This window comes from Colossoma macropomum, unplaced genomic scaffold, assembly GCF_904425465.1.
Source record: "Colossoma macropomum unplaced genomic scaffold, Colossoma_macropomum, whole genome shotgun sequence".
In the NCBI taxonomy this organism is placed as follows: Eukaryota; Metazoa; Chordata; class Actinopteri; order Characiformes; family Serrasalmidae; genus Colossoma; species Colossoma macropomum.
Window position 1 is genome coordinate 15,400,765 of NW_023494789.1, and position 144,179 is coordinate 15,544,943.

At 39.2% G+C, this 144,179-nt stretch overlaps 1 protein-coding gene across 2 annotated transcripts; it reads left to right on the forward strand.

The window, feature by feature from the left end:
* Nucleotides 1-26,478: 26,478 nt before the first annotated feature.
* Nucleotides 26,479-116,929, forward strand: pde4ba (phosphodiesterase 4B, cAMP-specific a). 2 transcript variants are annotated; one of them, XM_036570256.1, is made up of 15 exons: nucleotides 26,479-26,625; nucleotides 43,896-44,090; nucleotides 48,156-48,192; nucleotides 48,331-48,401; nucleotides 49,320-49,369; nucleotides 98,654-98,766; nucleotides 108,619-108,712; nucleotides 111,565-111,740; nucleotides 111,852-111,950; nucleotides 112,045-112,209; nucleotides 112,500-112,599; nucleotides 112,715-112,869; nucleotides 113,052-113,174; nucleotides 113,544-113,726; nucleotides 114,072-116,929. In XM_036570256.1, the coding sequence occupies exons 1-15, from the start codon at nucleotides 26,537-26,539 to the stop codon at nucleotides 114,450-114,452; spliced, it is 2,031 nt and encodes a 676-aa protein (XP_036426149.1). In that variant the 5' UTR covers nucleotides 26,479-26,536; the 3' UTR covers nucleotides 114,453-116,929. The 2 variants fall into 2 exon arrangements, with proteins under 2 accessions (XP_036426149.1, XP_036426150.1); XM_036570257.1 differs by lacking the exons at nucleotides 26,479-26,625; nucleotides 43,896-44,090; nucleotides 48,156-48,192; ... (1 more) ...; nucleotides 49,320-49,369; nucleotides 98,654-98,766 and adding an exon at nucleotides 107,810-107,904.
* The last annotated feature ends 27,250 nt before the right edge of the window (nucleotides 116,930-144,179 follow it).

Here is a 144,179-nt window from a genome sequence, read left to right on the forward strand (position 1 = left end):
ATATACCTTAGAAATACTGAAATATAAGCGATTTGAATGCTGACATAATTTCTACGTTCATAAAATATACCCAGGGATGGGGGAGTTGCTAAGTAGTGTGCTACATTTTGTAGCTAACTACAAATTTTTGTAGCTAATAGCCGTAGCCGCTACAGTTTTATGAAATGTAGCTAATAGCTGTAGTGCCTACAAATTTTTGTGTAACTGTAGGGATAATTTTTGCTACAATTTCGCTACAGGCTTCAGGCAATTCGCACAAAATCTGAACCACAGAATGAGGTCATTAACTGGGCTGGTGGCGACTGTGCAATCCTGACTGAGCCGCGGACAGTTCGAGCAAACAGTCATGCGCTGATCACCTTAGGCTTAGCAACCGAAGAAGAGCCATTTTGTCCTTTCAACAAAAATGAAATATAATGTCTAAAAATAAAATGTCTCTCAATGTTCGACGTTTTATGAGACTGAAGTCACTTCTCATTCTCCTGCTTCTTGTTCGAATTGTCCCGTTCCACCTTAAATGGTACCTGAGGCGCCAGATTGTAGTGCTGCGCCGTTTAACGTGAAACGGGAGAATTCGAACGAGAAGCTGGAGAATGACAAGCTGATTTCAGCCTCACGAGTTGTTGCAGATTAAACGTATGAGGAAACCAGCTGAGTGCTTATAAATGCAAATAAGTCCATTCATCTCCAAATTATCGATGTTCGTCTTAAATCTCTCTTTGCCATTTTGTTATCTGCGTTGCTGTGTGTACAGCAGTCTGCACCTCAGTCTTCAGCGTTAAAGGTTGGTGATTTAGCAGTTATACATTAACTCCATCGTTTAAGACCATTTATTGTGAAAACTGTGTTAGAACTGTGTGTTATAACTATTTTACAGCAAAGGAGGATTATGTTATTTTACCTAAAAATCTAGTTCTGCTGTGGAGCCGCGACAGGTCTGCAGCAGTGGAGAGATTATTCAGGCCTGATTTTCACCCCAAACAGAGCCAGAGTAACTGATGAGAATTTTGAGGCTAAAGTGTTGCTGAAGTTTCACAAAGGACTCTGAATGTCATGTCTGTACATCTTGCTGAAACGTTTAAATTGGAGCAGTTTTATTTCAACAGTTGACAACACTTTGCACAAAATTGTTTGCTTTGTATTCGGTTATTTTTGTTAAGAAAATTTTTTGTTAAGAAAATTTTTTGTTGGTTACATTTAAATTTACTTTTTGTTGATCTTTTTGTATATTTGCAGCTTTTCAATTGTATGTTTCTTTCTGGCACATGATTAAATGCAGTGCCTTGTTCACACTCTCAGTTGGGCTTGTTTGGTGTGTCAGGTGGAGATTCACAAACATTCTGACAATCATGCTTTGAAAGTAGCTAAAAAGTAGTGCACTACTTTTCAAAATGTGGCTAAAAAGTAGCCACTACTTTGTCTGGAAAAGTAGCTAAATTGTAGCTAGCTATACATTTTGGGAAAGTAGCTACAAAGTAGGCAACTACTAATTTTTCAGTAGCTATCCCAGCCCTGAATATACCACAGCAACATAGTTTTGCCTTTCATTTTACTAGCTTTTGCCAGTTGTTCTGTGTATGTGACCTATTTTATTCATGTAGAATCAATTTACAAATTTAAATCTAATAAATTTAAAGTGGTATATGGCTAAAAGGACAGAAAGTTCTTTCAGCTGTAGATTCAATGAGCAGAATTTGTTTTTCCTGACCTTGTAAATGCCACCACAACTAAATGACCTTTCTTCCATTTATATTTATTTCCCTTGTTGTCTGTGGGTGTTTTTGTTGTTTGTGAATGAGTCTGTGTCTGAAATGCTGGTTATTTTTGGACATAGGACGTCTTTGTTGAACTGCCCTCTCTCTGGTATTGTGGCCTTTACATTATGTCTTCATTTCATTTGCTACCCTTAAACCAATTGCACACATTTATTTGCCCTTGACTCTGTTGAGGTTGAGGTGTTTTGTTTGACAAACAGAGAGTCATGGTTGCAGAGGTACAAGCAAATCGAATCTCACTGCGCACGACTGCTAAACTGATTTCTGGCCAGTGATTAATACCATGAGCCCTGACAGAGATGACCTGCAGGTTAGCCTGCCTGTCAGCCAACTCATTGCTAGGCTTAGCAGAAGGCTGTTTTAAGACATATTTAACAAATATATTTTTGGCCTTTTTTATATATTGCAAAAATACCTTTGATACATACATTTTGCATGTATTTTCCATGTGGGAAAATAGAACTAGAAAGGTCCTACAAGTTTTTATGAACATTTTGGGGACAAGCTACTAGAGTATATTTCTTGACTTGTACATCTGGACTCACATGCACTCCTTCTTTTATCAGGGTTTCTTTTTTTTCTTTTTGCTTTTTTTAAATGTAGTAATATTGAAAAATTGGTTATGCCTATTACTCCTGAAGCTTTCAGACAACACTATTTCATCATTAAGGAGGTGAAAATTTTCTCTAGTAGATGGAAAAAATGATTTCTTTATTAAAATGGGATTTTGAAAAGAGATACAACAATTTGAGCCATATTATGGTTATAGGTAGCACAATTGGCCATGTCTGACCTCCATTTATCTAGCAGGGATCCAAAGTAGAAAAGATTGTCCTTAGTTGTGTAGACGTCAGCATTGTGTCACAAAGGGCCTTTCAAGAGAATATCACATGCATGTTGAGACATAATGTGCTCTAAGCTACCTTGTCCCTATATCTTTAAGATCTTCTGAATGATATAGGGCTATTAGGGTTCACAGAATAGATAGTGGACGGACTGTTTAGTGGGCAGATAGTGGATGGCCTTATTCCTTCTGATCAGCAAGGATTGATCAGACTGGGTGTTGTTAGTGGTGAATGAGGCATGAGGTGGTTAGTAAAGTCATCTTTAGCAATGAAATCTGTGGGAAATGCTTTTGCTAGTTTTTTACTTCATTCAGGACCCTCAACAATTATTTCAGAGGGCTATGGTGAGGGAGTGTGTTTAAGCTTCATCATATGTCAACATGATTGTCTCCCCTGTATTAAACCTGTTTGGTCAAGTGTGATTATCTCTGGTTGTGTGAATTTAAGCGTTTTAATGTCCACATTAATCAGGGATATTGAACAACGTGTTTCTCAGAACGACTAGTCTTTTTTATAAGGAGAGAGATTGAGGCCTGTTGTCTGGAAAACAACTAGTTGAAAATGACTTGTTAGACATTGCTCAGCATTAAAGTGCCAGTTAAGGTAAAATTTCTTTGTAGAATTCTGGAGTGAACCTGAAGAGTTTGTCATACCAGTGTACCAGTTCCTAAGAAACAGTAGGAATGGCTAGTTCTTTAAAAAGGTGAGAAGCGATGAATATATCTTTCATATCTCCTTATAAAGGTTGGGATAAAAGAGTAACAAGGCTCCATTATTCTTTTTGTGGTCCAGCATCTCTTTTCAGCATCCCTGGAATGGAATTTGGTTATTAGTCAGGTAGGAGCTGTTTGCAAGGCTTGTTGGGCCAAAAGTTTATTTGCCTTTTTCCTGAGCTCATAAAAGTTATGATGTAGTTTCATGAGAGCACAAGGCACTTTATCTATTGAGAAGGAGTCAAATACAGTCTGTTTATAATGTGCGCACGTAAGTAAACTCTAAGAGTTTGCTCAGGGGCCAATAGGAAGGAAAATCTCTGGGGAGGAATTAGTGTCTAGGAAAAGCTTGTAGTGGGCTGAAACAAACTCTACAAATTGGTTGTCCAGTAGTAGAACAGAGCTGAGTCGGCTAGCTCTGATGGAGTCTGGAAGGTATAAAGCAAATGAAGCAGCTGATCTGAGGTAATGATACTATAATGGGAACAACTTATTGTCTATTGTCTAGGAGAAAATGTACGTGAGCTCTGAAAAAATAGGAAAACCTTTACTTGAATCTACAGATGTATGAAAGGCCATTATTTCTCAGGACATCATTGATAATTCTGGAAGAATTAGATAACAATACTAAAATAGGAACAAGACTTAAGACTTAAGTTGGTAACAGCCTATTGTCTAGAAAGAAGTAATGTGAGCAAATATAGGTCTGATGGGCCTCTGAAGAAAATGGGAACATTTTGCTTAAGAGTTTGAATGTCCAGATGGGCGAAAGGCCATTATTTCACATGACATCATTACTAATCTGGTAGACTTAGAAGGCCTTTGTGGTTTACGGCTAAAGTGATGCTGATGCAGTTAAAATGAGGTCATGGTGGGGCATATTGTGGGCCATAAATGGACAAGAAGGGTTGCAATGCTTCGACTGAATAGCATAGTCCTGTGTACCGTGCCTGCTGTAAGTGCTTTGGGAAAGCTATGGGTTTTGAAGGTTTTTCTGAGGCAAGATTTGATGAAAGCTGTTGGTCAATTACCCTCAATTTTCCCTGGTGGTCCTCTTATGTTTCACCTTCATGATGGTTTTCAAGGTCCGCTTCTTTGAGCACTGGGGTTTGTTCCTTTCTTGTTTCCACATGTTGATTTGCTTGACCTGTAGCTCATCAAGGGATGTGTCTACCCTTCTGTCACCCTTCTCAGTCTGGTCCTGCCTGGTGACCATAGCATGATCGTGGCATCTTTGCTGTCAATTTCAAGACAATTTGTTCTTTCATTCTGGCAGAAGAGCCTGTAAGTCTATAGGGTCGGTGGGGAGAAGGCTGCACAATATGGGCAAAAAAACACATTGCGATTGTAATGTTACACCTTATGATTGTAATTTGCCTTACAGTGTATTTAATATCACAACAGTGAACCTTTGATGTGACATGAGTAAAGACTGGCCTGGATTATTTAGACCAAGATTAGTATGTATTAGTTGAATTATGTGAGAAACCAAACATGCACAGAAAGTCATCTCAATGCAAATTCATCTCACAATAGAAAAAAAAGTAATTTGGTTTTAGTATTTATTTGCATATTACAACCTGTGATATAAGTATTGCAAAGGCCAATATTACAGTTGCGATTGACAAATGATATATTGCACAGAGCTAGAGTGAAGTTGTTGCTGCTATTCTCCTAAAAGTAAAAATGGCATTAATAAAATGTAAAGGTTTTATACTAAGTAAAGTTTTTTCCTATAATATTATTTCCAAGCCAAGAACCATTTAGTTCTTTTTCAAATTTTTTTTCCTCCAATTTAGTCACGTCCAGTTGCATCTGATAGCAGATGCACCAGGCAGGCAGGGTCAATATAATGGAACACAAGTAATAGGAATACATGTTCAGAATACAAAAATGAAGTTTCTTTATTCTGTAAAGGCAGCATTCAGAATACAGTTAATTTTTGAATTTTTAAGAGAATTAGAATTAGAATTAGAATTAGAATTAGAATACCTACCTACTAAATAAAAATACAGACAATATTCAAAAGAAACACCATCAATGCTTGTTTTTAATCTCAGTATTACTGAGCTCTGCTAAAGCCAGAGTAGACTGATAAATCAATGTGATAATCTCTGTATTACTGAGCTCTTTTAAAGGAATGATCAAACCAATAATCTTCTCAGTAGTCAACATGTTTGTGAGTGATAAGTCTAGCCTCACTGTTGTACCGGACATGTGCTTGGAGCATTGTGGGAGCAACAAAGTGATGGATTTTTCTTTAAATGATAATGAAATTTTCATGAAATGTGTTAACAGAATAGCCCTGTGACTGGCTGGCGACTTGTCCAGGGTGTATCCTGCCTTCCGCCCAGTGACCGCTGGGATAGGCTCCAGCGCCCTCCAGGACCCAGAAGGATAAGCGATTTAGAAAGTGGTTGTGTGTGTGTGTGTTAACAGAATAATTACATTAAAAAAACTGCAAACCAGTAATAGTGAGAAAGAGTATGAAGTAAGTAAAAGTTGCGTAAAAAAGGTTAATTTGTTATATATTGTAATGGAATACATTACTAAATACATTCAGGCAGTGTATTCAACCCTAAATATCAGGTATATTAAGTGTCATACCTAAGTATCAGTATCCAGCCATCACTTCATTTTCAAAGTATTTTTCCCAACCCTGCCTTTAACTCACATTCAACTACAAACCTATTAAATTCGACTGAACCTCAGCCTAAACCCCTCTCTTTCTGGTCTTAGCTCCAGACTTGGTCCAGATCCTAAGCCCAACCCAAACACTGTTGAGAATCAACTGAGTTTCACTTGTATGTTAACACTTTGTAGATAACGCATAGGGTGAGACAGGTATGTGCTAGTTTCACTTTTGCTTGGTTTGCCTTTGGATATTTTGTGTTGTTTTTATCCTGGACTTAGCTGTTCCAGTTAGGGTTTCTGACAGTGTTACGTTGCTGTTTGTGACAGTTTCTATGCTGTGCTTAGATGTGGTCTTAAAAAGTTTTAAAAGCAGTAATGGTTAGATAAACGTAATTGAGTTACGTAACTGCACAGTGACAGCGCAGCACAGCCGGTAACTCACCTTGAGCCTCCATAATGATGGACTGTGAAGCTGGCTCTGTTTCTGGCTTTGTAAGTTGGAGGTTCGTTTCTTTGGAGCTGTGATTTGAGCCTTCAGCTCAGGTTGCGAGCCAGGCTGCAGGAGATGAGACCCAGAGTGAAAGAGGGAAACAATGGCTGCCCTGTGGCTTCCTGCCTGCGCTCAGTAACAATGAGGAAGGTAAACCGAACCTTCACACACCCGCCCCCTCCAATAAAAGACCCACGTCACCAGCGATGTCATTGCAGAACTGGGCGCACAGCCGCGTGGATCACTTTGCGCTGGTGTTGCTCGGGTCATGTCTGTTTGTCTGAGTGCGCTGTCACGGCCGAAAGGTTATGTTTTTTCCCCTGTCATTCTCTATTTCATTTCAGGTGAAACTTTATTGATTGATCACATTTACCCTTATTTATGGAATAAATACTTATATAAAATACTTATCATCACTTGACTTTATGGAAAGTGAGAAAAAAATGTTCTTACCTTTAATAAATGTCACTGTAAAGAGTTTTTATTTTATATGATTTTGGACCCTATCTAGGGGTCCATTCATCATGAAATGTTCACACAATTCAAAGAATTATGAAAAACAAATTAATAAAATGATATCACTGTAAAATATTCAAAACTCAAGTGCTTCGGGCTCCCGAGTGGCGCAACCGTCTAATCGTTGACCCTATCATCGGGAGATCGCAAGTTCGATCCCTGGTGATGCTACAGTCATCCGTAGCAGGGAGTCCAAGAGAGCACAATTGGCCTCACTCTCTCTGGGTGGGTAGGATGGCCCCTGCTTCTCCCCCCATCACTCAACGCGATGCTAGTCAGCGCAGGCGTCTGTTAGCTGACGTAACAGATCTGGCGGTTGGCGCTTTCCTCCGAGCGTGTTCAACTCTCCTATGATGTTGCGTGAGCGGCAGCTCGAAAAGAAGCGGTGGCTGGTTTCACAGGTCTCGGAGGAAGCCTGTGTTAGCCTTCACCCTCCTAGCGTTGATAGTATCGTGTGATTGAGGGAGTCCTAACTAGCGGGTAGAATTGGCGACAACTAAATTGGGTTAAAACTCAAATGCTTCAGCAGTAGTTAAGCTGTACGCAGCCTATGCTGTGTATCATAACTGCTGTTTTGACCGAGTTATATGATTTTCTAAATGAAAATAAGTTAACACATCCTCTGAGGACACTCTTCTGCACAGTTACTGTAAAAGTCTTAAAAATGCAGAAAAAATGCCATATTTAAGTTCCTTGTAGATGATTTTTATATAGAAAATGAACAATGGTCATTTAAGCAGGGGTGTTCAAACTTTTGCCCATAACTGTAGTTAGTATCCTGTAGGTCAGACTGTACACATATAATGCCCCATTCGCCAGAGTAGTGCTGACTGAAGGCCTTCAGCAATGTCATCATCAGCTAAATTAACTGCAGTCAGTGCATAATTAAAATGATGCAATCATGCGGTAATTGGCGCAGTAGTTAATGCCATTTTTAATTCACATTCATTCTAATGAATTTCTTATCACAGTGGTGTTGGGTTAATCTGTGCTGACTGTGAGCAGGCCAGGATACAGTATGTTGGTGTTAATGGGGTCTCTCTGTGAAGTGACTGTGCTTGCTGTGTTAACATGTTTGTGCTCCACACGTACAGATTAGAGTTCATGAGTGTGTTGCTCTTCATGCAGGCCTTACTTTCTCACTTACTAAATACACAGGCAGCCATGATCCACAGCAGGATAGTGAGACTGTAATAACTCTGCTGTGCTTCTAGAAATGTGCATATTTAAATTAATTCAGTTTTAGTTTTTGGGTTTTTTTTTCAGTGTATAGTATAGAGATAATAATCAACAACTGTTTGACCAATGCTGTCAGTAAAAAAAACTTTAATTTTATTTAATTTCCAATAAACAATTGTTCCAATTTGAATCGGCAGGTTTATCACTCAACATTTTTTTAATTTGATGTATGAGGGTGCAATAGGCAATTAGTTCTGTTAGATAGCCCTGCTAAAAAATGAAGCATGGAACTAAGAACAGCACTTTTCAAGAGGACAGTAGCATAGGTACAACGTCATTGAAAGCAAACATCCACAAGTGATAAGACACAGTCATTTTGTCTGTCTTCTCAGAGAGAAAGTGTGAGGAAATCACACATGGATGTCAAAATTACAGAGAAAGATGTTGTGTACAGTGATGGCATTCAAGAGCTGCTGAGGTACACTGAGCTAAAGCTAGGCCTCATGTTCATTTTAAAATGGGCTAGTAACAAGTGATATATTTACCTTCAGAACTTTAAAATATAGAACATTTTCAGTAACCTATCACCACATATTCCAGTTATTTTGTCAACATTTTATTTTTAGATCTGGAGGATTCTGCTTTATAATTGATATCATCACTGTCCAAAAAAAATTAAAACACCCAAGGATCTCAGTTTTTCGTGATTTTTAGTTTTCTGCACAATTTGAGCTCAGCAGCTGCTTTTTATGTTTAGTGTAAAATTGAAAAGTGTGATAAATAGAATAATAGAAATGCTCCAAAATTGAAAGAAAATCTCTTTACATTAACTTACATTACAAGTAAGGACCATTTTTGCCTTCTCCTATAAAGTTAGTATTTTGAAAATATTTCTTTGGACAGTGGCGATATTTTAATGGCAGAATTTAAATTTGCCAGCATTTGCATCTGTAGTATGGTAATTTAGATCAAAGTCAAATTTACTAACATACCAACAAGCAGGAAATGTAAGAGTAGCCTGAGATGAGGTCTGAATGAGAGAAAGAGAGAGAGAAAGAAGGAGAGAGAGAGAGAGAGAGAGAGAGAGAGAGAGAGAGAGAGATATGCATCAGTCATCTGATGCCCTGCAGTTATGCCAGCGAAGGAGTCTTTTGTATTTTGCTTGCGTCATGCACTCAGTGACTTGCACCAGGCTTTTTATTGCACACTTTTGTGAATGAATGTGCTTATTTGCACCTAGATGTGTTTGTTTTGGAGCTCAATTTACATCTGCACTGTTTGATCTGCATGATGCTTTCTTTCTAGCGCTAACACCTCCTAGACTGGAGTATTTAATCTGCAGCTACCAATCTGAGAATCAAGCTTTGAGCCATGGTCCTGTAACTTGCTTGTGTTTTTTTCTGATTTTTACATCTACCTGTTTTGTCTGTTATACTTTACTAAACATGTATATGTGCAGTATAAATATGCCAGGCCACCTTCACTTCGCAAAGATCTGAAAGGCCCCATATCATGGAAAACCAAATTTACTTCATTTTTTTAAAATAAGAGTTTGATATTGTATTTAAACAGTGCTAAAGTTTCGAAACATTGCATTCACTCCTCGGTCCATACAGTCCATATATGGAAACTAGGCTGCAAAAGTAGCCGAATTTCAACTGACTGTTTTTGTGATGCCATGAATAAACGTTTACATATATCTGTCCATTCAGCAGTTTAAGCCCTATCCATTCACAAATTATTCCTGAAGTTATAAAGAGCGTTTCAGCCCAAACTGCTTTTTGACAGAGGCACAATACAGGGCAGCCAATAAGATGAGTGGTCATTTATATGTATCAGTCTTAAAGGCACAGTAACAAAAACAGCCTGTTTCATTCTAAGGGATGAATTTAGTTTGGAATATGGTCATGTAAAAAAGAATTTTGGCTGTTTTTTGTTAATGTATCACTTATATCACTCATAAGAAGGCAAAAAAGTGCTAAAAATGTAGCATGTGGGCCCCTTAAGGTAGCCAATTAGTGTGGCTGAAGCACAGCGAGTACATATGTCTCTGTCTGATGTGCCATGTTCAGGCTGTGCGTGTACATGCTCAGTCACACACACAGCCAGGTTCATCCTGCCACCAGGTTAGTGTGTATGTAGATGTAGATTCATCAACTGGCCTGTAATTAATGCATTATTTATGACTCCTCCTCATCACTGCCTTTGCTCCACTTACATTAAAATTTCTTCTTCAAGTCAAGGTCATACATTCTACCAACAGCTGTTTGCAGCCCTGCTTTGTGGGAGGTCATGTGATGTACCATAATGCATTCTCCCAAAGGTATCGCACACACACACATACACACATGTCATACATTAAGTGCAGTAGGGCCTCAAGGGACTCTTTTCTGATAAGAACCCTGTTACACCGGGAATCCAGAGTCTAACCTGGTTGCTGTGGCAACAGAGGCAGGACTTTAAAGGGATTAGATGGCATGGGAGAGTGTGACGTGCGTGTGTGTGTATGTGCGTGTGTGTGTGCGTGTGTGTAACTGCATATGTATGAATGTGACCGGCATATACTACTAAGATAAGTACCAATGCAATGCAAATGTAATTATTTGGCAGCGGGTGCTTCTACAGAGTCATGGTCAATGACTTGTACAAATCCTATATTAAAAGGACACTCCAGTCAAAATGAAAATTTTAACATTTACTGCACCTGATTTAAAAATGTTTGTCTAGAGTGAGATTCTCTAGTTTAAAGACATGAAAAAACACCTTCTGATGACATATTATGAAGGTACAACTTCAAAAACTACACCTGCTTTTGGGTGGATTTTTGGTGTTTTAAAATGGTGAATGCAGAAGGAAGCCAGACAGCTGATGTTATGCTAGGAAGAAAAATATCTTTTTGCAGCTGTAGAACTGGGGTAATTGTCTCCAAATCATCATTACAAATAAAAGAATGGATTGCTCAAATAGCTATTTTGATGAGTGACAGTCTGCTGGGCATGAGTACTGGGTGATTTGTGGAGGGTTGGACCAAATAATAATAATGCTGCTACTAAGAAAAGAGCAAAAGTGCTTGACACCCTTAATGGGAGCTTCATGGAAGAAAAAAAGAGGGACCTCCACCTCATGCTTTTTACGTGCTTAATGGTGCATTGGCTCTCCAAAATATAAGATATAAATAGAGCAAAACATAAAATTAACAGATTTAAGATTTAAGCAACTATAATCTCTTGCTTATTTAATTGCTCAATACGGGCCTCCGTGCTCTATTTAAAGCTTTAGGGAAGAATCCAGAACAGCCATCGAGCGGAATTCCACTGGACATCATTCTTGCTGATGTCTTCCCTAAAACAGTGCATCATATCACTTCCACGGTATTTCTCTTCGTCATTCATTGCTGTGTTTCTATTCCTTCACCTAACTGTGCACAGCATGTTCATAAACATGCAATGGCTTTCAGCATGGTATTGTAAGAAGCCACGTGTTGCTTGCGATCAACAGTCCCTCTCATGCTGGCTGAAGCCTCAAACAATGAAGCTGAAATTAAGGCCGCTTGACTTGTGACACAGAGGAAATAATCAAGAGGATGGTGCTGCATTAATGCTTTAACAGTGAAGAGCCTGTTTGTGACAGTGAGAAACTTCCTTCATGTGAGCAGACACAGACTGAGTCTGTCACAAAGCCAGTAAAATCTTGTTTAACAGTATCCTGACCTAGAAAAGACTTCCTTCGTGAAGAGATCTGTGCACAGATTGTCAAACGTTGCAGTAAGTCACACTATTCTTTTGTCCTTGGGCCAAAAAAATAAATCTTACTCTTGGCAGCAGCACATGGTGTAAGACTCAGCGTCTTTTCGTCATGTGTCATCAGTCTGGTTTTACTTTGAATATATTTAGGCTACTTGTCACATTGAGTACTACAAATGCAGCACATTAGATGGGACAGGTAATAAAAGAACACTAGCTAGATGCATTACAGGATGTAGTCCTGTATATTCTCACAGTGTTTCTTAGTTTCCAAAGTGATAGAGACAGGAAACATGAACATTGAGTCCCTTTGCCAGTGTAGATGTGCTGTTTTGTTACGTATTACATTTTACATTCTGTTTTGACCGTTCACAATGGTTATACCTAACTGGTAACAACTTGCTTGAAGGGAGTAAGTAGTTGTGTTTTAGACTGTTGAAAAGATTTTTTCAGATTTCATCAGAATCTGGACCAAAGGCTACAACTGACTGTGCCCCAGTGCTCAATGGATAACTAGAGAGAGAACAGAGGGGCTTTGGCATTGACAGAGCAATGAATCAACATTCACAAGTGAAACGCAACCTGATGCTGTTGTTTATTGTGTACAAAGTGGACTGGACAGAAAATCATTTTTTCTTTCTCACAACCTGAAATGGAGAAGAGAGAGAGCAGAAGGGCCAAGTACGAATGGAGAAGCCTCTCAAATGAAAGGCCTGTTGCAAAAAATATGAAACAGACAGTTTGAGTTGTTGGGTGCATAGTAGGTAACAGTGCAGCCCTGCACATGGAAGACTGAAGATCAAAGGCTACATTTCTGATCCAAAAAAGAATGACACCATTTTACCACAAAGAATGTTGGGCAAAGCTCCTAATGCTAAAATGTAATGTAAATTTGCTTAAATGTAAGTCCTCTATCTAATGTATATATGGAATAATTAGAATCCCGTTAAAGGATCCAGTCAAAGGAAAGAAACTTGGATGGAGAGTGGAATAAACAAATGATCAAGCTGGTAATCTCTGCCGTGTTAAACAACTTCCATTAATATTCTTGTTATTGTATGAAGCATAGATACTCAGGAAGACTATGAGAGAAGTAGAGAGTCTGTCAGTGTTGGCTTATTGTTTCCTCAGTCTAGACCAGGGGTCAGCAACCTAAATGTTAAGAAGAGTCATTTTGTCCTTTCTTCCAAAAAAAATAACCACCTTGGGAGCACAAGATGTTATGTCCATTTTACCATATTGGCTGTAAATATGCCTCGGTATGTGCTCATGTCCTAGTATAGACTAACAAATATAATATAATTGAAAACACAGACTTAACGTTACTTTGCTCTGCTTTAAGCTGTAGCTCAGCTATAGCCACTTTATTACATCTCCAGCAGGAAACTTTTCCTCAAAAGTAGAACAGTTTCTAGGAAAACTTGACCAAGAAGCTGACAAAATAAGTCGATTTGTTTCCAAATGATCGGGGTTCGTCGTAAATCTCTTTTGCCATTTTGTTAGCTGCTAGCTAGGTGAGATTGCATTGCTATGGTGACCAGCAGTCTGCGTGCCAGTCTTCAGGGTTAAAGGTTGGTAAATCAGCAGTTATAGGCTACATTAATTCCAGCATTTCAGACCATTTATTAGTAAAAACGGTTTTAGAAAGATCAGCAGAGCTTTATTTTACTGCAAAGGAGGATTATTTTATTTTTACCTAAAAAATCGAATTCTGCTGTGGAGCTGCAACAGGGAAGCAGAGGAGCTGTGTGTTGCCGACCACTGGTCTAGATTTTCTCTGTGGGCTTCTTCTGCCAGGTGACAACGTCCCTCCACAATGTCCATTAAATACGACATTCCATCCTGCAAAAGTAGTCCCTCTCCCTCTTGCTCACTCTCTGCTAGGGACTTAATTTTCACACTGTTCCAGACGTTTCTGTTGACTACAGCAGAAACCTTTTTCAGTCTAACTCTGAATGGAAGTTTCAGGAGACTTTCATTGTCCTTGAATGCTCAAGCCAGAAAACTCCATCCTGTCCCTACCAGGTGGGAGCTCAGGCCGATGATACACGACCCCTCCAAGAGAAAGAAGCGTGACGGTGTAACCAGAGACTCTCCCAAACAGATTATCCTTTCCAAACCACCAAGCATAGGTCTCTTAGTTGAGTGTAGACAATGGTAGGATAAGTGTGAAGCTCAAGACACTTATAGAGGATGATATCTGTATCTAGGAGCTGAATATGATGGCTTTGTCTTCGCCGGAGGACATGAGGACACTCAGGGCTTCCTTGAATGTGAGCACTTTTTCTTACCGTCGCCACTCCTGGATCTGGTGAGTGTTAATTGGCTGTTAGAAAGGTTACATGCAGGATTACAGTGCTCTCACACCATTTGAGCTTATTTTGTGATGACTTTTTTGTGTTGTCTATTAGGTGTGATAATGGTCTTTTAGATCTTAGCTCTTAACATTTAACCTAGAGAAAAGCTTGCTGTAAATTGATATTAGAACAAGATACAGGGGAAAGCTTCATAATAGAAATGTTTGCTTCCTTGTTTTCCTGTAAGGGCAGACGTGCTAAACCAAAACCCTTGGGTATATCCGTCTGTAGGTGAGGTTATAACAAACCGGAGGCTGCAGATGTATCTGCAGAGCTATGTTTATTGGGAGTTTTGAAAAGTTGAGAAAATCAATGATCATTTGTGAAAATCCCATCATGGGTAAAAAAAGCAGGCTGCTGGGTTTATTGAAAGGCCTCTGCATAATCATAATTCAAGAATAGAAAAAGCAAGGAAGCAGTCAAACTGAGACAAACTGAATTGGTAGGAAGAAGCAGTGGAGCCAGTGCTGGCTAGAGTGAAAGCTTTGTAACACTTTTTTAAAGATACCTACACAGGTACATCACACCCACACTGTGCCCTCCACCAACATTGGCCCTGGTAATCATGAGAAAAATGAGGTGTAAACAATATTCTTAACTACCTATTCTTTTGATCTTTCATTCAAATATTAGCAAAAATATGACCTTTATTTAAGGTATAATGATTGAAAGAAAAAAACTAAATCTTAATAAATATTTTTCTTAAATCTACGTGTGCCACAATTTCTGGCACCCTTAGTGAAATCTATCTGACATATATTTCCATTCATATTTTATGTTTTTAAGCTGAACTGCGCGAATAGAAACACTTAAATGGTCAGCCGTGACGTCGTAATTCACTTGGGAATATATATGAGATGAAACAGAGGCTGAATTCCCTCAGTCATCCATCTTTATGAGAAAGATCGGAGAAAACAGCCATGATGTACAACAAAAGGTTGTTGAGCTGCGCACATCAGGAAATGACTACATCAATATAGCTGGACAGTTGAAAATGCCCTTTTCCCACTATCAGGGCAAAAATTAAGAAGCTTAAAACAACTAGAGATGTTTAGAATCTGCCAGGAAGAGGATGTATGTCTATACTGACCCAACACATAGTGAAGAGGATGGTTCAAGTGGCCAAAGAATCTCCAAAGGTCTCAGATAGGGAATTACAGAAATTTGTTAGGTCTTGGGGTCACAACGTCTCCCAAACCACAATTAAACAGCACCTATTTAACCACATTTTGTTTGCGGGGGGGTTGCCAGAATAAAGCCTCTGCTATCATGGCCTAACAAGCGCCTGCAGTTTACCAGATGTTACTGGAACTTTCATTGGGACCAGCTTCTATGGTTAGATGAGACCAAAATAGAGGTTTTTAGCAACAAACATAAGAGGTGAGTTTGGCATGGACACAAATCCCTGCAGAAAGGTAACCCATCCCCACTGTGAAGTATCGTGGTGAATCTGTGATGTTGTGGGGCTGTTTTTCTTCCAAAGGCCCTGGACAGTTTATTCAGATATATAGTATCACAGACTCCATCAAGTACCAGCAGATATTAAATCAAACCTGACTGCCTCAGCCAGGAAGCTTAAACTGGGCCATAGTTTGGATCTTCCAGCAGGGCAATGATCCAAAACACTCAAAATCAACACAAAAATGGTGTACTGACCACAGAATCAAGGTTTTGCCATGGCCACCCCAGCCCCTGACCTAAACCCCTATTGAAAACCTGTGGGATGAGCTGAAGAGGAGAGTCCACTGTATGGACCTCAAAAATCTGAAGCTTCTGGAGAGGTTCTGAATAGAGGAATTGTGTCAGATCCTTTGCTATGTTCTCTAGTCTCATTAAGCATTACAGGAGAAGACAGAGTATATAAACGGAACTGTATTTATCACTTTAATTTAAGGCCCCATATTTCAGTATGTCTTTTTTTTTTAATAAAACATAAAACTTATGTCATCTTGCAATTCCTGGCAGAAGCTGTTCATGAGTATTCAGGTATTGCTTCAATAAATATTCAACAGTTATGAATGTGTTACGAAGTCTCTATGTAGATAGTCTTCAACTAAAGTGTTACTGAATGTTTCATCATTAAGGTCTTCTAGTGCAGATTTTTGCTGTCCTAGCATGTGAAGTCTCAGGTTTCTCGCTAGTTAGTTTTGGCAGTAGAGACTATTTGGCTGCCCACTTGAACATGAATATGTACTTATTTGTAGGTCCTGTGCTTTTTTACCCTGATTAGGCCTGCACTGAAAGGGTAGGGGCTTGGTGGGTGGTAGCTATATCCTGTAATTGAATGCGTCTTCAGAGCTGCTCCTTCATTTATGCTGTGGTCATTTTCCTGGGCAGGAGGCCACTGTAATGAAGTCTGTGGCTGAATTTTTCATCCATTAAGCACTGGCCACTGCAAGGCTCCGGCGCTGAGTTTCTGAAAGAGCTCCAGGAGCCCTGTCTTTGCAAAGAAAGAGTGAGATTTGAACTTTGTGCAGCACTTATATACAGTGAAGTTGAATTGGTACACTCATTACAGTGGAGCTGGAGAGACTGTGTGATCATAGACTCAGTGAGTGGTTTTATTTCAGCAGCTTCATTATCTCCTTAGACTTCATAAGCACCGCTAGCTACAGTACACACAAGCCCAGACCTCCGCCATACACACACACACACACACACACACACACACACACACACACACTCACTACAGGCTCATATACTGACTCATATACCCAATTACATTCACTCTCCATCTCTCTCATGCTCTCCTTTGTGTGTGGCTTTGCCTTTTTTTTGTTTAACATGTTCCTGATACCATAGCCTGGCTGCAAAAAGCTAGCTGTCATGTCTCCACACTGGATCATCTTACAGCCTGCATTGTGCCAGGGTCACAGGATATCTCAATGAACAGACACTGTGTGAAGGTCTACTACAGAGCTGTCTGCACTAGAATAGTGTAATTCAAGCAATCTGTACTGTGAAAATAAGAATGGAGGAAGTGGTGCAGCAGTTCCTCTCACACATATTGAAATAGTAAAAACATGGTGTGGATTCAGAGAAAGGATCTAGCATGGACGATTTACTTTCCTATACTGGATCAACCTCATTGAAATCATACTTAATTTTACCAGTCTACAGATATTAAATTAAAAACCTGCCCTTAAAAGATCACAGCATTTAAAAAAAAAAAAGAGTTTTTGCTGCTGCTTCATCTGTAACTGTACTCTTTAACAGGCTGATGCACTCATGTAGCTTTAGTGTACATTAGAATAGAGGAACTTGCATAAATAGCAGTTATGGAAACAATTAAGGTTATAATATAAGGAACGTTCATTTCATCAGCTGTTGATGACCATAGATTAAAGTTGGGGATGACCACAGATTAAAAAGCAGTAGGGGTGCAGCAGAGTCCGTTATGAGACTGGGCTGATGTTTTAAGGTGGTGAATACGGCACTGCCCTCCTAGATGGTAAAATTACTCCATGCTACTGAATACTGCCATTTTAAAATTAAGCAGTAGGATTATCTGCAGCTTTATTTTCTCATATTGTATGTTCATGTCAACAGCCTTAACCTAATATATGGCATACTGTATATTAAGTACACTTTATGTCCAGAAGTATCCTGACACCCTTTGTAATTAATGACTATTTAATTGCTGACTTGTAACTCGGAATTTCCCACCTCTGACTAGAACAAAATCAAAGAAAATGCCCCCACAACTGGGAATTCCTACTTGGAAAATCAGAATGGTGTTCCGAACTCTGACCTCAGTGTAGTGTTGCGTCAAGTTATCATGGCTCTTTAAACTGTCAATATTAATAAAGAACCACTTCTCTACATTTAAATGAGATTTGCTTTTGATCAATAAACAAACAGACACAGCAGTTGGTAAGACTATAACAATGACCATAAAGTTCACTGTTTTGAGAAGGTAAATACATCTTGAATTTTAAAGTTTCTTGTATCACTGCTGTTAGCTAGTTTGTTAACAATACTTGCTTCCCTGGAGGCCTCCCTGTTTTTTCTGCATTCTGTAGAGGTCAAAAATTATTCAGAAGTCCAACTTTAAGTCAAACACAGCATTAGATGCACTCATTGCTGACACAGGCATGCAGCTACACACACAGCTTGTAAAATCTCATTGCCAGTAGAATGGGGCGCTCTGGAGCAGCCGAACATGAGGCTAAGGTCACCATGACCAATAACAAGTGTTGGCTAAAGGGGTAGAGAGTCCCCCCCCCAGCACTTGCCTGTGGAGCATTGGGACTGTGGAGTGAAGGAGCACCATCCAGTACCTTTGGGATAAGTTGGAGTGACATTTGTGGTCTAGAACTGATTATCCAACATGTTGATGAACTCACTAATACTCTTGTGGCTGCATGCAATCAAGTGTAAAGCCTTCTGAGAAAAATAGCCACTGTTGGAGGAGGACAAACTCTTCATTAATATCCTTGATTTCAGAAGAAATGTTGGATGAGCAGGTGTCCAAACTTTTAGATGTACAGTATAGGAGCTTTTGATTAGACTTTGATTACAGTGCTATTTGACATATGGCAGTAGATACTTGATTAGGGCAAATCGCTTGCACAGTCTTTTGAGAGCTCACATTCTTACGTAAGCCTTTGAAACTGATTCCTGGTCCGTCAGATAAGGAGCCTGTAAGTGGAGGGTTTGAAAGCTCTTGGATTAGGCCTGCTGCGCACTCCGATCACATTGGCTTGAATGGAAGTCAGACTTATCTGGCTTTCACCATTCAGCTGTTGGGCACTGGCCTTTTCTTTCTACTCTTACAGTCTGAAGAAAGCTGTCCAGTGTAAGAACTCCCCTCCTGCTTCTTATTGCTTCATTTGAGAGTCTGCGTCCATTTTTTTCCTAGGCAGCAGAACCTCATAGTTTTATTCAGGTCCAGAAGAGAGCAACAGCTTTCTGTCTGAAAGTCTGTTTTAATGGGTCCTTGAATGACTACGGATGTTCCTTGTTCATCACTGATATCACGAGAAGGAGCGATGAAATATTCTGCTGTAGTGCCCTATTGCTGGTACATGTCTGGGACACACACCTTTATATGACTTCATCTCACCTAGCTAAGAAGGTGTAATATCTTCTGCAGCATTCACACCATTTCTGTAGGCCAGCCGAGTGAACAGACTCACGCTTATACAATTGCTATGATTTGTAATATCCTTAGAAATGTAATTGTACTAGATGTAGTTTTGCTAGTTTTTTTTTTTTCTATTGTTCACATTAATTCTAAATTGACAGGACAGTTATAACTTGCTAAAAAAGCTGTCCACTCTCATTTTTTATTTCTGAATTTAAAAATATTTATTCTATCATTTCAGGAGGTTTATTTTTACCACCCTACCAATTTTGGGATTGTGACTCAAAAAAGTAATCTATTACAAATGACTTATGACTCCCTCAAACTGTAATGGGATTACTTATTACATCCTGAAGTGGCATCGCTACATATTACTTCTGTGTTACTCTCTAAAATTCTTACAAACCTGGACCAACTGGAATGTTCAAGGGAAATATACATTTGTCCTTTTGGCCATGTTCACATTACCAGGCTGAAGTGGCATATTTATGATTTTTTGCTTTAATGTGACACAGATGTTGTTTTCAGAGCTGTGTGGACACACAAATCTGATCGGTCCGAATCAGATCTGAGCCGCTATGTGGTCCTACATTGGATACATATCCAATCCATGGCCATGTGATGGTCATATAGGAGTTACTGTGTATTCTTAACACCATACACATGCCATCATTCAGTTTTACTGTAGCGGCAACACCTAACCTGAAGTTGGTGCAAGAAAACATTGCAAAAGCAATACATATGACCCTTTTTACTTTTGTCTTGCTTTAATAATGAACAGCTGAGAGCTGCTCAGAGCAGATGATCTTCGTGACAAAGGCTAGTTCTGCTGATTTTTGTTGTTCATGATGCTTGTGGTTCATTCATGTGATGTTATTGATCAGAATATTCACATGCAGGTCTTTTCAGAACACAGGCTCGCTTACATTGATGACAGATTTGAGCCACTTACCTACACCAGACCAGCCAGATTAACAAAACACAATACATGGGTGAAGACGATAACTGGGTCAGACAAACAAGCGAGGGTCATAACCAAAGAGTAAACAGAGGTCATACAGGTCATACACAGGAACTCCTATCAAACAAGAGAACAGCTCGGTATGTGCTGCCGGAACAGATGCAATACTTTAGGTGCAAACAGACAGGCTTATATACACAAAAAACACAGGTGATGATAATACTCAGGTAACTGAGATCTGCTGGTTGGCTTGTGAGTGTTTGGTGGAATCACATGACAAACTGAGGGATTCTGGGAAGTGGAGTCCGCAATGGAATGAGAACCGGGAAGCGTGACAGATGCTGTTAAAAAATATAGAAGAAGCCAGTAGAAATGGTTCAAAAACAGCTGGTTCAAAAAGGCATACAGAGCTGTTCCTGAATGATACTATTCAGGCCTCTTCAGGGGAGGTTGGGATTCTTCAGCACAGGGGTCTTTATCCATCAGTTTCATATCAGCAGGATTAGATGCTACAACAGGGTGCTGCCCAAGTTTGGTGCTGCCTGTGCTCACACTGCACTACTTGTATTCACAATCACATAGTGAACTATAACTGGTAGCATAAGCACACACAAATAATCTATATAGAGGAAATCTATGTTTGAAATGCATTAAAATTAATATTGCCCCCGTCTGGCCAATCATGCACCTGCAGATAAGGGGACACACAACAGGGAAAACACAAAATGCCAGCACAAGGCACACAAAAGGTATATTACGACCAGGGGTCGTAACACCTGTTAGAGGCATGTAAGTAACTATAATGTGGCTACTGCAATGTAGACTGTATTGTATTACACTGCTTCACTACTGGAAAAATTAATCTTGTTAATGTTGCACGATACTTTGTACCATGTAACCCCAACACTGCACTACACACTGACAGTTTAGATATGTTGTATTCAGACTCTTTATTCTCCATCACTCCTTCCCATTGCTTTCTGCACTGAGTTGTTAGCTCTGTCAGACTGGGCCGTTGTGAGATCTAATGCATCATGGCTTCATGCTCTTCAAGCTGATTCTGCTCAACCCTGCAGGCAACACACTGCCAATGCTCAGACACAGCCACTGCAAAAACACCTGGAGATTACCCAAAAGACCTGCAGTCCTTCAGCCTGTGTGACAGAGTTTTATCTGCCAAACACACACCTGCTCAGAGCTTCATTTATACTAATATTGATCTGCTAAGTGATCTAATGTGTGTAGTTCCTGTCTGTGACAAATATTTAAACCTGGCTGATGTGGAGATTAGTGTCTCTCTCTCTCTCTCGCTCTCTCTCTCTCTGTTGCCGTCTAAGGTGTCTGTAAAGGCTGAAAGCAGTTGAGTGGTGCAATTCTCTGTCACTTAAGTAAGGTTTTACTCTGAACGCTGAATCTCTCAGACGTGTACTCAGCCCATCACTGGAGGATGATTAATAGCGCTGCACTTAAATGTTTCCGGCACAATTCTCTCTGTCTTTCTCTCGCTCTCTTTCTCTATATCTCTTTATCTCTTTATCTCAATCTCTACCATTCTCTTGCCTGTCTTTCTCTTTCCTTCTTATCCTTCCTCTCTCTCCCTCTCTCTCTCTCTCTCTCTCTCTGTCTCTCTATCTCTATCTCTCTTTCTCTGTCTCTTTCTCTGTCTCTCTCTTTCTTTCTCTCTCTCTAACCCCACCTCTCTCCCACTGTCTTTTCCTCTCTCACTCTCTTTTCTCCCCCCACTGTTCTCCCCCACAAAATGTTAATTTAACACTCATCAGGTTTGTTGCTTGCCGTGTCTTCCATCTGAACATGCAGCTGTTTGTTGTTGGTGTCACACTGATGAATAATGTGCTAACGTGCTAAACGTGTGAGAGCCACACTGCACCATTTGCAGATTCCTTTTACCTGCCTGAATCTTATGAATGGCAGCTGGTTTTACATGGTATTTTACTCTGTGATGGATTGATTCTACACTACATACAACTCATCTGTCATCTCTAGTCACATGTAATACAAGATGATCTGAATTTAGCAGTCAGATCAAAGGTCAAATTAAATATGCACCAGCCAGATAATTAAATAGGATAAAATAAATATTAAAATGAATATAAATATTAATAGGAAGAATTAAACCAGACAAATGGCCTTACAGGTCATACAGTCCCTGGCTCCTTTATTAGAAATCCCTGCCTTGTAGCTCAACATTGCTGGTGTGCAGTTAGAAGCTCAGGACCATTTATTAATGCATAGTTTATCTCTAGTCCTTAGCTGCTCCTGGCTGTATATTTTTGGGTGATGTTTTGAGTGGTGGATACACTCATAATATCACCACACACACTGCCATGTCAGTGTCACTGCTGTGCTGAGGATGATCCACCATCCAAGTAATATCTGGTCAGCAGCGGTCCTGTGGTCAGAAACTGACCAATGATGAGTAGGACAGAGGGAGGCTAATAAATTGTGCGTGACAGCAGTTAGACTATGGTCTGTAAATGTACACCTACATAGTGGACCTATAAGGTAGGTGGACCTCACAGGGTGAAGAGTGAATAGACATGCAAGGCATCTAAAGAGACAGTGAGTGTATATTTTCATAGTACATGGACTAGTTAGCTCTCCCATAGCTGATTACATGACTGTAGAGGATTTAATTGACGTGTAAATTCCATATTATTGAGGATTATTGCTGAGTAGGAACAGTGTGACCCAAATGTGGAAAGCTTTGAATTCGCTTATTTGTGTTCTGCTGCCACCTAGTGGACTGTCTGGATATTGGGTTTGGCCAGTGTGTCCACTAGCATAATTTAAAAGCTGTACCTTTGCCAGTATGAACCTGTATAATCTGCCTGTAGCCATTCTTTGCCCTTGCATTTTTGTGTACCTATATAACATGTTTATGCATGTGTATACGTGATGCAATTATTGTTTATTTACTGAGTTTAACATACTAGGGAAAAAACATAAAATGTGGCATGTGCACAAGTTATGGCAAATTTAATATTTTAATGTTTAAAGTTTTTTTGCTACCAGGAGTGTTCAAACTTTTGCATACAACTGTGTATATATATATATATATATATATATATATATATATATATATATATATATATACACATATGTAGACACACATATACACTTTCAGGGTTTTGAGGTTTTGAATAGACGGCAAGGTATTTTTTGTAATCAATTATTCACATTTTAGAGGTGGCATTTACAGTCCTGTTGACAGATATGGGATTTGAAGTGTCCAAACTGTGTTATAATGGATAAATGATGGTGTTTTATGCACAGCTGTCACACACACATGCACGCATGCATGCTCACACACACCAAGCCGTAAGTTGCACCTGTGCCACTCCAAAGGTGCTCATGACAGAAGAAGGATTATATAGGCAGAGCAATTCTGCTCAAATGTGTTTCTATCTCTCTGTCTTTAATGATTAATTGACAGATTAATGGCCTTAATGATTGAACGAGCCGGGTCGTCGTTCAGCTTACTTTTGTACTCATCAAAAGCAACATGAAAAAAAGCTTTTCACCCGCAGTAGTGCAGCATTGTTCTCGTCTGAATCATCTTCTCGGGCCTGTTTGGCCCACTCCACTCTTATTGTTGTCCTGTAGCCACATGACGTCTGTTTAAAGTGAATCTGGTGTCTGTTTTGCCTCAGAATCAACTCACTCCTTTCTTCTTTAAATACTGACTCATGTTAGTCGATGACTTTGGCTACCAGAAAAGCAAATCTTTTTTCAGAGTCACTTAAGAAGAAATTTTCTTCCTTTGAGAAAAGAAATCTGACCACTAATCTCTGACCCTATCACAGTTAACCCTTAGACGTCTGCTATTTAAATTACATAATTACAAAATTAATGACAATTTCTATTCTCACTGAATCGGTAACACTTCAGTATAAGGGGGTGTTATAATGCCTTTTAAGGGTTTTTAATCCAGTAGTTAATAATTATCTGGCTGCGTATTACTACAAAATTAAGCCTTAACTAAGGCTTATTGCACTGCTTATTATATAATACTATAACATTCTTTTTATATCATATTGTACACGCATTCTACATCATAAACCCATTGTTATGCCCTTATTAAGCCTTATATATGCATTTTACAGAATGTGTGTGTGTGTATATATATATATATATATATATATATATATATATATATATATATATACATACACACACACACACGCACATATATATAATGCTATATACCGTGTATATATATATATATATATATATATATATGTATACATATATATATATATATATATACATATATATATATATATATATATATATATACACCAATGTCCTGTTACCAGTGAAACACATTTACGTGTGTGGGGGTGTGGATTTCAGTTTCTCTTCCTGTCTTGAATTTCAGAGCTGAATGGAGTGTTTTCTGTTTGATTCATTTAACACATTTTGTGTGCTGTCATTGTTACTTGTTGTCTAGTAGCTTTCTCATGTCATGCTGTCTGAAAGACATATTTGGCATATGTTCAGTACCTTTCATTTGAAAATGTAGAAGATGATGTAGAAGACACTTTTAAGGGTATGGCTGGTATTGTTATTTCTTTTGAGACTTTTTATAGCGCCATTTAATACTGTGCTCTTCTCTGGTTATGTTAAAAATAAACCCTTCAATCTCTGTAAATGTGCTCTTTCAGTGTAGAGCATACAAGCATATCTTTGCAACGGTTACATAGAAACCTTTTTTTATTATTTTAGCTTGTTGTGAAAAGGCCTTAAAAGTTGGTTATACAGTCAAAAAATAATCACATCCTGCTGCCCTTTGAAAAAATAAGATAGCATCTCTGGAATTCAGTCTAATTCCGTTTAAACAGCCAGTAAAATAGTGAGAACTGGAAGTAAAGGCATGCTGAGTGTATGTGTTGTTTGATGCAACTATGATTCTTTAGGAAATGATTCAGTGACTCATGAAATCTCAAATTTCACCACCATTTCGTTCAGTACAATTGCTTTGGAACAATACAGTTATTCAAAAAAGTACATTGAATACACAACTGTAACTAAAGGAAGTATTTATACAGTAAAGAAACAGACAATAAAAAAAATGTTTTTTGCTGGACTGCACACGCACTTGCACATGCACCACACAAAACAAACAGTAGGGGATCATTTACACCCAATCAAAAGAAGCGACTTCATCACCCACATACTCATACCCCAAATGTAGGGTTCACACACAAATAATGAAAGAAAGCAGAAACACATTCCTTAAGACATGTCATTGTACTGAGTGCTGAGTGTTTGTCTAAGCTCAGGCTGTGTCTGACTTCAGAGACTTTTCACTCTTTCAGGTGAGAATAAAGTCATTAAGCACTAGTACATAATTACTAAGTGCAAGAAAACTAGAGAAGTATTTTGATGTGTCAATCATTATTATTAGAATTATAACTTTGTATTGCATTCACCAAGTTAACGTTAGCTAGCTTGGGAGCTTCAGTTTTTACTCATATTTTTACACTCTCAAGAGAAAATGGTGAATTTGCTGCCCTACACATAATTCTGTGTAAATTTAGCAAACTATAGACATTCGAGTGAGTGTGCGTTTGAGTAGAAATCATATTAGAGTCTGTTATTATGCTAATAACTGTTCTAGAGTCTGCTAATTTAAGACCTAGAGAGCTGACTAAGTTAGTCTTCATGGAATTATTCACAACATAACAGGAAATACAGCGTGTCAGAATTATGAAACAAATCCATTGAGAACACTGATTTTCAGGATGATTTCTTCAAATTGTATTATTATTAATGTTCTTAGTAGTAGTGGCTGGTAAAAATCACTGGCACTGCAAGCAAGTGGAGTAAGCCTATTCTTGTTTTACATTTGAAAATAGCCCAAGAATTTTATGTTATCAAATTTATATTTTATGTTTACTCATTTATTCATCATAATATTTATTGAATATGTCCATTTTACACTCCCTGTTAACGCTTTAACGGCACACAGCCCTCCCAACTCCACCTCCATCAGTCAGTCACCAACTCTCAGTCCAGTGCTCCACTCCAGGTTTTCCCTGTAGCCCGGCATAGGGGCCCACGGTGCAGCTGGACTTCTGGAGGAAGTGCCTGCGCCGTGGAGCTCAGTTCTGTGGGAGGGGCCAAAGAGAGGGAGAGAGTGTGTGTGTGTAGAGTCATGCAGTGCCGGTACTGATAGTGTGTGCCACACACTACAGTTGTGTGTGTCCCAGGACGATGTACCGCAGGTCCCCCTGCCACAAAGGCAGGGTCCACTTTGACTTCAGTGAGGAGGTGGTCAAAAAGCTTCATGCGTCCACACTCAGGTCAGAACTCTCGCATTCACACTGTCTGTCTCTCATTCTCTCTCTCTCTCTCTCTCTCTCTCTCTCTGACTGGCTCATTTGCATGTCTATCTCCCACTTTCACACCAGCTTCTCTTCCTTTTGGTGTTTAGCTGCTTTACATTTTGGTTTGTCTTTCTTTCTTTCTCAGTACTTGTTTGAACCGTATGCAATTGGGGCAGATGCCATTAACAGCTGCCCAGTATTTACCTCTCCTGTGTTTACCTGTCCTGTTCACCTGTCTGTCTCTCTCCTCTCTCCCCCCTTCCCCTCTCTCTCTCACACTCATTCTATTTTTGCCATGGCCATGCCCACAATAATGTTGCTAGTTTAACACTTGCTCGGTCTGCAGAGTGAAAGCATGTAAGAGGCGAACAATAGTAGCAGAAGTTCTGTGCTAATGTAAAGTTAAACTACAGTATAAACCTCTGAGTCAGTGACTCACTAGGGATGTGCAGTTGTATTGTTCACACATTAGTGTATTGTCAACGTCACACTGCATAATTGAGATAGTTTCACTTCTTATACCTACTTTCAGTGACATCTCAGCAGTGACAACAGTTTATTGAAAACCAGACTGGCCAGCTTGTATAGTGCTTCTGCTTTGTGCTACGCATATAACACAGTGAGAGTTTGGTGATTTGAAAACAGAGTATTAAAAACGGATTGGGTTTTGTCCTAATTGGCAGGCAAGTTGTTTTTAAGCTTTTGAGTGCTGAGTCTGTGCAGAAGCAGAATACTGTAACCTAGGGTCATACTGAACGTCCTGTAGTAGTCTTTGCAGATGTGATGTCGTTAACAAGCTGTGCAGTAACTTAGATTTGGGTTTCAGGGTCAATATGAAGTTCTGCTGCAGATAATAAGGCTCAGTGTAATGCATCACACTGATATATAATCTTCTGTATTTAAATGTATTTATAATGCAAATCATTTTAGTGACACATCATCAACCTTGTATCTCCAAATATATATATATATATATATATATATATATATATATATATATATATATATATATATATATATATATATATAGTGTTGCAAAGTTCATTTTACAGTTTTAATTTTCCTATGCATTTTAAAATCATTGTATTGCAAAAGTAGTTTTACATTTCTGGTTGAGTTGTAATGCATTGATTGCTATATATTAATATACAATTAAGTAATTTATTGTACATTTCTGGGTTGAGTTGTTGCTATTGCTCGCGCTGCTCTGTCCATATTTTCTTGTGAAAGCTAATACAAATATACATGTGATGCAAAGCAGTTCGTTACTGTATTAGCCTTTGGGTGTTTAGAGACGTAAGCAAATAGGACCTGTGACGTTATAATAGCAGATGTTCTTCATGCTCATATTCTTCCCTTTGAGTGCATGCATGCATGCGTGGCCATGTATTTGCACTCTGTATCTGTAATGTGTGTGTGTGTACACTTTATCTGTTGTACACACTCATGTATGAGTGGACCTCTGTATTTATGCACACGATGCTCTGCCGTTTGGTGGGTGTGTAAAGGTCTCCCTTGACACAGCATACCAACAGAGATAATCTCTGTGCCTGGCAGATTTGTACTAAAAGGCAGCAGATCAAATGTTTGGCTTGGGATTGGAGGGGATTCTCCATGGTTGTTTTGCGCTTCATATGTGTTGAGCAGCTCTATGTGAATGGTTACCTATTGAGTCAATACTGCTGAGAGATTTCTGGTGGTGTTGCCTCTGAATACTTTATCATCTTTTATGGGCTTTCAGGATCTGTGGAGTGGAGCAGTGTTGGACTGTTTGTGGTGGCAGTGTGTAGTGTTACAATTATAATAATTATAATACTATGTATTATTATTAACACTATATATACAGTGTAAGAATATCTATTAGTACTTTATATACAGAATGTAACTATGAACATTCTGCATACACTCTAAATACATCTCATAGCAACCTGCGTACATTATGTATGTTAACATTCTCTCTCTATACACTGTGAGTATATCTATAAGCATTCTGCACACACTATGTATAGCTATTAACATTGCATACACTGAAAGTACATACGTTAGCGCTCTGCATACACTATGTTAACTATTAACATTGTATACACTGTAAGTATATCTATAAGCACTCTGCATACACTATGTATAACTTAACACTGTATATACTGTCAGTATGTCTATTAGCACTCTGCATACACTGTGTATAAATATTAACACTGTATAAACTGTCAGAATGTCAATCAGCACTCTGCATACACTGTGTATAACTATTAACTCTGTATACACTGTAAGTATAATATCCTTTAGTACTCTCCGTACACCATGTATAACTATTAACATTCTGTGCACACTCTACATATATCTATGAATACTTTCCATGCACCCTGTGTGTAACTCTTGACACTCTGGGCTCATGTAGTAAGGCTTTTGCATCAGTTAGCAAATAGGATCACACAAAAAGTGGGTGGTGATATAACATGACAGGTTTTATTTATGAATTTAAATTTTAATAATGCTGACCATGCTTCAGAGGTGGTGATCACTTTATATTATAATATCTAATATTTCACCTTTTCTTAAAAAAGGATATCTAAAGCTGAATTCCAGAGCTATAATGATAGAAACACCTCATGTTTCAATATGTAAAGCATATGAACACGGCTTCGGAGCTCCCGCTTTGCAGTCTGAAGTTTTCACAACAGAGAACGGTTGTTCATCCAAGGCAGTGAATTCTGTTGTTTTTTTTATTATTTTTGTTGAACTTTGTTGTTTGTGATTTTTTTCTTAATTTCAAAAACTAGCTACAGATGGCGTTGGCATGCTAGCAGGCATGCTTCTGCTTTTGTTGTTTTGTTGTATTCTGTGTATCAAGTGGGATGTGTTTTCAACTGGAATCAAACTTGTGGTGGAGAGGTTCTTGGTGCTGTACCTCCTCTTAATACTCAACATGAGCAATCACTTGTCTAATGTCCCTCAGAGAAACTGTGAAATAGTTGCACACAGCCAACATTTTCAGTGTTGATCTGCTGCCGCTCAAACTGTTTCAATGCTCTTTAAGGTGGAACTTAAAATTAGATTAAGAAGCTGGTGAGCAAGAAGCTATCAGCTTTGTGAAAGGCAAAGGGAACAAACAGTGTTTTTATGACTATCATTTTCATTACCATTAAAATGGTTTGTAGAGTTTTACGTTTTGACACATCCACACATATACACACAGGCTGGCTATTTAAAAAAAATACATTCCCCAAAATATGCTACTCAGACTGGTGTTCTTTTGGACATTTGGGACTAAATTATGTAATGGAAAAAAATGTACTAGTGGACTATGCTGTAATTTGACCATTGATTTGCCCTATAATTTTATACCATTTAAAGCAGGGTTCAGCACTGCTTATTCTCATACACCACATTTGCAAGCTACTTTCCGTCTCTCTCTGTCTGTCTCTCTCCCTCTGTCTCTCCATCTCTTTGGGAGCGCTTGACGCCAGCTCCTGGAGGTGTAGCAATGCTTTGCCCTGGCCAAAAGTCCCCTTCTTCCCCAAAGTCATGTGACCAAAGTCAAACCTGCACACATGTCATGAGATCGTTTTGACCAGTTCTCAAAATGTCAGCTTGTCCTTTACTTGTTCTTTGTTTTTTTTGAACTGGATGTTTAATAAATAGAGCTCAGTTTTGTTTAATATTTATTATTTTCAGTTCTATCTTTAGCTCTGCCATGGCCTGCTTCAGTTCCCTTGTGGCAGCCTTAGCTAGTAAACCATTAAACAAGGCAGTTGACCCAGGTGACGAGTGGAATATTAAAAACCCAAAATATATAACATGCAAATAATTTAGGATTATGACTCTGCTGAGACTCTGTTTATTGATCATGTGTAATACTGGTACCACAACCTTTCAAATATATGTATGTGTCTGCATATATTCCATAAATATCACGCAGTTGTAAGAAAACCTTATAACCAAGAGCCAACAACCACATTGGGTTCCACTTCCATCAGCCAAGAACAGAAAGCTGAGGCTGCAGTGGGCACTGGCTCACCAAAACTGGACAGTTGAAGACTGGAAAAACATAGCCTGATCTGATGACTCTTGATTTCTGCTGAAGCACACAGATGGTAGGGTCAGAATTTGGCACCAACTGCATAAATCTACGAACTCAACCTGCCTTGTTTCAACAGTCCAGGCTGGTGGAGGTGGTGTAATGGTGTGGGGAATGTTTTCTTGGCATACTTTGGGCCCGTTAATACCAATCAATCACCGCTTGAATGCCACAGCCTACTTATGTATTGTTGCCGACCATGTCCATCCCTTCATGGCCATGATGTAGCATCTTTTAATGACGGGACTGCTTCCAGCATAATAATGCACCTTGTCACAAAGCAAAAGTCATCTTAAACTGGTTTCATGAACATGACAATGAGTTCAGTGTTTTTCAGTGGCCTCCCCAGTCACCAAATCTAAATCCAATAGGCCAACATTGCAATGTGGTAAAGCGGGACATGGAAGTGCACTTTAGAAATGATGCAATCATGTCAACATGGACCAGAATTTCTAAGAAATATTTTCAACATCTTATGAAATCCATACCACAAAAATTGAGGCTGTTTTGAGAGAAAAGAGAGGCCCTACCCAGTTTTATCTTAGTGTTGCTAATAAAGTGCTCGGTGAGCATATAAGATATGAGATACTTATTCTAGTATTCTAGCTTTATTCTCTCTGTTTGATGTTTTGTTCTTGTTTGTTTGTTTGTTTGTAGGGTGGTTTGTGGGTTGTGTCCCCAGTATGTACAGTACATCACATCTAATTGATTGCATATTACTGCTTTATGGACGAGATGGGCAACAAAACAGAATTCCAGGACTTTTCCAAAGAACCGGAATCGTCATTCTGGGCTGATTGTTTCCCCATTGCTGAATGGGCCCTGGACAGGAAACTGTGCGTTGCTGTAATTACTGATTTAGAACTCGAAGTGTGTTCCTGTAAGTCTCTTGTGCAAGTTATTGGAAGATGGCATTGTTTTGTTGTTGGTTGCAGACGGTGTCTCTTCCTCAAGTCATGGAAAGTTGTTTACTGAAGAGAAAAGCCTTCTTTGTTTTCTTATACACAGTGCGCTTAGACTACACATGTCTGGCAGTGTTTCTGGTTTGTGGCTTCCCACTGGGCAGAGTAGTGTAGATTGTGCACTGTGCTTCTTTCTCTTAAAGCACTGTACACTGTAGGTGATAATTACATGTGGTTTGAACATTTGAGGCTATTTTCATTCTTTGTAAGGTTCAGATCAGACATTCTCCATCGATCTGAAGAACAGTTTATCATGCAAAGAATCATTTAGACATGAAGTGGTTCTATATAGAACTCATAGTTCTAAACAGAACCATTGCCTTTACTAAAGAACCCTTAAAGAACCATCTTTTTAAGTGTGTACCCTTATCTTTGGCCTGTTTGAGTAGTTTTCTCATCTTGAAATGTTTCAATTAAAATAGCGCTGTGTGTTTATTTTATTGGTTTTTGCTTTGTGTTTTCTTTGTAGTATTTTACGTTCCTTATGTTTAATTTACTCAAAACTCACACCTTGCCTTGTGGGACAGTTATCAGCCAATACTCTAAGTTTTAAAGTGAACCGGATTGTTATGACTTGTATGCCCTAAAATTGTACACATGTCCAATACTATTAAAGCATGATATATAAATTGAAAAGTTTTGTTTATTATAAAAACATGACAAATAGATAAACACTGTTTTACTAGTATATAGCCACTGTCACACTGTGGTAATGCCATGTGGTTACCCTGGATTCAGTCCTATGGAAAATGAAACAAATTTTTTTCAACTGAAGGTCAAGTGGAAACTTTGTAAAACAGTTGGGCTCCTTTAAATGGAGTGATCATATACATAGATGTACATTCGAAGGTGCATTTTTCACCAAATATGTACATACGTCTTTTTAAATGTTTCTTGAAATGATAAATAGTAAAAATGCAGCTAGTACACATCACTGACAGCAAGAAATACATCCTTTTCATTTGTGCCATTATCTCATCTAACATCGTCTTCTGTGATCTGATTATGGTGACTACTTTAGAGATGTTTACGCCTGCCTATCTCACTCCAGCTTTTGAATGCTTTTGAATTCTGCATGATCTCCAGCTGAATGTTTGCTTTTGTCATAAAGCGTGACATGATTTGAGATGCATTTTCTTAACCAAATACTCCATTAGCATCAGCTGATTGCCAATAAAGGGCCACTGAATTCACTTATATATAAATTCACTTCTCTCATGAATAGAATGATAGGTGAGGAAAAAATTGCTGATAATTAAAAATACATTGCATTGTTTATAATACATAACTGTAATACTTTGGTTTTGCATCTGAGGTTCAGAGCAGTGGGTGATGGGTAGTGGCGTGATACCCGCATCAATTGTTCACTTCATGAAAGGTTAACGGAAGTGGAAAACTGCAGTCTACGTTAAAATGCAGAAGAGCGTTGCTGTGCCTTCCAGGCCAGAACCACAGTAATGAATAGCAAAGAGTAATGAATAGCAAAGATGGGAGATGTTAGATTAAAGCTTTAGAATTTGACCCTTCAGCTGATGTGTGATTGTCATGTGCTCCATGTGTCTGACCCATATTTGCGGTCGCACTGAACTTAATATAGAATACTCAATGCGTCCACTGAGGTGGGCAATATGGCAAGAAAAATACACAAATATGTGCAAACATTTTCAAGATTAAGAATCAGGACTGTATTCAAAATATCAATACAGCAGTATATCATGAATAAGCTCATGGTTATGCATGTATCAATAGTGCAATGGCTGTATTGATGTTTCTGAGTCTACTGTTACACAGAGACATTCAAGTCTGAGAATGTGGTATGTAGAATGTGTAATTATGGAAAAATAGAAGCTCCATTACAGAAAAAACACCTTAACAAAGCAGAGCAACTGCCTTAAGCTGACATTTGGGAACTATTTTTTTTATGTGTGCTGTTCTATTCTGTTGTATTGTGAATAGAGCTGGAATGATCAAATTCATTTTCAAGTATTCTATTGAATATTATCTTATTTACATTTACAGCATTTAGCAGGTGCTTTTATCCAAAGTGACTTACAAAAGTGCTTTGTTGTCCACTCAGAGAATGTATCCTAGCTAGTACAAACAGATAACAGTCCAAATTACCCTTGAGCTCAGACAGAAACAAAAGCCAGTGCTTATACCTGGAAAGAAAGCTACAGAATTAAGACAAAGCTTAAGTGCTGTTCAAGTGCAATAGTTATTTCTGAACAGGTTGCCAGCTGTATGTGAACAGTAGTGAGCAGTGCAAGAAAGCAGAGGAAACAGCATATTTTAAAGCATCGTCTTTTGTCAGTGAAGAGGGAAGTGATAAAGATTTAAAAGTTAGTCACAACTGCTTTATGCTGGATTACATGCTAAACTCACTTCGACTTTAACACAGCCTGCAGTCTAGTTTTCCCGCAGCTCTATACAGCTAGTTAGCCTGCACACTCTCCTTTATTCTCAGTAATAAATATAACTGAAAATGCGGTAACTAGCAATGTGAAGCTGTAGGAAACCTATTGGACTGCATCTGGAGTTAAGACTCTACTGTCACTTCAGATTATAAGAGTCTCACAAGTTGTGCCAAATCTAAAAAAGAGTCCAGTGTGCAGAGCTGGTAACTGCATGTTGCCGGTGACTAGCTAGCATTTGGCTTGATAAAAAAAAGAAAAACATGCCAGCTATTCAAATGGCTTTTTCATGTCTTGATACTTAAATTATTGCATTTATCAGATATTACTGAATATTTGATGTTTAACCAGGAACAATCCACATGATGATATTTCATTTGGAAAATGATCATGTGAAAAATAGAATTAATATTTGCAAAAATAAAATATTTAAGATTTGGACAGAAAATGTGGCCTGTGCGAAAGTTGTGGCACATTTTATATTTTATAATTTTTTTCTAATATGTTAAACCCAACAAATAAACAGAAAATGTGCACTAAATTTGCAGAAAAATGCCATGTGTAAGTTTACTCCCTGTAGAGGATGCGTTCACTTCTTTTCATCTCAGAAATTCAACAAAACGTAAGAATTTGACCAGGGGTGTTCAAACTTCTGCAGATGACTATATGATTATTGTTATATACCGGCTGTCTATCATTAGTCTAAATTATAATATGATCCATGCAGTTGTCCTGTGTTGTAGAAGTATCCATGATCATTTATCATGATTGCATTGTCATATTGTCTACGTCTTGCATCCATTCCACCAGGACTGACCACTGTGAGTGATCACTGGCATGGGAACTTGATGTAAAGATAAAGCTGAGGTCAGGGGTTTTATTTCCTGATTTTTCAAATTCAACAAAACGTAAGAATTTGACCAGGGGTGTTCAAACTTCTGCAGATGACTATATGATTATTGTTATATACCGGCTGTCTATCATTAGTCTAAATTATAATATGATCCATGCAGTTGTCCTGTGTTGTAGAAGTATCCATGATCATTTATCATGATTGCATTGTCATATTGTCTACGTCTTGCATCCATTCCACCAGGACTGACCACTGTGAGTGATCACTGGCATGGGAACTTGATGTAAAGATAAAGCTGAGGTCAGGGGTTTTATTTCCTGATTTTTTCAGGCCTGAGCTCTCTGGGGGGGTGTAGAATGACCCAGAGAACAGGACGTCCCGCGAGACTCCGGCCCACTGTAGTAGCTCACACTCCAGGCCTGTGGTTCTCCTCAAAGTCTGTGGATGTTCTGCTCAGAGCGCTGTGTCATCAGTCATAAACACGTCACAGTCTGAGTGGGCTGTACTACAGCTGCGAGTCTTTACCTCTTTGGGCCACATGGGTCTAGAAGTTTTTAAAGATTTATCACAGTGTTTTGTGGCCTTTTGACTTTTCTGAATGATAGTTACATGACAGGAAATCATTAGCAACATAATCTGATCACACCATAAATCTCATATTCTAATCCATGAAGCAGGAGATTTCACCAGAGCTTGTGTATCAGCTGCACTGTTGGATGGATAATCCTCTCTTTTCAGTTATGCCTGTGTCAGTGAGGCTGTATTACGTAGATGTTGCTCTATAGTTGTGCATGTGCGATCTGCGTCCTGCATTTGAACCGTGACACACAAATGAAGGTGGTTTATTAACAACAAACCAACCGGAAGCAAAAAGGGCACAGCTCAAATCGAAGTCAAAACACAGTCCAAAAGTCAAAACACAGATCCGTCAGAACAGTGAAAGTACCAAGGGAAGAGGCAAAAAGTCAAAAACAGAACAAACGAAGCAAAGGTCAAAACACAGAGTATAATCAAACAGGCAAATAACGCTCAGTAGGTTCCTAGGAAACAATACCTCGCAAAGGTTCAGACTAAAGCCCGGGCTTAAATACTGCTAACTCTAAATCTGTCGTATGATCATATGCACAGGTGAACATATTTAGTACTCAGGGGATTGAGAGCGCTGATAGGTTCGCCGGTGAAAGTCCAAAGTCACATGAGACCCCATTGAATTCTGGGCAATGGAGTTCTCTCCGGAGCTGGATTCCGAGTGCGGATGTTCAGTCATGTGATCTCCCAGAGGATTCTGGGAGATGAAGTCCGTGTCTTCCAGAGAGTTGACTGAATGCGTGACAGCCTGTCAAATGTTTGGGTAATTAAATAGGGGTTTTTCTTAATTTTGCGAGTTTTGATTTTCTATTTCTATTTACTATTTCTGTTTACAAACTTCAGTTACAAAAAAACTGTATGTGAAATGCAAATAAAAACAGAAAACAATGATTTGGAAATTGGCTTGATTTGGATTTGGAAGCTTTGACTTATATTGAACAAAAACAGTACAGTACAAAGTACAGTACAAAGACGATACTTAACAAGCTGTTTAATGTACTGACTTCATGTTTTTTTGTATAGATCAGCTGTGAAATTGATGCCTGCACCCATGGACGGGGCAAATTAAGTTGAAGAAACTTGTAAAAAGTTAAAAACACAGCTTAAACAGGTAATGCAGTCATGCTTGGATATTAAAGGAGCATCTAGGAAAGGCTTAGTCTTTTATGAGCAAGGATAGGTCGAGGCTCACTATTGTGCCAAAAAATATATCAACATATCCAACAGTTTAAGAATAACATTCCTCAATTAGCGATTGCAATGGTTTTATGCATTTCACCAGCTATGGTGCATAATATCATCAAAAACTTAAGGAAATCAGGAGAAATCTCTGTGTGTAAAGGGCAAGGCTGGAAACCACAACTGAATCCCTGAATCCCTGATTCTGGATATCACCACATGGGCTTGGGAATACTTTGACAAACCATTGTCAATAAACAACATGTCAGCAACATCCAGAATTACGGCCAAGTTCTCTGCGCTCATCAGAATTAACGCACAGTGGATATGTTGTGGTCTGACAACATAACCTTTCAGATTGTTTATGGGAATAATGGATGTTGTGTTCTCCAGGCCATTGAAAGGGACCATCCAGATGTGTAAAGTTCAGAAGTCAGGTTCTGTCGTAGTGTAGTATGTACTAGTGTCCATGGCGTCTGTGGCACATCTGTGAAGGCACCGTTAACACTGAAACACATGCACATTTTGGACATCTATGCTTATTTTGACAACACCAATGCACATTCTGCATGCGTTACAACAGGATGGCTGCATAATCAGAGAGTGCAGGTGCTGGACTGGCTGCCTGTAATCCAGACCTGTCTGCCATTTAAAACGTGTGGCTCTTAATGAAGTGCAAAATAGAACAATGAAGGTCCCATACAATTACACTACTGAAGACCTGTACCTGGAATTTTACTGTTAAAAGGAAATGTGATGTAACACAGTGGTCAATATGCTCCTGTGTCAAATTTTTTGGAATGTGTTGCAAGTGTCAAATTTGGAATGAGTGTATAGTAAAAAAATAATAAAAACAATGTTCATGAGGTTAAATATCAAATATCATGTTTTTGTGCTATTTTCTATATAATATAGATCAAACAGAATGTAGTAGTCACTGCTTTCTGTTTTTATCTGCACTTCACATACTGTTCCAACTGTTTTTGGAATTGAGGTTTGTACTATTTTTTGCATTTTAGAATAGTAGCGAAGACATCAACCCTATGAAGTGACACATACGGAATTATGGAGAGAATAAAAAAATGATATATAAATACAGACTATATTTTAGATTCTTCAAAATACTGCTAACAGCCCCTCTTTCTCTTGATGCAGCTTTGCACATACTTGGCATTCTGTCAAGCAGCTTCATGAGGAGCCCCCTCGGAGCTAAAAGAATGTCCACGTTTGCAAAGATCTTGTTACTGCTGAAAACTACTTGTTGGGGGCATTTCAGATCATATTTTTTAAGTGTAAAAGATTTGTTTTGGAAATGAAATCATACATAGGCATCAACGTTGCTACTTGTATTTGTCTTAGAAACAAATTTAAAGCATTTAAGCATAAGTCTTTAAATCATAATGTCTTAAAATGATGAAAAAAGTTTAATTAGGTATGTCTAAACTTTTAACTGTATGCAGGCCATGATATTTTTCTGAAATTCTCTGGAGTAGGTTGATATATGTGGTGGCATGGCTGTATGAAGCTGACTGAAAAACTTCTTGAGCAATCATTTGCTATTCACACCCATATACATGCCATTTACAGTCTATTTTGGTCATCTGATGTACTGTAGTCCAATTAAACACTCAGCTTCTGTTACCCCCTTAAAACCACAAGCATATTACATGCTAAGGCTTGTTATTCAGTAACTACAGGGACCTTATTGCAAACTACTGTTATAGAAGTGTGTACTAAAGCTTTGGGCCTGCCTGCAAGCCCTGGCCATGTGTGGGGATAAACAGCTCGTGCTCGGAGACGGGTGATATGGCACAGTGTTGCTGTTGGTTGCTACCGGGAAGGAGGGATGACAATGGAGGGATGTTGCTGAGCCATTGTAAGATGCCTAATAAGCTGCGTGATGTTAGCAGAGACAAAGCCCCCGCCAGGCTCCAGGCTCCTCTCTGACGTGATCTCCTGCCTGCTGGTCATAAGGTCATTCATAAGACTCCATTTCAGGAGATACCATTGACACAAGCCTGTGGAGGGTGTCCAGTTGAGAATAGTGGCAGAAGTCAGTTCGGAATGACTGCAGCTGTTGTGTGGAAAGTGTGTGCAGTTGTATGTTGCTTATCCAGCGAGAAAATATTAAACATTTTTGAACAATGATGTGCTGAACAGTGATTACAATAATGTCATTGTATAAGGGGATTTTACTGTTTAATTAAATTTAATGTCATGTTGCCCCTACTTTTTTGTTTGTAAGGCTAGGGGAAGATAAGCCCTCTCACAGACTCGTATTTTCCAAAAAACAGTTTTCTAATTTACTTTATACTTTAAACTGCAGGCTGATCATTCAGTTATTAATCTTATCCCATCTCATGGAAAACTGAATTGGTCTTGCTTTACTGAAGTGTTTGATGTAGTATATAAACACTGTTGAAGTTTCTAAACATACTGTTTACTCCACACTCTGTGTGGTCCGCATATGCAAACCATGCTGCAAAAACAGCCCATTTTGAATTCATTGTTTTTATGATGTGACACAAATCAGTGCTTTTACATGCACCTATTTAGCACTTTAGCTCCACACAGTTATAAGAAATGTTCCAGAAGAGCAGGACTGCTTTATGAATTACGGTACATAAAACATTGATTTCAAAATAAAACACAAGAAAAATGTAGGACATGGCACTTTTAAAACTGATTATCCAGTAAATATTATGAATTCCAAGTAACTATTATGAATTACTATCCATTAACTATCATTAATTATTTAGTAACTACAGTGAATTATCAGTAACTACAGTGAATAATCCAGTAAATATTCTGAATTATTTAGTCAGTACTGTAAATAATGCAGTAAATACTAGTAAGTGCTATGAGTTATTTAGTAACTACTAATTGGTTTTCAGCCTTCTCCCTTGCATACAGAGATTTCTCTGGTTTCTCTGAATCTTTTAATGATATTATGTCCTATAGATGATAAAATCACCAAGTTCTTTGCTATTTTATGTTATTCTTGAATTGTTGCACTATGTTCCCATGCCGTCTTTCGCAGACTGGTGAAGTCCTCCCCATCTTTACTTCTGAAAGACTCAGCCTCTCTTGGATGCTCTTTTTATACCCAATCATGTTACTGACCTGTCAGAATTAACCTAATTAGTTGTGAGATGTTCCTCCAAGTGGTTTTTTAGCATTACATGACTTTACCAGTCTTTTATTGCCCCTGTCCCAACTTTTTTAAAACGTGTTGCTGGCATCAAAGTCAAACTGGCATATATTTAAAAAAACAAAAATACAATTTCTCAGTTTCTTTGCACTATTTTCATTTAGATATAGGGTTTAATTGATTTGCATGTCATTGCATTCTGTTTTTATTTACATTTTGCCCATTTATTTACATTGTGTCCCAACTTTTTTGGAAACAGGGTTGTATGAGTAAATACCAAAAATTATTTAGTAACTACTATGTATTATTTAGGTACTCCTATGAATTATCAGTGACTACTATAAATTATCCATAAACTACCACGAATTGTTTAGTTACTACTATGAATCATGTGTAAATATTGTAAACTATTCAGTTGTGTAGTTATAAGAAGGAGGAACTGAAGGAACTGAGGAACTTGACTTTTGCAGTTTTAGAGTTTAAATATAAAGCAAACATTAAACCACGTCAGACAGTAGCTCTTTGACCTCTCCTAACACAGCTGTTTCTTCTGTTTCTTCCTCTGTGGTTTATGCTACTGCTGCTGCTTGCGACTTAAGGGAGTCCCATCTGAGCTCACGTGCTGTGAGATGGTCATAGGCCATGGCCTGAGGCCACCAACGCTGTGAACTGTCATCGACTTCTCATTCCCCACTGTTATCTCCCCCCTCAGCCACCTGCGAAATAAAACACACTGCATGACCCAGTGGTGGAAACTTTGAGAAGTGTTTGTTTGGGTAATACGTAACGTGTTTCCGCGTCTGGTGTCTCGTTTGAAGTGGGCTGAGGCCATCGCCGCACATCTCTCCTGGACTTCCTGAGGCCTTGTTGCTTCCACCCTTAGCACTGGGAATCTCTGAGGCTTTCCCAAACTTCCCGGTCTCAGGGGTCTTCTTACATAAACTTGTGTGAACTTTTCTGTCTATCTCTCAAATAAATATTTTCAAAATGTTTTTATTGTGAGTCATTACAGGCTTGCTTCATAAACCGTGGCCTTGTATCTTACAGCAATGCTGAATATTTATAGCTGTTTATAGTCACATTCTTTGCATTTTTGTATTCAAAACATTGTTTTTTTTATTTCTGCATAATTCAGTCATTGAATGGTAAACAAAGTCATTTAGAGTGGTTTGATGACACTTATTGACTTGGATTTCTTTACCATGGTGGTGATAGGAACATATGTGTACAACACAAATACAGTAATTTTATTTACAACCTAAAACCACCAGTGAACCTGCTTAGTTGATGATGGTAAAAAGGGGTAAACCTGAAAAAGCAACAACAACAAAAAACTGTTTTCTTTGGGGACTGTCATGCTGTACTATGCCCTGCTTGTACTTCACCATCATGATAAACATCAAATTCTTCACACGTCTGCTTCCTGTCACCACCACTGTGAACAATTCTGACTCTGTAAGTTTATCTGGAATTGTGCGTTTCACATCAGACCACTCTGAATGACTTTGTTTACATATTAACAATTGAATTATGCAGAAAGTTGGAATAATTACTGGAATTCCCCTATAAGTATAAGCATAAATCTGCATTAACGCTGTAGCTGTGGAAATCAAAATCACCAAGCAGCAACTCAAAAGATTTTTGATAAGAACCTATTGTTTTCATATATAGACTGTAGGTCATGTGTCATGCAGATTATTAGTATCATATAACATTTTACAGATTACCACAAATTGTCCCATATTTCTTTTGATTGGGTATTCAGTTTAATCACATCAGCGTCCGAGGTCAGCAAATGAAGGGAAAATAAAATCAAACCATTGAAACACTGAAAAATGTTTAGCATGAAGAACATGAAGTAACTGGGGAGGAAGTAGTCAACAGGAAAAACCCTGCTTGGTTTATTTTGACAAGTATATTTAATGTAACGCATTTGTTACAGTTTACCTTGTCAAGTCAGAAAAGTGTGAGACTGTCATAAGGTTAAGAAAATATTAAATACATACTTTTTTCAAGAATATCACTTGCAGTTGTTCTTAAGAGATGTTTTTGAAGATAAAATTTTGTCTCTTTTTGTCCTTAGTACGTATTTAAAGAAGAACTTTTTTCAAAAGTTCTGCATATTTCAGTCATCGAGATGTAAACAAAATCATTCAGAGTGGTTTGAAGAGAAAATTACAGACTCAGATTTCTTTACAGTGGTGATAGCAACCAAATGTTGTGTCTACAACACAAATAAAGCCATTTTATTTACTATCCAAAACCACCAGTGAACTTACGCCTGTCTCCTGGATTTTTATATGTTGAAAATGAAGTAAGTAGTAAGTGAAGTAGTGGTAAATCTGAAAATCTTTGGGGACTGTTTTGCCTATTTTGACACACTTTTGAAAAAATACCTTTTAGGCCAAAAAAAATATTTCACAATATCAGACATCAGGCAGCATATTCATAACCATCTCATATAATAATCTTCATGGACACAGCTGTAGAGGCATTGAACTCTTCGGACGTCTGGTTCCCATCACCACCACTATGAGCAATTCTGACTCTGTAAGTTTCTTTAGCCACTCTGAATGACTATGTTACATATTAATCATTGAATTACGTAACAGCTTTGAAAAATCAGTGGATTTCCCCTTTAGGACAAACGGTACATTTAAGATTTTCTTACCACAGCCACTTTTGTGAAGCCAGCATAACATCTTCAGATTATTATTTTAGCTGTTTTCAATGTGAAAAATCAGCTAAAATAACTAGTCTTTGTGAAAAAATTCAGGAACACTGTACACTGTAGGGCTGTGTTCATAAGGCTACATGAGACCTACATAAGCTTGTCATGGCAAAAGGCATAAACGTACACAAACATTTATTAAGGCTTATAGACAAAAAGGATGTTTTCTCAGCCTAGATGTTGAGTTGACGTGACACATTTTTAGGATGAGTTATAAATGTTTATGTAGGCCTATGTCAGTTGCTAAGGGCTGAAAGGGCTTGGATAGGTGTAATTTATCCTCGCGAACACTGCCCTGCAATAAAGATTTGGTCTGAAATTATTGCCACAATAGTGTTGTTATATAGTGTAATTTTCTATCAAGTCAAATTTAAACAATTGGCAGAACAGCATAGTTTTTTTTCCAGCCACTATGCCCATCCCTGCTACTGTTCTTGCTTAAAATCTGTATTATTAAACATTACACATGGTCTTCATCTGGTGGAACAAACAATAGTTTCAAAAGTGTTTCACTGCTTTAAACATAACAAAATTAACAGCAGAATATTGGCAGTATTTAGATGACACCGTTGAAGAAATGGACTTCCACAGCACTAATTCAGGTTCAGTATAGTTGTTGCTTTCCTTCACATCGTCACTTTCTAAAAAGTGGCACAATATCACTTATTCTTTTCCGATACCGATACCAAAACTATCTACCAATTAACCAATACCGAACCATTGTGTCTTCTTTAACAATTACAAAGCTTTAAAATTAGCTATGTTTAATTGTCATCTCTTAAGATGAATGGACCAAATTAATTTGGTCCTACAGAATTTTTTGCTGATGTCAGCCCAGTACCAATACCTTGTATACCTGGTATCTATCACTGTCAACAAAATCTTTATATTGGTTCATTCTTCATGAAATGTTCACACAATTAAAGGACAGCTGGTGTTTCCAAGTGGTTTAACAAAAAAAAAGAAACTCAAAGGTTTTGTTATGACACAGACGATTTGCATATCTTCATAGCTGTCCTCATACAACTACTATTCAGAACAGTGATTTAAAGCAGCTGTCATTTAACCAAATGAGCCCATGGAAAGTCTCAGAAAGTGTGTATACTTGACTGAATTGGTTGTGTAAACTCTGAAGTGGATGCTCTGTTGCTTCTGCTGCTTTGAGTATTCATTTTGTAAATGTTTGTCATAACTGCACAGCAGATAAAGCACAGCAGATAAAGTGCACAGCAGAGAAAGTGGGGCTTTTTCCTGTCTTCTAATACTGATGTTTGGTTGTGTTTGTGGTTGCAGTTTTGATGTGGAGAATGGGCCATCGGCAGGCTGCAGTCCGCTGGACCCCCAGGCCTCCCCCGGCTCCGGCCTGGTCCTGCACACCAACTTCCCCGGCCATAACCAGCGACGAGAGTCCTTCCTCTACCGCTCCGACAGCGACTATGACCTGTCGCCCAAATCCATGTCCCGCAACTCCTCCATTGCCTCAGAGCTGTGAGTCATCTGTCACACTACGTAATGCACTTCCACAGGTTACACACAGTGCTGTGTTTAATTGTTTCAGATTGTAAAATTTCCTAAGACAAAGACAACCTGAGCAAACACAAAATACAGTTTTAACATGATCATGAAAATGTAATTGTCCCTAGTTACTCAATAAACCAGTTAACCAAATTTAGTGACTGTCCTACTGACAGCCCTGTTGAATCTTAACATGACTTAAATGGAATCTTTCCAGTAATGTGAAGTAGGCTAAACAGTCTCAACAAGTAGCGTGCCATGACCAAAAGAACTTCCAAAAGAGTTTAGAAAGAAAGTATCAGTCTAAAAAGGCATACAAAGCCATTTCTAAAGTTCTGGGATTCCGGTGAACCACACTGAGGTCCCAAGACAGGGGTCTCATTACATCTGGCTAAAGGCTAACACCACATTCCACAATGAGAACATCATACCAACAGTCTAACATGATGGTGGTAGTGTGATGCTGTGGGGATGCTTTTTTACTTCAGGGCCTGGGCAAGCAAGAAAATGATCTGAAGCACAGAAGCAAGTCCACCTCTGAAAAGCTCACAAAACACAAAATTGAGGCTTTGGATCGGCCTACTCAGACTCCTGACTTGACATGCTTGAAAGCCGTCCACACACACACAATCTAAAGCCGATTGTCCCCCTGGGTCGCTGGAGCCTGGACAGGTTGCCAGTCCATTGCAGGGCAGACACACAGACGTATACAATCACACACACACTCCACTCACACCTAGGGGCAATTTAGCATGTCCAAATTGGCCTGACTTGGACCGTGGGAGAAAGCCCACACAGACACGGGGAGAACAGGTAAACACCATACAGAAAGGACCCTGGTCACCCTGCCGGGGAATCAAACCCAGGCCCTTCTTGCTGTGAGATGACTGTGCCACCCCGAAAGCCCAGTGTGGCTTAATTAAAGCAGTTCTGCAGAAAAGAGTGCGCCAAAATTTCCTGATCTCCAGTTATAGAAAGCGTTTGGTTCCAGTCGCTGCTCCTAAAAATGGCAAAACCAGTTAAGTTTATGGGGCAATTACTTTTTCACATGGGTGATATAGGCATTACAAAACGTTTTTACTTCAGAAAATGAAGCAATCATCTAAAAACGGTTTCCTTTTGTTCTCCTTGTCTCATGTTACATTTTGTATGAGGATCTGAAACTATTTAGTGTGACAAATATGCAAAAAATAGAGCAAATCAGGAGGTGGCAAATAATTATTCACAGCACTGTGTATACATTACCAGTATGAAAACGCCTGCTCATGTGCTAATGTGCTGAAATAGCACATTAAAATATGCAGAGTAGGGATTTACCCGCCAATCCAATCCGAGTTCTTTGATACTGAGCACAATTCACGATCATGAAAGTTAGTGCTACTATAAAATCAGTGAATTTTTAGAATGTGTGTAGTGTGACACACAATGGACTGATGTGTTTTGATCTTTTTAAATGACCATTCATGGAGTTATAATTTTTACTCATATATAAAGTTCCTAAATTTTTTTTTGTGCAATACCATAGAAGAACCACTGTTGCATCCTTAAAAAAGCTTTGGTAACACATTTCTTGAGCCCTGCTGCATAACATTGATGTAACCATGCAATAAACATGTCATGGCAGAAGTCTTCTGTCATCATGAGTTGACAAGACGCATTTTGTTCAGTAATGTAACAGTGTCATGTTTCCATTACCAGTAATTGGCATGACAGTGTTTGATGTCAAGGGAAAAAGAGAAATCCACCCATTTTGCAACCTTTCTGAGTAATTAAATGGTTAAGATATAAACAAAGTCGTTTAGAGTGGTTTGATGTGAAATGCTCTGTTCTAAATTGTACTGAGTCAGAATTTTTCACAGTGGTGGTGATAGGAACCAGACATCCCAAGAGTTTAATGCCTCTGAAAGCTCCCTCATAGAAGGTGATTTCATGAAATTGTTATGAATATGCTGCTTGAGTCCTGATACAATGTTTTATAACAATTGTGAGAAGGTTTTTGCCTAAAATGTATTTTTTAAAATCAATTCAGGGTGAAAAGGAACGTGCAGGGTGCTATATGGCAAAATGGTCCCCAAAGAAAACTTTTTTTTAGATTCACCACTATTTCACCATCAACATTACATGTAAGAACTCAGAAGACATATGCAGATTCATGGGTGGTTTCGGATAGTAAATAAAATGGTTTAATTTGTGTTGTAGACATCGTGACCCCTTGTTCTGATCACACTACTGTGAAGAAATCTGTTTCTCTACAGTGAACCATTTCACATCAAGCCATTCGAAATGGCTGTTTACATCTAGATTACTGAATTATGGAAAACGTTTGAAAAGCTGGTGGAATTTGCCTTTAACAAATTATCAGACAAATATAGCCAATACTGACACATTAAAATATGCGTTAATCGGTTGTGATGCTGAACTGTCCAATTGGATTTGGATGTTTAATTTAGTGAGTGTTTTAGATTCTGCAACTAGCCCCTCTTTTCCCGGGTGCAGCTTTACACACACTTGGCTTTCTCTCAAGCAGCTTTATGAGGAGTAACTAGGGATGTTTTTCCAACAGCACTGAAGAAGTGCCATATATGCTGAGAACAAAAGCTACTTACTTCGGGCTCATTTCAAAAATGTGTAATTTATTTTGGAAATACATTCACTTAGCTATTTACATGTGTCTTAGGGTGCTTTCACACCTACCACGTTTGGTAGGCATATCAACTTTTTCAATAGCTCAGTCCGTTTTGTCCGGTGTAAACACTTCACCTCAGGTGCGCACTAAACGAATGGGCCACGGTTCAACAAAAATCAAGGGCCTCAAGTCACTTCCAAATAAATCCTGGTTCATTTCGCTGCTGGTAGGAATGCAATTTTGTGATAGTCCACACCAAAAGAGGGAATTCACATCAGATTCACATGTTTTAGCAGCTGGTCAGTGCTGCACTGTCCACATAATCGGCTAGTTTCAATGGCTGACTCTTCACAGACGCTCATGTCTTTCTTTCTGCATGAGCTACTGCAAACAATGGCAGACGAGTAATAAAATAATAGTGAAGCAGTGCCCTTCATTTTGCCCCATTGGTGATAGAACATATTGCATCAGTGACCTGATTGGTTACATTTAAATTGACGAACCAATCATAAAACAGATATCAAGTAAGGTTTATTATTATTGCTATGACAGTGATACATATAGACATTAAGTGTCTTTATTGGTTTGTGCTGTTTTCATGCAAAGAAGGAGTTTTTTGCTCGAGTGGTGGCAAATGTGAGAGTAGCAGAGCGCTCATGTCCTGCAGAATGCCTGACCAATATATAATTTGTACAACTGAACCAAATGAAAAAGATATGGTGTCAAGATCAATGACACCACTCCAATCAGGCTGCTCTCTGCATTGCTTACATTTACTTCTTCAACTTCCCTGTTTGTAAGGCACTTTATATGTGCCTTAGAAACCCATTTCAAGCTTTAAAGCTTAAGGCATTAGACGCAAGTGCATTCAAGATTATGAAAAACATGCATTCAGTAAGGTGTGTCCAAACTTTTCGACTGGTACTGTACATGACAGCCCTTGTAATCAGCATTTTAACAGGAATGAGCATTTTTCTGTAGAGTTTGTAAAACAAAATTAGCCTCAAAAAGGCTTGATTGGCAGTTGAGTGTGGTGCTGAGTGAGGGTAAGTAAGGCCTTGCACGCCCGAGCCTGTCTCAATGTGGCCTGATTTCCTCTGATGGCCCCTGCTGGCGCTGACAGACTGCTATTATGTAACAGCACATTTCCCACTGAAGTCTTATTAGCCAAATTGCTTTTGGACCCCAGGAACTGTGGCGGATTGTTCTCTGTAACCCATTTTTATGCCATTTAGAGTTCTCGGTCATTGACACCCTGTTTTGGGCCATTCTTTGACAATGAGTCCACTGTCATTTGTCAACCCTCAGGACTGACATCATATGTGATATCATTACTGTTGCATAATGTGGTTTTGTTTTTAGCAAAGCTAGCTCAAAATTGAGGATAACGCCATATCCTGTTTCATTTGCAGGCATGGGGATGACCTAATCGTCACACCTTTTGCTCAGGTAAATGTCATCTTATGTCACTTTAACATCACTAGAGTGATTACTCAGCAATGAATGGGTCACTTCCTTGTGTAACTGTTTAATTTGCTCTCATCAAACATTACAGTGCTATCAGTCACTCTCTTTGTTTCTGTCCAGGTTCTTGCCAGCCTTCGAAGTGTGAGAAACAATTTCACAGTCCTCACTAATGTACAGTGCACCTCAAACAAGTATGTTTTTTGGCTTATCATTTAACATATTCAGTAATATTGAACTGTTAAAATACATTCAAACTGAAAAGTGGGCAATTTTTCAGGAATTATTCCTTATTTTTATGTGTCTTCCATCTGTTGAACATCTAATAGCAGTTGTTTCTTCATTGCACCACAAGAGGGCAGTATAGACAAATGCTAGAGCTGCAGCCAGCCATAGTCAACAGACAGTCTGACATTTTCCTCAGCCCATTTCCCACTTAGCGCTTCACCAGTTAAAAACCTTAAATGTTAGCCAAAATGCATTTGCCTGCTTAGGACTTTCCATGTGTCCTTCGATGCCCCTCAGTGACACATTTTTCCACCTGGCAAGGCAGAAAAGGTGGTTCCTCTCTTTTATTGAGCAGAGGGCTGATTTTTCCTTTGAATTACCACAAGCTACGTCAAACCAATTAGGATGCTCTGTTAAAGGCCTTTGTTAGGTTCTGTTCAAGCCCGTCCAGGCCAGACTGGCCCAGATGGAGATCGAATCAAGCTCTGCCTCTGGCGTCTCTCTCTGGAAACATTGGAATACCCTGAGAGCAGCATTGTCCAAAAATGTTGAAGGGAATAGCAAATCAAGTCTATGATGTAGTGCACAAGCATGCTGTGCAATATTCAAATGCAGATAATGATGTACTATATTGGATTCATATAAACTCTGCATTGGGCTGATATTTGCTATATATTTTTTTATATATATTTTTTGAGGTTAACATTGTCATTATGAATTTGAAAGAAACTTTAGTGTGTCAGTTTCTAGTCACATTAAATACACTCTCACGCTCGCTCACACTTTCACTGTTGCTTTCAAACATGGCAGATTTTTGTCCTGCAAAATGTGTGCTGTATTGGAGCCCACTACAATTGTGCATCCTTTACCTTCTCTCCATTTAGGAGATCACCTGCGACCACCCAGCCCCCCATCACCAGAGTCTGCCTCTCTGGTAAGCCAGCAATTTATATTTATATACAAATCCATACAACCTTTTTCTGAAAGCCCAGACTATTATCTGTTCTCCACTAAACTTTACTAGCACCATGCATTCTGGTAGGTAGCATTCTCCTGGCCGCCACCAAACCCAGATTTATCAGACTGCCAGTTGAATCCTGGTTGATCTTTCCAGGGGACACGTTTCCACTGCTCCAGAGTCCAGTAGCGACATGCTTTACACCACTCCAGCCACCTCTTGGCATTGCGAATAGTGATCTTAGGCTTGTGTGCAGCTGCTTGGCTAAGGAAACCCATTTCATGAACCTCCTAACTTACAGTTCTTGTACTGATATTGCTTCCAGAGGCAATTTGGAACTCTGCAGTGAGTTAGAGAGTTTTCTGTGAGTTTTCTACTGGGTTGGAATAAGTCTTGAGAAGTGAGTTTTGTGTTTATTACCAGAAAGTTAAGCCACTTCACACAGTTCAGTAGAACAAACTCAACAATTCTGAGAACACTATGAACTGAAGTACTCTGGATGGATGGTTTTAATTTCACTCAGACATTCAGTTCAGTGGAAATCAGTGTGCGCTCCTACACATCCGCACACTATATAGATACTGAAGTGACCATAAGGCATGTGGGTTCATTAGAGGGGTGCAACAGAGGACAGGTGATTTTTACATGGTGCTCACTTCAACACACAGCGGTCCTGCTCTGTGAGTTTGTGTGGTCTGCTGAATCATAGCTGAGCTGTTGTTGCTCCTAGACATTTCCAATTCACAATAATAGCACTTACAGTTAACCGTGGCAGATCTAGCAGGGCATAAATTTTATTAATTTTTATTAATAAGAAAAAATATTAATTTCAGTGTGGTCTTAGACTTTTGGACTCCACTGTATACACACACACATACATATATAGATTTCGAACTAACAAAGTAGAAAAAATGCTGGCTCAAGCAGATGTTCAGCGCTGGCTCAAACAGCTGTCATGTTAAAGAGCATTTGCCATGGCACAGGTTATTGATAAAATGAAAAATGACTTATTTTTTATATAACGCATAACATGTAAAATATATTTTTTATTTTCTTGACCTTGATGGTAAATCTGAGTTGAAATGCTATTGTTGGACGCCTTTAGAGGGCTATCAGCATTTTGGTACGTCATCAGTGTTGTTTTACGATGTTGAGGCAGCTGCTGTTGTTACCAGAGTATCAAACCAGTTTCAAATGAATTGCAGGAGGTTCTGCATTATGAACCGCAAGTGAAACTTAGTTTCATAGAAGTTCCCTGGAAGTTTCTCAATGTTAAGTCAGCCTGTCATTAAGCCCTGCACTGCCATGGCCTTGGAGGTCTAGAGCTACCCTCTCCTACCCCATGTTATGCTATACTACGTGACTGCCCACACTGTTCGTAGCACCTCTCGTTCATCATCATTCATCTCCTCACTGGCCTCTGGTGATTGCCCTGGCAATACGTGTGTATGCACACATACACCACACTATCCATTGTTGAATCTAGTATAGGGCCTATGGAAGCCCACAGGAAACGGCAGGCACTCATTGCCCCCATGCTCATGCGTATACACACACATATACACACACACTCAGCACAAACTATATTGCCCATATCTGATGTTGTTGAGTCTACTTATTGTATATGAGCTGTGGAAGGACAGGAAGATGGAGAATGGTCATGCTGGTGCATGTGTGTACACGCACTTCTTATAATACCCACTTCTGATGTCATTGCAGTTACTGTAAATGGTCTATAGAAGACTACAGGGAATGGTGGACCCACACTTCTCATAAACACAGACTGACACTGAATACAGTATTGTGCAAAAGTCAGAGACGACACTTCATTGTGTGTTAGAGAAAAAAACTTTATTGGTCCGTTCATTGTGAATGTTTTTGCACAGTGTGAAGGACAGTTACAGTTTAAATTATATAAAAAAAATAAAATCGAAAAATGGAGATACATTTTTTGGACAGCAACATTTTTTTTTCATTTCCAGTCAAAATGACCATTAAGTTGGAGTTATTCTGTTAGATTAATACATTACAGGATAGTGAATGTAAAATAGTCTACTGTCATAAAGAAGCAAAAATAAGTGAAAAAATTGGAGACTGCAAAACTGGAATTTAAAAAAATTATTAAAAGATGGGAGTCTACCAAAACTGTCACCATCAGATAAACAGTACATAAAGATTTCATCTTTGAGAGAGAGGAGAAAATCAAGCTCCACTCTTGCTTGAGATAAAAAAAAATCCACAGGTGTTTCTGTCCATCTTTCCACTGTGAGAAGACAACTCAGCACTGAGTAGCTGACAAGAAGCTGTTACTGAGAAAAAGGAAACAGACAAAAAAAGAAAATCTGCAAATCAAACATAGAAGCTGCTGGTGTTCTTAGAACAATGAACTGACCACACCAGAGTCCAGACCTCAAAATCACTGAATGTGTTTGGGATTAGTTGGATTGTGAGAAGCAGAAAATGCAACCAACTTCTAAGACTGAACTTTGGAGGTGTGAAACACTGTGATATTATATTTAGTTGTTTAATTTTCTGTTAAATATGTTTTCTGCTTCTTTCCTGACTCTGAAAAATGGATAACTCATGGCCAGTTTAACTGGAAATTATATAAATTAAGAGTGGTCTCTGACTTTTGCACAATACTGTACATCTGCATACACACAAACACACACACACACATACTCACACACACACACAGACACACACACCTGCAAAACAGACTACACAATACCATGACGGAGCTTTGCTGTATGACTGGGAGGCCATTATTTTGTGATAACTGCTGGGAAAATTCCACAAAATTCCCCACTTTGGCCTTGAGGGAGGCTGTGAATGTGGCATCAGAAAACAATCCATTATGGAGATTTCAGCACCAGTGGAAGCCAGGGCGCTACAGAGAAACTGGAGCATTTCTTTGAAATGGAGAGAATGCTGTAGTAATTGTGAAATCCTTGGCTGAGTTTGGTAAAATGAGGTAATGCTGGAAGGGAAGGAACAGCACTTGAGAAATATTGGTGTTTCTGTTTCACGTTATATAGCAGTTTACAGGGATCAAGTGTTTATCCACAAAATGTGCTAGACTTTTTACAAATGTTTTTTGGGGATTTTCTTAAGAAAGGCTTAGCTACCAGTCATTTGTTTTATTGTAAACAAAGTGTGACATGTTTAAGTTCAAAAATATTTCCCTTATAATCAGTCTCCATTTACAGAGTGGAGAACTGATTTTACGCTCAAATCATGTTCAAGAGACTGTCATAATAAAAAAATCAAGTGTGCAGTTTTCCACTTAACCCGGATGTAATCAATCAGGCAAGACATGGTTTGTTGTCAAATGTTGCGTCTTTAGTTTAACGCTACAAGGCCAGCATTCCTCTTTTTTCATAAATACGTCCACGACACTTCTCTGAACCCACTCAAACTGCTTCCTGGTCTTCAGCAACAGTATGTAACAATTTTACCTTAAAATAACAGCTTCAAAATCACTTTGGTGGTACACTGACTAATAATAGTGAGAATAGCATCTCTGTCATTGCCACCTTGGGCCCAGAACACCTGTTATAGTGCTATGAGACTTTGGAGGAGATCTCTCACGAGAAGTATGTAACACTTCATGGCACTGGCTTTTACTTGTTGGCAAGAGATAAAAGACATAAGAGGCAGTCTCACGGCTAACAGGAAAACAAAGAGAATTTGACAGCAGGGTGTGCATCCCTGTCAAAGTTATGCAAAGAATGCAACGTAGGTTGTAACCTTACCTGTGTCATCCCTCTCTCACAGAGTTTTGTAGCTTTTCTGGATGCCAAAAGTCATCTAACCCAGTCCTGTTTCAGGCTAGTATGCAAAGAAATAAATTCATCTCACGCCAAAAACTTTGGCCAGTCTTTGTCAATCTCACACTCTCACAATCTAAAAAAATCCCGTAACATTACTCTACCTTGTAACTTGACATGGTTCTTTCTCTTCTGGCATTGTCTTTGCTGGTGTTGTGCTGAATTCCAAATCTACTTTGTGTGCACACGCATCATGCAGACATATGGATGTTACAGATTACACTGACGATTTCGGTTATTTGCACATAGAAGCAACCAAAATCGCATTTGTAATCTGGAGCGTCCATATGCATGCGAGATGCATGTGCATGTGAAGGGAAGTCGGATTCTGTATCCTTCAGCTCATCAACAAATGAGTGGGCATAGCTGTCCATGAGGGGCGCTGAAAGCGTGATTTGTATTTACGACTGTGGTGTTACAGTGAAATACAATACATAACTGTAGGGGGAGCCCAAGAGCAAAAAATACCAATTCTCACATCATGCTGCTTTAAGGTTGCGCAGACTTTTCAGTGTGGTTTGGGCATGTAGACCCAACAGATTACTTCTGTGAATTTTGTTGTTTCCTTTTATGAATGCTGTAAACCCCTTAAATGGCCAGGACCCACTGGTGGGTGCAAAGTTTTACTACACACGTCTGTAACCTAAGAATAACTCGCCAGTTTGCATTGTTGTGCAAAGGATCTAGATTATGGGTTAAACTAGAATTTTCAAACTGAAGATATATGTTTATAAACAGAACAATGGAAATCACAAGTGTAATCTAAAGTCTGAATGTCAGTGTCACACGCATGAACGTGAAGGGAAGTTGGGTGAGAATTCAGCACCTGCTGTCTAAAATGGCTCTGTTCAGGTACACACAGTTTTAGGAATGTATTTATGGAAAAAATTTGGGTGGCTATTGATGTCTGGTGTTTGTTAGCAACATTAGCTTTGTAACTCAAGTCCTAAACTAAAGAAGCTAAATTTGGAGACCAAACATGTCTTGGCTGATTGACTACATCTGGGGCAAGTAGAAAATTCCTCTGTACTGGGTGAGTTTTGGTTCTCCACCAAATGTCTTAGGCCAATGAATAAGGATGGTTTATATATATATATATATATATATATATATATAGATAGATAGATAGATAGATAGATGGATGGGTAGATATAACACTTAGAAGTACGTAAGTATTAAAATTTGAAGAGAAATTCAAATTCAAATAGACAAAGACTGATGAGAGACAGAGAAAGAGAGAGAGAGAGAGAGAGGTGTATTGTCAGTAGGAGGTGTTCCTGTCAGGTGCGGTGGTTTATGTTTGACGTCAGTCTGTTCGCATGTGGCTTTTGTTGACTTCCTCTCAGCCCAGGTGGACAGATATTCACTTCCTGAAGGCAGTGAGGCCTGATCAATCTAGCAGTGTGCATGTCTCCGATGAACCCAGTGTGCATGACTCCGCCAGTCTGGCGGCCCATTCAGTTTTATTTATTTATTTAAGTTTTTATTACTGTTGGCATGCACTCTGCTTTAAGTGAAAGTGCATCTGGTAGCAGCGCTGCTTACCACACTGCACTGTGCACCAGTTTCAGTTTACTACAGTGCTAGTTTAGAACACCAGCAATAATGAAACATGACATGTATTCAGATGTGGCATGTTTAACATTGTATGGTTTAGTTTAAGCAATCAGTCATTTCTCAAAGCGTAGGACTTGAAATGTAAGACCTGTCAGATTCTGAAGCGGAGGAGGGGATGTTTTTGGCCCTGCTGTAGCAGAAGTTTAGCCTACTGTTCCATGAATATTTTGTGAGTGAGTAAGATAAGATTGGCAGGTCTCACAATTTTGAATAAAAAAGAAATTGAAATAGTTGGGAGGACTCAAGTGTGATCACTGGCAATCCCACAGCCATCCATGGCCGGGTGTCAAAGAGAATATTATTGGCCTTGCTCTCTCTCTAGAGGGCGATTTGGGTACTATAGCCCTCTGTAGTCACTAGAACTGCACAATATACCACTCGTCAGTCATTATCATAAAATTGCCATTTGCAGTACAGATATCATGAGGTTGAAATATGCAAATGAGCCTGCTAACCAATGTCTGAATTGTTTATTGTGGGCTGTGAGTATCTGAACCAATCATAGATGTTCCAGGTGTGCATCTGTAGGAGTATGGATAATTCAGCTGATTCAATAAATATATATAATTTTGGTCAAAATAGTGCAGTCCACATCTGTGGTTGGGCATCCAAGAGAGTAGGATGGGTCATAGGATGAGTAGTAAGGTGGTTTACTCATGGTGCCTGTTAGCACCCACTGAACAATGTTCCATTTGGCTCCATGAAAGGGACCTATATTGGTTTTAACTCTCATTAGCCCATCATGGTATAAAACCCAGATCTATCACTCATACTTGATAAAGCGTATTATCACACTCATTGTTTTGAATTAAAACAAAAAATATGTGCATGTACTACAATCGTAGTAATAAAGAAACCCACTCTACTTCAGTTCTCAGTTGGTTCAATCATGCATCACTTTTGACTCAACTAGAACAGGTCAATGATATCTGGCCATCAAAAATAAGTTTTGTGGTCTATGTGACAAAAAAAGTTTCGTTATTGCTCATTTGCCGTTATTAGCGGCAGCTCGTGCTGCAAGAACAATACGAGCCTCTGTAAAGACTCAGATGTTAAACAGGCTGGTCATGCAGCTTTGACGTGCACAGAGGAAAGTGTGTCCTGATGTTGATTTCCCTCATTTGAATGGGACCATTGTAAAAAAGCAGTCCCACCAGCTGTGAAGAGAGACATGATTTTTTATGGGCCGTGGTTCATCGCACACACAAGTACACTCGGAGTGTTCACACCTGTCAAACTAAAGAAAACGTTTGATTGGTCTACACATAACAGAGTAGGTGTAAAGTCCAATAAAATGCAAATGAAAACACGTCTTATGTGTGCTCAAATATTGAAACCTAATATGGAATCTTCTCTGCACTGATTTCAGCATTAACCCGAATGTTAAGAACAGCCATTTTGTCCTTTCAACAAAAATCAAAACCACAACATTTTATGTCCATTTTACTGTTTTGGCCGTAAATATGTCCCAGTATGTGCTACTGTACTAGTATAGGCCAAAAAATTTAAAAACAAACACGCAGACTTATGCTGTTCTGCTTCAAGCTGTAGCTTCTCAGTAGCCACTTTTCTCACATCTCTGGCAGGATAAGTTTCCACAGAAGTTGATATTTCTTGTTTCCAAAACCGGTTGAGTGCTTATAAATGCAAATAAGTCCATTCGTCTCCAAATTATCGAAGTTTGTCTTAAATCTTTCTCTGTGCCTTTTCGTTATGCTGGCCTTTTCAAAGTCTTCTAGTGTATGGTTAGCATTAGCTACTAGCTAGGTGAGATTGTTGCCTGCATCGCTATGGTGACCAGCAGTCTGTGTGCCAGTGTTCAGTCTTAAAGGTTGGTGAATAAGCAGTTATACATATAACTCCAGTGTTGTCAGAACTGCATTAGAACAATCAGCAGAGCTTTATTTTACTGCAAAGGAGGATTATTTTATTTTTACCTAAAAATCTAATTCTGCTGTGGAGCCGCAACAGGACAGTTAAAGTGCCGTGTGTTTCCCTGAGCTAGACTGTGGGTCAGTGACTGTTACCACCCCCCAACTTCACATAATGGCACTGCAACAGTCGTAATTACAGCACCCCCTTATATGTTTCAGCACCCCTGTAGAATCCTTGTAAAAAAAGTTTTTGGGGTCTGTTAGCTGACCTAACATCTTTGGCAGTTAATGTTCCTGCTCTTGCTTTAGTGGCAAGTTAAAAAGGTGCGATAGGGTTTCATGTGTCTTGGAGGAAGTATGTGCTGGCCTTTGGCCTCCTAGCTTTCATCTAGAGTTAACTAGTGGGTGGAATTGGCCAAGACTAAATTGGGGGAGAAAATCGGGTGAAAATGTATAACCCCATTCCCAAAAAACTTGTGATGCTGTGCAGAATGTAAATAATAATAGGATGCAATGGAATGCAAATTATGTAAACCATATTTTAAAAGGAAAAATACTACAAAGACAACACATCAAATGTTGAAACTGAGAAATGTTATTGTTTTTTGAAAAATATATGCCCATTTTGAATTTGATGCCAACAACACGTTCCAAAAAGTTGGGATGGGGGGCATGTTTACCACTGTGTTGCATCACCTGTTCTTTTAACAACACTCTGTAAGTGTTTGGGAACTGAGAAGACCGACTGCTGTAGTTTTGAAAGTGAAATGTTTTCCCATTCTTGTTTGATATAGGATGTCAGCTGCTCAACAGTTCGGGGGTTCCTTTGTCGTATTTTTCATTTCATGATGTGTGAAATGTTTTCAGTGGTGACAGGTCTGGACTGCAGGCAGGCCAGTTTAGCACCCAGAATCTTTTAATATGGAGCAATGCTGCTGTAATACATGCAGAATGTGGTTTGACATTGTCTTGCTGAAATAAACAAGGTCTTCCCTGAAAAAGACGTCATCTGGTTGGCATGTATATATTGTTCAGCATTAATGGTGCCTTCACAGATGTGTCAGTCACCCATGCCATGTGCACTAATGCACCCCTATACCATCATGAACACTGGCTTTTGAACTGTGCACTGATAACAAGTTGAGTGTTCTTTAGCCCAGAGGACACAGTGTCCATGATTTCAAAAAAGAATTTCTAATGTTGATTCGTCGGACCACAGGACACTTTTTCAATTCCCATCAGTCCATTTTAAATGAGCTCGGGCCCAGAGAAGGCGGCAGCATTTCTGTATCCTGTTTACATATGATTTCTTCTTTGCGTTTTAGAGTTTTAGACAGGGTTTTTCAGAAGTGTTCCAGAGCCCATGCATTGATTTCCTCTACAGAATCATGGCTGTTTTTAATGCAGTGCCATTCTGGAGGTCCAAAGATCATGGCCAGCAAATACTAGTTTTTGGCCCTGTCCCTTGCAAACAGAGATTTCTCCAGATTCTCTGAATCTTTTAATGATGTACCATGGATGATGAAAAGCAATAGTTCTTTGCTACTTTATGTAGAGAAACATTATTCTTGAATTGTTCACTATTTGCCCATGCAGTCTTTCACAGAGAGATAAACCCCTCCTCATCTTTACTTCTCAAAGACTCAGCCTCTCTGGGATGCTTTTTTTATACCCAGTCATGTTACTGACCTGTTGCCAATCAACCACCAGGTGTTTTTTTATCATTACACAACTTTACCAGCCTTTTGTTGCCCCCGTCCCAACTTCTTTAGAACGTGTTATTGGCATCAAATTCAAAATGGGCAAATATTTTTCAAAAAACAAAATTTCTCAGTTTCAACATTTGTATGTTGTCTTTGTACTATTTCCAATGATTTGCACATCATTGCATTTTGCTTTTATTCAGATTTTGCACAGCATCCCAACTTTTTTGGAAATGGGGTTGTAAAAAGAAAGGAAGGAAGGAAGTACGAAATAGGTAAAGGTTAAGCAAAATGGCCACATTTGTCTAGAGCTACAGTATATACAGAAATATTTTAAACATAGTTGACAAATTTGTACAATATAAGTTTGTTTGACTTCCCCCCCCCTTATTCCAAATGTAGTTGATCGGATAAGAGATGCTTGCTGTCTGAAGTTTACTTCCTCAGTTTTAGACTGAAGCTAAGAGGCTAATGATGCTAACGAGCATCACAACATGTCTTGACCAGTCGAATATATTTGGGCTAAGGGGAAAAATGCATATATTTGATTTGTCACACTCACAAATCACAAAATCATCTAAACAAGCTGGGTCCTATTCTATATTTTCAGAGTGTTTTGATGTGAAATGGTTTATAGTAAAACTGTCTACAACACAAATATAGCCATTTTATTTACTATTCAAAACCACAAATGAAGCTACACGTCCTTGAGTTTTTATATATAATAATTCTATATGATAATAATTTTGTCGTGTAACACTGCCACACCTTTCTGCCATGAATACAAAAAAGAAATGTGTTATAGTCTGAAACATTCTCAAAACTATTGAAAGTCAATGTCTCAGGCTTCAGGCAGTGTATTCATAACCACTTCATGTAGTAACTGTCTCTGAGGGAGCTTTTAGAGGTTGGCATCTGGTTCTTATCACTACCACTGTGAGCAATTCTGACTGTTTCAGTTTCTCTTGAATGGAGTCTGATGGAGTTCATTTAAATCTTAACTATTAAATTGTACAGTAATTTTGGGGAAAAAGTCAGTGGAATTCCCCTAAAAGACAATCCGTTTTGGAAACGCTGAACTCAGCTACATTGGGGTTTTTCTGTATGTGAATCTACAGTTAAGCACTTCTGGCACTTTCTGAGCTCCATACATGCTCTAAAATGTACTATGCAGATATTTCACAGAGGTGAGTAAGAAAGGAAGCTATCAGTCTCTTTATCTCTTCATGCCTCCATTCATTCTTCCCTCTTTTACAAAATTCCTTCCATTTTTTTAAGAGAATTCCTGATGCCTCCACAAAAACATCCTCTCATCCCACAGTCACACACTCAGGCTGTATGGGCTCTCCCAGTCTGCTGCAGGCTGGTGATGTAACTGTGGCGATGGAGACAATGAGGGAAGCACTGACCCCCTGTCTGCTCTAAACTGCTTCCTGTGTGTCACACAAACAGGGTCAGTGGGCAGGAAGGAGAGCACAGATTTTTCCTGTTTTTCCCTCTCAGATGGAATTCACCGGAACACTGGAGGTGTTTTTCAGTGTGAGTGTGAATGTGTGCGCATTTGCGTTTCTTTCACATGCCGTGTGATGAGCCTCCCTGCAAGTTAATGAATGGGAATTCCGTTTTTGGAAATTTTAAAGGAGAACCGTTTGCGGCAGCTTTTGCTCTTACACTGCATTCTTTCTTTTGAAATTTTCGAAGTATGTTCAGTATTTTCGAAGTGTTTTTCTAAGGATATTTAATTGAAGCTCCACTATGTAAATTTTTTTTGTTACAATTAAAAGAAGTAGCATTACTGAGTCCGGAGGAAAGAACACACGCTAAAATATGGTGTGCTTGCACTGTGGCAAGTCATTCGGTAAAGCCTGAAATACCAATTTAAAAGTTAGAGGTGTTGGGTTGGACTATACAACTATACATTTTAACGTCACAAGCACAGGCTCAAAAAGAAGGTCTTGCTTGATGTTTAGGTCTCAAATGAAAAATGAAAATATGATGACGATAGTAGATAATAGATAATTCACAAGTTTAGACTGAGTGCTCTTTTAATTCTTTTTTAACGCGCCCGCAATCATCGGATTCAAAAATGTCCTTCTGCGTGTTGTGTGCAATTACACATTTCCACCAGAGAGGTCTCCAAATCCCCAAAGTGTTAATAAGTGTCAACCAAATACTGCAAAGTGTAGCTTTAAGTTTAAAAAAAAACATTGTTAACATTAAACAGCTATTTGCTAACATTTTTAGCTTCATATTCATCAAAGTGTCTTCCTGGATATGAAGAGTATGTTTTGCATAGATAATAGAGATGTAACAATTCATAAAATTCAAAATTTGATTCAATACAGTGGTGTCTCAACTCAGTGCAGCAGAAATAAAAGGTAACTGATGATTTTAATTTTCTAATTTCAGGTTCTTAGAGCATTCAACATTATAAATATACAACATTTAAAGCAAAAGTTGTGCTTTATAGTATCCCAATCCAGTGCTCTAGCCACAAGCTAATGTGTTTGCCCAAATTAACATACTAGCCACAAACAAACATGCCAGTCATGATACAACAATATAATACAATACTCTATGATACAATTCTACACAATTTCATGCATTGTTTTGTTAAATCCCTACTAAATGATTAACTTGAGTTTTTTCCAAGCTATTGTTAAAAGCACATATTTACACTATTTTGGCCCAAACATTAAACCTTTAAGGATGCAAAATATCATCTGCCACATAATCCGCTCTTATCCTTTAAAAATGTGATTTATTGATTTGTAAAACATTAATTTAACAAAGCCAAAAGTTAATAATTGTTATTTTGTCTGTCACACAAACACAAAATGAAACAAATGTATAATAATATAGGTCACATCAGTGACTTTTTATTTTATTTTTACTTTGGTTATACAAAACAATATTAAGCTCTAACTGATTCAAACTATGCTCTGAATGAGCTTGCAAAAAATCTCAGCACAGCCAACAAGAAAGGAAGCCTTGTACATGTTTTATAAAGAGACAGAAACCACAGCAGCACTCAGAAAATGCCGATTCTACCTCCTGGTCCATTTTACTTTTTTCAGCAAGTGCCTTAACCCCTCTGTAAAGTAAAGGGGACTTTGACAAAGAGTATGGCTGGAGAGAGGCTCAATTGGGTTAAACACCTGAAAAGTTTGCTGACATCACAAAAAGGGGACAAAGTTTTATTCCCAAGGTAGGTTTTTTTATCCATTATTCTTTTAGTTTTTCAACTTTCACTAAGAAAATGACAAGATCTAAACAGCTTTCTGATTAATATCTGAAACGTTTTATTGCAATGCTGATAAAGATAACATGGGCACTGTATCAATTTGCTTGTAAGATCATTTAGCACCCTGTTCTCATAAGCCAGTTATCAGCACAAGCTGTACTGTGGCCCAGGTAAATAAACTCTTATCCATGTAAACTTTATTGATAACTATCCTATCACAGCAGTCAGATCGCTGTTTCATGGCCATATACAGTCACAGGAAAGGTGTGAGGCAGAAAAACGATTAAGAGAGGCAGCTTTCAGATGAGAGAGCAAACTGGTTAGTGTGGCTGTGTTAATTCTTCAGAATTCCGATGTGTGCACACTTCCTCATATTCTGCAGTTGGTGAGGATGTATAACGTGCGCATATCCTTTTGTGACTGCATTTACACCAGCATGTGTCAACGTGTGTGTAATCCTGTTGTGTGAGCAGGTTTGTGCAGGTGTTTTCCCTGCTGCTGGTCTGAACTGATAATCACAGGTATGATCCTGCACTTCTTCCTGCAGTGCATTGGAGCAAATGCTTACCGAAACATGGACCTACTTTAATAAAGCCATTCATGGAAGAGGCCAAACAGTTAAAGTATTTCAGAACTTTCTCTTGCATATAACATTATATGCCCAAATAAAGCAAAACAAATGCTATATATGTACATTCTTTAGTCGTGAGTACTTTAGCCAGTTGGTAAGACACCTTTTGAGAGCTACGTTTAGATGATGACATGGCAATGTTAGCATGCCCATCCTGCCATTAGTAGTTGATTTCATGCAGATTTCTGCAAAGTAGAACAGTAAACTAGAAGCGTAATCACTGAAATGACCAGTTTTAATATACCAAAAGAGGAAGATGTATTATACCAAAGATATGTAGAATTTTAATTGAACGCTAAGTTAAAGAAATACATTTTCAAATGTTTCTTAAAAGTGTGCACTGAGCTTGACTGTCTAATACAAAGGTGCACAACTCTAGTACTGGGTGGTTGGCGTCCAACACAGTTCTATGATTTACCTGCTCAAACACACCTGATATTGCTCAACTGTTAATTTCCAGGTTTAGTGGAAGTGTTACAGCAGGGGAACTGCCAAACTGTGCTAGACACCTGCACCCCTAGTCTAATAGAAGAGGGAGTTGAGTTCCACTGTTTAAAAGCATAATAACCAAAAGAGGCCTCTTCACATTTTCTGTATTTTACGGAAGGTATTTGCAGAAGGCCAGTATCTGCAGCTCTAAGATCACATGTTGGAACATAAACAGACAGACATTCTGTAACGTAAGCAGGTGCTAGGTCATTCAGAGCCTTAAAACTAGTAGCAGAACTTCAAGTTCAAAGAAAACAATGCAAACTCTTAAGGTATCAAAGTAAGCAATGGAAACCTTGACTCGCTTGCAGCTCCTGGCAAATTAAGGAGTTGAAAAATATGTATTTTTTACAGCCCCTCCATAGTGAAATATTGGCCTATTGAATGTCACTGGCAGCAACCACTTTTCATTTTTAGAGTGATAACCCAAAAAGCAGTTACATAATCTAAATAGCAGAATTAACAGTCCTAGCCTGTTGTGCTTTATTGACGTAATTGATGTCTGTGCTGTCCAGTTCTGTTCTTAACTATGGCCATTACCAAGAAACTCACTTCCTGAAAATGTCGTTTTGTTCTAGTAATGCTGTTGTGAATGACGCAAGGCCCACAGATAGCTAGCTTTGACAGCATTTTTCCACTTGCTTATGCTTGTTTTCTTTTGAAATCCATAAGAGTAAATCTCCCAGCCTGCATCATGACTGCTATGAGGAATGGTGAAGCCTTGCGGAAGGAATGCTGCAAGATCAGAGCAGTGTTTAAGCCCCGGCGCACATAGGAAACTAACAGGCCATTGTTTTCCCTGTGAGAGATGAGCTAACAATGAAAAGCATGCTTAGGTCATAGCAGTATTGCATTAGTAATACTGAAGAGTTTAAAGTGATGGAGAGTTTAAATGGTGTTTGCTGAATTCTTTCTGTGAGAGTTGCTCTCGGAACCCTGTTATTGTCCCAAACTTCCCTCCGCACGTGTTTATTTACTGTTCAGATTTAGTCATGTTGATAGAACAATGTGCCTAGTTCTGTATCCTGTTGTGTCACCTCAAGAATACACACACACACACACACACACACACACACATACCTATTCAGACAATGTATTAGCACCTATTTCATTTCTCATCAGCCAGCTCTCTTGTGTTTGTTGCTAGATTCAGATTGGATAGCAGCTATGTGGCTAGAAAAGGCCTTAGTGAATGAAATATCTCAGGGAAATGTGGCGTTTAAAAATGCACTTAAACTTGGCTTAAATACAATAGCTTTTAGCTTTTAAGGCACAAAGTCTTCAAAGATTCCACCGATTTTTCAAAATTTCTGCATAATTAAATCATTGATATATAAAAATAAAGTTGTTCAAAATAGTTTGATATGAAATGTTTCATAGAGAAACAGGTTTGTATTTCATTACAGTGGTTTTGATAGGAACCAAGGCTGTGATGTCTACAATACAAATATAGCCATTTTATTTATTGTCCAAAATGACCAGTGCAGTTACATGTGCCTTTTGAGTGTTATTATCTTATCTCAGAACTGCCATAAAACATAAAACATAAAAATCTTGAAAATCAGCGAAATTCCCCTTTGAACTAATGGCATGATTTATACAATGCCGTCATGCATAGCAACTTTACAGGAAGTAGTAATAAGTGTAGTCTCTAAATCAAAATTAAAGTATTTCTGAAATGCAGCAGCAACAAAAATGTAGCAGTTATGTGTCAAGACAATTGCACAATTCATGAATACTCAAACAGTCTCTGGGTTTGAAAGAGGGCAAGAGGAAGAATCTTGAGACGCATTTAAGTCGTGTAGTAGCAGTGTAAACGCATCCGTCTCTCAAAGACACATTCGACAGCCAAGACAAAAAGATAATCATGGAGGACGCACATGGTTATGGACTGGATGAAACGAAAAGCTTAATAGCAATATGGACAGACACGGCAACCATCTTTAGCATAGCACAGGAAGAGGCTGAACAGATGAAGAACAGGTAATTGGTTGCCACGTCACAAGCTGATTTGATTCCATCCCACACAGCATCGGATTTTAGTCCGACTAACCAGTGATGGATTTGACTACCAAGTGTAAATGCATGTGGCTAAAACCTTACCGGGATACGATCCAGATTCTAGTCACATGAAGTGAGCAGGTGTTAATAGGGTCTTAGACTCCTGACCACAGATGAGGTCTGCATTATTGTGACCAAAACTATTTAGATTTATCATACAATGAGAAAGAGGATTTTGATTGTCAAATTTACTATATATATATATATATATATATATATATATATATATATATATAGTCAATAATATAGTATTCAGACCTTAGATATTTGCTATAATCAATTTAAACTCAAGGCATTAACTAGAGATAGTAATAAGCTACATATACATATATATATATATGTATATATATATATATATAAAACCCCTAAATTTCAACTTCTTAAAATAACATGGTTTTAAAGGTCTTTTTTGATCTGTTTTGAAGTGAAATTAAAAGATTTTGTTTTATCATGAGTTTAAATTTTATACAAAAAACACAAAAATGCACAAAAAAATGCTGTCCCATGTATTCATGTCAGTACTGAAATACAAAGAGTTTTAGTCCATAGGCGGAGCCTTATTATTATGAAAATAAGTGTAATATTAAGAATTGTCACTGTAACACATCTTTTTGTATATTTGTACTGAAACACTCATTTTTCTGCAATTAGGAAAACTTTTTTGTATGTTTTAATGCAAAATATAATGATTTTATGTGTGTACAGCTTTTCAAAGCTGTGTTTGCTAGTCATGTCCTTGCTAGCATTTTTGAGTTATATTAAACATTATATAGGTATAGAGTCATTCAAAGCAAAAGTATTTTACTTTGAAAAAAAATCTCTGACTCTGAACCAGTTTGATAGAATGATCCATATACACTGTATTATAATACTCCTGTTTTTTTTACAGCTTTTTTTTTTTTACAGTGCGTTAATTCCAAGCCAGTTCAAGGCCAATTTTGCAATGATGACTATCAAGTGATATACTGTGCAACTCTCTTTGCTCACACAGTGTGCAGTGGCTTTGTTTTCTTGCAGCATGCATACTTCCTGAGTAGATGTTCTGTGCAGTCAGGTTGGTTAAAGAGTATTTGCACAGTGATTCACAATGCATGCAGTGTTCTTTTATAATGGATACAAAAATATTTGCAGATGTTGTACATGTAGTACGTGTCTAGTATATGTATGTCACAGCCATTGAATGAACGGTTGCTTTTGGTAGAAGCTAGATTATGAAAAATGCTTAGTGAGTGAAGCTGATTATGGGAGTTAGCTGTGTTGTGACGTAGGTAGAGGCTCTTTGCATGGCGCATGAAGCACGCTGCCACGTGGGCACCGCAAGGTGTTTATGCCAAGCAATACAGCACTTCTGCCAGCCTTATGACACCCCCAACGGCTGCTCTCATGGGCCCTATTCTTATCACAGTGCATGTGTCCTGCACGTCCACAAACAAGTTCTTTATTTGGTGTTAATAACTTTTTCACAGCCTGTTCTGGGGCAATATATTGTTTGTTAGTCATAATCACGACATTGGCCTTTGCAACACTGAACTTGCAAAAGGCTGCAATATGCAAAATAGCCCTAATCACAGTTTTGTTTTTGTTTATTTTTTTCAATCAGTTTCAGAGTGTTACTTTTGATGTTTTGATGAAACAAGGCGTTGCTGTAATCCAAAGTAAATTATTTTGGTCAAAATAATGCTGAATAGTCTTTAACCATGACCCTTTTTTGGTTGTGGCAAAGGGAATCGAACCCACAGTCTCGTGATGACTGAGAACAGTGGCACTGCAGAATCTAATGTGGGGAACAACGCCTATTTAAATATATCACAGCAGTACCGGCTGAGCTAGTGAAAGTGAGTGCAAAACACTATCATGGTTACTATAATAAAAACATGTAAAATATATCCAGGCTTAACTTTTTGCATGAGGGTAATATAACACAAAAACTTTTTTTATGAAAAATAACAGTTTCTCAGAAAGTTGAGTGGAATTTCTGACCACTTTCTGCCTAGTGTGTCAAACAATGCAGCAGATGCTACAAGAGAATAGATTTGTGGGCAGAGCATGGATGCCAATCACAGACAGATCACAATTCCAGAGTTTTTACAATATGATAGAAAGTAAACTTTTGCTGGCCCTGGAGACTGCAATGGAAGAGAGGAAAGATTTTCAGAGTGGAATTCCCCATTAGGAAGTTTAAACTGAAGGAAAAATTAGCTTAGTGAGATTAGCAAACATTATACAGCCATAACAGTAATTTGTTGCCTGCTGAGTGCTGACTAGGCTGCATGACTGGCTGATGGACTGGTCTGTGTACCGAGTCCTTTGTGAAGGTCACCAGTCTGCACTGTCCGTGTACCTACACTGATACTCTTATCAGCTGGCTGGGCCAGTCTGGCCTTCCTGCCTGGCGTCAGGCACTGATTTTTCCTGCTTTGGAATTTGGGCTATTTTAGTGTTTAGAAATTATGTATCTTAGCGTCCGTCTTCATAACTCTTCTTATGCCAGTTAAACCAGGTTTCGTTACAGAGCGTACGCTTCCACTATATTGGCAAACAGCTTTTGTTGCTCATATTACACCACCATAACTCTCCCTCCATCGATCATAACCTGACAGCAGCTGAGTGTTTGAGGACTAAGATTTTATTTGCTCAAGGCTCAAAGCGTACGGGAACTATTGGTCTTTCCCAATAGCCGGTCCAGCCCTAAAGCCTTGCCCGGAACTGCTGGTCAAGGTGTCCTTGGCATAAGGGCCATATCGCTGCCATGCCATTTTAATCAGGAATGATATGAGGCTGAAAAGCATTCTTAAAGACCAACCATGTTAGGTTTCCATGGTATCGGTGTCCCATTCCCCGTCTCTCCACTACCCTTTATGGGGCCATGGGTCAGATATAGTGACACTTCCAGTTAAAGGACCGGGCAGGGCAGATCACTTTAGCTGTGTGTATAACCCATGCTGAGCAGACACATCTTGCGTCCAGTAAAGGTCCGTTTCCTTTTCCCCCAAGGGAAAGGCTTTTTCTATTATTATTTATTTTCCACTGTGTCTTTTGCTGTCATTTTCCGTAAGAAGAGTCTAAGTTTATAATTAGACCGAATTCCCTAATGAAGCATCACCATTTCAGTCATGATAGGGAGAGCAGTTTGTAGGAACAGACAGAGAGGAAGAATGCTGTTGTGAGAGTGTTTACTTAATTTTACTCATTCATTTGTGTATAATCACTGCATCACTTTCCCTTCCTTGGCCAACATTTCTCCTTTAATAGTCACAGGCCTAAAGACGGGAAGCAGAGAAGTGGAGACAAAAGATGTTCAGACATGAAATACTGTGTTTTTTCCTGTTTTGTTTGCTAATAGGCCAGGACTGGAGACAAGCAGTGTTACTTGGGAAAGACTATAATGCCCTCCAGTTAGCAACAAATTAAATTCACACAGTTTTGCCCTTAACCCAAATGTAGTCTATGTAGCATTGTGAGGCTATTGTAGCCTATTGGAAACTTATAACCCACCAATTAGCGTCATGCCAACAGCATGCCTAAATTAGCATATGCTTGACTCCAACCACATTGAGTTGTGTGGTTTCTGACACTGTATGACACTGAGCACTTTTACACCTTGCGTCAAACTGCATTTTGAGCAGGGCTGGGTTGAACAGCATTTTACAGGCTTCAAATACTCTTTGTTAGTTCTGAATGACTACCTGAATGCTCACAATCTTCCTTAAACACTGTAATATGTAAAGCTTTTTTAGCTGCACAAAACAGATGTGCTTCCATTTTAAACACTGTTTCAGTCCACACTTTCGCCTGACATGCGTCTTACATCCGTCAAAACGCAAGACTATTTTATTTCACGTGAGTGAAGCGCAAACTAAACTCCATAGAGATTGTCAAATCACACACACTCCCTGCAATGATCTTGTAGGTATGGTAGTTTCACAGCAGCTCCTGTGCTGTACTAGCATTGTGTGGAGACTACCCTTCTCTTCTGAGTGTGGACTGGATGCATAGTGGTACTTGAATAAAAATCACTGTACGTAAATATTTGAGAAGATTAATCAAACTTGACGTGTCTCCATGGTAGGCCAGCACAAATTTTGCACTAAGTATATTTACTAAACCATCTTTCTTTTATTTATTTTTAACATTTTCCATATATTAACAATATATTTTCTCTCTTCTGATTACATTTATTTTTTGTGACTTAAAAAAGAAAATCTTTGGAATACTTCATAGAGAAATAAATACCAAAGTAATGAACAAATACTGGACTATTCAAATTATTCACTTGACCACATGAAAAACCAGGTGTAAACACATCCAGGATGCCTTGTGATCGGCTTATGTTTGGATCACCCAGAAACAGAGCTTGACCACGCTCAACTCAAGTGTAAATGGAATGTTTTTTCTATGTCCACACACTTCGTAACGTCTCTCTTGTGTTCAGAAAGTCCTCTATACAGCAGTGCTGCTGACCACTTCCAAAAGCACAGCAGCTGCTAGAAAAAGCCCTCTCACCCACCGCAGATGATTCATTGCCTGTTCCAGAAGCTGGAAAAATTTCCAGTTTTTCTTTGGGGTTGTGTAATACACTGGTAATAACAGGTCAGGAACAGGTGTTTACAGTAAGTTACTGTCAGTAAAGCAGAAACAAAATATGTGATGTTTTTTTATGCAGGAAAATAAAATTGGTCTGAATTTAACAGACTGGTAAAAAATTGGAAACATAAAATATAAAATGCTTTTTCACATGCCTCATTTATTTTATTTTTTCCAATATGTTAAATTCGGCAAATAAACAGTAATTGTGTATTAAAGTGTTCAGAAGTGTTAGCTTATTTTCATTTAGAAAATCAACAAATCGTCATCTGATTAGGGGTGCCCACACTTTTGCTTATGACTGTACACTTTAGCTGGATTACATTTACACATTTCACTAAAATCCAAGTACAATCTGGACATGAAACACAACGCCAACCTGAACCAAGTTTCTCAAGGCTCACCAGTCTTGCACACAAAGGGCGAGTGTAGCTGCGGGTTTTCTATCCAGGAGGCGGGAGCACACTTCATATAACTGTTCAGTTGTTGAGGAATCAGTCCATATTAAACAAGTGGAATCAGGTGGGCATCTCTTTGACTAGAATGAAAACCTGCAGCATCACTGAACCTTTGTAGTTAAGATAAGTGATCCCTGCTTAAATTGTTTAACCTGTGGCCAATTGGACAGAGTGAAACATGTTGGTGTGTAGAATAGAGTTATGTTTTCTATCACTGTTTAAAGATGCATTAGGCTTCCTTTTATTACAGATTAGTAAGGAGTAAGAGCTCATTATTGATTTGTTTAATCAGGGGAAATATAAAAGGCAATTAGTGTGTTTTCTTGTTAGTTTGTGACAAACAAAATAGAAATTTAGGAATTTCCCACTTCGTTAGATCACATTCTTTATATAACAAGTAGTGCAAGCAGTCTTCAACAGCGGCAATCATGTTACCATGAAATCATGTTATCATCATGTTATCAATGAAGAATAGCAGATTAAACACCAGAAGTAACCACAGTTTTAAGGGGTTAATACAAGTTATTAAGAACCTCATACTGTTTTAGATAAAAATGGACAACGATTACTTAAATTACTAATATTTGGTCTCTCTTTTTTTGGCGAGTGTGTGAAGATTTAGGCCCTGGTGGGTAGAAACTTCCATTACTTGTACGCTACATTAGTTTTGTAGCTTTGCGCGAAAGTAAAGAAGCAGACTTTGGACACCAAACAAGTCTTGGCTGATCAGTATGGAGGAAAGTGGAAAATTGTGTCCATTTTTTTCTTACCGAACAACTTAAACGACTCACCAGTGTAAAAGAAGGAGTGTGAATGTGTGCGCAGGATTGTCACATGCTCCTCACCCAAAAGCCTGACCCACAACCAGAGCTCAGAAACACACTGCTTACGTCAGCGCAGAGCCTCGGGGTCCAACCCTGATCTGGGATCATTCGGAGCTTTGAGCTTACAGTGGTAAGACGTTTGCATGTGTCTCCAACGCTGACTTCAGATCAGAGTTTCAGCAGCCTCAAAGAGTCAGGCTTGTTGATTTAGGCTTAGTGCTTTAGATCGGCATTGACAAAGGCAACGGAATCTGATCTTAAAGCAGCGGCCTTAGGCCAGCTGCCCCTGCTGAACTTATTTCTTTGGCAGAAGTTGCGAAGCGCTAATGTTGTTAGAGCTAGCCACATTAGCCCCCCAATAAAGCGCTCAATCTCTCCAGCTCGTATAATCTGGCTGGGGCTTTTCGAAGGCTGCTTGCGTAGAGAGGCACAATGGTGGGCTTTATGGTGGTTCACCCCAGGGAGAGTGAACCTGCGTCAGTGTCATCGTCACGGCCAGGGGGGGTCCGGCCTCAGTCCGGCACGAGAGAGGCAGCCTCACGTGCGCTCCAGTGGAAACGTTGGGGAGTAACGCTGGAGTGCTGGAAGCTCACAAACCAAGCAGCCACTAAGGTCTGTCTGGGTAATTCCCTCCTTAGCAGGAGACGTGAGCTCAGCATTAGTTTCCGTAGCTACAAAACTAATGGAAGAAATTAATTACAGAGATTAATAGCAGCATGTTTTGTACATGTGCACTACAGGCCAAAAGTGGGGAAGCAAACAGAAATTTCCGAATGTTTCAAAACAGTTTTACAGTGGAGTCAACTTGCTGTGAATTAACACAACATCACGTTAATTGCATCTAGTTTCACCAGAATATTCTATTTGTGTGTAGTGACGGGGTGTTTTATAGTAAAGCTTTCACTGTCTTTGTTGTTCACAGCCCCCTACATCATTGACCTGATTTGAATTCTTTACCCCTGTTTTAACACATCTGACATCATCCCTGCTCTCCCATGCTACTAAATACATTACTGTCGGGTACCTATTAAAAAAATAAAAGGTTTGTTTTTACAAAATTGAGGCTATTTGGCCTTTAGGATATATTCGGAGGACATAAGGTGCTTCCAGAAAGGGAGTCCTGACAACCTGGTAGACCACCAAAACCATCACCATACTGTACACCGCACTGTCACCGTACTTAAAGCTTTCATCTTTGAGAGATAAGAGAAAAAACAAGCTCCACTCTTGCTTCAGATCCACAACAAATCCACAGGTGTTTCTCTCTATCCTTCCACTGTGAGAAGACCACTCAACACTATGAGTCTGAAAGGATGTGTAGCGGTCAAGAAGCCATTATGGAGAAAAAAAAGACAAAAAGATTTTTTTTTAATCAAACAAAGAAGCTGCTTCTGTTCTCAGAACAGCAGACTGACCACCCCAGAATTCAGACCTCAGCATCACTGAATGTGGCTTGTAAAACCATTGGACATATAAATGACAAAATAAGATAACAAAAACAAATATATTAATATGAAAGCAAAATACTAAATCAGTTGATAAATCATCAAATAGTAATAGTATGAATGATAGAAATGAATAAAATATGTACAACACATTTTTGGACAAAAAGTTGGGATGCTGTGCAAAATGTAAATAAAAACAGATTGCAATGATGTGCAAATCATTTCACCCTATATTTATTTGAAAATAATACAAAGGTAGCATATCAAATATTAAAACTGAGGAATTATATTGCTTTTTTGAGAAATATATGCCTATTTTGAATTTGATGCCAGCAACACGTTCCAAATAGATTAGGTTATGCTTACCACTGTGTTGTGTCACCTCTCATTTAAAAACAGCACTCTGTAAGCGTTTGGGAACTAAGGAGACCAGTTGCTGTAGTAAGTGAAAGATTTTCCTGTTCTTGCTTGATACAGGATTTCAGCTGCTCAAGTTCGCGATCTCTTTTGTCATATTTTTCATTTCAAAATGCGCCAAATGTTTTCAGTGCTAGTTGTCTGGACTGCAGGCAGGCCTGTTTAGCACCTGGACTCTTTTACTACAGAGCCACGCTGTTGTAATACGTGCAGAATGTGGTTTGGCATTGTCTTGCTGAAATAAACAAGGCCTTACCTGAAGAAGACGTCATCTGGATGGCAGCATATGTTGCTACAAAACCTGTATATATTGTTCAGAGTTAATGGTGCCTTCACAGATGTGCAAGTCACCCATGCCATGTGCACTAATGCACCCCCCATACCATCACAGATACTGACTTTTGAACTGTAGGCTGATAACAATCCACATGCTGTCTCTCCTATTTAGCCTGGAGTATGCATATCAATGATTTCTAAAAACAGTTTCAAATTTTGATTCATCGGACCACACAACATTTTTCCACTTCACCTCAGTCCATCTTACATGAGCTCAGGCTCAGAGAAATGGCGGCATGTCTGAATCATGTTTTATATGGTTTCTTTTTTGCATAGTAGTGTTTTAACTTGCATTTGTGGTTGTAGTGACGAACTTTGTTCATGGACAGTGGTTTTTAGAAGTGTTCCTGAGCCCATGCAGTAATTTTCACTGCAGAATCACATCTGTTTTTAGTGCAGTGCCACCTGAGGGCCCAAAGATCACGGCTAGCCAATGTTGGTTTTTTGGCCTTGTTCCTTGCATACAGATATTTCTCCAGATTCTCTGAATCTTTTAATGATATTATGTACTGTTGAGGATGAAACCTCCAAGTTCTTTGCTATTTTATATTGAGAAACATAATTCTTGAATTGTTGCACTATTTGCACATGCAGTCTTTCACAGAGTGGTGAACACCTCCGCATCTTTACCTCTGAAAGACTCAGCCTCTCTGGGATGCTCTTTTATACCCAGTTATGTTACTGACCTGTTGCCAGTTAACCTAATAAGTTGTGAGGTGTTCCACAGGGAGTATTTTTAGGATTACACAACTTTACCAGTTTTGTTGCTCCTACATCCCAACTTTTTTGAAAACAAGGTTGTACATCACGAAAAGCAGCTCTTGTGTAGGGCATCTTTAGCTTCTTCGTAAAGTTATGTACCGAGGTACGTAGATCTCCAGTGGTAGACATTTTTTTTTAAGTACATAAAACAAAAAGCTGTCTCACCACTTTAAGCAAGACAGCAGAGCTGGATCTAAAAGAATGAATTGTGGCATACAAAGACAGGCAGTCCATAATGCACTTGAAAATCTATCTTTTACGATAAAATCTATGTTTTAAAGTGTGGTAACCAGTACAGCAATGCCTGAAATGGTGTGATATATTCTGTCTTGCGTGTTTCTGTTATCACCCTGGCTGCTGCAGTCTAGACGAGCCGCAGATTATCCTGTGTATAGTACAGTTCTCTTTAAGCTGTGTGAGTTTTGTGGTTCATTTTAGATGATAAAGAGAGTGCAGCTGGTTTGAGTGAGTCTAACACGACATGACAGCGTAAGGGCTGTGAAGAGTTCAAATCAATAACTGCGCCTCTGTGTGTTTGTGTGTGTGTGTGTGTGTATGTATGTGTGTGTGCTGGGTTTTGTCTGGGTCGCCCACCATGACAGGAAAGCTCTTAGTGAGTTGGTTTCTGATAGTATCCAGGAAATAGTATGAGCACTTCCTGTTTGTTACATGAGCACACACATACATACACCTGTAGAGCTCTGTTGGTTTGTGGCCCCCCTGCTGATGTCACTTTTCAGCAGTAGGATACAATAAAGCCACAGGACATCCATATAAAGCCAAGACAAACCAGCTCTTTCATATGATACTATCACAATGAATGGAGCGGGGTTTTGTGTGTGAATGAGGTGTGTGCTGCCTGTGTGTGAGTTCCTGTGCATATGTGTGTTCATCATTTGTGTCTGTGTGTGTTTATGACACTGGTTCCATGACTACATACACCAAAATTAAATACACCTCCTTGTATCGTCACTCTGTGTCCATTTTATCAGCTCCACTTACCATATCGGTGCCCTTTGTAGTTCTACAATTACAGTCTGTAGTCCATCTGTTTATCTGTCTGACTTGTTGGCCCCCTTTTGCCTTGTTCTTCAATGGTCAGGACCACCGTAGGACCACCACAGAGCAGGTACTCCTTGGGTGGTGGATCATTCTCAGCACTACAGTGACACAGGCGTGGTGGTGGTAAGTTAGTGTGTGTTATGCTGGTACGAGTGGATCAGACACAGCAGTGCTGCTGGAGTTTTTAAACACTGTGTCCACTCACTGTCCACTCTATTAAGCACACTTACCTTGTTGGTCCACCTTGTAGATGAGGAATCAGAGACTGTAGCTCATCTGTTGCTGCACAGTTTGTGTTGGTCATCCTCTAGTCCTTCGTCAGTGGTCACAGGATGCTGCCCACAGGGCGCTGTTGGCTGGATGTTTTTGGTTGGTGGACTATTCTCAGTCCAGCAGTGACACTGAGGTGTTTAAAAACCCCAGTCTGATTCACTTAGAATATGAGCTCAGAAGGACTTGTGTTTTGATGTGGTGTTCGGATGTAGGATGGGTGATTACTGTAGCCGATGTGGACTGAAACACTGATTAAAAGCGTGTCTGTTCTGTCAAGTAGAAGCTAAACGCTTGTTCAGGAACACCAGTGAGTATTCAAAGTCTGTAAAATGCAGTTCAGGCCAGCAGTAATGTGCATAGACTGCTGGTTTCAGTGTGTGGTTTATTTATATATACAGTGGGGTCCAAAAGTCTGAAAACACCAGTGAAAATGCTTCTATTTTGTATTCCTTCCTAATTTAATAGAAAGTCTTCAATTTCAAATTGTATGTTAGGATAACAATATGAGTGAAAAGTAGAATCCTTTTAAATATTTACAAGTATTTCAGACCTTCTTGGTGTTTGGTTGGTTTGTGCTCAAGCCTCTGATAAGTAGATCACATCCACTTGAAAGCCGTCAGAACATGTGCTTCAATTGAAGAGACAAGACTCAAAAAATCAGACTTTTTTGTACAAAAGTGTTAACATGGTCAGTGTCACAAGTTTGCTTAAACTTGAATAGTGACCTAAAAATAGCACAACTTGCCATAAATTTTCTTGCAATAAATTTACTTTCTTTTCAGTTTTTTTAAGATTTTAAAATTTTCTGTTGTCTGTTTCCAGGCTTAAATAAAAAAGCCAGATTTTCAGTGTGGTCTCAGACTTTTGGACCCCACTGAATGTATAAGGATTAAAGCCTGACTGATATATTGGTTTGCCAGTAATATCAGCCGTGACGCATGGTTTTATCAGTATCATCAAAAATGTTGCTGAATCTACCATTAAATACCTGCTTAAATGGCAACACCTTTAACAGTTGTGCTACCGGGAATCCCAATGTGAGTCGTCCCCTGTTTAACTATATCACAGCAATACAGGCTGAACACAAAATGCCACTAAGATATGCAAAAATGTCTAAAATGTGTCCAAACATGCAAATGTATTCAAAAATTATTTTACTTTAGCATGGGAGTATGTTATCTCATTTTGTAATAAAAAATCAGAAAAATAAGGGGTAATGAACAGAGACCGAAACCACAAAAAATTATGGGTAGCTTGACCCCCAGTGCTACAACATTACTAAGACTGTAAATTGCTGCTCTTTAATTGAGAAATGAGTACTGACATTCCTTTTTGTCAGTTCAGTAGTGTTTAACTAAAACTAATGGAGTGCATAATTAAAATGTAATATTAATTGTTTATATAAAAAAATGTAAATATATCGGGCAGTATTATCTGAAATTAAATTACTTTAAAATTGGCATTGACTACAAAATGTTTGTATCGGTCAGGCCTTAATAGAGATGTACTTTGTTTGATTACATTGATGTTAATGCAGGTATGGCAGTGTAATTTGTGAATGAGTGTATATTTTTCCCATATTGAGGGTGAAAAGGAACCATAAAATGTGGACTGTGCAAAAGTATTTTCTTTCCCAATGTATTAAACTCAGCAAATAAATACTTACTTTTACTTAGAAAACCAACACAACACTATTTAACCTGGGGTGTTCAAACTTGTGCATACGACTTTTGCCACAAAAGAATGCGGTAACACTTTCTATGAATGTCACCTTTGTAAGCATCTATAAACACATTCATAACATGTTATAATGCATTCATAAGACATTATAAACATAGCTACAAAAATAAAAAGAATGCATTATACATTATAGCCATGTTTATTATGCATTATGCATTGTTAACATAATACATTATAAGTACTGATCATAACAAATTATAAGAGCTCATAAGTCGTATTTGTCCGCTCTAAGTAAAGTGAAGCATACTGTACTAAAGCCATCTCCAGTGTTAAGAGTGAGGCTTCAAGTTGAAGTATTTACTGAAGAATTTACTGAAACACTAAAACACACATAATAAAGCACATTACAGGCTTCAAATGTCAGATTTTAAACTAGTGCTGCCATCAGTGTTTTACCCAATGTGGGAAAGGTAATTTACACCACCGTTAGCTTGGTATTTGTCTTTCCTTTACACTCTCCAAGCTGGGACTGACTTCTTTGGCACTGACATTATAACATGTTATTAACACTATTTATAATGCATTATATTAACAATTCATAATGTATAATAAACATGGCTATAAAGTGTAATTCAGTGTAATTCTTTTTTATGAATATTTATAACCATGTTTATAATGCCTTATGAATACATTATAACATGTTATAAATGTGTTTATAGATGCTTACAAAGGTAAAAATTCATAGAAAGTGTTACCAAGAATGCATTAGTAGACTGAGCATGAACTGGTCAATTAAATTGAATTTATGCACTATGTGCTATTCTTCTCTCAGTGCTCTGAGCTCCAGGCCTGTCAGTGGGGTCTCTACTGGCTCTTCATACACATGTTGTGACGCTCCATCACTTTCAGTGTGAGTGACCTCGCTGGCCCCCCCTCTCTCACACACTTTCAGTTTGTTCCCAGGCTCGATTGCGTTAGTAGCTGGTTAGTGCACATTCGCATCCAGGCGCTTTTCCAGAACAGGGCCACGGCTGACCTGACTCACACTGGCATGCCCTGCTAAGCCTGATTGGTTAGCCACCCACTAATGACTAATGGGATATTTGTCCTCATTCAACACACAGCTCAGAAAGAGTCAGATCAACGATAGAGGAAGAGGAGAGGGGAGATTTATGGGTTAGCATTCTGCTAGCACGTAGCATTCCCTTGATCTCACCCCCTTATTTCTTCTGTTTCTGTCTCTCTCTCTCTTCTGTCACTTTCTCCCTTTCTCTCTCCATCTCTTTTTTTCTGATTCTATCCCTCTCTTTTCACTCTCTCTCACTGTCTCTCTAGCTGGGTTGCCATTCAAACGTTTCACAAATGTTATATCCATTCAGCAGGAAAAAATGCAAAGTGAGTTGTTTCTATCCACTACAGTTGGGTGAAGAAATGACGTAGGCTACCATGATTAGGGGCTACATCAACATGAACAAGAATTTTAACTCAGTTTTTGGTTTTAGTAGAATTATATTTACAGCCGTTTGTTATCTTTGTATGGCTGTGTTGTTTGCAGCTCAGGCAGGCAGGACGAGCAACGGCCCACCTAATGAGGGCTAAAATCTCAATACTGGACAATTCTGGGAGCACATTGTGCAGAGCCATTTTTCAAACAAGCTTTGGATTAGACATTTCAGAATATCAAAAGCAACCTTTGAAAAGCTAAGCACCACGATCTGACCGTCTGTAGGGCCAGTCGTTTTGTACTTATGGCTTGATACGTCATCATTTATTCTAAAAAACCTTTTCCATCACGCTTTTTCGCATTTCACATTTTTCTTTCTTTCTATTTATCCCATGATCTTATCCCCTCATCTCTATTTCTATCCCTCTATTTCTATTCTGTCTGTCTCTCAATCTCTTTCTCTCTCGTTCTCTACCCTGGATCTCATAACTCTATCTGTTTCTATCCCTCTTTTTCTTCCATCGCTCTCTGTTGCACTTTGTTACACCTCATTCCTTCTCTCTCTCTCTCTCTCTCTCTCTCTCTCTCTCTCTCTCTCTCTCTCTGTGTTGCTGTATAACTGTTGGTGGTCTAGTCTCACATCTGCAGTATTTTCTACTCTGTTATTTCATTCCTGCTACCTCTCATTCTCTCCACTGCTTGCTCTCTCTCTCCCTCTCTCTCTCTCTCTCTCTCTCTCTGTTCTCTGTTATTGACAGTAATGGCTGGACTGCTGCAGGAAAGCCCTGGTTTGGAAAGAGCCTTCAATTATAAAGTGCAGAGACTCGCTAAGAGAAGCCACTGTCTGAAAACAGTGCGGTAACCGTCAGCCAAATCCTTTCCAGTCATCGTCCACCTCAGACTCGGTTGCCATAGCAACAGTGGTGGCAACAGCCCACCCAAACAGACAGGGTCTTCCTGTCCAGCGGGAAAACGTCAGCTGAAAGGAAGCCTGTGGAATGGCCATGACGGGTTCACAATATTTCAGCACACCACATCCCCACCAGCGTGTCTGTGTGTGTGTGTGCGCATGTTGGCTGAAGCTGATAGCTCCCGTTACTCAGGGACGTCTTCTGCCAAGATCGTTGTATCTTTCTGTGCGCAGGTGTGTTTGTGTGTGTGTGTGTGAATGTTTGTATGTGTGTGTTGGTGCATGGCTATGCCTACGTGACGGTGTCTGCGTTTGTCTTCTATACTTGACCACTAGATGACTTTGAGTGATGTGAACAGGCTTGTGTGTGATGTTTACATGTCACGGCGGGCCGGCCAGCTGACTGATGTTTAGCGTGTGTGTGTATTCTGCGTGCGGAGGTGAGGAATACCGCACTGCCTTCACAAAGCCCTCAGTCCACTCCTACATGCCAAACTGGCCTCAGATCTGAGCCTTCCGCCATGTTTATGTACTCCAAACCCCTGGAGATGGTGTGACATCATTAATAACATTTTCAAACAGTTCTGGTCTCCACTGAGAGGCGTGTCTGTTTGTGTGAATGTGGGAAACGGGGTAAGGATGAGTGCAAAACACTGTGGGCTGAAAGTTTAACCTTTTGAATTTAAAAGGAAATTCTTAAGAATATTACACCACTTAATTACACTATATTACAGGAATGGACACAAGTGATTGGCTAACTAAGTGCTTGTTACATAACCTATTACCCAAATCGTAAAATACTATTCAAAATTTAAAACTGATTTTGATTAAATAGAAAAAATTAGAGTAAAAAAAAATCCCAGTACATATCTCATCTCAGAGAGAGTGGGTTTCGTTGCTCAATGTGGCCATCTACTGTGACAGGAATGGTAGATTTCATTATAATGCAAAATGATAAGCCACAGATTGTTTTATGTGTAGGGGCATGCCATTATCAAAAGGGCTCTACAATAAAACCACACCTGTGGGGAACAAAGTTCTGTGTCTGCCAGCAAGCATGTGAAATGTCTTGTTTATTTCCGGATATTTACTTAAAAGAAAGGCTTGTGAATAACATCTGAAGGTGTGAAATTAGCTAGAACTGAGCCTGATAAGCAATGGCTTTAGCCTGATAAGCAGTGGCTGATAAGCTGCCTAATTTGCCATGTAACAAGGAAAAGAAAGTTTCTGTTATTATCCGAGCTGTGAAGTGCATAAACATTAGACAGAGACTGTTGCAATTTTTAATATTCAAGTTATTGAGGGCTGGTTTATTCATTACTCAAAATGCTGAAATATGATCACAGTACTCAAGGGTACCTCCCACAAGTGACCTGTGACCTCACTCACATACATGTTTGTTTTTGTTTTTTGTTTCAGAAAAGTGAAGTACAAGATACATTCTATAATTTTGTTATTATCTATTCAATAATTAGTAGTTTATAGACATTAGAAATAAGTCTCTAAAGGCCAAAAGTACAAAAGTTACATCAGGAATTGCATTTGTGTGAGAACATTTGCAACATTCAAATGATCATCAAGTAGCACCAATTAGGCCTGAAGCAGTGATCCAAAGTAAGGCTCTGCTGCCTGTTCCCGTGGGTATGAAGTCAGATGTTTTATAATAGCCCTGGTACATTACGGCCGTTTCAGATCGTTCCAATAGTATTTCTGCAAGAACACGGTGGATCTATAAAGACATATTCCCCTCGTTTGTTATCCTGACATATTACACAAGCGTCACCATCCTCTTTCCCCACTCGAGAACATTATGCAAGTGCAACGATCCTCTAACGATTTCAGCTGTTTTTTTTCATCGTCTTTCACAGTGATGTGATTTATGGTCTGTGCAGCTGTGGGACTTAAGGTGCAGGTTTTTTGGACTTGCGCTGCCAGGGAGATCTCACACATTCCTCAGAAGAAATCCACCTGTCTGCCCTGTGTGTGGAGGGGTATGAGATAAAGTGTTGCTGTAGGCTGTTCTTAATCACATAATGGCTTATATAACCCAATCTAATGAATTGATCTTCAGTAGGTTTGTGTCGTTTGCTTATGGGGTAAATGTCGCACTTTCCACACCTGTTCTGCATTGCGTCTTTGTAAAGTTTCCAGAAATCTGCTACATCTGGCTTGTTCTTTTGCATAATGTAGCTGTTTACCACTGCCTGAGGGTCATGGTTAAATTGCTCTTTGGCTCAATATAGGCTGTGCTGCTACCTGCACATTTAACTAACTTTGTTGCTTGAGCCTCATATTTCAACATTCTCATATCCACAAAGTAAAGAATTGTACAAGATCAGAATAATTTTTGTTTGTCAAGTACTGTATATACATGGAATTTCTGTAGGTGTAGGTATCATAAATTCCAAAAGTAACATAGAAAAAATATATATACTTCACACCATCCATAGTAGTGCAGGCCCAGCTGATTGCACACTGTAGAATGCATGATTGTAACCCTCTTGATCAAAAATAATGTACATGGTATATCCAGTATCCACTGTGTGAATATACAGTTCTAAAGATGAGAAAGTCATTCAGAAAAATCTGTGTCCCATGTCCATGTTCAAAGCACATACTTCAGATGCTGTAAAATCCTAATCTCTAGGCTAGCTGCTTTCCTAGCAGTGCAGCTTTTGCTCAGTCTACCAGGCCTGCTAGCCTGTGTTAGCCATAGGCTAGGGGGTAATAGCATAATCCACACACAGGTTAACCAGTGCTTCACGGAGATGGTCTAACAAAGGGCATACATCATGACTCTAGCAAGGGTTCAGTATGGCGGGGCATTATTTGCAGCCGCCCTGGAAATATATGCTGTCTAGCACTGCGTTAGCTTGACGTTTACTGCTGTGCGTGAGTGGGATGTCAGGCACCCAAGCTGAGATGGTATATATCACAGTGCCACATTATAATTATTTTTTTTTAAAGAGAAGAAATGTTTATATTGGGCTCTTTTAGGTTTATTCATACAAGGACTTTTACGCTGAAGAGCCTAAATACAGGTGGACTGGTGGGTTTTTCGAAGTACAGCAGAGGGCTGTGTTTTTAGCTGGAGAGTCAGCGTTTCTTCTTGCTGTGTTTGCTGCTGTTTTCAGCAAATTAAAAAGTAAAGCTGCATTATGGACTGTAACCTGCGGTCATCTAAGTTTCTCCCAAGAACCCTGAACAGTATTGTGCAGTTCGCCTTTATCGATACCCTACACTTAGCCCAAATTAACTAATATCCGAATCCCAAAACTGAAAAACGGATACCTATCCAACAAACAAATACCAGAATAGTCGAATATTCGGGTCCAGATGAATATACAAGGTTTTGTTCCGACAGTGACAATAGATGCAGGAATGGTTGAATCAGCACAATTGATGCTAACATTTCTCTGATCCCCCAAACTTCTGTTCTAAATATCTATGGGCTCTTTTGACCCCACTCACTGCTGCACCTGTAGTCAACAAACAAATTGAGAAACGTTAAATTTATAGTGCTGACATTAATACCCCCACCCACCCACGAACCTTTCCTTGCTGAAAGCCTGTTGCTAAAATTCCTGTCTGTAATCTTCCATCAGCTGACTGCCAGCTTGAATAGTTTGGGAGGTAATGGGAGAGGTTGGGTTTCTGACTCTGGAAAGGTTCTCCATGTCTCCGGTGGCTCAAATGAGCAGTGAGCCCTCATTGAGGCGCTCACGCCAGCTGGGACCGGAGGCCTACAACGGACACAGTATTACTGTCTATAAGGGAAGTAACAGAAAGGGCAGATAACTCAGCAATAGGCATCAAACACGTCATAGAGTTGGATGAAGTGATTTCACTTTCTGAGGCCAGTGATACAAAATCCATCTGCTTATCATTAACATAAATAAATAAGAATTTTCTTTCACTTGGACCCATATGTTTCTTCCCCTGTGAAGAATTCCGTTAGCTTGAGCTCATTCAGTCTCTCATGATGTGAACCAAAACAGGTTTCTAAAACAATGAACAAGAAGCTGCTTGAGAGACACTAGGCCAAACAGACTGCTGTGGACATATGGTCAGGAACCAGTCTAGATAGATATACCATTAATGGAAAAGTGCTGAACTGTTCCTCTCCTTTATACATGATTTGTTTACCTGTACTGGCCCAAAATGTGTCATGCGCAGCTGTATATGTAATTATGTGTCATTCTGAAGTGAAAAGAAGCAAAGCCAGACGATCTAACGCAGGGAGAGATATGTCTAGTTTGTGAGATGGGAGTGTATGAGCCGAGCAGATGTTTTTGTGGCTGTGTGAGGAAAGTCTGTTTCGGGTTTTGGCTCTGGCTCGGCTCCTGAAAGCTGCGAGCATGCACCCTGCTAACTATCTGAATTATGCCATTGACGTCAGCACGGCCTTAAAGCAGACAGACTGCCCTTCCCCTACGAGCTCCACTGCCAAAGGGCCTGCAAGTTTTTAAACAAGCTGAACCAGAAAAAGAGAGAGAGAGCGATAGAGAGAGAGTTAGTTTATTAGGATAAGTATGGCCCTTTTGTTTTGCTTGTTGAATTGGATCTAATCTCTTTTTGTAAACAGTCAGGGAAAAAAATCTGGCTGCCCAAATGTTTTGCCACATTTAAGATGTAGAGTGTCTTCTTCGTTTCTAAGTTTCAGTTCCTGCTCGAGGGTAGAGAAGGAGGAAATAAAAAAAACAACACTCATTTATGTCAGCTTTGCTTCCAAGATAGTGGGTGACAAATTATTTGAAGGAACTTTCGCTAGAATTACAGTAGAAGAGCGGCCTTTTGGCTTCTGAAACAGAAGAGCTTTTTTGGAGCTTTAAAACATTTGAGCCAGTAGTTTTTAAGTACATAAAAGATGTCATTGATGCATAAGCATCAACTGATTTAGAATGTCAGGCTTGTCATGTACTTATGTTTCTGGCAAGTGAGCCAGGCTTTTTAAGCCAGTCTGTTTATGTATTTATGTTTGCTGTCTTTTTAGCTAAAGGCTTTGAAAACATTTGCATGGTCACCAAATCCTGTATTACTTAAATGGTACAGAATTTCATTTTACTTTTGCCAGCCTTGTACTGTACTGTATGTATGTACACTATAAGGGTAATAAAGAGTCTTTTCTCTTGGGATAACCAGAGCATGGCTTTGTTTATAGTAATTATCTCTCACCTGTAGCTCATGGAAACAGGTGCACTGGTAATTATCATAACACTAGTTTTTCACAGTAAAATACTGGATTCTTCATTTTATTGTGAAATCAACTGATCTTAACATATTTTTCTGTAATAACACAGCAAATTGCTGTAAGTTTGATGTTAAGCGGTACCACACAGCATTTTGGGATATGGCAGCAACTAAGAGTTAAATGGGTGTAAACTTTTTAATAAAAACAATTTAAGTGTTTTTTATTCTGACAGTTCAGTTCAGATGGTTTATTTCTTTATTTGTATGTTTTTGATCGTTTAAATGCTGGAGCGCGTGGTGTTGATAAAATATCAAATGTTTATTAATGTTGGCAGATGTGGCGTTTTGGTCATGTTTGTGCAAATTATAAGCAGAGTTAAACATACTCAGTGCAAAACATGGTAAATAAATATGTTAATTTGTTCATTTGATATAGTTTTAGTTTATCTTTTACTTTATTTAAAAAAAAGAGTTTTACAGTTGTTGTTGTGTAAAAATACAGGAAATTGCCTTATTTTTACAGCTTATTACTGCAAGTGTACAGTAGAATACAGCTACATTACAGTAATCTTGTGGTCCAGGTGACTGTGGAGTAGCCAGTCGTCAATAATTTATTGCAATTTTACAGTGGCATTTTTTAAAATGTGGAGAAATTCTGTTGGGGGTGGGAATTTGAAACTTCTAATTGGTGCCACAGGTTTATTGATTTGAATGTGATGGAAAGTTGTTGTGTGTGTATAGTCTTGCTTACAGAAAGAAAAACAACCCTTCACATTTTTGCCACGTTTTTGTAATTTTGCAAAATGAATGTAAGACTCAAACCCGTCCCTACAGAATGTAAATTAAATGTAAATATGATTCAGTATGCAACTATATAATTACTTGGGTAATCATGTAATTGCAACAAAATGACACTAATAACTGTAGAAGTGAATAGGTTAATGGGCACTGTGATTGGTAGAAGGGGTCCGGAGGCATGGGTTGCCATGTTGCAGGACCACTGAAGTTCTTGCTCCATTGATCAAGGGCACAGTGGCAGTCTTCATTACATTTCAGCAACCCAGTCCATCTGTACTAATTCAGTATCTCAAAAGAAACAAACACTCTTTTTTTCGCAGTGAAGGATCTTCAGTGGATCTGGCTGCAGTCTACTGGAGAAGAGACTGAGCTGTGCAGGCCTTATGATGTTGTTTAGCTAATAAGAATGAGTGTTTCTGCTCATAAATGTGTTTCAGAGGAAATGTAGGGCACTCAGTGTCTGGTGATTCAGGTCCATGGGAGATTCCCCCCTGCAGCCGCACGGGAAAGCAGCGAAGGGTGAACTGATCCGCTCCAGACATGCTGACAGATTTTGGGCCGTTCAGAGAATTCACCATAAATCTTTCCTAACCCCCCTCCCCGTCTCTCTCTCTCTTTCTCTCTCTCTCTCACTCTCTCTCTCTCTCTCTCTCTCATGCACCAGACATATCCTTTCCATCCTGTTTCCCTGATGATCGAAAGGAAAGAAAAATGAGAGTAAAGGAAGAGCGTAATGGGCCCTGCGGCCAAGAGTTTGTTTTATTACTGCGTATGGTGTAGGCCATAAACATGTGATTTTTAGCTTTGGATCAGTGGTTCAATGCCTCCATATGACACCTCTCTCTCTCCCTCATCTGTCCACCACCACCCTCCCCCAACCTCTGTGGATATTTCTGTGGAGTTTTTTCATTGAATGACGCTCGGGCTACGCGAGGGAAAAGATGTTATTAAGCAGAGTTTCCAAACAGACTCAGAGCCCAGATGGTGCCCATTAAAATGCCCAGCCCGAGTCATTGCAACATCTTCATCACTGAGAGAGAAAACCCAGACCGCAGCCGCAGGATCCTCATGCCGCTGACCCAATCCCGTCTTTAACTTGAACTGTGGCCGTGGCAGTAAGCTCTGAAATGAGTGAATGAAAAAAAATCCCACTGAAAGTTGGAGTTAACTGGGGTATGTTGGCTTTTTAATCTGTGAGTTAGAATGGCTCAGAGAGGACGTCTTCTGACAAAGGCCCTATTGAGTTCTGTCAGTACTCCAGCTTTAGGCACATGGGTTCAGGCCAGGTGAAAGGACAAAGCTCTGACTGTGCCGTGTGTGTCTGTATGTGTGTGTTTGTGTGTTTGCTTGTATGTGTATGTGTGTACGTAGTCGAACCCACGCTGGTGAATGATCAGAGTGTTATCTAGTCCTTCCGTGCTCACCCCAGATGCCCTCTCTAGACTTGCGTAACATTTGCTCTCTTTCTAATTCTTGATGCACAAATGCTCTGATCTACAGTGGGTTGTGATGTGCTCTGCTTAATCCCAGTATCACTACAAAAAGCAGAGGAAGTATGTTTTCCAGGAAGTGGAACTCTGTTTTAAACACTACTGACCAACTTAACCAACTTTTTTTTGCGATTAAAGGAAAACGGTTGATGAAACATTATATTCACACCATTTCCCCCTCAGCCCAGATGTTCTCAGTTAGTCGAGACATGTATGTAATCTATCAGGCTGATCGTCATACCATTATCTTTAAAAGTAGATGAATATGGGCAAAATTTAGGCTAGTGCTCTTTGTATATATGTACTTGTGTCCATTTTTAAAGATAGCAGCAGTGACAAACCGTGACTATTAGATATTATATATTAATATTAGATATTAGACCTTTAGTTTGTGTCATGAATATCAAAATTTGGTCAAAACACCTCTATGGTAATTTTTTTTCATCTTCTATGTAGCAATTTTACAGTGAATTTTTAGTGAAGAGCCCTGGTTTAGAGCTGCCACAGTTTTCCATTTCTAACAACTGACTCAAACCCACTGGTTAGACTACCGCTCATATTCTCAGTCAGTCACATATCTACAACTTCTGAAGGCCTAGAGCGAAGTTTTTATTCTCACAAAATTGGTCCCACCCACTGTAAATTAAAACATGACTGGTTGAGTCCACTGTCACTTCCTACTTATTGTATATTTGGGGTTAATCTAATGCGCTCAGCTCCAGAAGTCCTAACCATGGGAGAGCTCACTTGGCTGTATCTATCTCGATACCATGGAGAAAAAAATCCTGATTGGATCATTTTCTGTTGGTCTTTTAATGAATTTAACCCTTTTACATTTAACCAAAACTTAGTAATTAAGTAAATATATTAGTACAATACGTTGTGGAGTTTAAATAAAACAAGCATGCTTCTATTCAACAAAATTAAATAAGTAATTACAGGCATGTATTTTTAAATTTCACAGAAATCATTAGGCCTTATCTGAAGGCTTTTTATTGGATAACAGTATGTCATACCGTGTCAAGGAAGTCTATTTGAGATTACTTAACAACCTGACGTGGTTTGAAGCAAGTGTGCAATAATTTAGGCATGCAGTTTGTGCAATGCTAATTAGCTCAGTATGCGGTTAGTATGGGATCAGTTAACTATATTAGCCTCAGCTGTAGTGCAAAACTGAATTTTACTACAACCAGACATTGTTTTGTATTGTATTGTCCTCATTTAATCTTAAATTATTGTAAATTTGTTTTTGATTGTATTCTTTTTACCTTTTTCTTAACTGTGTTGTATTTAACTGTAGTCATTTTACTTTATTTAGAAAAGACTATCGCACTGTAAACAAATCTAGTGAGGTTAGAGTGAGAAGTGCAGTGCATCTAAAGAAACAAGGCTGGGATGATGAAACGGTTCGGGTTCAGACACTGTGGCCAAAGCCACCATTGCGTGTTTCTACTCCTTTCTTGCGTGCCGCAGCATAACCAATAACACCCCCTTGGCAGTTTTCTCCCAGCTTTAGTGTTTGATTCTGAAGCGTAGCCTCATAAATTTGTGTGGAATATTTTCCGGAATGCCGCTGTGGAGAGAGACAGGGAGCGCTCTGTGAGGGGTTGGAGGGATGTAGAAGCTTGAAGGGGGTTGTGGGGGGGGGGCAATTGGACAGACAGACATCAGGCCACTGGGTTTTGGCATAGTTACTCACACACACATACACACAAGTACCCAGTGTTTAACCATTACAGAGAATTTCACAGAGGGGAACCCTCAGGGCCTTCTAGGCCTTAATAGAAGACCTAATCATTTTGTGAAATAAGACAAACACTTGTCTGTCATTTTTAGTTGATTTTTTATTGAATAGAATCATCATGCCTGTTGTGCTGTAGTAATATTCTTATTTCATTCTTATGTTTTTGTTGGTAACAGAAGCGTTCAATTCTTGAAATGCCCAAATTTATCTGATCAGGATTTTTTTCCCCTGTGGTATCCAGGTAGATACAGCCAAGCAAACTTTAGAAGATGGACTGAAGGCCTAACGTGTCTAACTAACAACATAATTAGGACAGTGGAACAGCTCTAAGCCAGGCCTTTTTACTGAAAAAGTCACTGTAAAACTGCTACATACAGGGCAAAATATAGTCGTATGAACATCCCTGGTCAAATTACAAGTTTTATTGATTTTGTAATATAAGTTAAAACATCCTCTACACGGAGAAACATCCAACAGTGGGCCGAGATGTGCTCTGCTTAATCCCAGTATCACTACAAAACAGATGAAGAATGCATTTCCTGGAAATGGAACTCTCTTTTAAATACTACTGACCAGCTCAACTAATTGCACACATCAGAATCGTTTGGCATGTAAATTATGTTTACACCATTTGTTCTTCAGCGTAAATGTAGTCCATCAGCCAAAACATGTTTGGTGTCCAAAGTTTACTTTTTTAATTTGGCACTGGAGCTGTCAGGCTAATGGGCATGCTGTTATCTGTACGCATGGAAAAAGTTTGGACAAAATCAAGACTAGTTCTGTTTTCAGCTATGTGCTTGTGTCCATCTTATAGATAACATCAGTGGCAAACTATGACTATTACAGCTAGGCCTTCAGTTTGGGCCATAAATGTCAGAACTCCTCTATGATAATGCTGTATTCTAGTAGTATGAACATGAACATTTTAGTTCTAGATCAAACACAGACATTTGAAGTTTGTAAATGACATTTCATATGTTTTATTTGAAGCTTGTAGCAGACATAACTTTGCCATAACTTCTGCGATATCATTTAAAGCAATATCATTTGAACAGTGGCACCCAAACGTCTGCATACAACTGTGTATGTTAATATAATAAAACATGAAATGTCTTTTAAAATGTCTGTGTTTAATCTAGAACAGCCAAACAATGTTCATGTGAATCACCGTAAGCTTAGTGCTGACTTACTACTAGAATCCCATAGATGTGCTAGCGAAAATTAACGTTATTGTAGAGTTGTTTTCTTTCCCTGTTTTTGATGTTTATAGCCTGAACTGAAGGCTTAGCTTTATAGTCATGGTTCACCACTGGAATTTCATGTCTGCATTACTCTAAATGCTCAAATGAACGTTCTGACATTACTATATTGGAAAAATTATTCTAACTATTCTGAATCATTCATAGTAACTAATTTAATTCCAAAGTTGATCATTTACATAACTGCCTCCCCAGGTTGTCTTGGCAAATTCATCGAAAGAAATTGTCCATTTCCTTTACTCATATGCTTTGATGTTTTCCTTTCTGAAAATACCAAAGATATATGTAAAAATATGCGTGAAAATGGGACCTCATTTTGTGTGGTCTCCTGTGTGTTCACAATTCCTGGGACGTGTGAGGTCTGCCGAGGTTTCTAGCCTTCTCATTCATGTGGTTGAGTGAGCGCGCTCCTCTCCAGCCCGCCCAGCTCACTCAATGCCTCTCTTGTTTAAGCCCTCGTTCGCCAAGCAGTGGTTAAGGCTTCCTTATGAAAAAAAGGTTTCAGCCCAGCTCGTCTCATGCTACTCACAAATAACACACTTGAGCTGCAGCCTAAAAGACCGTAAACACTAATAGTGTGACGCCACTGTGGACATCATTCAGAAAAGGTAGAATGAGGGAGTAGAAGTAGAGTAGAGGACTAGAAGAATGGTGCAGCTTTGTTAAGTGTTGACCTTATAGTGGGTGTGTAGTATATAGATTATGGGATGATGTTGTAATGAGGCCTGTGGACATTTAAAAGCAGAGTTTTGTGAGATGCTAGTGTGACTCTGGGGGTAAACACCGCTGACAGTTCAGCTCAAACTGTTTGTTGTATTCAGTACCTTAGGGCTGAGTGTGACACAGTCATGCGTATTGCCTCTCTCTGGTAAACATCTGACCACATATAAACCTCTGTTTTTGAAACTGTGTTCAGCTCAAGGGTCACCAAGATGCTAGAAGTTTAACCCCTTAAATGACCAAGGCCCAAAGTTTATTTCACACTCAAGCAGTTTACATTGAATTCCTTGTAATTACTGAACAATAAACCTTAGTATGTAATAAGCCTGGGATTTTGAGTGGTTAACTAGCATAATTTTAGCAAAGGATTGATTCATAAGGCCATGTTAATGTGTTCTGCTTGATGTAGTGTTTCTTTCATGTGTCTGATGACCGATTAAGCTGCAAAGATCTGTATGTAGGCCCACACTTCAGTTCCTCTCTCTCATAACTACGTGTTAATTCTCAGAGAGGCATTTTGATCTAATCAATCAAACCACCTTCAAAAGTGGTAAGGCAGGGATGCTTATGACCACATTAGTGCCTCGAAATGTTCTCAACTACGTCATCTCAGCAGAGAGGAAAGCATCTGCGTAGCTTCTGTGTCTCCCCTTCTGATTGTTTAGAAGTTGTATTAGCCATCCAATCTAAACATTTGCAACAGACCGTGGGACATTTTTGTCTGACAGCAAACACTGTGAGAGACTGATATAGTAAATATGTGAGACACCCTTCCTAGAGTCACTATGTCATAAGCAGTCACTGGAGATGGATTTGAGACACATGGAAATGCCAGGCGTAAACAAAACAACCATACAGCTCACTGTCCATCTGTGATCAGTGCAAAATAACATATTACAGTAATGTAATTAGTTTTTCCTGTAAAAAGCAGTGAAAAGTCTACAGTAAATTATATTTCAGTTACTGCTTTAATAAGAATTTCTTTATTTGCATTAACCATATGTCTCTAACAGAGTGTCCTTAAGTATGTAGACACCCTTCTGATTTGTGAATTCAGCTACTTTAAGGTGCTCCTATAATTGAGCTTGTATAATTTCCATAGAAAAGCATTGGAAAAGCATAAGGTTAACATGCCCAATGCCAAGCATTGGCATGAGGGGTGAAACTATATTCTCTGGAGTAATGGAGCGCCATCAGTACCTTTGGGGTGAGTTGGAGTGGTGTTCTTGATCCAGAACTTATAATCCAACATCAGTGCTCCACTAATACTTTTAGCCTTTTAAATAAGGTTTACTGTGATTGGCTTCATATTTCTAAATAAATTACCAAAAAGCTGGTACAGATTTGTATGGAGCACCTAGGATGACATGGTGATAATTTTTAAATAAGGAGTGGCCACTGATTATTATATTGAGGCCACGAGTTAAATTCTCATTACTCATAGCCTCAATATAGTAATTTGTGGCCTCAATATAGTCCATTTTGGCTTTAATATAGTAATTTGTGTTCTCAATATAGTTATTTATGGCCTTAATATAGTAAGCTGTGGCCTCAGTATAGTAATGTGTAGCCTCAGTATAGTAATTTGTGTTTTTAATATAGTAATTTGTGGCCTCAATATAGTTATTTGTGGCCTTAATATAGTAAGCTGTGGCCTCAGTATAGTAATCTGTTTTCTCAATATAGTAATTTGTGGCCATATTATAGTAAATTGTGGCTTTAGTATGGTAGTTCGTGGCCTCAATATACTAATTTGTGGCCTCAATATATTAATTTGTGGCCATACCTCTTTAAAAAATAATCATGTAGTTTTGAGTGGGTTTAAGAGAGTAAATTAGAAGTAAAGCAGTGGGAACCTTTGTCCAGAAAGTAAATAATGAAAGAAATAATGGATTTATTTTGTTGAGTAACTGCCCCAACACTGATTACACAATGCAAAGGTCTGGTTCTAAAATCTGATTGGCTGAGCCATTTTCGGAGCAGTGTTCTATGCTCACAAACGACTGTTTGTCTCGCCTGAATTCTGCATTAATGTGCTATTATAAAGTTATTGTAAATCAATGTGCTGCTCAAGGAATAATCTTTGATCATTATGTTGCCTGATGTTAGCTTGATGTTAGCCAACTGCTTTGCTTGGCAGAGAAACCTGTTTTGCCATTTTATAAAAGCAGAAACTTACTGGAAGCATTACAGTGAATTTACCACAGTTAAGGGAGTTTGTGGTCAAACCACTGTAACACATGGCCTTATGTGGTGTATTGCTTTCATACGTGAATAATTGGTCAACAGTTTAAGTGGTTAAAAGCCAAAAGAACAAAGTAGATGAGTTGGCTTACATCTTTACTCTGGATGGCTTTTTTCATATGAGTTGAAACTAAATGCTTATGTCCAATACAATCCTATAGAAATAATCTGAAATGTGTGGGACACATAACTGACCGATTCCTAGTGCTCATAATGGTCAAACATTAGTCCATTTATTGCCTTTGAGCCGTACTTGTTCCTCTTCTGTTTCTGAGCGTATGTAGAAGTGTAGTCATCATTAAGCATATCACTGCTGTTGGAACAAAACCTCATATCTCCAAAATGCAAACTTTACAGGAGAGGGTAAAAACATACTTTACTTTTAATGTCAATGAAGTTCCAAGTTTTCTTTATTTTGTTGTTAATTAACTATCATAGCACTCATATCTACTTACACATGCACACAGACGCGCACACACACACACACACACACACACACACACACACACACACATACAGACAGACACAGATTCTCACACTTCTCGTACGACAGGGGTATCAGAAACACAGCTGTTACCACAAACACGCCACATCCGCCTCTTCATTCTACAACATCTCAAACATATGCGCACCAACACACGCGCATACACACAGACACAGTGCACTCAGACAAACTGTAATGCATCAGCATGAGGCATCCTGAAAGAGCCTGAAATGTCACACACACACATGTATACACACTTTAAAGCCACAAAACTCATCTGTGCACAGATTCTGATTCTACAGCTTAAACAACTCCCCCACATGTGTCCTTAAAGAAGCTGATAAGATTACTCGAATACACACACTGCTACAAAACACACCCACACATATAAAGATATTAGATGTAATGCAGTGTTACTGTAAATGTCAGAGTGACATTTCAGGACGCAGTTCCTGTACCTCTTATATTCTACACAACTGTGTGCTTATCAAAGGGGGAAAATAGATATTGTTTTAGAAAATAAATCATTTTCTAAGTTCTTTATAGAGTTTTTATTACTCTGTAATCACAGAGCACTGTCCACAGACCAAACTTTTCTCCAGTGGCCGCTCCCTTTAAAAGTGGGTGACCTCATGCTTTGTGGGTAGATGCTAGATGGCCATATGTTTGAATTTTTCCTGGCTCATCGCCCCCCTAGCCCCTAATGCGCCTGTGTGTGTGTGTGTGTAGCAGTGCAGAAAACTCCTCTTACGCATGTGTGGTCAGCCACTTCACTGGCCCTTTCATCTACATGTTGTCTAACTCCCACTGCACTGCCGTCAAACCGTCAAAGCAACAAGCACTGTGGGCTTCACACCTTTGCTGTGGGTATGTGGGAGAGAGAGAGAGAGATAGAGACAGAGTGAGAGAAGGGGTGGTAGAGATAAAGAAGGAGACAAAAGAGAGAGATAGAAAGAGAGAAAGTGTGAGCGTAAGAGGGACAGAGAGATAGAGAGTGTGTGAGAGAGACAGTTACAGAGGTAGAGGGAGAGAGAGTGCCAGAGATAAAGGGGAGAGAGAGAAAGTGAGAGAGAGTGGGAGAGAAAAAGAAAGAGGTAGAGGGGCTGAGAGAGAATGTGTGAGGGAGAAAGAGTGAGAGAATGTAAGGGAGAGAGACAGAAAGAAAATCAGCCAGAGAGAGATCAAGAAAGAGAGAAGGAGAGGGAGACAGTTGTAGAGGTAGAGAGAGAGAGTATTAGAGAGAGGGGAGCTAAAGAAAGTAAGAGAGTGAGAGAGGTAGAAAGAGAGTGTCAAAAAGAGAGAAAATCAGAGAGGGAGAGAGAGACAGATAAGTAGAGAGAGGGAGTGAGAGAGAGACATAAAGACAGGGTGTGAGAGAAAGAGTGCTGGAGATAGATGGGAGAAAGTAAGAGAGACAGAGAGATAGAGATAGTGGAAGAGATTGTGTGCGAGAGAGGAGTGAAAGAATGTGAGGGAGAGAGAAAGAGGAAAGTAAGAGAGAAAGACAATGAGAAAGAAGATCAGGGAGAGATAGTGAAAAAGAAAGAGATAGAGTGAGTGAGAAAGAAGAGAGAATGTGAGGGAGTGAGACAGAGAGAGAGGTAGGAAAGAGTCAGAGAGAAAGAGAAAGGACAGAGAGGGAGTGAGAGAGAAGAGAGAAGAGAGAATGTGAATGAGTGAGATAGAGAGAAGGAAGTAGGAAAGAATAAGAGAGAAAGAGAAAGGAAAGAGAGAGTGAGTGAGAGAGGAGAGAGAGTGTGAGGTGAGAGAGTGAGATAGAGAGAGAGAGAAGTAGGAAAGAGTAAGAGAGAAAGAGATAGGAAAGAGAGTGAGTGAGAAAGGAGAGAGAATGTGAGGGAGTGAGATAGACAGAGAGAGAAGTAGGAAAGAGTAAGAGAGAAAGAAATAGGAAAGAGAGAGTGAGTGAGAGAGGAAAGAGAATGTGAGGGAGTGAGATAGAGAGAGAAGTAGGAAAGAATAAGAGAGGAATAGATAGGAAAGGGAGAGGGAGAGAGATAGAGAGAGGGAGAGAAAATTATATATAGAGAGAGTGCCTAAGATAGAGGAGAACAGAGGAATAAAGAGAGAGAGTGAGAAAGGAGACAGATAGAGTGGAAGAGTGTGTGTGTATGAGAGAAAAGGAGTGAGAGAATGAGGGAGAGAGACAGAGAGAATAAGGAAAGAGAGAGAGTCATAAAGTCATTAAATTTAAAAGCCATTATAAATTGTGATGGTGAATTGCTCTGCTGCGGTGATCTGTTAATCTATTACACAGTAAAGATTCACCGCACTCCACTGTTTATCCACAAGGCATAAAATAATGTTTATGAGCGTGAATATACTTTATCATTTGTTATGAAGTGATCGCATGCCTGTTATCATTTGCAGCAGAAGCTCAATCTGTTCAGTGTTGCTTTGGCTCCACTTCAGCTCCTGCCCTGCTCCACTGGAGCAACGCAGCGATGCGGCTTTGCAAGCCTGAGCAGAAGAAAAGAAACTCACCTTGCAGAGAAAAAGGAACAGAAAAACTGCACAACGTCATGGCGGTGAGAGAGCGCTCTCAAAAACGATGTGTGCATTACCAGCACATGTTTGGTGTTAGCACTGTTTTAAAATCTTACATATAGTGTAATTAGAACACATCTTTGTGCTCAGAATCTGAACGCAGCCTGGGTTAAATGAGATAACACATACGTTTGCTAAGAGAAATGCAAAATGTGTTGTCCTTAACTCGACCCACAGATGTGTTAAAAAATAAAAAGCAGTGGGTTGCTTTTAGCACATCTGTTTTGAGAACAGAGGAGAATGTGGGCTGAGTTTAGAGGTGGGTGATGTGACAAAAATATAACGTCTCGATACATTTCCACAATACATGGTACTTATCATGAGATTTAGTTTTTCTGAGGTTTGATAAGATGGAACAGGGCAAGTCCACCAGCAAAGCGGAAGTTTAGCTCTTAAAATGTTAGAGTAATGTTAGCAAGTTTGAAATCACTGTTTTGAATAATAGAAAAACGATTTTGCTGCAGATCCAGGTAGAAAATGATTGTAGTACGATGCTAAAATAGATTTTGAACAATTCACACAAAGCTGTAAAAATGAAGAAACTTTGTAAGAGCTGTAGATGATATAAAAATTGAGAAAGAATTAACTTTAAGAATTAACTTTAAATCATCAAGAATTAACTTTAATACATAATTATCTTTATTTATTATTTATTTATTCTATATTTATTATTTAATAACATTTTCCTTTTTTAACCTTTTCATAAAATCTCATTGTCACCAAAATACTTTGAAAGTAGAACAATAAGTTATTATTGATTATGACAGGTGATTTCAAACTTTTGAACAGTACCTTTATGTTTTGCTCTTTTGGTTTATGTTTTGGCATCTAGTGTACAAAATTTTAATCCACACTTGAAAAAGGTTGCTTTGAATTTACTGGATTCAAATGTGCACATCGATTTCACACGAATAAAATTATTTGGCAATTATTGCCAAAAGTTAACAAAAATGTAAGTATGTAAAATGAAGCAATTGTGTTGTAATGTAATATATTACATGTTGATGTAATATATTTAATGCATGTCAAAGCAATGTAAGCATATGAATCAAGCAAGTTCAAAGCAGCAGTTTTTTCAGTTATTATTGACTATCAATTATTTATATGACAAGCGACTCCAAAGTTTTGAGTGGTAATGTATTGCATATTACTACATTTTGTTAAGCAGGACCAGTTATGCTCCCTTCAACTTCTGGTTTTATCAGAATTCTCAGACTTCTGTCCATCATCAAAGAGTCTAGTGCGTTCTGTGGCCTAACATGACCCAAGAACTACCTACTTTGACAGAAAAGGCCATTTGACTGTCAGGGAAAGTAGCTAACCACAGACCACTGTTTTAGCACAACGTGTAGGGGCTGTAACCACAACAAGACTACAGGAAACAAATGCGTCATCAAACTTGTGAGGATATCTCACTTAAGAGCTATTAAACGCTTTAAAGAAAACTCTTGAATAACTTTTAAAGATGTAGTTCTGTTAACGTCACAATCTTTTTTCTTTCAATCCAAAAACGTTCTCACTCTGAAAGTCTCAGTCACTGTGCAGAGCGGACAACTGCTTGCAATTTTAATCCCCGTTAGAGAGAAACAATATGCTGTAAGAACACATGGACGTGTGGGTAGCCAATCAGAATGAGACTGACAAAATCTGCATAGTTGTGCAATTTAACATGTAAAAGATGTCAGACGCACTGTTTATGTTTGCATGTGGGCAGAGCGTCTGAGGCTTCAGATTTGCCGCCTCTTAACAACACGGGAACTTTGGACAGCTGGACCCCTTCTAAACTTCTTTGTAACGAAACGTAATTGGTCAGTATTTTAAAAATCAGTACTGGCAATGCTCAGAAAAGCTTAGTGTGAAATCATTTATCGTTTGATAACTGAAAGATATCATGAAGTTGTATACAAAAGTTTGGGCACCGCTGGTCAATTTACGTTTTAGTAATTTTGTAAAAAATAAGTTAACATCCTCTACAGAGAACACACCTCTGCACATTTTAGTACAAAATTACTGTTTATTTGCTGACTTTGACGTATTGGGCAAAAAACATAAAATGTGGCCTGTGCAAAAGTTATTGCATGTTTTATTTTATTATGAATTAAATTCATCAAACAAATATAAAATGTGCTACACACATTTACATTTGTTCCCCATAGTGGATGTGTTAACCTTTTCACTTAGAAAATCAACTAAACGTATCAAGTGGGATGGTCAAACTTTTGTACACGACTGTATCTTCATATCGTCCTCCTCTTGTCGAGTTCAGGCTCGGGCCTCTCGCTGCTAACACTCCTCTGCTGTGTTGTTGTGCTGCTGGGAGCCACGCAAGGGCCGGTGTGAGTCTCAGAGCCTCAGAGGCTGCATCAGCCCCTCTCCACCTGTTATACACTGACCCATACACAGGTCATCTCAGTCCAGGCTGAGGTCAGCGTGACTGCATGGAATCAGACATGCTCATTAGCCTGTTAGCATGAGCATGAATGGAGTGCAGCTGTGGTTTAAGTGTGTGTGTGTATATGTGTGGGTGGGTGGTTTTAAGGGTGGGGGGGGGGTTGGATGCGGTATATATGTGTGGGGTGGGTGCATGTGTGTATGTGCATTGGAGTGTGTATGTGTGTGTGTGTTTCTTTGTGTGTTTGTGTTTCCTGGCCCTAGGTTCGGCTTTTTGTAAATGAGGAAGTGTGTGTTTGTGTGGGGGGGAGGGGGGTCTGCAGACCCCCCCACCATCTTCCTCTATTGACATCACAGCTGACATGGGGGGGGTGAGAGTGAAGGCATGGAGCCAAGAGACAACTCACCCAGCAGAGAGAGAGAGAGAGAGAGAAGGAGGGAGGGGGCGAGAGGAAGGGGCATAGAGCCAGGAGGCAGTATCACCTAGCCTCAGCCAGTAAACGAGGAGGAGAGAAAGAAGGAAAGAAAAAAACTCTTCCAGTTAGCCAGCTAACACACTGCATATTTCACTCTCCTGTAGTCTCAGAGTGTGTGTATGTGCGTGTGTGTGAGCGCAAGCCACTCGGTGTGTTTGCGCGAGCCCAGGATGAAGGATCGTTTAGCGGCCGGTGCTGGAGTGGCCATGCAGAAAGGTTTTGACCGTGCGCCCGTCTCTCTGTGCCTCTACCCAGACGACTCGTACCAGAAGCTGGCCGTGGAGACCATGGAGGAGCTGGACTGGTGCCTGGACCAGCTGGAGACCATCCAGACGTACCGCTCGGTCAGCGACATGGCCTCCAACAAGGTGAGGAGAGAATCTTCAGCTCACTCACACACAAATCTGTTTTCATACAATGTCAGGACCTGGAGTCATACACTGCAAAAAAAGTAATGCACTGAATTTACTTGATTCAAATGTGTACATCTTTTTTATATGAATACAATGTATTACATCAGCACAATTATTGCAAAAGTGAACCAAGTTTTTTTAAATATTTTAACAGACAAATGTTGTCCACATAAAAATGATGTACACATTTGAACCCAGTACGTTTAATGAATCACTTTTTTCTGTGCACATACTATATATCCCATGTGTGTGACATACATAGATTCAGCTGTGTGTAATAGTCATTTTCTAAGCCGAACCCTGATCTTAACTTCAGAAACCAAAAATAAATTATTTTAAAATATGAACATGGTTTTTATCCTGAAAATGTCCTAAAACAAACACATTTAAACACAGTCTAGCCACTCAAGCCCTCCTCACATAGCTGGACCATTCTCCAAAGTATGTTTTTGTGCACTTAGCTAAGTGCTGATGTTTTGTCTCTTCATCTTAGATCTGCACCCAAATATCGACTTTTGTTGTTTTTGTCTAGAGTTTTTATACGTCTCAGTGTCTGGCTGCTTTACTGAATGGAGCTATTGAGAGTCAAGCCAGAGGGCTTGCGTTCACAAGAATGCTCTTCAGACTGCTCATTTATTGAAGTACTTAGAAAAACTACGACTATTTGGATGTCAGTATTAATACAAACCTCTGCATTTAACCCCTTGAATGTGGGGAATATTATTCAGTTATTCCTTGTAAGACTGCATTAACTACTGTGAATAACTCAGTAACTGCTATAAGACTAATATGAACATTTTATAGCAGTGAGAGTGTGAAAATCAGTTTGGTTGAGTATTTTCATGCAGTTGTCAGCATGTTGGACCCCAGCATGGCTGAAATGCTTCTGAGAAGCTGCTGCGTGTTGAGCAGGTCTGCTTTTCTCATTAAGCAGGTTTTAGCATGTCTACTGTAAAGCATTTCAGCCTTTGGGCTGAAGCAGGGATGCGTTACTGCATCTGCCCTGGAGTTGATTACATTACCGGCTTGCAGTTATGTGGATATTAGACGAGGTCTAGGAGCCTTGTCTTGTGTGAAGGATCCAGTTATAGGGAAAGAACAGTGTAAAGTGGAGAATATTATATAATAGCCTGTATATTTGGATTGACAGTAATGTGTTAGTGCTGGTGTCTTGGTATGGAGTTGAATATGAATATGAGTTTAACCCCTTTACTTCATATATTCCTACTTGAAAGAATTACAGCAGTAAGGAAATTGGTTTAATAATGTATAAATTTAGTATATTTTGTTGCAAAGTGCAGAATGTTGTGTGGTTGTAGCCTGTACTATTTTGAATGCTTGCATAATGGTAGGTCTGCTGTTTGTATGTGGTCAAATTTGAAATGTGCCATTTAAAACTAATATGATTTTGACCATGTGGAGGTGGGCGATATGGCAAAAATATATCACAATACTTTAACAAGATCTCAATACCTGATTTGCTTTGTAGTATTTAATTTTTCTGAGGTTTAATACATTTAAACAGACAAAAAATTAAAAATAAATAAATATTTAAATATTTTATATTTAAATATTTCACATACTGCTCTGGACTAAATTCAATTAAGCAGGCCTAATTATGCTTTAACAAATATGTCTTTGTTATGAAAGAGTTGGTCAGTGTTCTATAAGTACTGACGATATCAGCAAGCATATTTTATCTCGATAATGATAGAATATTCCCGTATTGCCCAACCCTACACCATGTCATCTGAGGCACTCAAACAGAGAATCGTAACAGTCAATAGGCAGCTAAAACTACCGGTTAGGCCTGTCAGTGTGTCATCAATGGTCATTTTTCATTTTTTGCATGTATTGCATGTGTACATGTGGAAAACACATGCTGACTGGTATCCGATCAGCTGCTGCTGTGTCTAACACTAGTGACTGTGTGTGTGCGGCGCAGCTGTGTGACTCAGGTTTCCTGTCTCCTTCCTAAGCCCATGCCGGGTGCAGACTACAATAGGAGAGAGTGCTGTGTAGCAGGGCAAGGCCGCGCTCCCTGTTTGTTTCTGCTTCTGCTGACGTCAAACTGACACACGCTACAACAAGGAGACTCTGCTGAACACAATAGAGATGAATATACACACGCTCATAGCCACACAACTCACAAACACCCAGAGACACACTAAACCCTTGAGGTCAGTGCAGTGCAGACTCAGGCTGGGCGAGATGATAATATATTATCTTTATCTCAGTAAGTTATGTCGCAAGGCGCTTGGATTATCAGTACTTCAGCACTAAATGTCTGCTTGATATTAAAAAGACTAGTTGTAGAAAGACCTGTAAACATCAACAAATGGTATGCAGTCGTGTGCAAACGTTTAGGCACCCCCACACCCTCTACAGTGAATGCACTTTTGCACATTTTACTGTGCAATTACTGTTTATTTGACAAACATATTGGAAATAAAAAAAAAAAATGGCACATTTTATATTTTGTGTTTTATTGTTTCCCAATATGTTAAACTCAGCAAATAAATAGAAATTGTGTGCTAACATTTGCAGAAAAATGTATTTTGTCTGTTACAACTTGTTTGCATATTTCATAAATGCTAAATATAAGATAAATGCTAAATAAATTATGCATATTGTATATCATGAAAATTCCTTTAAGTATCATGATGTTATTTGTTTGGCATATTGCCTCACTAGATTGTGTGCAGAAATGTACATACAATTGCCGTAGACCAAAAAGTGCTTAATAAAAGTACACTATCAAACACACACACACATTTTCTAAGCTGCTTATCCTTCTGGGTCACAGGGGGAGCTGGAGCCTATCCCAGCAGTCACTGGGCGGAAGGCAGGACACTCAAACACACAGTTGCATATAAATGACCACCCAGTCAGGCTGCTAGAGGTACTAGTTGAAGGCAGGATTTTTGTTTCAATTATCCTCTCCTGACATTAAGATTAGATTGAAACAAAATATTTGGACAGCTGGAATATCTAAGTTCAAAATCTGATCAGCCTCTCTGTCAGCTTAGTGTGCTTCCAATATGCACGCCAACTGACGTCAGTCAGCTATTAGAATCAATAGGAGATCAGTGAGCATGCAGTTATCTCAAGAAAGCAAAGTAATATCTGCAAATTTTTCTTCTTTAAGTCTGCTTGCTGTGAGGCAGCGTCCCAGTGACACAACACAGTCACACGACAATGGTTTTGTAATCTCATCCCAGATTTTGATGTTTCCAAGCTGATGCTATGGTGGATTTGAAGTATTAATACTACGACTACTGCTACTAATAATAATATAATAATAATAAGAAGAAGAAGAAGAAGAAGAAGAATTTATGTAGCTTGAGTCCACAGATTACTTTACAGAAAAGCAATAACAAAACAACAAAATGAAATACAAAGAAAAAGTAACCCCTAGTTAACCCCTTCAGCTCCAGGCCTATTATTTAGTCATTAATCTTATGTCACAGCTATGTTATGTAGTTTAGACAGTGAGGAATTGAGTTGTGTGAGGGTTTAAACATCATAGAAACGAAATGGGTCCGAGGCAAATTAATAAGCAATAGAATGGCCCAGGAGCAGTAATTAGGTCTTTCCTTATGTAAGGGGAGTTTGGAGGTCTAGTCCACTGACCCGGCGCATAGTTAACAGGATTATACATATCAGGTGAACATCAAGTCCAACTAACAGTTCTAGAAGACCTGATATGTTCTAGCTTTGTTTTTGGATCATCTGTGATATCTGATGTGTGTGTGTGTGTTTTCACACATTTTCAAGACGGAAATGTCCTGACTTTGTAGAAGAAAAAACTGCTAACCCATATCTGATCAAAATGGTTCTGACTTTGTCAAGTGTTATTGTTATAAAAAGCTCAATTTTTTTAACTGAAAAAGTAAAACCTTTCCTTTTTGGTCAGTGAGGTTAAGATTATGGCCAGATTTAGTTTGAGGCTTAAAAAAACACTCTTATCACATTTCCTCGCTGTACAAAGAAAAACAAGTATCTCTAAAAACAAGTGCCTCTAATATTATACTTTCGGAGATGTGAGAAAAGGTTTCGTATGTTAGTTACATATTTTTACATATTGAGTTACATAAGTAACATATGACTCCGTCCTGATATCCAGATGTGTGTGCTGTTTATCTTGATGGCAGGAAGAGCTGAGATCTCATTTGTATGCTTGATCTCATTCCAGTGACAGACTATTTGCATTGTAAACTATGTTGCAGTTGGGTAAGAGCTACTACTACTGTGTGTGCATGTGTGTGTGTGTGTGTGTGTGTGTGTGCTGGAGGCAGCAGAGGGAGGGCCCAGCGTTGGAGGGCGTGTGTGTAGAGGGTGACATGCTCACACACTGGAGGGTAGTCAGCGCACACAGCTTAAAGTGAGTCAGTAACACTATTGCGTCTGTCAAATGCCAAACCTCAGCATTACTTAGTCCTAGCACACAGACGATCATACACACATATACAGAGCAGGACTGAACCCGCTGCCTCAAAATGGGAGCTTGCTGCTTCGAGAGAAAGGAGCACAGAAAGTTTGGAAAAGTTAATTGCTGGAAAAAGGTGAGCCACCGCTAAAGTTGATCTGGTTTACTGTGATTTTATTTTGTACTTCATTAATGTGGGTTTCTGAAGAATTGCTGTTAGGACTGTTTAGTTGGAAGATTCTCTACATGCTGTTTTTGGTGATAAGCAAAAAGGGGATCACCTGTATTTTGTGCTTATTTGATTTTATTTCCTTCTTGGTAGAGTTTTTTTTTCCATGCTCCTGTCAGGCTGTGTGTATGTCTCTGATTTTTAGTGCATTTATATGTGGTTCTCAGATATCTGGAACATTGGGCCAGTGTTGGGCCAGCGATGGCAAAGCTGGTCTAGTCAAACAGCAGGCAGTGTGCTTGCGTCTGAGGTCTGCTCTGAAATTGCCGGGTTTAAGGCTGTCTGTCTAGTATGTTATAGACCTAAATACAATATATATTGTCTTATACTGTATTGTATATTATAGACTTGAATACAGTAAATTAGCATATGCTGTATGCTATTGTATAGGCTTGAAAGCAATATATATATATGATCACATTCAGTATAGTATAATATTGTATAGACTTGAATACAGTATGTTAGCATGTACTATATATTTTATAGGTTTAAATGCAATTCATGTTGGCATGTGCTGTATGGTTACTGCTGACCTGCAATAATCCGAAAAGCACACCAGGATATCATTTTGTCTAGCTATTCCAGAATATGGCATTTTATTAAGTCCAAATCATGAATTAAATGAACAGTGCCTACATTTTTTACACATTTAAGAGAAAAAAAAATGTGAACGCCTGGCTGCCCCATTTTATTTGTCAAAAAATATTCGCTGTATCTGCAGGTCAGTTTGCATAATGCTTCAGTTATGAGCACTAGAGGTGTGCTTTTGTTAGAATTTCATTGAATGCACTGGGGAGAAGAGGCAGACAGATTCACCTGTACATACTCCAGTGTTCATTTCAAGCTAACAAAGGTTGATTTTTTTAAAGAGTGCTACCTGAATGCATTCAAATGCACACACGCACCCACACACATACGCACAGAGGCTTCAGTCATTTAGGGGAAGTGAGCCACTATTTGCTCATAGCTGCTGGCTGTTTTGTATGTCATTTGGCACAGTCTTACACTCTGCTTCTTTCTCAAGAAAGCTGTTATGTCATAACGTGTGTTTTACTCGTGAACTGGTTTGTCACCTTGAAGTGCGTCAGCACATTTCCTAATGCTGATGTTACTTGTTTGTGTGTGTGTGTGTGTGTGTGTGTGTGTGTGTGGATGAACAGAATGGACTTGCCACTCTTACAGTCCAGGCTTCTGTGAATGACACTATCATGACTAATCATCTCCCACACCTCTAGTGGTGCGTAGAGAAGGGGCATTCCGACACTTTTAGCCAGATTGAGGTCATTGGACAAGTCAAAATCATAGAGGAAATCTTGTTAATGTATTTAATGCGTGATTGGTATTGCGATTTGTCTAAATTACACATGTTGTGTACTTACATATACTTACAAATACTATATATTTTGGGCTGTGTGCTTGATTTAGCCTATAGATCACTATGGTGAAATATGCTGATGCTGTTTATTGCCAGTTACTTCTTTGGCCTAAAGAATTGGAATCAAGTAGATCAATTATTTCATAATTGCACAAAAAGCTGATCAGAATAAGTGGACTGCAGTCTTCTTAGGTTTATACTGCCCACAAGTGGAAGGGAAGGGTAGTGACCATACAAAAAAAATAATGATTCCATTCCACTGAATTGCGTTAAGCACAAATCACCAAGAAAATTTTCTTGTTGTAAAATGAATGTAAGGCCAAAATCACTAAATGTTTCCAATTTACACAATAATCAGCAACTCAAAACAAGCACATTTCTAATATATACAGCAAAATATTTTTCCTTAATACTCTATTACTGTGTTAATTTGTCAGCACTTAGTGAATGAGGTGAGATATTCTGCATTTAGGACATAAAGAGGGATTATACTGAAGGATGACGGTTTCTGAGAATGAAATGCCACCTTCATTCACAACAGCTGACGGTGCACTCCAGCCCTGTGCAGAGTCAGAGAGCAGATTGGAATGCACTGCTGTGGGAAATGGAAGGGAAGATGACACTAAATGTTGAGGATCCAGAATAGCTCAAACACGTACACACAGGCTGTCTCCCACTGCAGCAGAATGCAGAGAGATTCTCTGCTATTGTTTTTCTTTCCCTCTCCTCGTCTCTCTCGTCTCTTCTCTCTCCCTCCCACTCTGTTTCTCACGGAAACACACTGAAATACATACACAGTGCTCATCTCTTTTTTTGGGGCTCTTTTTAATCTCCCCCTGAGAATTCCACATAAGTCTCAGCCCCAAGGATTCTGAGGAAATTTCTCCCAGCATACGTGCCCAAAATAGTCCATCTTAGAGCTTCATTATTATATCTTCACTGTCTTATTAATGGGCCCATATGATGGAAAAATGTTTTTAAATAAAAAGAATTTTTAAATAAAAGAATTTGATGTAGTGTGTAAACATTCCACAGCCTATGATGTCCATTTATGGAAGCTGAACCGCAAAAAGCAGTTTTAAAGTCACTGTTTTTGTTTTTGTGATGACACTAAAACAAGCCAATTCAAGGTAAATGTATTGTATGAGTCGTTTAACTCCATTTGGAAACACCGGCTCTTAATATATATGGTCCAAAATGACTTTACAAATGTTGTATTAATGTATGCAGTACATTACTGAGATGTGGAGGTTTTATTATGGCAGTGATGATATTTTAGTGGTGTGGTTGGATTGTGTTGCCTGTTGAATTTGTGTGTTGAATTTTATACTGGACGCCAACCAGCCTGGACAGCAGCAGGGTGGTCAGTGGTTGGTCCCGTTCACTGGGGCTTTCCCTGCCAGTGGTCTGTGCCCTCCTGGTTGCAGCAAGGACAGCCCATTGATTCTGGCTGTCTGCCCTTCGCCGGTGAGCCGTGTGTGTGTGGGCTGCCTTTGTGCGGTGTGTGGTGCTGAACCGCAGAGATGCCCTCGTGATGCTTTGGCGGCCGCCATGTTTGGACAGACAGGGAAATGCCTCTCAGAACAAGAAGCTACTGCAGCAGCCCAGGTCACGTGATGCTGTTGCCATGGCATCGGGATGTAATTTGGTAGTGCTTGTATAGGCGAGAGAGAGACATAGAGAGACAGAGGGGAAGAGTGAAAAAGAATGATGAGGAGAGAGAGAAGGAACAGTGAGAGAAAGAGAGAGAAGGAGAGAGAGGGAGAGAAAGTCAGGTGGGCTGATGTCACTGGAAAAGCAGACAAGCGAAGGCAATTATCCCACTCTCTCTCTTCCTTTCTCCCCCTATCTTTCTCTATCATTCTTCCTCTCTCCTTCCCTCGCTTTTCTCTCTGTCTCTCCTCTCTCTCTTCCTCTTTCTTCCTATCTTTTTCTCTCATTCTTCCTCTCTTTCCTTCTCTTTTGTCTCTCTCTCACTCCTTTTCTCTTCCTCACTCTCTCTCCCTCCTGCCAGCATCTCCTGCGCCTGCAGGGTAAAAATAGCGCCGGACTCTGTCTGAGGCTGCCTTGCGCACTGTGTGGGAGATGGAGAAAGAGCCACTGGTCTGCAGTTGGTCACTGCAAAACCCAAACACAACATTCTACTATCCTTCAGCGTTGTTATAGCAAGCATTTCTATACAGCGAGGCCAGAGGTTCCGATACACAGCCCTATTTTATTAGATTTAGTGCCTGTATTTTGATTAAAGCTCTGTAAAAGTGGCCAGTCCAGTGTTCCACCTGAGCAAAATAAGGACCGAGAAAAGATAAAGGGACATCCTTCGCCCTCCCTCTATCTTTTTTCCCTTTTTCCTTCTTTTTCCCATTCTTTCCTGCCCATAACTAAGCGGGGGTCTCTCCCTCCTCTACCATCTTTCTGTCAAATCGTTTGTGCCATGGCCAGTGTGTTGCTGGGGCTGACAGGCTGCAGGGGGAGAGAGAGAGAGAGGGAGGGGGGTAAAGCAAGCAAGCTCAGACACAGAGAAAGAACAGAGAGAGAGAGAGAGAGAGAGAGAGAGAGAGAGAGAGAGCTGCAGCAGCAGTGGAGCAGCACTAATCCAGCAGAGGAAGCCCCCCTCCAGCTAGATGAGCATCCCTGCGTTTTTCCTCATCCCTCCATCCCTCCCTCCCTCCCTCCCTCCGCTCTCCCTTCGCCTCATCTCCTCCATAATTTATCAGCGCTAGCAGACGCTCCAGCTCCAGCTCCAGCCCGGACGGGTTGCTGCCTGCCTGACCGCCGCAGCCATGGAGAGTGCGCGCCGGAGCATGTCGGCCCAGAGCCGCAACTTCATCCTGCATCCGCTCTGCGGCCGCTGATCCAGAGGAGAGGAGAGAAGAAGGGATTTTTTCACTCTGAAGAATCCCTGTCGTCTGCCTCTCTCTCTGGCTCGCCCCTTCTTTGAGGGACGAGTGCGCTGTTGTGGATTTTATTTTTCATTTATTTTTTTCTTTTGGATATTAATCAGAATCCAAAATGCCTGAGGCGAACTACCTTCTCTCTGTGTCCTGGGGTTACATTAAGGTGTGTATTTAGATGGGAGTGATGGTGTGTGTGTGTTCTGCTGGCTGGCTTGGTGGTCTCGGTGGTCTGGGAGACACAGAGAATGAATGCGATCTGCTGGTCTGTCTGGGGCGCCTCTGCTGGAATGTACAGTGTTGGATTCCCTTTTAGTTTCTTGACAGAAATGGTACTAAATGAAGAGAAATGTGCTAAATATCTATGGAAAACACTGTAGCATGAATTTTTGCTTGATGATGAATGCCCGTTTAGAACAACTTGTGTGCTTTTTCCAATGTGACGCAGGATATGGCTGCCTTTCTTCTCAACTTATTTAATTATATATTCATTTGTTTATTTATTTCTGTGTGATATTGCCAGTTTGCGGGTCCACAGGCATTTATTTTTTTATATACTGTACATTTTAGCATTTTCTACTAAGATTCGTAAGATATTCCAATTCACATTTTTCTGTGTACCCCATACTCTGCTCTGCAAGATTTGAAAGTAATTTGAATTGAAATATTGGATGATTTGGTCATAATCATCATGATCATCATAATCATTTGGTCATAAACCCCTCTTTCACCTTTACAGTTCATCTGTATGGATATAATGAATCAGAACAGTAGATAAAGGAATGGAGACACTAATAAAGGCTTGATGTTTGTTTTTCAGGTAGGATTCTGACTAATGCTTCACATTAACCGTTCCTTATTTTTCTTCCTTTCTTTACAGTTTAAGAGAATGCTGAACAGGGAGCTGACGCACCTCTCAGAGATGAGCAGATCTGGCAACCAGGTGTCAGAGTTCATCTCCAACACCTTCCTAGGTAACCATCCACCCCCAATGCATACACACACACTCACACACATGCTTTAAATGTCACGGATATCCAAGGAATGGATACCTGTGTGAGGCTGCTAGGATTTCTAGGGGCATTTAGACTATGTCAAACACATATGATGGATAGAGAGTAATGAAAGACATAAAATAGGAAAAAAAAAGAAAAAAGGAAAGATGAATCGCTCCGAAAGGGCAAAATCGTAAAGCACTAAGGTAGAGAAAGAAGAGAGGAGAGTGTTACAAAGAAGGAAGAAACTGAAAGGTCAGAATATGGATTGTGGACAGCAGGAGGTCACTGGGAAAGGCTTTCATTTTGCCTTTATACATGGTGCGCCATCAGCTTCTGTCTAGGCAGGCAGCTCAGCATCATGGAAAGAGAGAGAGAGAGAGATCCCCAATGCAGCAGTCAGCACAAACAAGAAGGGAGGGGGTATATGAGTTAGAGAGATGGAGTAAGAGATGCAGGTAAGGAGGGGGGATCCTGCTGTAGAGAGACGCTCACGGTGGAACCCCCGTAATGGAACCGCCAGGCAGCAGAACCTATGAGTCATCCAGAGCTGTACTTCAGAGAGGGACACCATTACAGCAGCACATACGCACACACCGTTTACATGGGTTTGAGGTATTTTCAGCCAGCGTGTATTGTTTTAAACAGCACTGACTCTGTAACATTCATGGAAACAGATATTCCAAACTAGTGCCGTCACTGTTGTATTATTAATCAAGTATTGTTAAATAATTATATAAGCAACTGAATAATCTTCTCAATATTTCGACAATAGTAATCTGAGGCCAAACAGTGAAAATGGACTAAACAATAATAAAATAATAAACAGTGCCTACACTTTCAAAGATAACAAAACACTTTACTGGACAAAGATAAACTAGGAAAAAAATAATAATAATAATAATAACAATAATAATAAAACACTGCTGACTAAATGGGAAGGTAAATTCGAGCAATCAGTGGTTTTGGATTGAGCAATCAAATTTAATTTAGAAATAGTGACAGCCTTTTTCCACACCTATTTTCACGTAGCATTATCCTGGTCATTTTGTCGTAGTGATACGTAGTCTGGGCTCCTTTATTATGATTAAGTGTGTTTTGGGTTCGGTGGGATTATTGAGGCTGTTAGTTATGAGGCATCTGTGAGCTCCGTCACGTGTCGCTGCTCTGCTCTGGCTCCGTCCGCATGGAAAAGAGCAAGCATAGCACAGCTAATGGGATTAAATGTGGCCAAAACTCAATGGCCCCCTTCTCTCCCTCTCTCTCTCATCTTCTCTTTCTCTCTTTGGCATCTGGAGCTCAGGGCAAGCATATGCAGCTTGCCTAACGCTCTTTAATTTTTGATAGAGAGTAAAGGGAGCTGAGGTGTGAGGGTGACATGTGACTGCTTGCTGACAGGAGGGAGGAAAGGATGAGATATGGAATAAAAAAGTGAACTGAACTGTATGGAGATTGCTGGAAAGGCACTTTCTCCTGCTGGAGAGCTTCTACCAAATAAAAGACAGTCAAGACGTCAAGACATACAGGATCGATTCAGTGAGAAGATTATCCCTCCATTTCTCAATCACCCTCAGTACAGATGCGCTGCCAGTTTTCCGTAACGTTAATCAGAAAACAGAGATTTCCAATCCAAATCCATCACAGAGAGCAGTACAGTGAGTACAGCCTGTGCTGAAGCTTCTGATAGCGCTGAGAGTATGAAGTGCAGGAGCGAGGATGATAACGACTGTAATGAATTAATGACCTCTTGCTCTTTCTCTTCTTCTCCAGCTCTGACACTTTTGAGACTATTACCTCGTATTATCGCGCTCATTCACTCGCGTTAGTGTAGGAGGAAGCCAGAGAGATGGAGACAGCCGTTATCACTGGACTAATTGAATAAGCCCCGTGGGACTGAGTGCTGGCTTTGGGTGGAATCTTGGCCCTAGAGAATAGTTCAAATAAGGAAATTGTCCGTTTATAGCCCCTCTGCCCTTTGGGGAAAAAAACCAACCCCTTAAACTCTAAGATCCTAGTCCAGAATTCCATTCTTTGCCTCAGAACTATGTAATGACATATTAGTTCATAGGAGTTCCTGCGTAATAACTCTTATTAACCTTATGAGTAACACACCTAATGGACTCATATATATACTATACAATAATAATATAGAATACCCTTAATATCCTTCATACAGGAATCCCCCAGCACTGACAGGTTCTGAATGGGTTTTCTTTCTCAGGATTCTGCTCCCCTAGTGTGCAGCTCTTTGATCCGTTGTCAGTGGAATTCTCCATAGTCTGGTATTTGGAGAGACCACATGAAGCGCAGAAATGGCAGGGACCCCTACAGTGGGCAGATGGTAGTGCTGCAGCAGTGCAGGCAGGAGAGCAGAGGCTTCTCAATGAGGGAGAAGAGAAAGCTCAATGAGAGACAGAGAGAGTGCAGATCTCAGGTCATTCTTAACAACCGAGAGCAGGTGTGAGCCGTTCAGCTGCACCTGGATTTTTTATAGTTATTATATTAGCCAAAGAATGACGAGACATCAGCAGAATCATTGAAGGCAGTTACCAAAGAGTCTCCGAATGTGTAATTTTATAGTAGAAGGGGGGAACTTACTGTTTGTTATGCTTGAAAGGCTTGCTTTTTGAGGTCTTCACTGGTCCATTTGTCTTAAAATTCATGCAGTGCAAAGGGTTTTCAAAAGGTGTAAAAAAATAATAATAGAATGAAAAAACATTACACACTTTTTTCTGCAGCCATTTTCAAGTCCACATGCACTTCTTTGCAAATCTAAACTTTTGCTTAGGAAAGAACAATTCTAAGATGTTTGTTCTGGCTGTTTCCTGCAGACAAACAGAACGAGGTGGAGATCCCTCCGCCCACACCGAAAGCTCGGGAGAAGAAGAAGAAGCAGCAGTTGATGACTCAGATCAGCGGTGTGAAGAAGGTGTCTCATGGGCCCAGTCTCAACTGCGGCATCGCCCGCTTCGGTGTCAAAACTGACAAGGAAGACCTGCTGTCTAAGGTAGAACCGGAGATGAGCTGTCAGATTTTCCTTCAGAGCGAAAAGCTTTTGAGTGTGACGTTCGGAATTTCAAAATCCTTACCAAAGTCTGTCTGCATTTTCCATCTGCAGGAGTTAGAAGATCTGAATAAATGGGGCTTGAATATCTTCACCGTGTCAGAGTATTCCAACAACCGGCCTCTAACGTGCATCATGTACGCTATCTTCCAGGTCAGTCCTCTTTCTTCCACTTGGAATTCACATGCTCTTGATTTTCCACCTTCTACATCTCGTCCAACCAGTTTTCTCCATGTTTCTTTGACAGGAACGAGATTTGCTGAAGACGTTTAAGATCCCAGCAGATACGTTTGTGACATATATGATGACACTGGAGGATCACTACCACTCAGACGTGGCTTACCACAACAGTCTTCATGCTGCCGATGTGGCTCAGTCCACACATATTCTCCTCTCCACACCTGCCCTAGATGTAAGAACACTTTTTGAGACTTTGACGTCAATTTGGTGTAGATTGCGACATTAACAGGGCAGTTAATGGGGTCAGTGTCATTCATCATAATCATGATGCCAAGGGCAGATGTTTAAAAGCTCAGTAGAGACTGTTTGATCCCTCTTCCATTAATCACAGTTTAATTAGCATTTAGGCTCTTAGATGGAGCTGTGGGGCTTCACAGAACTCATCTGGGAATATGTGCTGGAGCTGGTCTTCCAAATCACATTAAATCACATTTACTGACATTCACTTTCTTTCTCTCACAGGCTGTCTTCACGGATTTGGAAATCTTGGCTGCCATTTTTGCAGCAGCCATCCATGACGTAGACCATCCTGGTGTTTCTAACCAGTTCCTCATCAATACAAGTAAGTGGTGGCAACAGCTATGGATTGTGGTTGTATTGTCCTCAGAAAAGACTGCAGCCTGAACATCGATGAGAAGATTAAACATCCTCCATCTTTTCCCTCTTTTCTTCCTCAGACTCTGAGCTGGCCCTCATGTATAACGATGAGTCAGTGCTGGAGAACCACCACCTAGCTGTGGGCTTCAAGCTCCTCCAGGAGGAGAACTGTGACATCTTCCAGAATCTCACGAAGAAGCAGAGGCAGTCACTCAGGAAGATGGTCATCGACATGGTGAGCTCCTGTCTCTTGCTTTAACGTCATCGCCCTCGTATCTTTAGTTGTTTCCATTTTTATTTGTCCATTCATCAGTAAATGTTCATACGACTGCCGTCTTTTTATGACAACAATGATATTATTTCCCATTTCCTTCTGTTCATCCAAAGTCTGAGCTTTGCTTTCATTCTTGTCTCCAGGTACTTGCCACAGACATGTCTAAACATATGAGCTTACTAGCTGATCTGAAGACTATGGTGGAGACGAAGAAGGTTACCAGCTCAGGAGTGCTGCTTCTGGACAATTACACAGACAGGATACAGGTAGGAACATCCAAGTTGTTTATTGCATGTGCGGTCATTTCTCTTGGCCAAAGCACTGAACCTCCTCCACCTCTAGCCACTCTTGATTGAACTAATTAATGGTCAGTGGAAGGCAGGTACAGGATTGGATCGTTAGAAAAGCCAACCATCCTTCTCCTCCACTCTGTTTTTATGGCTGCCTAATAGTCTTAGTTCCTCCCATCCTCCACTGCTTCCTTACCAACTGTATCTTCATTAAGATAAATGAATGCCTTCAGTCTAAAGCAGTAACCAACCTAGCTAGTATTAAATATTTGGGCTGGCCAGAGCTGTGCATATAAGTATTAAACCCATTCATTCTAATCAGAAGCCTATTGACTTTCAATTCAGGTTCTCCGAAATATGGTGCACTGCGCTGATCTGAGCAACCCAACCAAGTCTCTCGAGCTGTACAGGCAGTGGACAGACCGCATCATGGAGGAGTTCTTCCACCAAGGTGACCGTGAGAGAGAGCGAGGGATGGAGATCAGCCCCATGTGTGATAAACACACAGCCTCAGTGGAGAAATCACAGGTCAGAGTCTAAAAGGAGTCTTTCTCATTCACTAGCTTTGCATAGGTCATTTTTAATGTAATAATTATTTTTAATAATTTAAACACATAACAAAAGATGAAGGTAAATATTATAGTCCTTTTTTCTGATTCATTTTTAGTCTTTTTTGCAATTTTCATCCTTTTATTTATCCTTTTACTTTTTAATTAACATTTTTTATTCTCATTCTTTTTTAGTGTTTTTTATTAGCATTTTTTATGTAGCCTTTTTTAATCTTACTATGAATCACTTTAAAAAGGCATATACAATGAATTACTGCAGTAATATGACTATTGTCATAACTTATGATGTCTATTCTATTTCTAGGTTGGTTTCATTGACTATATTGTCCATCCGCTGTGGGAGACGTGGGCTGATCTGGTCCACCCTGACGCCCAGGACATCCTGGACACGCTGGAGGACAATCGGAACTGGTACCAGAGCATGATCCCCCAGAGCCCCTCCCCGCCCTTCTACCAGGCCGAAAAGGAGGGCCATGGCGGGGGGCCAGGGGGCGAAAAGTTCCAATTCGAGCTCACCCTGGAGGAGGAGGACTCGGAAGGCACGGAAAAAGACGAGCAGAGTCAGGGAGATGAGGAAGAGGAGGAGGAGGAGGCAGAAGAAGAGGAAGATCAGGGGGAGGAGATGGAGCCGGTTTCCACACACATCCAGATCGTGACTCAAGACGCCTCACCAGTGGACACATAGGACCTCGCTGCCCGCATTAGTGGGTAGTAACCATTTTTTTCCTCGCAACCTTGCAGTTGATGCTTTTTAACGAAGCCCAGAGAGGGGGCTTTTTTGGCCCTCTCGGGAGGAGGACGACTGGCCCTCCTTGCACTTGCGTGTGGAGCCAGTTTGGGTGGAGCTCTCAGGAAATAAATGCTGCAGACATTTTGGAGCTGAATGATTGACAGGTGACTGTGTGAAACATGAAGGATCGGGGCCAACTGTAGACCTTTGTTTGTCTGGCAGGGCGAACGTTTTTGAGGAGTCAACACTACTGAGAGGACTGGAGTGTTTTTTGTACCAAGTGACTTTTTTTCTAAAGCTATCTATGGGGATACGTCGGGGTAGCATACGAACTACTGATGAACAAGTATTTGTAAAGAAAGAAACTGTTTACTTTTCTGTACCATTTGTCTAAAGACTTTGTGTGCCTTTTTTACTATTGTCTTTTTAATAGTCTTTTTTATTTATTGAACACACTTTAGTATAACTGTACATGAAAAATGTTTTTTTTGTTTTGTTTCGTTTTCTAAAGGCAAACCAGACAGCTTACCTGCAGAATCATTTTATAAGCCGAAGAGAAAACTCAGTGTCTTCCTTTATATTTGGCAATATGACTAAATAATCCAAATGTCTGACGTACGTTCAGAAAACTTAGAAATGTATATTCCAGTGAAAGATGCACTTTGTCATTTTTAAAAATTTTGTCTTTTTTTTTGAATGAGCGCATCATGTATACCCATACAATTCACTGTATACTTAGTATTTCAGATCAAAGACCCAGGATTTTGAATCTGGCAAACTTAGAAGAGCTCTTACAATCTAACTGTTTAGGAATTTAATGCAATCTTCCTTTAGTTCTCTCTGTAAACTTCCCATATACTTTGACCTCACCTTAATTCACCCAGTGCTGAAAGCTATGCAGTTAGACCTGTCAGAATTAGCTTTTGTGACAGTGATTTTTATTATTTTCTTGTAAGGGGATTGCTGCGGAAAAGACTCAACTAAACAAATTTGAATTGAAAAATGAAATAAATCTTGAAATTAAATCTTGCCTGCTTTGGTCCTCGAAGACAAGGTTTAAAAAAAGCCTTCCGTTCATTGACGTCAGTTGAATTTGTGTCACCATCACAGAGTACATTTCCTGGGGTTTGAGCTATCAGCTTTTGATTTGATGACATGATTATATCAATCTCACTAGAACAAATCATCCCTAAGACCAGTGACACATTTCTTTTAGCGTCTTAAACATAGTTCTCCAGTTTTCCAACTTTGAACACCAAAACTGGTCAAGCATACGGCTAACTTACCGTCATATTTGACCACGTTTGAATAATTGCCTTTCTTTACACACCATAATATCCATTACTCTCCAGTTTCTCTGGTCTATGTCTCACCAGTAGGAATAGTTTATGGCCAAAGTAGCATGCAGAAGCGTGTACGTGTGCGTGTATGTGTGTCTTTGTATGTATGAGGATTACATCTGTCATCTGCCCATGCCCTTTTCACACAACTGTTTTGTTTGGTTTGTTTATATTAGCTCAAGTCGGTCCTTTGCTGTTCATAACAGTGTATTTATTACCTTTGACTGTACATAAGGAATGATGTTTCTTTGTAAATTTATTTTTAATTTATATGCACTTGCATTACCGAAAATTGGTGGTGTTTTTTGTGTAGTGGGCTCTTGGATTGAGTCTGTTATATTTGGTAATACTGTTTTTTTGTTTTTGTTTTTTGTTCTAAATATTGATGAATAAATATATATCTATATATATATATATTATACTATATAGGCTATATAAATATATCGCACAATTTACAACTGCCCAGAAAAGTAGCTTAAGAGACACACAACCCATTGGTTACGGGGGGAGTCTGTAGATAAGACACAAGAACATACTGTAGACATTCTGTCAGATATTAGAAGCTTCGTGTATCACTGTTTGGTGCAACATCGAAAACTTGATACCACAAGATTGTACACAGAGTGGCACTCCAGCTGAAACCTCTACAGCTTTTTGAATGCAGATTGCTAAGAACGGCTCAGAAATTTTTTTTATACGTTGGACTCGCAAACCACACATATTGGTCACAAACGTCACAATCTCTGAACACCAATGTGAAATTGATATGAATTACAAAAAATGTGATCTTCTGTAATTATTTGTGCTAATGTGAACTATTTTTCTGACCTTGTTAGCAGTTTTGAAATTCAAATTGTCAGTATAACTTTGTTCATCTATGTTTAAGATCTTTTGGTCCGATTTGTGTCCAAAAGGATTAGGCAGAGTTAGTAATATCTGCATGAGGGATGGGTTTTTTCGTCTAGTAATCCCACATTGTTGCAGGTGAATATTCAATGTTTCACACAATGTATGGTATAATATTGTATATTGTGTTCAATAAAATCTAAAACTACTTTTCTATGAAGTGATTAAAAACGAAGCATGAATATATTTTCCTTGTCCTGGTGATTTTTTTGTTAATTCTGAGTTTTTTTGTTTTCCCCATAACAGTCACATGCAAAAGTTTGGGCTACTATGGTCAAATTAGGTTTTGTTGATTGTATTAGTGAAAATAAGTGCACATCCTTTGCAAGGAATTAATGCATAATTGCTATATATTTGCTGTATTTAACATATTGGGGCGGGGGGGGTTGTGGGTGGGGGGGTTGTGGGTAAACATAAAATGTGGCCTTTTCCAAAATTACGGCTCATTTTATATTTTACGCTTTATTATTTTTGTGTACTACAATTTGGAGAAAAATGCCATATTTAAGTTTGTTCTCTGTAGAGGATGTGTTAACTTACTTTCTCTCAATCAACAAAACCACTGATAAATCGATGCAAACACCAAACACCATGCTGTTTGAATAAGCTTTCCAATCTAAATACCTGCGTCAAACGTGGCAAATTTATTTTTGAAAACAAAGTAGAAGAGGTCAATATTCGCAGCATAAAATACGTTGTATTTATATCACATCTATAGTGCATTTTTGATGAATCTTCATATAAAAACCTCCAAAAAATTAACTGTTTAATATATATGGAGGGGTAGAGACTTCTCTCTTTGTTTACTTTAGACATTTTACGACTAACACAGTGTTAAAAAGAACCTCGCCATGTGGAGGCTGTACTTTAGCCTCTCATTGGGTTGTGTGCATGCTCCAAAATGGTGCTAAATTACAGCCACAAAGAGAAAGGATTTAGATAATTTTGGTGTGAATTCTGTGAAAAGTTACTTCTATGGTCTTCACTGAGAATCCTGAGAAATATCTGCCCAATTATCATCAAAATTCTTCGGTGATGTTGCTGTGGGAATATGAAAAGATTACCAAAAGCACTTTCTACATGAACCTGTTTAGTTACATGAAATCTCCATGCCACATTTTCCCCCAAGGTAGCCCCTACTTTTTCTGCTCAGGATCATATGACATGAATCATCATAGAAATAAAAGTCAGTAGCAATTCAGTAACAACATAACACAACACAGTGGGGCATTGAGCTTTCTGAACAGTGAGCTGGAGTTTATTTGAGGCAGCAGTGAGATGAATTGCACTGAGCCTGTGTCTATGGCGAGTCTCAGCTTGTGCGGAGCTGAATGCAGTATGACAGGGTCACATTGCGTCATGTCCTCCGAATCCTGTTCGTGCTCTGCTCCTCCAGCTAAAGCGGCTCCTCACATCACACCACACGGTCTGCACTGCCAGCTCAACTTCAGCAAGGCCTTTTAATGGAGGTTTGTGTGAAGGGAGGAGGCAGAACATTTCTTTTTGTTTGACTGCTATTAAATGGACGCTGTTTGTATTCATCTTAACATCTTGCTGAAAAGACCGTTTGAGTATATGATGACTTCTTGATGAAAGGAAGTGATTGTTCAAAGACAGAAGTACAGCAAATGTTCTGCTAATTGATTATTAGTCTGCAGATATAGCATTAAGACCTATTTAATTCATAATTCAATAAACCCTTAAGCTCTAGGCCTACTAGTCAGCTGTTAATGTCAAAGCTTATTGTTCAACAACTATGAATTATTTAGTAAATACTATAAAATTAATAAGTTATGTAGTTATGAGAGTGTGGAATTGAAGTGTGGACCTCAGAGTTTAAGGGGCTTTATTTTTGATATTTATTAGTGGCAGTGATGGCTGGCACAGAATCACAAACGTCGCTTATGAAATTGTTGTTGCAGGTGGCTCATAATTCCCTCTACAGCGTTGCGTCTAGGTAACATACCCATTGTTGGCCTTTTACACTCACACAATACACCCTCAAGTACTGCAGTACTTTAAAAAAGTGGCAGGGCACTAAAGAAACCAGTAGCAGTGTTTTAATTTCTCACATGAATCCCTGGAAGCCATGTTAAACCCCTGTAGCCTTTGTCACATCATCTCTCTCCACAAAATCAGTCTGAAGACACAAAATTGGTCTAAAGACACCTAAAGTACATCAATATACTTTATTTGGTAATGAAGTAATGGAAAATTGTTAAAATGCAAATGTTGCCTTGAAGTAACAGTTCAGGATATTATACTATATACCTACCATAACAGTGCACTTTAACTGAAAACAAGCATTTAAATGTAGCACAAATGATCAAACACTGAAATGTAACACACTGTCTTGCTTTGAATGGGGGTTATGATAGTTTGGTTTGGTTTTAGATTGTTTATGTAAACTTTGCTGAAATGTGCTTACACTCTTTACATTCACACACCTCTTTAATCTGATTGCTGCTACAAGATAAAGGTAAAATGTAAGATGTAAAATGTAAGATAAAATGCAGTATGTGGAACAGCTGGACTGCCTGAGCTTTTCCCGTAGACTTTTACCACCAACATGACAATAACAAAAGAAAAACAAATGATGCTTAGCTTGTTGATTTCTCAGGCTGAAAAGTGACATTCTAAACATGCCCTATGTAAGAATTTTAATAAACCGCTAACAGGCTCCTCCAATAATATTCAGAAGCAGGTGTTTACTTGAAATATTTGCTACTATGATTATATAACAAAAAAATGAACAGTTTCATGAACTGGAATACCCCATGGTTTATTTCATGTCAGTACAGGTGGTGCTTTGCATGCATAACACAATATAATAGTTTTGCATTGGGATGTTTGAATAAGATCTGTGAAGTCATTCTGGGTGGCATCAAGCCCATTAGGAACCCGGGATCTAAGTTGGTTTTCTGTATGACAAAAACGAATGGTGTTTTTAAAAAATCACTACAGTCGCTCCCTACAGCGTAAACTACAATGTTCCAAAGCTGATACATTTTGCCATATGGACATTTTTCCTCCAAATGTCGCCAGATCCTCTGAATAATGAGGTCACTACATACAAGCTTGCACTGCTGCAGCCAGAGATCAACCAGAGATTTGCTAAGCTCAAAATTGAGGGGGTGAGACTGATGTATTAATGGGGTGGTGCCCACTTTTTAGCCCTGTGGCAGTAGACCAAGTGGTGGTTGTAATGAAAATAGATCACTAAATGTGGTTCCAAAGAACCACAGAATGTTGTTTCACTCACTTTGACTCATGATCTGCTTTTTTTTTATTGTGCAGGATTTTTATTTTACTATACTGTGACTGCACTATTTTGGGGTGGGGTGGGTGGTGTGGGGACTAGTTTAATTAATTTTTCAATTTTAACTGCATTGTGTTTCCTGGGGTTGACTGGTGCACAGCCGGGATTTATGACTTAGTTTATTAACCCCTTGAGCTCTAGGCTTTAGTTGTTAATCTTAAGACTTACTGTTCAGTCAGTGCTATGAAACTAACAAGTAAGTTATGTAGTTCAGAGAGTGAAAATTGTACCTGTAGGCTCAGATATGGGTCCTTATGATTGAATGGGTTAACCTCCAAGCTCTATATCAGCTCTGTCTGACAGTGCAATGTTACTTATTTTCATCACATCTGTATTGGCAGTATCTTGTATCACTGAAATAGAACCTTTCTGGCAATGTGCAGCAGACTAGAAGGTCTCAAAAAGCAGCACATGATGCCACGTTTTAAAGAGATCCAAATACAGATGCAGATGAGATCCAGGTACAGATGCAAGCTAACACTGCATTCCACCATAAGAACATCATGCCAACAGTCAAACATGGTAGTGGTAGTGTGATGTTCTGGGGCTGCTTTGCTTCTGCAGGACCTGAATGACCTGTCATAATTGATGGAACGATGAATTCTGCTCTCTATCAGAAAATCCTGAAGGAGAATGTCCGCCCGTCAGTTCGTGCATAGTTAGTTTATGCAGCAGGACAATGATCTGAAGCAAACAAGTAAGTCCACCTCTGAATGGCTCAAAAGAAACAAAATGAAGGTTTTGGAGTGGCCGAGTCAAAGTCCTGACTCTAATCCCACCTTAAGACCTCAAACGGTCAGTTCATGCTCAAAAACCCCCCAGTGTAACAAATTTAAAACAATTGTGCAAAGAAGAGTGGGCCAACATTCCCCCACAGGGATGTAAAAAACTCATCGCGAAGTTATTGCAGTCGTCTGATTGCAGTTGTTACTTTTTCACATGGGTGATATAGATTTTGAAAAAATCTTTATCTTCAATAAATGGAATGATCATTTAAAAGCTGCACTCATGTTGTCTTTATCTTATATTAAAATTAGTTGAATGATCTGAAACATTTAAGTTTGACAAATTAGCAAAAATAGAAGAAATCACATGAGGAGTGAATACTTTTTCACGGCACTGTATTTTCAGATTGAGAACTGGTTATAGTTCTAGTGTTATACAGTGTTTAGCTAAATAGTTAATATGACCTCAAGAAGACAGATGCAGGCCATGGTATCATGGTATTAGCTGGCACAAATTGGCCCAAGATAAAGAATATGAGCTGAAAATGTGTTGTAGGGAAAGCACCCCTGAGAGCGTATTAGCTTTGTAAATGAAAGCTGCAAATCAGTCCCGTGATGGCCAGCCCCAGCTATTTTTAACTGCTGGCCAATTAGGAGAAGAGGCTGGTGACGTGTTTTCTCTCCAAGAGGAGCCGCTGAGTGCTGAGAGCATCTGCAGCTCCACAGCTGACCAGAATCTGCTCAGAGTTGTGTTAGACACATCAGCGCAACCTTGCGTGCACACAAATACACATGATCTAATTCTTCTGAATTATTTTTATGTATTTAGCACACAACCTCAAAATGATCAACGCACAGTTTATAGGCTTGTGCATACTGCATTCTAGGCTTGTACATTTCCAAGTCTCTTGTAGACTGCAACAGTTCACACATGCAGGGTTTTCGATGCGATGACAAATGCATGATCATAAAAATGCAGTGTTAAAGCTGATCCTTTCTCAAAAGCTGCTCAGATGGTTACATTTAAATAATGCTCACTGCCTACTACAGATAAGTCAGGAATCACTTTGATTACAGTATAATGAAAGATCATAATACAAATACCTGGATTAAATCAAAAACGTTGCTGTTTTAGATACAGTAACAAGGGACAGCTTCAAACATCAACAGTAGAACGCTTTGCCTAGAGGTGGGCAAAATGATGATAGTTATCATTAATGTGATAGATCACAATTTGCTTTTCTAAACATGTTCTGGATATCATCAGCACTTAAAGAACACTGACCAACTGTTTCTTTACAAAGAGAGCATAATTAGTGTTGCGTAGTTGGATGTGTTCTGGCGCAGAATGTGAAACATTAAATAATAATAGTTGTATTCAAAGTTTTTATAGCATTTTTTAAATGTGCCATGACTGGTGCTTTTTGTCTGATCCAACTTATCAAACCTCAGAACAACAAAATATTGCTCTGATGTTAGCGTACCTCAGGGATCAATTTTGGGACCTCTTTTATGTAGTTTTTATATTAATGACTTTGTAGTAATGCTCTTCCACATGTTGCATGCAATTACACATTTCCACCAGAGAGGTCTCCAAATCCCCAAATCTTTTATAGAGTAGCTTTAAGCCAGTGATTTCCAACCCTGGTACCACAGGCTTGCCCATTTTAGTGTGTTTTCCCTGCTCTAAAATACCTAATTGAAGAAAATATCTCATTACAAGCATTTACTGATGGGTTCCGATTGTGTTAGAGAGGGGAAAATATTAAACCATGCAAGGCAGTGGTGCTGTAGGACCAGGACTAAGACCCAGTGCCTTAATCAAATAAGCCTTAAATAGGTCAGGCTGAGTTAATCATGGCGATGAAATGGGCTGCATGGAGGAATGCTAGGGGCTTAGGGTGAGTAATCACACTCTGAATAACATCTCAAGCCTGTTACTGAGCAGTCTGATTGAAGAAAGCTGCAAAAACTTTTTTGTGTCTGGGAATTTTACAAAGGAAAAACGTCAAGTCTCTGTTTATAGTGCAGTTTATTTAAAGTAGCACACATGATGTACTCAGTCCTCTCTTCTTTTGGACAGAGCTTTGTTTTGCAGTATGTCTCAATGCTCATAATCTCTTGCTTCAGTGTTGCTTTCCTCTCTTTGTTGGTTGGTCTGTGGAATCTTCAGCAGGCAGTGCTCCACAGCTGCTGCTATAGTGGCATCTCAGCTTGTACCAGTAGTACAATGATGTACAAGATCTATCTATCTATCTATCTATCTATCTATCTATCTATACAGTGGAGTCTGTACATAAATGGACAGGGATGCAATTGTGTTGTATTTTGTTCTATATAGTGCAAAAGGCCAATTTGGGTTTGCATGCTAAGGCAAACACTATGGGGTCATGCTGGTGTATTCTTTAGTCTGTAATCTTTAACATCTATGTGCAGATTTCCTGTAGGGTGTTCTTGGTCTATTCTATATAACTGAAAGTCATCACCTATTGAGATACACAATATATATCCGGAAGTATCCAGACACCTTGTCTAATTACTGAATTCAGCTAATTTAACACAGGTGTTCAGTTAAACATATTGCTGATGTCGGAAGAAAACCTTGTATCTCCATTTTTGTTGTTTTTCAGTTTTTGACATAATTTGAAAAAATACCTGTTGTCCTTTACGTTGTGTGTAAATTTCATGATGAATAGACCAAAAGAAACAGCCAAAAATGACTTGGAAAAACACCTGGTTCCACTGACTTACAATAAAATTAAAGTAGGTTTTTTCTGTCTCCTGTAAAGTTACCATTTTGGAGATACAAGATTTTCTTACGACAACAGCGATATACACCTTGTACAATCTCCATATTGGCATTGCCAATAGACGCACATGAGTCTAAGACTGCCATGCCCAATTCCAGGCATCACTAGAGAGGGATTGGGCTGTGGAGAAGTGGAACTGCCTTCTTTGGAGTGATGGAGCGTCATCCAGTACCTTTGGGATTAGTTGGAGTGAAGTTCTGTGAAGTGGAGTGATTCAGAACTGATCATCCAACATCAGTGCCTGACCTCATTAATGCTCTTGTGGCTGAATGCTATCAAATCCTCATAGCAATGTTCCAACATGTAGTGTAAAGACTTCCCAGAGGAGTAGAGGTTGTTACTGCAGCAAAGAGGGAACAAACTCCCTATTAATATCGCTGATTTCAGAAGAAGCACTGCATGAGCAGGTTTCTACATACTATGTGATATAGCTGATATTTTGGCTCTGTCTTTGATTGATGTATTTGATTTTTCAGCATCATGATGGCCTACTTTACTGGCATTGACGCTTCTTTAGGCCACATGTTAAGAGGCAACAGCAACAGCCTCCAGATGCAAATGTGACATCTGGAAGCAACTCTAGACCTTTCATTATCTCTGTTGTGCACAAGATAAAGATACAGCGACTCACAGCTGGCCAAGAGAAAAATGAATGTCCAGGTGGCCAAATACTTTTGGTCCCCTGAAATGCAGTGGGACCTTGTATGAAAAGGGCTTTGATTCCTATATGGTTGATCCAATGTAAATACAAAAACTCTTTAATTAAATCAGACATTTTGCACTTTAACATCATAGTCAATGTTTCACTTCAAATCCAACATGCTGGAGTACAGATCCAAAACAACTGTCCATTTACTTATGGACTGCACAGTATTGTGCAATTCATGTTCTACTGATACATGCAAGACGTTCGTAGTGACACTAATTTCTTTTTCAGAATAGCTTTTAAAACATCATTTTCTAAAGGTAGATGGGCTTTGGCTAGTTAAAACTCTTCGGATGCTGCCATTGGACAGCTTCTATTGCTAGGGATTTATACATCATTTCCTGTCTTGGTTTTGATGCAGTGAACAGTAAAACAGCATGTTTCAAGGAAATGCTCTCCCAAGTCTCTCTCTCCACCCACGTGTCCTCACATCCACTGAGCCGTGCTGCTCTGGAGAGCCCAGGCGCACTGCAGTTGCAGCACAGCGAGGCTGACGGAGAGAAGAATGGAAGGATGGAAGGATGGAGGAGGGAAGCAGATTTTCCCTCAGGGGAGTATGCTCTTCCTCGGCTCAGAAACCGAAATGCTTTCTGACATTTTGGTGGATGCTGCATGTGCCTGGCCCCAGCTGGCCCCTACACTGATTCTGCTGCTAGCGCTGTGAGAACACACACACACACACAAACACACACACATATAAGCACACACACCCATACAAACATGTACTGCCTCTTTTCATTATTACAACTCCTTTATATAAAATTAATGGTCATAAATGCTGAACAGTCACAGATCAGCTTTGTGTTTTTGCACACCTCATTTAAAATGTAGCCTGTTCACTCTATGAAAGGGGTGTCCAAACTTTTTGTCTTGGGGGGCAAAGTGTAATGTCTGTGGTGGGTAGAGAACCAAAAAAACAAAACACTTTACAAATAAAGAAGGTAAATTTTCAAATCAAGCTTAACATCACACTGTATTTCATTATTAAAATTTTTGGCTGTAGGGTAAAATTTTAAAAAAGAAAATAAGAATTGAATGAGTTATATGTAGTATAAAAATATGTTTATTATCTGTTTCAATGATAGGAGTCAGGTTAATTACCTGTGGGCCAAATCAAATGACCTCACGGGCAAACTTACCCCATGGACCACACTTTTGTCTGTTTATTTATTTATAATGTGTAAAGCATCTATACTGACCAAACAAACACCAATGCTGTTTTTGAATGTTTAGAAAAAGCTAATATGGTGAATTGTGGAGTGTAAATAGGGTACAGAAGTCGACAGAGGCCTTGAGGTAGTTATAATTTTCTGGATTGTTATCTTGAGATCACAACTGAACTACTTAAGTGTCTTGTTATCTCAAGATAACAACGTTGTTATTTTGAAATAACAACTTAATTATCTTGTGATCTCCAGATCACTTTAGAATAGTGTGACTGGGGAGAACATTTTAGAACAGTGTGAATGAGGAGAACGAACAGTGTGAATGTAGCATAACATTCTAGAACAGTATGAACGACAGGGGCGTCTCCAGGCCAATTTTAGGGGGGAATTTAGCCCCCCATAAATGTACATCATTAATTCAAATCATCAATGTTTTCATTCTTCATTCTTCAGCTGGGTCAGCGTGTGTCCAAATTCACAATACACTGTGATAGCTGGTGTGAACTAGGATGGCGCTGCTGCTGCTCGTCCACCGCTGCCTCCGCTGAGCTACCACAGATTTTCTACATGACAGCGCAGGAGACGATAGTCCTCTGCGGTTCAGCGTTGTGGAAAAGTGTGACCGCCGGCTCAGCCAATCATATCAGAACCTTGTAAGCTGTAAGCCAATCATATCAGCCCTGGGGGCGGGGCTCTGGCCGTTCTTTCTCTGGAAACTAGCGTCGGTCGGCAACCGCTGAAGGTGTGACAGGATTTTGTCTAAAAGCTTATTGAAATAAACATTAGGCTTTATTCAAAATACATGATATACAGACTGAAGTAGTGCGTGGATACAGAGTGAAATACCTACTTATAGTACAGATTTGTGAGAAAGTATTAATATAATTAATTTAGCTGGCTAGTTTACAGGTTGCTTATTTAGCTAACATTAGCTAGCTTTAGGTTTATATTAGCTACATGAGGTAGCTAGGTTAGCTAGCTAGCTAAAGAAGAGGGATAGTCTATTTAATGTCAGCCACCTATTTGAGTGCAAGCGTGAATTTTAAGAAACTTCACAGGTATTGAGAGTGTGAATGAGCAGTAGAGATACAACGTTATTGACAGCACTTTATATTCTTTGTTTTAATATTTCTCCTTGGTATTTGACACAACCACACCTGTAGTAGCAATAGGCTTGTTTACAGTTTCATAATGTCAATGTAAAAGACACACAGTGTTAATCATAGCAGTTTTATATCCCTCAATTCTTCAACCTGCAGACAAAAGAAAAAGTGATAGCTCTGCTAAAGGCCAGTCAGATGGGAAGATTTTTTCAGGTAAAGTTTAAAAAATTGTCTCATTAACCCTTGAGTTTGTATAAATCTTGATTTTAATAAAAATAATATGATACTAAACACAGGCAAGGAGAGGTAAAGACAGAAGCTGAAGAAGACTGATGAGGCTGAAGGAGCAAGTCTGACCAGGTATTAATCTCTAGCCTGTGTATTTGGCCCTCTTGCCCCTACCACTTAGCCCTACCCCTCTGTTTTTTGTGTAGGGGTAAAAATAAGAAATTGCATTGGGCCTTTGAATAATATGTTTAGGACCTGCAGTTTTAAGGAGATAGTTTTGCTTGGTTTATTTTTTGTGAGTGGATGAATAGATTCATGCCTAATACAACAAACTGTGAAGAGACAGATCTTGTCTTCTCAGTGTGACCAAATATTTATATTTTTTTCAACAAATTTTTGCTTGTTTTTGATGACCAGACATTTTGGGTCCATAAAAGACCTCTTTAGTCAGGGTTTAGTCCCCATCCATTAATCTCTAGTGATGCCCTTGATGAAGGGGGAGAACATTCTACAGAAATTTGAATGGGGGAGGATAATTTAGAACGGTTTAAATATGGGAGAACATTCTAGAGCAGTGTGAATTGGGAGAACACTCTGGAATATTTTAGAACAGTGTGAATGGGGGGAGGAGATTCTAGAACAGTGTGAATGGGGAAGACCATTCTAGAAGAGCATGAATGGGAGGACAACACTGTAGAGCAGTGTGAACATTGGAGAACATTTAAGTACAATGTGAATGAGGGAGAACATTCTAGAACACTGGTAAACAGCATTTTAGGGCTGTGTGAAAGGGAATAATATTCTAGAACTGTGTGTGTTGTGGGTCCTGTTTGATCCGATCATATGTGGACAACACTAAGTACAGGTGTGAATGGGGTCCAGTGAATCTCAGAGACATATCGTGATCAGAACTCTCAGACCACCTCGGAGGTGGTCAGGGATGCGAAGCCCATTTGAGACCCATGAAAACAGCAGGAGTAAGTAGATGTATGTTTCACTGTCCACTTATGATCTGATCACTCAAGACAGATGTCAGTATTAAGTGTGAACAGGACTCTACACAACAATGAGATCAGATGGAAAGATTTGCTTAAGACTCCTCCTGATCAGATATTTCTCCTGAGCGAATAAGCCCAGTAATCCTGTCCGGGTCTCCTGAAGAGTTTTGTTCGAAATCTCAATAAAGTCACACATGCTAAGATTTGCCAGGGTAATAATGCTCATGTTTACCTGCAACTGAACTAAAGACAGGAATTTCAAAGTCTTCGCTGTTTCTGATCAAAATACTAAGATTCTTCTTAGTTTTCATGCTGTGAATTACTATTATTATTATTATTTTTTTTTTTTTTTATCTGGGACAGAATATCTAATTCCTCCTTTTTGTCTAATGCAACTCCTGAGGAATGTTAGGACAATTATCATTAAGTTGCAGAAGTGAGTAGTAACTACTTACATTTACTTAAATACACATACTTTAGTAAAATATTGATACATTTGTATTTTCAAATCATAATACTTAAATTTGTATTTGTTAGTAAATAGAACAAACATTTTACTCAGTTAGATTTTAACTATTCATATTTAGTTTCTCATTCCTTTTTTGTGTTTAATTTCATTATATTTGTTGATACCCGTTTCTGTACTGTTTTGAGATTGCTAATGCTTGACTTCGGAGCATTAGCATGTATTTTAGACTATTGCTGAGAAACTGAGGGTCTGAGTCCAGCATAGTTTGGTGTTTTCCCTGCTCTAACATTTAAACTACACCTGGCACTTAACTGATGAGTTGAATCAGGTGAGTTTGAGCAGGACAGTCACCAAACTGTGCAGGAATCCGGCCCTCCAGGACCAGAGTTCCCCACCTCTGTTTTAGACCAAAAGAATCAGTAAAAGAGATGCATAGTCATACAAACAATAATTTCCTGTGCTGATAGATACTGGATTTACTAAGAAGTTCCACTGCAGTTCTATAATTTACTCAGTACTTAAGTAGTTTTTTGACCTGATACTTTTGTGTTTCTACTGAAGCTGTTTTTTGGGAAGGTACTTTTACTTGAGTCATTATTTTACCCAAGTATCAATACTTTTACATGAATATGGATTTAGGCTAGTCAACCCATGTCTGATCACTTGAGCAATCAACAAACAGCATTTGAGCAACAAAATATTCCTCTCAAATGGAACACTGTGAGTCAGGGGAGCACATTCAGTCTCTCAGCAGTTGCATACACATATGGTACACTAATCAAACATTGTGGTTTGTTGGTGTTTTTCGGGTCCGTGCTCTGCCCTGTACATTCGTCTTCATTTACCAAGCCAACATCTGGGCTAAACTTTAGAATGATTACAGAAAATGGTGGTTACTGTGCAATGGGTTTGGAAAAGGCAGCCCTGAGCAGTACAGCTGAAAAGACACGTTAGAATGCCGAACAGTCAACGTGCCTCAACAGATACATAGAGAGAGAGCATAGTGTGGGTGGAGCATGTGTATGTGAAAAGAGAGACAGAAAGAGCAAGAGACACAGAGAGAGAGAGAGAGAGAGAGAGAGAGAGAGAGAGACGTTGCATTCTAATCACTGCTATCTCTTCCGCAGACACGATGAGCAAGCGCTGCCACAGTGTTATGTCTAAAGTTGGGCCACTGCAGAGCTGATGTTGCCATAGCAACCCCATTAAAAAGGGCTCTGGCTTATTCAACTCAGCTTTGTGCGATACCACCCAAACATTTTCATACCCTACCCCTCCATTTTCAACGTTTTAAAGAACACTCAGAACTCTCGAGTTAAATTAGGGCATATTTAGCAGCGCTTGTGGCCACAAAGCCATAATGAATGACAAGGTTTTACTTGATGCGATGATTGCTCAACAACTTTAACTGGGATTCCCACTGTTAAGCAGTACGGATTTATTGATCCCTTTGTGCAGTGCTTTTGTACATCACCTCGAGGCAAATGATTCACAGAATGCAGTCTGTATGCATAGATTTAAGAAAGCATAAACTGAAAGCAAAAGGCAGTACCTTGGAAATAAAGCAAATACAGCATACTCTGACAACTCCTAGTATGTTCTCAAAGACTGCTGTCCGGAATGCCAGTAGTGTTGGAGAAAGCTTAATCATTAACAGAGGAGAAATAGGAAAAGACACGTACATGCTGTACAAAAGTCAGAGACCATCCTTCATGTATTTAATTTCCATTATGTACAAGATGTTCATTTTTCATGATAGTCTCTGGAGAGATTAGATACAAGGGTAACACTTTATTTAGAGTGGTCCTTTGTAGGTGAATATTATAGTATAAACTCTTAACAGATTATGAGTAACACATCAACAACACATCAGTGGAGCAGCAGTTGTGAAGCATCTGAATACAATAGTTTGTATAATACAGTAAATATCTTCTGTTGATACATTACTTACATTAAGTAGATATATTGTTAATATGTTATTTCCATTACCCAAAACCTAACCCTAACCCTGGCCCTAATTCTAGCCCTAACCTTAATCTCAACCCAAAACCTAACTCTAACCTTCATATATTTTTGACATGTTACTAAGAGTCCATTGAGTGTTGCATTTAAAAAGGACCACTCAAAAATAAAGTATCACAGATATAAAATAAACCACTTTCATAAGGAAGAGGAAAGTCAAAGAAAAATAATTGAAAAATAGGAGTTACTAAAACAGTTTAAAAAATTATTTAAAAAAATGGGACTTGACTCATGAAAGACCTGTTAGACCACCAAAACTGTCATCGTCAGATAAATCAGGTTGCTGCAGATCTGAAAAAAATCCAGGTGTTTCTGTCCATCCTTCCACTGTGAGAGGACAGCTCAACGCTATAAGTCTAAAAGGATGTGTCAAGAAGTTGTTACTGAGAAAAGGACATAAAAGAAGAAAATTTGTAAATCAAGTAAAGAAGCTGCTGGTGTTCTCAGAACAGAGAACTGACCACCCCAGAGCCCAGCCCTCAACATTACTGAATGTGGTTGGGATTTCTTGGATTGTGAGAAGCAGAAAATTGAACATCTTTTAAGACTGGTTAGTCTCTGAAAGCTGGAAGCCAGGCTCTGTAATGAAGGCAGTGTTGTCAAGCGTTTTTAAACATCTATACCCATCAACCCATTCCGTTTTCTTTTTTGCACAGTACTGTACACATATTCATGAGTGAGTGAGTGTCTTTGATGGGTATAGATGTTTAAAAATGCTCTGCGGCAGTGTGTTTATTTTCACAGTTTTCTACAGAAGTTATAGCAACTCCATCCTACAGTAATCCCATTAGAATTAAAAACCACTGTGTACTCCAGGGGCCATTTTCACAAAGCTTCTCAGAGTTGGACTGCTGAGCTATGATCAGATTTCTCTCTTATTTACAATGACCTTACTGACAGGAGCAGATCTTAGATCAGCACTCCTACTCTGATAATCTAATACAGGCCCAGGTTTAGGTTTGTTGAAATAACAGAGGCTGAAGATATAGTAGAGAACGTGGACCTTTTTTGCCTTGGAATTCTGTGTGGCATCTTGCTGATGTTTAAAATGTTTTTGATGCCTATGAACAAACAGCAAACAGGGAAGAGGGTAGGGGAGGGTGGGTCTGAGTGAATGGCCTAAAAACAAGTACCAACCAGCATGTACTTATATGGTTAAGTAGTGGTGAAGGATAAAGAGCGCGGACGTGGTCTTTCTCCTGAACGTCAGGTGTTATGTAATTGTACTAAAATAGTCTTAAGCTAAAAACTTTTCCTTTCAAATAAAAGCCTCAGGCAGATATTTATAAAGTCCATGTGCACATTTTTCAGAATGATCAAAAAGAAGCGTTTGATGCCATATTGTTGACATCAGCAGATGTTTAAGCTGAACAGAATACCATGTAGATGCCTCAGAGAACATTTTGTTACCCAAGGTCCAGTGTATAAAGGTTTTGGACACCACTGTTTCCAGTGATAGTGTTCAAAATAGAATTACACCTTCTAGAAACATGTCAAAGCTCTAATTATTGATTGCACGTCCTTGAACCTAGAACCCTCTCTATCAATTTGAGTGCAACACATCTTTCATCCCTAACTTAAGGATCAGAAACCATAATGTAGTTACACTAAGGTCACAGAGTGCATCGTTAGGAGTGGTCCTTGAAGCTGGAGTTTAGAAAATCTTTGTACTTCAAAAAAGTGTTGGTAGTTTCATATTTTTTCACTTTAGATTATGTTTTCAGATTATTATCTCCATGGTCAGGTCTATAAGCAGATACACGAAGCTTTGCTTATGCTTGTGTCCTCATTTTTAAAATTTACTCTGAAAGTTTAGTTTCAGTACAGCAAGGTGTGTTTATCCTGACTGGTGAATTTAAAGAAGGTTAAAGAGACTAAAACTAGCATTTGGTATGTTATTTGTTATGTTACGTAGTATTCTGCCCTTAGCCTCAACGGTTTGACAGAATTCACATTTTTGTATTGTGTCCACCTCAGAGTACTGTAGACTTTGAAAACTGACTTTCACTTTCAACATACATCATCAGTGGTTCTTCTTGTCTTTAAACAAGGAAATCTTGCTTTAGAGACTATTACATCACAGCTGTTAGAAGTGAGTATGCATGTTTACAACAGATGTAGCGATAGTTATTTTTCCGTGACAAGATTGTAACAGCATCAGGGACTGGGCCCATGGGTCGTTTTACATGGTCATATAGTTACACAGCATGTTTTCTAGATTCCAGAGCACTTCCACTTTCTTGTTTGAACTACCAAACAGTTCAGTCTATAGGGGAAGTTGTGCCTTGAAAAAAATGTCTAATGTCTGTTAAATGAATGCCAAAAGTAAGATGAAGCTGAAGAGCTTTGAATTTTAAGATGGAGCTGAAAATTTGAATAAGAAGCAAACTTAAGCCCCAACAAAATAAGCTAGCTAACATAATTAGCTAGTACGAACACCATTTTACATCCAACTACACTTAAATCAGACTCTCTCAACTCTCTTGAGAAACAATTACTAAAACAACAGCTCTTCAAAACATGCCTGCCATCCATGTCCAGGGTTATGAATAAGGAGCCAGCTTCAGCCTCACACAAGTAACTAGCAGTGGTTTGTTCCCATTCGGAAATCTGATATATGGCCATATATGTACATATAAAGAGTAGGGCTTTTATTTCAAAACACATGTGCATATATGTTGTGCACATATATGTAAGTATCAAATACTGGACAAAATGCATAAATACACTATATAGACAAAAGTCTTGGGACACACCTCTGATTATTGTGTTCAAGTGTTTCAGCCATACCCATTGCTAACAGGTGGATAAAATTAAGCACATAGCCTTGCAGTCTTGATAAACAAACACTAGCAGTAGAATGGGTCATACTGATAAGCTCAGTGACTTTAAACATGGCACTGTCATAGGATGCCACCTCTGTCAGTTTGTGAAATTTCTGTCCTGCTAGATCTGCCCTGGTCAACTGTGAGTGCTGTAATTGTGAAATGGATGCACCTAGGAGCAACAACAGCTCAGCCACGAAGGAGTTCCAGTAAAGGGAAATCTTAATGCTTCAGCATACCAAGACATTTTAGACAATTCTGTGCATCCAACGTTGTGGGAACACTTTTGGGGAAGTCCTTTTTCTAGTCCAGCATGACTGAGCCCCAGTGCACAAAGCAAGGTCCATAAAAGCATTCCACTCTCCTTGGACACACTCCAAAACCTTGTAGAAAGCTTCACAGAAGAGTGGGAGCTGTTATAGCTGCATAGGGGGGACCAACTCCGTATTATTGCCTGTGGATTTAGAATGGAATGTCATAAAAGCTCCTGTGGGTGTAATGTCTAGGTGTCCTAATACTTTTGTCCATATAGTGTATATGTCTGATGGGTGGAAACATATGCGAATAATATATATGGATCATTTTTCTTACATAATATGTCTATATATTAAATTATTTAAATATGTCCAAAAATATTTCATGTTTAAATTATTATATTATATAGATTACAATGTGCATGTTTTTAGAGTTCAGTTATGTAGCTAATCACTAATTTTGATAATACTAATTTTAACCTCATTCAGAAGTATGTGGAAGAAACGAGAACGATGCATGAAAATATATGAGTAATACAGAAGTTGGAAATAAGGGAAAACGATGTATGCTAATAGTTTGAAATGCATATATTGCCATATATCAAATTGCTGTGTGGGTTTATTGTTGACTGTGAATAACATCTAGGCCCACCTCTGCCCTGTGAAATTCCTGGACAATTGATCAGGGGGTTGATTTTTTGCTAAATTTAGTGGATAGTTTTAACACTATTCAGTAATCTAGCTAAATAGTTCTAGCCTTAAATAGCACAATACTGATGAGGGAGTAGGGATCCATTTCTCGAATGTACTTTGTCACTGCAAATTAATTCCTGCACAGTTTTGTATAATACAAGTTTATTAGGTGGAGAAAGAGCAGAAACACACAAACATGAAAGTTTGATTACAGTTTGATTATGGATGATTTAGTAATTATGCTGCGTTGTGCACATCTGAGTACGAATTGCTGAAATTGCTGGTTTCCGGTAGAGAAAAAAGAGACCTAATGCCGAGTCATCCTCATAAAGCAAAAGTGGGAATTGATGCCAGATTACAGCAGGGGAAAGCCACGGTGAAGTCATACTACTGCACAGTTAGGTAGTGTAGACTCAAACCACACTTAAAGGAGAATTCCACTCAAATTCCACTCAAAAGTTATGTATAATTCAATGGTTGAGATTTAAACAGGATCATTTAGAGTGTTTTGATGTGAAGTGGTTTGTAGTAGGGAAACTTGCTGACTTTTTCTGATTTCTGATTGGCTTTCTGATGACTGAATTCTGTCCTGTGGTGGTGATAGGAACAAGGGGCTGTGATGTCAACAGCACAAGTATAGCGATTTTATTTGCTATCCAAAACCACCAGTGAACCTTCAAATGTATTCCAAATTTTATATGTAATGTTGATGATGGTATAATATTAGTAAATCATTAAAAAAAAAAATCTTTGGGGACTATCTTGCATCACTGGGATAGGCTCCAGCTAACCCCCGTGACCAAAAAGGATAAGCAACTTAGAAAATGTGTGTGTGTGTGTGTGACTATTTTGCATTACGAAGTCCTGCATGTACTTGACCGCCATGAAAGTTTTAAGTGAAAATGTTCTCTCAAAACTCTCGTAAAACAGTGTCATGGGCATTAATACAGGTTTTGGCACAAAAACAGCCTCTGAAAAGGCTTACCACTAGATGTTGGATCATGGATGCGGGGATTTGCTTCCATTTAGCCACAAGAGCATTAGTCAAGTCGGGCAGTGATGTTATGCCATAAGACCTGACTCAAAGTCAGCATTTCAGTTCGTCGCAAAGGTGTTATATGGGGTTGAGGTACTCTGTACAGGCCAGTCAAGTTCTTCCACATCAACCTTTGCAACTTATTTCTTGGACCTTGCTTTGTCATGCTGAAACAGGAAACCAAAGCACACAGTTTTGTAGAATGTCATAATGTGTTGTAGCATGAAGATTGTAGTGATTGCTGCAGCCGACAACAGACCATTTTTGTGCTCTACTCGCTTCAGCACGTGTTGCCCTTTTTCTGTGAACTTGTGTGGCGTGCTGCTTCATGGCTGAATTTTTGTTGCCCCTAGACATTTCCGTTTACAAATGATCAGGGCAGCTCTAGCGGAGCAGATATTTGACAGACTGACTTGTTGAAAAGGCAGTAAGTCTATGACAAGTCATTCAGCTCTTCAGTATGACCTGTTACACTGCCAGTATACTGTTTGTTAATGGAGACTGAATGGCTGTATGCTTAATTTTATGTACTTGTTAGTAAAGGGTGTGACAGAAATAGCCAGATCCACTAATTAGATGGAATGTCCACATAATTCTGGACATGTAATTCACATCAGTGCAGCTATTTTTAACATGTTTTTTAACAGTAATTTTTTTTATGTGTAGATTACCGCATTTAGTGGTTGATGTGCTTGTTTGGGTCATATTCAGTAAAAATAAACAAAGGATCTCTTGTTTGAATTCTTCAAGAAAGGATAACCTTTTTAGTATAGAGTAAAACTACCAGTCAGGTCTGAAAAGCTTGTTCGTGTTTTTGTTGGTCTTGCTTTGAGCCAGTGGTGGGGGGTCTGTTGAAGTCAGCACCATGGTGATTCACTTCAAATCACACCCACTTGAGAGAATCTAGCAGCTGGTTAAAATTTGTTACACAATCCTGCAATGTCCCACATTAAAGGGAATTCAGAGTAGCAAGAAGTCGTCAAAAGAAAGAGGGCGAGGTGGAGGAAGAGACAGCATTCTCTGAGAGAGAGAAAGAGGGAGAAAGAGAGTCAAGCTATCAAATCCTCTCTACAGCATTACAGAGTCAGACTATACTGTTATTGTTTGGAAAGAAAATGCATTTTGTTTGAAATTGCTTGGAAGTGAAGCTGCTGAATAAAGTTATTACGTAATTAGGATTACGTAAGTGGTATTGAATCAAGATTCCTGCTGTTGGGACGGAAAAGTCGCCAGCCCTTTTGACGTATTTGAGCCCTCTTATTTCGCCTTGGCACGAGGTGTCATATCACTGGTGTGCGGCGAAGGGGCCGCAACGGATCCTGAAACCTTTCCGTACGTCATAGCACACATGCCTCCATCTCACCCTCTGCTGACCCAGTCCCTCTAAAGCAAGGGCCACAGCAGCTGCTGTCCTCCTGGCCCATCCCACTGTTCATAAATCAGGGCTCCAGGAGGATGGGCGTTTGGCAGCGTCCTCTGACCTCGATACTCGAGATCTAATGGTGACATGTGCATTCACAAAAAACAAACGCTGGACAAGCAAGATGCACATGCTTCCTAGATCTCACGAGATTCAGCCAGAGGAGCAGATAATATGAGGTTGACAGAAAATGTAGTCCTGAACATACTGGATTGAGAAGTGTTCATGTATTAAGGCTAGGTTTTTTGAAGCAACAAGGCAGTGTGTTATACAATTTGATACATGTCTGGTTACATGTTGATCTTGATTAACCAGCACTCTTAACAGCCATGAGATTATTGATTGTGGTGTCTACATTGAGGCCATTAGTTTAAGTTGAGAAATGGCTATGACTACAATTTATATTTCAAGGGGTGGTGAAAACCTGTCCACTTGCTGCACAGCACAGATGAGCATGTATGTCTGAAGGTATCCAGACACCACTTCTAATTACAAGATTCAGTTGATTTAACATGCATCTATTGATGAAACAGGTGGTGTAAGTGACATAATCGCTGTAGAAAAGCATTGCCAGGAGAATGAGATTCTTTGGAATAGCTGCACACACATGCGCATTGTCAAACATCAGCTAGAGCTCTCCAACTTTGCAGTCTGAAGTGATGAAGCACAACTGAACACATTTTGGATGAGTTGGAGCAGTGTTTGAAAGCCAGAACTAATCAGTCAACATCAGCACCTAACCTTGGTGATGATGTTGAATGGAATAAAATCTCGGAAATGGAGTAAAAATCGCAGAAATGCTCCAACTTGGTGGAACATTCTCCCAGTAGATTAGAGGCCAAAAAGCCCCAAGCACATCAGTTCAGCATACTCCACTGAACACCAACAGACTCAAACATTTGGTCAACGTAGTCCTTCCTGAAAAAAAAATATAGGCATGGGGCTTTCTGTGTGCGAAGTGACAGGTAACTGATACTAAGTGAGGCTAAATTACCCAGAGAAACAGCTGCAAATGCTGATTGGAGGAGGCATAAGCCTCATCTCTGACAGCTTCATTTGGCCTCCCTCTGAAGTGCCCATATTTTGCTACAATGCCTAAAGCAGAAGCGCGGGCGCCATCGCTTCCCTTTCATGTGTCGGTGCTGCTGTTTTCTTGTGTGTAGGAGTGCCCTAGATACAGGCTCCCCTGTGCTTCTTCAGGATCTCTCTCACCAGTTCCTCAGAGAAGAGCTCCAAAACCAGGAGGCCTAAGTCAATTGACCTTACCATTGTGGGACCATCAGAAGGACACGTAACGGAAGCAGTACTTCTCCTGCGTCCAGAAATAGGGCTTGACCAAAAGTGGCAGCCCACTCCGAAATTAATTTCACCGGAGAAGGCACACATCCGTTATAGAGAGCAAGTTAAGTGCGTCAAACGGGCCGCTATGGAGCACATGTTCGTCATTGCAGACGCTTAACCCAAATTGCAGTCGATTCTCTTTTGGTACTGCTATCAGAGAGAAAGGCAGAGAAGGTGAATAGAGCAAGGGCAGGACGTGTATTTCTCAATAACATCACAGAAGAAACATTGTGAATGTGTTTCCTACATTAGTGGAAAACAAGTATTCTGATTAGTTGGGGTTTAAATCTGACTTCTCAGAGATATTGATTCACTTACTGTTCTTTATTAGATGATTTAATGGGTCATGAAATCTGCAATTTGAGTATAATAAAATTCGACATGATTATTTTACCATGATTCAAAAAATATTTTTTTTTAAAATATGCTTAATACACAATGTAAGAAACTATTTATACTATTTGTTCACTGGAATATATACATGAACTTTTATGTTTGGAAATATCTTGACAAATATATCTTGGCCAAAAATGATTGCATACTTTATTTAATGTTATTATTTAATTGTTAGATTAATTATAGTCGATTCAATCATTCCAAAAAAAGTCGATTCAGTCATTAAAAAAATTCACAGTGGTGAACTGTGACTATTAGACGTAGGTCTTCAGTTGTCAAACTCAAAAATACAGCTATGATTAACATAATTTTCACCTGCAGCCCTGTGAGATTAGTAATTATATTAGTGCTAAGATAACGGTGGTGCACATAAACATTTTTACCATTTTAGCTTGAATGTGGACAGTTAAAGCTTGCAAACATTTGCTAATGTATTAATGTATGTATTACGCATATATATATATATATATATATATATATATATATGTATATATATCTCTGATGCATACGACCCTCTGTCCTGAAGTTCTAACCAGTTGACAAGCTTGGCTTTATCCACCTACATATCATGCAAAATGTCCTGTTGACTAGGTGCTTCAAGACACCTTTTTATTTCCTCACTCGAATACTCCATTAACTGTTTGAAGTGGCAGTATCTGAATATTGAAATCAGTATTTAGGTCAGGCATATCAAACCGAGGACCTTCCGGGCCAAAGTGCTGTGGATATTAGCATATACCTTCATCTAACGCTCTGAATTCAGTTTGAGAAGTCCTTGCTAATTAGCTGATGTGCTGAATCAGGTGTGTTTAATGAGGCAATGTGCTGAAGTCTGCAGTGTTTTGGCCCACAAGGACTAGAGTCCGACACATGATTTAGGTGACTCTTTCCGTTTTATTGCCGGAAGAAGGAGAAAATATTTACACCAACAGTTCAGTGAAATGCCACTTTTACGTTTACGCAGGACTGTAACATGCTATGGTTTTGCTTATATTTGTAAGTATGTACTTTACACTGTGCCACTCCAAAACACAAGTGCCTTTCTGTGTCTACAGTGTCAAAGACGCGCTGTTAAGGACATGAATGGTAAGGCTGGGATAGAGCGCCTTTGTTGCTAACCAGGCTAACTTTTCTAGCTGATGTTCACTAGGTCCAGTGGAAATATATTTTTCGACAAATAGCATGTTGGTAGATCATCCACTGAGGAAAAAAAGATCTCGTGTAAGATGACGAGTCCTCATCAACCTCCAGTGTTGTAAACAACACAAAAGCTACAGATTTCCTTCAGCTTTTTTTGAATAATAAAACATGTTTTCAAATGTACTCTTTTGTGCACTGCTAAATATTTGTGAGACTGATTTTACTGAAAGAGAATGCTTTATGTCCAGTCTTGCAGGTGTGCGTTTGTTACGTGTTCTGAGGCAGAGGAAAGACAAGGCTCAGTAGTGGAAAGGCAGAGAAGGGAGTGGTGGAGAGATGTTTGGAGATGTGGAACTGATTCCGGAATACATTTACCATGTTTACATAGGCCTGAATTGCCCTCTGGACGCACAAACTGGTATGAATAACACATTCTCTGTCTTTTCTCTCTCTCTCTCACACACACGCGCACACACACACACACACACACACACACACACACACGCACGCACACATACACCCGCATGAACCGTAATGACATCAGCCCATTAGAAGGGCTAAAGTAAGACCCTCTCAGGAGAATTCAAATTAGGCAAGGGGCAAAAGAAGGGGCAGCTTTTCCACTCTCTCATTCTGAGCATTTACTACAGCGAACATAATTCCTGGATGGAAGAAAACTCTTGTCTTTTAACCAAACTTAAGAAAAGCTAGAAAATCTAAGAAATGCTCATTTTGAAATGCTTGAATGAGATTTTTTTACTGCATTTTCACACTTACTTCTTTAGATGCTTTTAGGAAACAAGTGCACAATTTACCTCCTGTAGCCGGCTGAGGTATCTCTTTTACAATAAATAGATGTTAACAGCAATTGATGTTAATCTTAGCTGTGCTGTCCTCACTCCTCTTGTACCTTCAGGAGCTTTTGCAGAGCCTGAATCAAATCGTGGGCCACACAGTACACTAGAAATGAGAGCATTTAGGTTTTCTAGCATAATCTAGATAACATAAAATCCTTCAGTTGTTATTTTCCTAAAATACTACCTCTGGTCAACACAGGACTTGCTTACTTGAGTTACGTGAATACACAGTTTTTTGTCTGTTCTGAGAAGTGAGGAAACAAGCGGAGATGTGCATATTTACTGAGCAATGATTCAAACCATGATGTCACAGGACGCTTATAGCTAGGTAGCAAACAGGATATTGCTCAAAGTTTTATTTGGCTGTAAAACATTTCTGCAGACACCTTTTGCGTAAAAAATGACTACAGAATAAATAAGGAAACAGATACTTGATGACCATGTGAAAGTCCTGCATTACATCCTGAACCAGTGCACTGGAAACAGGGATTAGGGGATTAGGGGACAGCCTAGAGAATTTTTACAGTGTTTACAAGTAAGGATTTAAGATAGACATTAAACGTGCAAATGTCACCAGGCTTCATTGGTATAGTTTCATATTATTTTAGAAGGAAAGATTGGGTTTGGGGCTGTTGGGTTGAATAAAAAATATATTGCTGAACTCTTTTGCAGTTTATTAACTGAAAGTAAAAGCATTGTGACCCGAGAGTTCATAGAGAATGCTTTTTATCCAGTCCTGACTTGCCAGAATGTATCTGCTGAGTTTAAGAGAGATCTTAGAGGCTGCTTTGTTTCAAAGCTGCATTCTTGGTCTTGGAAAGTAGACTTCTAGCACTTCAGAAAGCTTCATCTTTCCACATGTCAGTGCCAGACAATTGGGGCAAATATGAAACTGTGTGTTTTAGGTGAAATTTCCCTTGATGTCTGAGAGGCCTCAATCTGTCACTTCTCTGAGAATATGTGAACTTGAGTATTGTTTGCTTATACAAGGAATGGGAAAGGCTTTATTAGTTGTAAAAGGAAGGGCCTATAGTAAAAGATCAGTGTTTTTTCAGAATGGCATTATTTTATTTTTACCCCAAGTGTTGGAGTAAAATATCTTTGGCTTTGCTAATTGATTTATCTTATAATTGGAGGGAATTTGACAAAACTCTACATTTACTGTATTGAACTGTACTGACTGTATTAGGCTGTATTAAACACACCTCCATCAGTAATACAATCTAAAAATCAAGCATATTCTCACACTGACCTACATTCTTACACTATGTTATGTTCTAAGTGTCAGAACAAGTGCATGTATAAAGAGTGAAAATGTGTGATCCTTCACTTTAATCATGAACAAGGATTTCCACTATACATTCTCAGCTATCTTGACAGTAATATGCTATGTTGGCCCTTGTCATCTCAGCATATTTTTCAGAAAATAAGGAGGCGTCATTCTAATTAAATCTTGGTTGCATACTTCTTGCTTCTCATGTTAAGGTCATAGTCTGCTTGGCCTGATTGAGACGAGTGGACAGAAGCTGTTGCCCTAGAAAAAGGCTGAGTGCATATCAATTTACCTGCTGAGTTCAGAGAATTTACTGTATGTTAGACACTTGTCATTTCAGGAGCGCACTGCTGGGGCCCAAACATGATTTAGTAGCCCAGCAACTGTAAAAGCTTTATCCACAATATGTGTGTGTGTGTGTATATATATATATATATATATATATATATATATATATATATATAAAATGGGAGATCAGATATACAATGCTTAAAGCTTTCATCTTTGAGAGAAAAATCAAGCTCCGCTCCTACTTCAGATCTAACAAAATCCACAGGTATTTCTGTTCCTCCTATCACTTTTAGCAGACAACACTGTGGGTCCAAAAGGAGGTGTAGCCATCAGAAAGTGGTTGCTGAGAAAATGAAGTAGGGAAAAAAACAGAAATTGGACATCTGAGATGTGGAATGAGGTTTTACGGACTGATGAACCCAAATTGGTAATTGGGATTACATGGATTGTGAGAAGCAGAAAATGCAACCAGCGTCTAGAACTGAACTTTATAGATTTATACAAAAAATATGGAAAATCCCTGAAGATTTCTGTGAACAACTGAAAGAAAAAAAATGACATTATAGCTCAGTAGTCCCTGTTAAAAGTGCATTAAAGTGTCTTAAATGAGGGTAAAAGAAAAGCGTAAGATTCTTAGCATAGTGTAGTGTAACAAGAAAAATGCTTTGTTTCTTCTTCATTCATGACATGAATCTCAATAAGATGGTTCTCTTTAGTTATTTTGTGCTTTGGGATGCTCCCACATGTGAAGACTCTGACAGTGTGTTGATGTTGGCCCAGGGTTTCTATTAACATTAGTCACAAATCTCTTGATCCTGATTCTGGCACTCTTTCAGACTAACCCGCATTATACAGCAGCTTCACCTTTGATATCTCTCGTCATGCTCCGTTGTGAAACTAAGCGCAAAACAGGACCAGCTGTCGAACGTGACCGAGATAGTGGAAAGTCCCCACACGCCTCAGCTGCGTCTGTAATGGTAGCTCACACCCCTTGACGATCAGCGGCGGTGATTACTGGAGCTGCTCATGAACCCAAAACAACATTCCTCCATCGGCCGTGGCACAATGCGATGGCTCAGATTAGCGCCCTGCCCGTCTGGCCCTCTCCTCTTGCCTACGTGCTGTTTGCCCAGCGGTGCCCTGCACTAGGCGCACACGAGACATCACACACGTTCACACACCCTCATCAGCCCGCTTCCTGACCCTTCTGGACCAAAAGCACTTGAGTCAAGCGGTGAATTTAAGAGCAATTAGGACTTCCTCTGTTGATGTCACTGGCTGATTTGGGTGGACTGGGGATGAATGATATTGCCTTTTAAGAGTATGGTTCAGTACAAAAGTATGTTACTGTGAAAACAGATGAGCTGACGTTCGCTACTAAGAGTTTAACCACTGACAAATGGTTCAGTTCCTGCCAAAAACTATAGCTGAGTCTGTTGCCTATCAGTCTGTTTGTTGTCAGGTTAGCCCCATTGGTCTCTAGTTACAAATTTTGCCCATTGTGTTATGTAATAGTTTTTAGTTTTGTGCCGATACCCATACTGTATCAGTATTGGTGCCGATACTGACACTTAAACGCAGTGTCAGTGATGAGGATGCCAATACCTATGACTGACATCACGAAGCAATTTCTGTTGTGTGCATGCATGCCAATAGACAGAAATTAACAACACATCTGTGGTGTGGGATGACAAGCAGCAGTAAAAATGCTCATATCACAGCAGCATTTGGTGTGAAAAACATGCTAACAGAGCTGCTTACCTGAACAACTGAGCTGCTTCTTTCAGTAATCACTCATCTGCCGCTGTGTGGTCACTTACAGTCTATGTTAATATTACTCCATATTGTTATTTAGAGAGCAAAAGGAACCGTCAGACTTTTGGTGTAATGATGGCCTTTGGTCTCAATTTAGCTTTTAGCATAGCAGCCCGCTAGCTGGGCCTGTGCATCCACTAGGGCTCTTGGGGCCAGTCGCTTCAACTAAGGCAGACAAACTCTGAAAGTCGGCAATACTGACTGTGTGAACGATGGTGATATTTATTGAAATGATGCCCAGAGATGAAGCAGCGTGAGTAAAGAAGACGCATGTATGAGACGAAATTTGACTTGAAACAACATTCAGCTCCGTTTTTTGCTAACATGTAAACACCACAGGTTTATTTGTGTACTGTTCAGTTCTGTTTTTACACATTCTGGTGGATGTTTTTGCACAATAAAGAAAAAGATATTTCACATTTACTTAAGTTGTTAAACATGGTTCTTATTACTAATTATTTAATAGTCAAACCTAAATATATACAATACATAAACAAAAATAAGTTTTCTTAATAATCTAAAAAATATAATCCAATAAATAAGTGCCAT

Excerpts from the sequence above, each read along its gene's own strand:
- pde4ba (XM_036570256.1), top strand. The coding sequence starts at position 26,537 with ATGTACCGCAGGTCCCCCTGCCACAAAGGCAGGGTCCACTTTGACTTC. Across the intron at positions 44,091-48,155 it reads TCCTCCATTGCCTCAGAGCT|GCATGGGGATGACCTAATCG; the intron begins GTGAGTCATCTG and ends TTTCATTTGCAG. Across the intron at positions 112,210-112,499 it reads TCTCCACACCTGCCCTAGAT|GCTGTCTTCACGGATTTGGA; the intron begins GTAAGAACACTT and ends TTTCTCTCACAG.